Source organism: Hyla sarda, chromosome 10 (genome assembly GCF_029499605.1).
Source record: "Hyla sarda isolate aHylSar1 chromosome 10, aHylSar1.hap1, whole genome shotgun sequence".
Lineage (NCBI taxonomy): Eukaryota > Metazoa > Chordata > Amphibia > Anura > Hylidae > Hyla > Hyla sarda.
In genome coordinates, this window is record NC_079198.1 from 74345002 (window position 1) to 74479781 (window position 134780).

At 43.0% G+C, this 134780-nt stretch overlaps 2 protein-coding genes across 4 annotated transcripts; both read left to right on the forward strand.

The window, feature by feature from the left end:
• Positions 1 to 27472: 27472 nt before the first annotated feature.
• LOC130293969 (apolipoprotein A-IV-like) lies at positions 27473 to 74681 on the forward strand. 2 transcript variants are annotated; one of them, XM_056543306.1, is made up of 4 exons: positions 27475 to 29411; positions 50521 to 50579; positions 65636 to 65765; positions 72077 to 74680. In XM_056543306.1, the coding sequence occupies exons 2-4, from the start codon at positions 50534 to 50536 to the stop codon at positions 72978 to 72980; spliced, it is 1080 nt and encodes a 359-aa protein (XP_056399281.1). In that variant the 5' UTR covers positions 27475 to 29411; positions 50521 to 50533; the 3' UTR covers positions 72981 to 74680. The 2 variants fall into 2 exon arrangements, with proteins under 2 accessions (XP_056399282.1, XP_056399281.1); XM_056543307.1 differs by lacking the exon at positions 50521 to 50579 and having other exon boundaries at positions 27473 to 29411; positions 72077 to 74681.
• Positions 74682 to 90657: 15976 nt separating this feature from the next.
• On the forward strand, positions 90658 to 102940 carry APOA5 (apolipoprotein A5). Of its 2 annotated transcripts, XM_056543247.1 has the most exons (4): positions 90658 to 90956; positions 92361 to 92461; positions 95134 to 95239; positions 101729 to 102940. In XM_056543247.1, exons 2-4 carry the CDS (start codon positions 92413 to 92415, stop codon positions 102603 to 102605), a joined length of 1032 nt encoding a protein of 343 aa, XP_056399222.1. In that variant the 5' UTR covers positions 90658 to 90956; positions 92361 to 92412; the 3' UTR covers positions 102606 to 102940. The 2 variants fall into 2 exon arrangements, with proteins under 2 accessions (XP_056399222.1, XP_056399221.1); XM_056543246.1 differs by lacking the exons at positions 90658 to 90956; positions 92361 to 92461 and having other exon boundaries at positions 95054 to 95239.
• The last annotated feature ends 31840 nt before the right edge of the window (positions 102941 to 134780 follow it).

Genomic DNA, 134780 nt, shown 5'->3' on the forward strand with positions numbered 1-134780 from the left:
TCCAGATCCATTTGTAACAGCGCAGAGTTACAGAGTTTACTATCATCTGCAAATGTGATAGCCTAGGGGAGTAGGGTATACGGGGGTGTAGCTGTGCAGTGACTAAAGGGTGCTTGTTAACCCTTGCTATTCGTGACGCCAGGGTGAGGGCTCCTCAGTAATGCTTGTCCTACCGCCACCCTTCCCAAGAGCGATAGGGAGGTAGATAATGGAATTCCACAACCGGAGTTTTCTGAAACAGGTGTAACTGTTACTGAAGGTTTTATGCAAGCTTCATAACCGGAACAATCTCTATACATACAACAGCTTTCTTGGAGATTGACAATGGTTGGGACTTTAGAAATTAGAGTCTTTTATATATTATGCGTTGATCCACTGGATTTAGGCGATTTAGTTGCGGTCCAGTAGTCACGCTAACTTTAGCAGGGAGTAATTTAGAACTCACGGTTTAGTTCAGCTGAGGCCGGTAGGTTTTCAGGCCTAGAGTGTCTTTGCAAGTTGCGCAGATCCATCCTGCTAGTCCGGCATCCACGAGAGCAGCAACCAAAGAGAGCGATAATTGGCTACAGCTCCCTTATATGGGCAGGGGCTGGACTAGAGCTAATTGGTCCAATACTTGTGTCAATCACCATTACAAAGGATTATGGGCAACATGTGACCCAAGGACCTCCAAAGGATATTAACACAGTCACATGACCAAAGGTACTGCAACGCTAAACAAGGTAAGTATTCTATACATTATATTAAATATATACTATTACTAAATATATACATTTATGAACATTGTAGAATTAGAGTAAAAGGGAGGTGACTAGGGGCTGTCCCACCTGGGGGACCCTACCTGAGCGTAGTTACTCTGACTTTGGGGACCTCTACACTAGGTACGGTATGCAATACGGTACCGGGACACCACACAAAGGTTGCTACTTTAGTCATTGGCACAATGACTCTTAACAGTTTCAGTTTCTTTCATAGGAAACAATGTGCTTAACTGGTGCAGTACAAGTGATGCTGTACAGTTTGATTTCAGGCAAATCGATAAATCTGGGCCATAGTGGTGCTTCAGTTTCAAGGATATGCCCAAAACCCTTTGGGTTGTAAAATCTGCAGGGGCAATGCAAGGCCATCCTCTTCAAGCCACTAGCCTGGCAATGCTCCACTACTGGAGGCTGAAAAAGCATTCACCCAGCAAAAGTCACCGGACACTCGAGAATCGACATCAGGCACAATTTTCTAAGCATTGGAAAGTGCGCAGAAAACCAGGAACTGACGCAAGAGGTTAATTTAAATATGGACATATGTAAGGTGTTCAATTTTGACAGCATAGCACTGCCTGCCATGAAGTGTATTACGGACTAATGCATGTTTATTGCCCAATAAAATAAAATAAAAATTATTTAATAGCACTTTTCTGGAATGTGCTATTATTTTATGCCTCTAGGTGGCAGGCATGTATAGTCAGGATAGTGCTTAATTTATTTACTGCAAAATAAAGTAACAGTGTTATAATAAAATAATACGAATAGTTAATAATGCATATCATGTTAATGACACATTAAGAAACACAAAAGTTAATTGTAAAAATAATGTAAAAGATCAACTAATGCATCTCTGAATGTTCTGCAGACTGGCTAATATCAAAGTTAATCATATATGTCATTGTTTGTATGTTTGTACATAAATATTGAAAATGCAATAATGTATTTTATGAATACATTCATTAGGCCGTCAGCAATTCTAAGTAACACAGAAGTAACACAGAAATGTAGAGTATTAACATAAACCACCACTAAAAGTGCATGATCTATCTATCTATCTACAGTGGGGATCAAAAGTTTGGGCACCCCAGGTAAAAATTTGTATTAATGGGCATAAAGAAGCCAAGGAAAGATGGAAAAATCTCCAAAATACATCAAATTACAGATTTTACATTCTTATAACATGTCAACAAAAGTTAGATTTTATTTCCATCATTTACATTTTCAAAATAACAGAAAACAAAAACATGGCGTGTGCAAAAGTTTGGGCACCCTGCAGAGTTAATATCTTTTACTGCCCCCTTTGGCAAGTATCACAGCTTGTACACGCTTTTTCTAGTCAGCCAAGAGTCTTTCAATTCTTGTTTGAGGTATCTTTGCCCATTCTTCCTTACAAAAGTCTTCCAGTTCTTTGAGATGTCTGTCACACACCGCTCTTTTAAGGTCTATTCATAGATTTTCAATTATGTTGAGGTCAGAAGATTGTGAAGGCCATGGCAAAACCTTCAGTTTATGCCTCTTGATGTAATCCCCCGTGGATTTCGAGGTGTGTTTAGGATTATTATCCAGTTGTAGAAGCCATATTCTCTTTAACTTCAGCTTTTTCACAGATGGCATCAAGTTAGCATCCAAAATTTGCTGAAATTTTATTGAATCTATTTTTCCTTCTACTCGTGAGATGTTCCCTGTGCCACTGGCTGCAATACAACCCCAAAGCATGATTGATCCACCCCCATGCTTAACAGTTGGACAGAGGTTCTTTTCATTAAATTCTGTTCCCCTTCTTCTCCAAACATACCTTTGCTCATTCTGGCCAAAAAGTTGCATTTTAACCTCATCGGTCCACAGAACTTGTTTCCAAAATGCATCAGGCTTGTCTATATGTTCATTTGCAAAGTTCAAACGCTGATTTTTGTGGTGAGGACGTAGAAGAGGTTTTCTTCTGATGACTCTTCAATCAAGACCATATTTGTACAAGTTTCTCTTTATAGTGGAATAGTGTACCACAACTCCAGTGTCTGCCAGATCTTTCTGGAGGGATTGTGCAGTCAAACGTGGGTTTTGAATTGTTTATCTCACAATCCTGCAAGCTGTTCTGTCTCATATTTTTCTTCCAGATCTTGCTTTAAGTTCCACTGTTCCTGATGACTGCCATTTCTTAATTACATTCTGAACAGAGGATATTGACATTTGAAAACGTTTTTCTATCTTCTTAGAGGCGTCTCCAGCTTTGTGAGCGTCAACTATTTTCAGTTTCAGATTTCAAGACAACTGCTTAGAAGAACTCATGGTGCTGATTGTTGGGGCAAGGTCAGATGAGTCTGGGCATTTAAAACCTTTGAGAATGACATCACCTGGTATTCCGTGATGATGATTGAGAACAATCCATGACACTGGCAGGTCTCAGCTTTGTAAAGGGGGCAGTGCATGCTATAAATTCTGCAGGGTGCCCAAACTTTTGCAGGTGCCATTTTTTTGTTTTCTGTTATTTTGAAAGTGTAAATGATGGAAATAAAATCTAACTTTTGTTGACATACTATAATAATGTCTAATCTGTAATTTGATGCCTTTTGGAGATTTTTCCATCTTTCCTTGGCTTCTTTATGCACATTAGTACATTTTTTTTCCTGGAGTGCCCAAACTTTTGATCCCCACTGTATCTATCCATCTAAAAAAAAGGATAAGTTGGCCAGCACACACGTATACTGATACAGAACTTTTGCACAAACAGGAGAATACATCAACACACTTCTAGCACAAAGATATATATGAAATATGAAATGCTATATTGCTATAATGAAAAATGAAAAGTTGTGGTGCTTGCCTTAAAATTTGGCCAAATACTGTGTACTATCCCACCACAATAAGATATGCCTCTGATCAGTCAGTTCCCAGGCTTGTAAGGTCTGGGCTGCCCAACTTATCCTTTTATTTTTGTATTGCACATATGGGGCGATTGGCTACCTCCATGTTGGTTCTTGCACCCCACCCATTTTATAAGGGGCTGGATGTCCCAGACCTTTCAAGCCTGGTAACTGACTGCTCAGAGGCATATTCATAGTGTAGGGTGCGTCTCAATGAGGTCACCTTATTGATGTGGGATGTCCAAATGGTAAGCCAAGCACCTCAACTTTTCATTTTTCATTATAGCAATATAACATTTCATATTTCACATATATCTTTGTGCTAGCAATGTGCTGCTGTACTCTCCTCCTTGTATCTATCTATCTATCTATATATCTATCTATCTATCTGTCTAACCTATGTTTCTTTTATAACATATGTTATATTAGGTTAAAAAAAAACTTTATACCAAAGGCATCACATGTACAATGTAGACATAAACAAGTATGATCATTTTAAGCAATAGCTGATAATTTGTAAATGGGAAATCTAGTACAAGAATGAAAAGGAAAGAGACTTATCCGAGTCCAAAGTAGAGACAGCATGCAATATAAACAAAAGGTGTCCCAATACTGAAAATAAAAGCCCACCACACCCAAATAGTAAAGAGCAGTATGTAGAGGACCCAACTGTTAACATTTAAAGGGAAACTAAGAGCCAATTCAACCACACTAAACCAAATACAAGTTATAGTGCGGGTGAACAGGATTAAAATGATGTATAACTTGCCCGGATTGGCAACGTTGTTCCGTAGATACAGGGTATATTAACTCCCGTTGCTAATATACTAATGCTGTCCTTTGCGCAATGGAGGCGGGAGCCCGAATACCCAGAATCCCTGCCTCTCGCGACTTTGCACGATATGCCCACCATCCTGGTGAATATTTATGGACCCCTTCACCCATGTGAGCGAAAGGTGGACGGGCATATCGGAGCAGAGGGTATGGAGGCAGGGATGCTGGGTATGCGGGTGTAATGAAGAAAACAGTGCCCCTGTAGCTGAATGTGACCCGGGCAGTTATTGGCTCAGGCGCGTGCATACCCTTCACGCACCCTCAGCTACAGGGACACAGTTTTCCTCTTTACAGTGGGAGACAGTTGTAATCATCGCCGCTCCTTCTCACTCCATCCCCGCTACCTACTCTCACGGGGACAGTTTCGCTGCACATATCCCAGCTTGTCTCCCACTGACCCATACATCTACCTCCTGCCCATGCAGCACATCTACCATCCGTCTGCTAGCTATTGCAAAACTACAACCCCCAGCATGTCCTAGCTGTAAAGACACGCTGGGAGCTGTAGTCTTGCAAAAGGTAGCGGATGGATGGTAGATGTGCAGCGGGGGCAGGTGGTAGATGTAGGAGATAGGCTGTGGAGTGCTCTTTTGGGTGCGCTCCACAGTCTGTTTAAGTGGCAGGGAGATGGGGAGAAACTGTGTCCCCGTCCCCGAGTGAGATAACTGCGTCCCGCTGTGAGTATCCCTGTGAGTATCCCTGTGGACAAGGGTATGCATAGGGTGTGCGCACGCCTTAGCTAATCACTCCACAGGATAGTAGATCGCAGAAGTTGTTGATCGCAGGGGGTCCAACAGCTGGGACCTCCCGATCTCCTGGACAGGACCAGGCGCTCAGTGAGGAGTACGTGCTACAGGCGGCACCATTCATTTCTATGGGAGCGCCGAAAAGACCCATGTAGAGCACTCGGACATTTCTGGCACTCCCATAGAAATGAATGGAGCACAACCCGTCTTCCTGAAGACTACTAAGGCTCCTCACTGAGACAGCAAGGGTCCCATACCGAAGATAGTGGGGTGGTCCCAGTGGTCAAACCCTGCGTGATCTGCTACCACTATCCTGTGGAAAGGGGATACATTTTGCTGGAGTCCTCCTTTAAATATATAAGAAGATCAGGATAATTATAGGAGATTGTGGAAACTAGAAGCACGCTGGATATTAAGGACTAACGCTCAGGATAGAGCAAGGCTGAATAATTATTTTCAGGATATAATTTTTTGCAAATGTATTTTGTTTTTAACCTGCATATTATGAGTTCCCTTCCCATCTGGGATGTGATGTCACACACAAGGAGTGTATATAACCTGCATGCACAGGAGGAAAAGGTGGGTCTGTTGAAGTGTCGGAAGGCGAGGAACAGCTGTAAGCACTCATTTGGTTTGAGCACACTGGTGTCTGCACTGGATATGGCAAGATGTCTGGAACACTGCACGTATTTATATATAACCATATAGAGAAACAGAATATGGCCGCACATCCACAACTTGTACAAAGATATAATTGCTTCTCAGCATAAATGCAAAATGAGACTGAGAAGCAATTAGGTAATTGTACAAGTTGTGGATGTGCGGCCATGTTCTATTTCTCTATATAGCTTGTATTCTGTCCCCTCTTCCATAGCCATTTGGCCCATTAGTTTTATATATATTTATTGGCTTTATCTTTGATAAAACCATATAGAGTTGTTACCTCTACATACTGCTCTTTACTATGTGGGTCTTGTGGGTTTTTATTTTCAGTATTAGGACACCTATGATTGCTCTGATTTGTAATTGTTTGCATGCTGTCTCTACTCAGATAAATCTCTTTCCTTTGCAATCTTGTACCAGCTTTCATATTAATATATTGACAGCTATCACTTACGGTGATATAACGTGTTTATGTCGACATTGTACATTTGATGCCTTTGGTACAATTTTTTCCCCAAAAAAACATATGTTATAAAAGAAAAAAACATAGATGTTACAAAAGAAAGATAGGATAGATACATGGATGAATGAATGAATGGATGGATGGATAAATAGCTATCATGCACAAAGTGATTTATATTAATATTCTACAAAGACATTGCTGTGTAAATTGGTGGCCTAATGAATGTGTTAATAGAAAAACATTAATGCATTTTCAACATTTATGTACAAACATACTGTACAAACAATGACATACTGTCACGTATGAGCAGGGAAGAACTGCACACTATTCTCGCCCACTCCCCTATCCCTGCCTACTTACGTACCTGCCCTAGGCATTGGGTCAATAACCACGGTGACAGTCCCTCCCTAGACAAGTGAGGGATGTAATTGTCAAAATAATAAAATACAATAATACAGACTCATGTCAAGGAAGAGTATGGAACAGACAGACTAACAAAGCAAAACTAACACACTCACACAAGTCAATGTCCACTTTCCATGTCAAAAGCCACGAGTTGTCAGAGTACAAAATAACTAATACCAGAGAGAAGTCGAGAAGTCAAGCCAAAAGTCAAAGATGCCAGGTTAAGAAGAATAAACAGGGATAAATCGCTAGCTACTGGAGTTGACTTTTTCACAGACATTGAATGAGAGCAAACTGCCAGGTTAAATAGGCAACCCCGCAGGTGCTCTCATTAAAAGGTCAGCTGACCAGCCAGACAACTAAGCGTAACCCGGCAACAAAACAAACAAAGAACTTGTCAGAACCTTTTAACTCTCTAGTTTCTGACACATACATGATTAATTTTGATATTACACAGTTTACAGAATATCCAAAAATGCATTAGTTGATCTTTTACATTATTTTTTAACGTGAACTTTTGAGTTTATTAACATGTCATTAGTATTATATGCATTAATAACTATTCTTATTAATCCATTATTATAAAACTGTTATATTATTGTGCGGTATAAATTAAAGGGGTTATCCACCATAAGGCGATTTTAGTACGTACCTGTCAGACAGTAATGGACATGCTTAGGAAGGATCTGCGCTTGTCTTTGGGCTAAATTTGGGCTAAATGGCTATGTTGTGAGATTACCATAATACTGTGTTTGAATTTTCGTTTTTTGTCTACTAATACCACAATTCCATCTTCCTCCCTCCCTCACATCAGCCACCCCACCCATTGAAACATAAATGAGCTGCATCCATTCAAATCGGTGTGGTTTTCAATCAGGGTGCCAACAGCTATTGCAGATTGATCTCTCTCCCACCAAGCAATCCCTCCACCAATTGAAGCAGACAGGCTCCATGTCATCAGCTGACTAGCTGAATCACATAAGAATTGTGAGAAAACTGCCACACACAGGTACAGACACTATATTATGAACTACACTAACTTTACAGCCCCTGTAGCATACTCAAATAAAAAAAAAATCCTGGAATACTCCTTTAAGCTCTATTCTGACTATAAATGCCTGCCACCTCCATTGCGCAATGGACAACATTTAAATATTAGAAACAGAGGCTAAGACACCCTGTATCTCTGCAATCGCGATGCAGATGTGGCTAAGTTACATATAATTTTAATATGGTTTACCCACACTGGTTAAACCTGTATATTGAGTTTAGTGCAGCTGAACAGGCTGTCAGTTTCCCTTTAGAGAATAACCATATAGCACAATAAGTCTGAAAGGCACTAAGATGATTTATTTCCCTGCCACTAAGTGTTCCATGACATAGTTATGATGGGCTGAGAACAAAATTTCAGAAATGGGGGGTCAGAGTGGGAGTCAGAAAACTTCAGTGCAGAACTATTTTAGTTTTCATTGTAGAGACAACATGAAAAAAGTGTTCTATTTGAGGGAGGAAATCATGAAATCCCAATGGTAAGACTATAAAACTAAGCTGTAGGCCCAAGAGAACCTACATCCCATAATCCTCCATAGAATTGAACAGACTTCATTTCATAATAGGTTTAGAAGAGCACAGTCCCACCATATATGTATTAGATGCATGGTATAGAGGTAGGCTTATCTCACCCACCTGACTATGGTGACCTTCACGCTTGCTTTCCAAGAGATAGGGCACTCCTTAGTAGTCCCAAGCTGCAGCTCCAGGGGAGTGAAAAATTTGACCTTAGCAGAGATAGCAAGAGTGTTGTATTCGGGCATCTCTTGAAGACACCAGGAGGCTCCTATCCTCCACCAGTTGTTGCTCCTTACCCTAAACCCAATATTTGCTGCCTTCTGTCATGCAAACTCTGTAACATTTTCTCTATCTTTCGTGCACTGGCACACAGTACCATCTCAATCTCACCAATGTATGCACCTTCTCAATAATCCTTCATGCCTTATTCTTGAGCTTGGGTCCGAGGAGGGCAATCCTACACTTGTAGTATCTCAACAAGGAACTGCTACAGCGATTCTTGTAATGGTTATCACTTCCTTGGGTGCAAAGGGGTAGACATACCATTTGTTTGATCGTTACAACTGCAGAAGAATGTAGACCCAGAACGTAGACAACGTAGACCAAGAAGAATAAGGTCTACATTGTCCCCTTAAAACAGCTTTCTGCAGTGGTCAGACCCCACAGTCCACAATCTCACGATGGGTCAGTGGGATCCAGAAGTAGCAATTCAGTGTATACCACTTTAAGATCAATGGGCTCCACTTAGCTAAGAACGGTAGGCTAAAGAAAAATGCAATGTGGTCTGATGAATCTTGTTTTCTGCAAAATCAAGCAGATAGAAAGGTCAGAATTTTATGCAAACCACATGAATCATTTGTTATAAAACACAATTTTTTCTGCTGGAAGAATGTGCCAATTATCCCAGAGAATGCACAAAGAGGGGAGGAAAAAAACTCCCAATAAAGCGGTGACTGGAATGGCGCTCTCCTCCAGAGGATTGGTGTCTCGATTGGGGCAATTAACCGACCAAAACGGACACCGACTGCTGATTAGGATCTCAGAGAAAGATTTGGACTGAACCAGTTTCTAGAAGAAAAATCTTTAGTAGCTTTCGAGAAACAACAGCACCCTATTCCATGAGTTGCCGCTGATATTGCAGTTCAGCTTCATTCAAGTGAATAGGGTTAGGCTCTAGTACCAGACAAAGCCCATGGGATTGGATCATGCTGTTTCTAGCAATCTTGCAAACCCTCTTTTCTAATCTCAGATAACCCATTTAATGTAATAATGAAGCAAAAATAAATAAATAAAAAGCAGTTCAAGTGGTTAAAGGGGTACAGATTTATAAATTACTTCTATTAAAAATCTTAATCCTTCCATTACTTGTCAGTTGCTGTTATCCACAGGAAGTTATTTTCTTTTTTAATTTCCTTTGTGCCTGACCACAGTGCTCTGTGCTGACAACTCTGTCCATTTTAGGAACTGTGCAGAGCAGGAGAGGTTTTTTATGGAGATTTGCTCCTACTCTGGACAGTTCCTGACATGGACAGAGGTGTCAGCAGAGAGAACTGTGGTCAGGCACATGAAATTCAAAAAGAACTTCCTGGGATCAGAACAGCAGCTGATAAGTACTGGAAGGATTAAGATTTTTTTTATATAAGTTATTTAAAAATCTGTTTAACTTTCTGGCACCAGTTGATTTAAAAAAAAAAAATGTTTTCCAGTGGAGTACCCCTTTAACCCCTTAAGGACGCAGGGCGTGTGCATACGACCCCATTTCCAAATCCTTAAGAACTCAGGGCGTATGGATACACCCTGCGTTCTTCCGGTCCCTGCCGCTCACCGGGCAGGGACCGGACTGGGATGCCTGCTGATATCATTCAGCAGGCATTCCGGCATATCGCCCAGGGAGGTCCTGAGGTCCCCCATATCGGCGATCGCTGCAAATCGCGCGTCAATTCAGACGTGCGATTTGCGGTTATTCCGGGTCAATCGGGTCTCTGGTGACCCGGTGACCCAGAAAAAAAGGGTGAATGGGGCTGTCCGAGACAGCCCCATTCACCCTTACTCATCAGGAGTGAGGTGGCACGGGTGCCGCCTTGCGATCACGTGATTGATCGGTCGGAACGACCGATCAGTCATGGACCTGCTGGGGACAGCAATGGGAGCGGAGATCGGTGCCGGAGGGGGACTCCTACCTTGCCCTGGTCCGGCGGGGGTCCCCTCTGGTGTGGTGGCGGCGACAGGATAAAGCAGGATCGGTGCAGCGGCGGTGCAGTAGCGGTGGCGTCCCGGGGCAGGATACAGCAGGAGGTAAGGCCTCTTCACTTTCTGTTGTTGCTTAGCAACAACTCTCGGCATGCAAAAGCCAAAGGGCATGCTGGGAGTTGTAGTTTTGCAACTGCTGGAGTTCCAACTACAACTCCCAGCATGCCCTTTGCTAGTCTGTGCATGCTGGGGGTTGTGGTTATGCAACAGCTGGATGCACTTTTTTTCTATGAAAAAGTGTGCAGCCAGCTTTTGCATAACTACAACTCCCAGTATGCACAGACTACCAAAGGGTATGTTGGGAGTTGTAGCAGTGTGCCTCCAACTGTTGCAAAACTACAACTCTCAGCATGCCTTTCGGCTGTCAATGCATGCTGATTGTTGCATTTTTGCAACAGCTGGAGAAACATTGGTTGTGAAACAGAGTTTGTTTTGCAACCAGTGTGCCTCCAGCTGTTGCATAAATACAACTCCCAGCATGCACTGACAGACTGTACATGCTGGGAGTTCTAGTTTTGCAACAGCTGGAGGCAGACTGGATGCGAAACACTGAGTTAAGTAACAAACTCTCAGTGTTTCACAACCAATGTTCATCCAGCTGTTGCTTAACTACAACTCCCAGCATGTATGGCCTGCATGCTTGGAGTTGTAGTTTTGCAACAGCTGTAGGTTTGCCCCCCCCCCCCATGTGAATGTATAGGGTACATTCACAAGGGCGGGTTTACAGTGAGTTCTACTGCAAGTTTGAGATGCGGCAAATTTTCCGTTGCAGCTCAAACTCCCAGCAAAGAAACTCATTGTAAACCTCCGCCCGTGTGAATGTACCCTAAAAACACTACACTACACTACACAAAATAAAAAGTAAAACACTACATACCCCTACACAGTCCCCCCCCCAATAAAAAAAATCTTGTACGGCACTGTTTCCAAAATGGAGCTTCCAGCGGTTGAAAAACAACAACTCACAGTATTGCCGGACAGCCACTGACTTTCCAGGCCTGCTGGGAGTTTGGCAACAGCTGGAAACACCCTGTTTGGGAAACACTGCCGTAGGGTATTTTTGTGGCTGATTAAAATCCCCAATTTAGTCCTCCAATGCGCATGGTGCTCTCTCGCTTCGGAGCCCTGTCGTATTTCAAGGAAACAGTTTAGGCCACATATGGGGTATCTCCGTACTCGGGAGAAATTGCACTACAAATTTTGGGGGGCTTTTTCTCCTTTTACTCCTTATGAATAGGTAAAGTTGGGGTCTACACCAGCATGTTAGTGTAAAAAAAAAAAAAATCCACTAACTTGCTGGTGTTGCCCCATACTTTTAATTTTCACAAGCGGTAAAAGGGAAAAAAATATAATAATTTGTAACGCAATTTCTCTTGAGTACGTAAATACCCCATATGTGGGCGTAGATTGCTCTGTGTATCAACCTATAGATCCCTATAAATAGGAATCCAAAAAATCCCTAATTTCCCATATATATGTTATCTTTATGGTGACCCACAAGCTTTATTAGAATATAAGTGCATAAACATATAATGAAATATATAATGAAAACTACACGTGGATTAAAAATTGAGCAGGGCGGTAGCTTAGCCTTTGAGCTACTGTCTGTATACTGTGCATCAGGCCAGTGTACTCCAGCCTATTTGAGTGGCTATACTGGAATGGAGATGCCCAGCGTGCCTGCAGTGCACGCTGAGCGAGTTGCTAAGTCACCGCTCTGCTTTGTATTAAAATTGAGTCCCTACTCTGCCCCCCTCGACATGTTTCGCTGCCTCTGCAGCTTTATCAAGAGGTAGCGGGCATATGAGCGCGGGCGTTCTCTAAGTTATATTTATAGATTATCTTGATGTCCGTTTGATATCCTGGCAGCCTATCACAACGTGCTTAACTCACTATTCGTGTCATGATTGGACAAGACTAAGACTGGCACCTCTGATAACCATTCAGAGGTAGAAGGTATCTACCAATCATGTGCGCGTGTTTGCTTAGCTTCTCGGATTGGTTAAGAGACAAGTCCATCAAATGCGCATTCTCGTCTGCGCAGTGGAAAAAATCTCGAGATTACGGACCTGCGCAATCTCGTTTGCGCTAATACTTAGTTCCGTTTGCTGGTAACAAGTCTCAATGCGCCTGCGTATCTCGGTGTCTTACGTAATCTGCGCAGATTTGATATGCGCAAGGACTTAGTTTTTGAGGGCATTTTATCTCTTAAATGTTCATTCATTGTAGGTGTTGGTAATTAATAGGAATCCAAATTAATATGTAATATCAAGTGGAATTTCTAAGGTGTAATCCATTTTGTTCGTTATATATAAACAAAAAGAGACTTATCTTCAATTTTTATGTGATACAACAAGTATGTATTAAAAAGTGCTTTGTTGATCTTATTAATTCTAAACTATATTTAGTACATTTGTTCTATATTAAGTGCATTTTTTATTTTTTATTTTTTATAATTTTTTATTTTATTATTAACTTATAGGAGTGAAGTTTTATGGAGTAATCTTTATGAAAAAACGATATTTGTCGTTTTAACCTATATGGTACTGTATGATTGTCACTTGTATATTAAATTAGGAAAGATCCCTACTACTTATTTTTACTTGTTATCTGCCCTACTATATATTAGTTACTCAGGTCAAATATCATCTTGTTATACTTTTATAGCTCATCATCATCGCAATCACCCCCTGCCGAGAGCCAATCCCCCAAACGGCAACTCACACCGCACCGAGGTCCACGACATCTCGTTCCAGCAACCATGGTGAGTATCCATTTACAGTATGTGATTTAGATTAAATTATTTACTATTTTGATTCCTCATTTATTTTGATATTTTGATTCCTCATTTGTTTGTAAATTGTGAATAGAGGTTAAATTCAGGCTTACCTTACTGATGGTTGTTATTGGTAATCATTTTATGAATTTCAAGGTGAGTATCATTATCTGAACATATTAATTATAATTGGTGTATTTATAGAAAATTGAAAGACTTTTTTACAGTTGATGGCTGGTCATAAAAAGGCTGTGAAGGTAAAACCCTCGTTGATACCCCGAGGGCTCAATGCTTTTAGTCTGTGTATCCACATTGCTTCCATTTTTAGGAGCAATTTGTCAATATTGCCCCCTCTTGGGCCCAACTTGGGTTTTTGGATGCCACAGAATTTTAACTCTGTTACATCTCCTTTGTGTATATCCCTTATATGTCTGGCTAGTGGGGTATCTTTGCCTGTTCTTATTGTGCTCATGTGTTGTGATATCCTTCGCCTGAGCTGTTGACTAGTTTTGCCCACGTAGATCTTGGGGCAGCTGCACTCGGCCAAGTATATGACTCCTTCCGTTTGACAATTAATAAACTCTCTAATCTCAAAGTTACGTCCGTCTACTGGATTTGTGAACTCTTTTTTCTTTGGTAGAAATTTGCAAAAAGTACATGACCCACACGGATAGGACCCTTTGGATCTATGTTCTAACCATGTGGTCTCTCTCTTTTCAGTATAGTGGCTTCTTACCAATTGCTCCCTAATGTTGCGTCCCCGACGATAGGTGACACTGGGATACGGAGTAAGTACCTCTTTCAACTCTGTATCTGCCAATAATATTGGCCAGTATGTGTTAAGAATCCTCATTACTTGTTGGTTATTCTGGTCAAAGGTACCTATACAACGCACTAACTTTTGGTCTTGTGCTTGTATCTTTTCTTTTAATAGTTCTGATCTCGGGGTTGACCTTGCCCTAGCGAAGGCCCTATGTAGGACTTTCTTGGGATACCCCCTTGTCACAAACCGTTGATATAACAGATTACATTCTGCAATGAATGCCTCCTCACTTGAGCAATTCCTTCTTGCTCTCAAGTACTGGCCTATGGGAATGCCAGCTTTTAATGGTCGGGGATGGTGGCTTCCCCAATGTAAAAAACTATTAGTAGAGGTCTCCTTTCTATAGATTTTTGTTTGAATGCTGCCTCCAGGTTCGAGAGAGATTTCCAAATCTAGAAAATTCAATGTGTTAGAGTGAATATCTGAGGTGAAGTGCATTCCAATTACATTGTGGTTGAGTGCCCTAACGAATTCATTAAAGTGGGTGACAGTGCTACCCCAAAAAATCAAAATGTCGTCAATATAACGACCCCAAAATACGTGAGAGATAAGAGAGACTTCGAAACAGGGCTCATTTACATCAAAAGAGGTTCGGACTATTATAGTCAAAATAATCAATACACGGACATTTCAGAGTCAGAAATCTCAGAATCAGAAGACCAAGCAAACAACAAAGGTTATTATCCAAATCAGGACAAATCTAAAAACAAAAAGCGTAGACCACAGAAAAAATCATACAATAGGGGAGGTTCTAATAGAGGAGGAGCACAGGGAAATAATCCGAATTATCATCCAAAGAGTGGAGTAAATCAAACATATCAACATAACTCCACTTATAAGGGTCAAACCATAACACCACAATTTAGCGGAGTACAGCAGTGTACTCCAGCAAGTCAGAATCTACATCAGCAGATATGGACCCAAAGTTTAACAGCACAACCCCTAGGGGTAAATGGCACAAATATACCTGTGCCCTCGCTTTTGCCTCCCTCTTCCTTGGCACAATCATCCCCCCTAGAACAACAAGTACTAGTACCAATCCCAGGTTCTATGACCACTATAACCACTGGCAACCAGGACTCTACACCCCATTTTTTAGGCGGGGGGATACAGCTCAGGGACAGAGAGAAATGGGGGTATTTGCAGAACCCACCACATCCGCGTTAAGGATCAGAGACCAAGAGATGCAGATCTGTAACCTTACCAACTTAGTTCTAGCACCAGACCAACTAGAGGTATTGAAGAGGGGTTTGTCATTCACCCCCACCCCAAAGTATAACTCCTTCGATTGGGTGAAAGACATCAATCTATTCGCGAGGAAGCTTGCTTTACATAAAATGCATAAACATAAAGCCCGGGATGGACTTTCTACACAAAGACAGGACGAACAAGTGGTCACAGACCTGATAGATCTCCTTGATGAGAATGATACTGGGAATAGGACTGCAGTGTCTCCACCTTTCACGTCCCTAAAGCCAAAATCACAACTTACCCCCACGTTCAGTCAATACAGTAATATCGACACCTTCGTAAGAATGGTCAGTGATGAACTAACAGGATTAACATCAAAATCATATAACAATAACTTAACCAAAAGAGAAAGGGATGCACTTCAACAATTGCAAGATAATGACAGAATAGAAATTAAGCCCTCAGATAAGGGGGGAAACCTTGTTATTATGTCCAAAGAAGACTATAAAGCCATGGCCCTCAGATTATTGAAAGACAGAGACACCTATAAACGCTTATCTACCAATCCGACCAAACAGTATGTTACAGAGTTGAAAGACCTTCTGATGAAAGCTAAAGAAGACAAAATGATCTCAGATCAAGAGTTTAAAGTGATGATGAATTATAAACCGACCTTGGCAACCTTTTATGCCTTACCAAAGTTGCACAAACAAAAAGACCCCATGCCCGGACGACCCATAGTCTCGGGCAACGACAATTTGACCGAGGGCATCAGCCTGTACGTCGATCAGATATTGGCCCCCTTTGTTGCTTCCTTACCCTCCTACATCAAGGATACAAGAGATGCCGTCTCCAAGCTCGAAGAGATTTTCTTCCCGCCTAATACACACATAGCTAGTTTGGATGTAGAAGCACTCTACACGAACATACAGCATCAACTGGGACTCGAGGCGGTTGAACACTTTTTGTGCACTAGGGGTACACAATTCACTAGTCACAATAAGTTTGTTATTTCACTATTGTCATTTTTACTTACACACAATTATTTCACCTTTGATGGGCACTTTTATTTACAGACAAAAGGCACAGCGATGGGCACTGCATGTGCACCGAACTTTGCAAATTTATTTCTAGGGTGGTGGGAGGACACGGTGGTATTTTCGGACACTTATAGGGAATATACACAGCACATTTTATTTTGGGGTCGTTATATTGACGACATTTTGATTTTTTGGGGTAGCACTGTCACCCACTTTAATGAATTCGTTAGGGCACTCAACCACAATGTAATTGGAATGCACTTCACCTCAGATATTCACTCTAACACATTGAATTTTCTAGATTTGGAAATCTCTCTCGAACCTGGAGGCAGCATTCAAACAAAAATCTATAGAAAGGAGACCTCTACTAATAGTTTTTTACATTGGGGAAGCCACCATCCCCGACCATTAAAAGCTGGCATTCCCATAGGCCAGTACTTGAGAGCAAGAAGGAATTGCTCAAGTGAGGAGGCATTCATTGCAGAATGTAATCTGTTATATCAACGGTTTGTGACAAGGGGGTATCCCAAGAAAGTCCTACATAGGGCCTTCGCTAGGGCAAGGTCAACCCCGAGATCAGAACTATTAAAAGAAAAGATACAAGCACAAGACCAAAAGTTAGTGCGTTGTATAGGTACCTTTGACCAGAATAACCAACAAGTAATGAGGATTCTTAACACATACTGGCCAATATTATTGGCAGATACAGAGTTGAAAGAGGTACTTACTCCGTATCCCAGTGTCACCTATCGTCGGGGACGCAACATTAGGGAGCAATTGGTAAGAAGCCACTATACTGAAAAGAGAGAGACCACATGGTTAGAACATAGATCCAAAGGGTCCTATCCGTGTGGGTCATGTACTTTTTGCAAATTTCTACCAAAGAAAAAAGAGTTCACAAATCCAGTAGACGGACGTAACTTTGAGATTAGAGAGTTTATTAATTGTCAAACGGAAGGAGTCATATACTTGGCCGAGTGCAGCTGCCCCAAGATCTACGTGGGCAAAACTAGTCAACAGCTCAGGCGAAGGATATCACAACACATGAGCACAATAAGAACAGGCAAAGATACCCCACTAGCCAGACATATAAGGGATATACACAAAGGAGATGTAACAGAGTTAAAATTCTGTGGCATCCAAAAACCCAAGTTGGGCCCAAGAGGGGGCAATATTGACAAATTGCTCCTAAAAATGGAAGCAATGTGGATACACAGACTAAAAGCATTGAGCCCTCGGGGTATCAACGAGGGTTTTACCTTCACAGCCTTTTTATGACCAGCCATCAACTGTAAAAAAGTCTTTCAATTTTCTATAAATACACCAATTATAATTAATATGTTCAGATAATGATACTCACCTTGAAATTCATAAAATGATTACCAATAACAACCATCAGTAAGGTAAGCCTGAATTTAACCTCTATTCACAATTTACAAACAAATGAGGAATCAAAATATCAAAATAAATGAGGAATCAAAATAGTAAATAATTTAATCTAAATCACATACTGTAAATGGATACTCACCATGGTTGCTGGAACGAGATGTCGTGGACCTCGGTGCGGTGTGAGTTGCCGTTTGGGGGATTGGCTCTCGGCAGGGGGTGATTGCGATGATGATGAGCTATAAAAGTATAACAAGATGATATTTGACCTGAGTAACTAATATATAGTAGGGTAGATAACAAGTAAAAATAAGTAGTAGGGATCTTTCCTAATTTAATATACAAGTGACAATCATACAGTACCATATAGGTTAAAACGACAAATATCGTTTTTTCATAAAGATTACTCCATAAAACTTCACTCCTATAAGTTAATAATAAAATAAAAAATTATAAAAAATCAAAAATAAAAAATGCACTTAATATAGAACAAATGTACTAAATATAGTTTAGAATTAATAAGATCAACAAAGCACTTTTTAATACATACTTGTTGTATCACATAAAAATTGAAGATAAGTCTCTTTTTGTTTATATATAACGAACAAAATGGATTACACCTTAGAAATTCCACTTGATATTACATATTAATTTGGATTCCTATTAATTACCAACACCTACAATGAATGAACATTTAAGAGATAAAATGCCCTCAAAAACTAAGTCCTTGCGCATATCAAATCTGCGCAGATTACGTAAGACACCGAGATACGCAGGCGCATTGAGACTTGTTACCAGCAAACGGAACTAAGTATTAGCGCAAACGAGATTGCGCAGGTCCGTAATCTCGAGATTTTTTCCACTGCGCAGACGAGAATGCGCATTTGATGGACTTGTCTCTTAACCAATCCGAGAAGCTAAGCAAACACGCGCACATGATTGGTAGATACCTTCTACCTCTGAATGGTTATCAGAGGTGCCAGTCTTAGTCTTGTCCAATCATGACACGAATAGTGAGTTAAGCACGTTGTGATAGGCTGCCAGGATATCAAACGGACATCAAGATAATCTATAAATATAACTTAGAGAACGCCCGCGCTCATATGCCCGCTACCTCTTGATAAAGCTGCAGAGGCAGCGAAACATGTCGAGGGGGGCAGAGTAGGGACTCAATTTTAATACAAAGCAGAGCGGTGACTTAGCAACTCGCTCAGCGTGCACTGCAGGCACGCTGGGCATCTCCATTCCAGTATAGCCACTCAAATAGGCTGGAGTACACTGGCCTGATGCACAGTATACAGACAGTAGCTCAAAGGCTAAGCTACCGCCCTGCTCAATTTTTAATCCACGTGTAGTTTTCATTATATATTTCATTATATGTTTATGCACTTATATTCTAATAAAGCTTGTGGGTCACCATAAAGATAACATATATATGGGAAATTAGGGATTTTTTGGATTCCTATTTATAGGGATCTATAGGTTGATAAATTAATTTAACCCTCCATATATCGGTCCGATAAGTGAAGAGTTCATAAATGGGGTTAATGCCCCCGCAATAGGGACCTAGGCTAAAAAATAGCCAATTTAATGATGGCTGGTTTCTTATCTGGAAAACTCAATCCGGAGATATATTTAAGCCAAGCACAACATGTATTCTCAGCCAAAGAGTTACCTCTGAACCAAATTGACATTAATGCCGCTTTTAGAAATTTGCAAAAAACGTACAAACAATACTTGAGATCGTGGTGGGAGATTGCTAGCCTTGAGACATATTGTCACGAAAAAATCGTATACAGGGGCTTGCGAATTAATATAACACCCAATTCGCACCAAGAAGACCCAGAATTCATTAGAGGTTGGCAAGAATTGTGCACAGCCAACTCATTACGCATGTTAGAATACCTAGTAACATACGAAAAACAAGCATTTGCCAAATTGACTACTCAGTTAGAAGGACAGATTGAAGAGATTCAATCTTTTAAGTCCCAACCAGAATTCAATAATCTTGAACAGAGATTACAGAAACACGTTGAAAGCTTCCAATCAGATATTAAAGAACGAAAACATCGAAAATACGTGAGAGATAAGAGAGACTTCGAAACAGGGCTCATTTACATCAAAAGAGGTTCGGACTATTATAGTCAAAATAATCAATACACGGACATTTCAGAGTCAGAAATCTCAGAATCAGAAGACCAAGCAAACAACAAAGGTTATTATCCAAATCAGGACAAATCTAAAAACAAAAAGCGTAGACCACAGAAAAAATCATACAATAGGGGAGGTTCTAATAGAGGAGGAGCACAGGGAAATAATCCGAATTATCATCCAAAGAGTGGAGTAAATCAAACATATCAACATAACTCCACTTATAAGGGTCAAACCATAACACCACAATTTAGCGGAGTACAGCAGTGTACTCCAGCAAGTCAGAATCTACATCAGCAGATATGGACCCAAAGTTTAACAGCACAACCCCTAGGGGTAAATGGCACAAATATACCTGTGCCCTCGCTTTTGCCTCCCTCTTCCTTGGCACAATCATCCCCCCTAGAACAACAAGTACTAGTACCAATCCCAGGTTCTATGACCACTATAACCACTGGCAACCAGGACTCTACACCCCATTTTTTAGGCGGGGGGATACAGCTCAGGGACAGAGAGAAATGGGGGTATTTGCAGAACCCACCACATCCGCGTTAAGGATCAGAGACCAAGAGATGCAGATCTGTAACCTTACCAACTTAGTTCTAGCACCAGACCAACTAGAGGTATTGAAGAGGGGTTTGTCATTCACCCCCACCCCAAAGTATAACTCCTTCGATTGGGTGAAAGACATCAATCTATTCGCGAGGAAGCTTGCTTTACATAAAATGCATAAACATAAAGCCCGGGATGGACTTTCTACACAAAGACAGGACGAACAAGTGGTCACAGACCTGATAGATCTCCTTGATGAGAATGATACTGGGAATAGGACTGCAGTGTCTCCACCTTTCACGTCCCTAAAGCCAAAATCACAACTTACCCCCACGTTCAGTCAATACAGTAATATCGACACCTTCGTAAGAATGGTCAGTGATGAACTAACAGGATTAACATCAAAATCATATAACAATAACTTAACCAAAAGAGAAAGGGATGCACTTCAACAATTGCAAGATAATGACAGAATAGAAATTAAGCCCTCAGATAAGGGGGGAAACCTTGTTATTATGTCCAAAGAAGACTATAAAGCCATGGCCCTCAGATTATTGAAAGACAGAGACACCTATAAACGCTTATCTACCAATCCGACCAAACAGTATGTTACAGAGTTGAAAGACCTTCTGATGAAAGCTAAAGAAGACAAAATGATCTCAGATCAAGAGTTTAAAGTGATGATGAATTATAAACCGACCTTGGCAACCTTTTATGCCTTACCAAAGTTGCACAAACAAAAAGACCCCATGCCCGGACGACCCATAGTCTCGGGCAACGACAATTTGACCGAGGGCATCAGCCTGTACGTCGATCAGATATTGGCCCCCTTTGTTGCTTCCTTACCCTCCTACATCAAGGATACAAGAGATGCCGTCTCCAAGCTCGAAGAGATTTTCTTCCCGCCTAATACACACATAGCTAGTTTGGATGTAGAAGCACTCTACACGAACATACAGCATCAACTGGGACTCGAGGCGGTTGAACACTTTTTGTGCACTAGGGGTACACAATTCACTAGTCACAATAAGTTTGTTATTTCACTATTGTCATTTTTACTTACACACAATTATTTCACCTTTGATGGGCACTTTTATTTACAGACAAAAGGCACAGCGATGGGCACTGCATGTGCACCGGACTTTGCAAATTTATTTCTAGGGTGGTGGGAGGACACGGTGGTATTTTCGGACACTTATAGGGAATATACACAGCACATTTTATTTTGGGGTCGTTATATTGACGACATTTTGATTTTTTGGGGTAGCACTGTCACCCACTTTAATGAATTCGTTAGGGCACTCAACCACAATGTAATTGGAATGCACTTCACCTCAGATATTCACTCTAACACATTGAATTTTCTAGATTTGGAAATCTCTCTCGAACCTGGAGGCAGCATTCAAACAAAAATCTATAGAAAGGAGACCTCTACTAATAGTTTTTTACATTGGGGAAGCCACCATCCCCGACCATTAAAAGCTGGCATTCCCATAGGCCAGTACTTGAGAGCAAGAAGGAATTGCTCAAGTGAGGAGGCATTCATTGCAGAATGTAATCTGTTATATCAACGGTTTGTGACAAGGGGGTATCCCAAGAAAGTCCTACATAGGGCCTTCGCTAGGGCAAGGTCAACCCCGAGATCAGAACTATTAAAAGAAAAGATACAAGCACAAGACCAAAAGTTAGTGCGTTGTATAGGTACCTTTGACCAGAATAACCAACAAGTAATGAGGATTCTTAACACATACTGGCCAATATTATTGGCAGATACAGAGTTGAAAGAGGTACTTACTCCGTATCCCAGTGTCACCTATCGTCGGGGACGCAACATTAGGGAGCAATTGGTAAGAAGCCACTATACTGAAAAGAGAGAGACCACATGGTTAGAACATAGATCCAAAGGGTCCTATCCGTGTGGGTCATGTACTTTTTGCAAATTTCTACCAAAGAAAAAAGAGTTCACAAATCCAGTAGACGGACGTAACTTTGAGATTAGAGAGTTTATTAATTGTCAAACGGAAGGAGTCATATACTTGGCCGAGTGCAGCTGCCCCAAGATCTACGTGGGCAAAACTAGTCAACAGCTCAGGCGAAGGATATCACAACACATGAGCACAATAAGAACAGGCAAAGATACCCCACTAGCCAGACATATAAGGGATATACACAAAGGAGATGTAACAGAGTTAAAATTCTGTGGCATCCAAAAACCCAAGTTGGGCCCAAGAGGGGGCAATATTGACAAATTGCTCCTAAAAATGGAAGCAATGTGGATACACAGACTAAAAGCATTGAGCCCTCGGGGTATCAACGAGGGTTTTACCTTCACAGCCTTTTTATGACCAGCCATCAACTGTAAAAAAGTCTTTCAATTTTCTATAAATACACCAATTATAATTAATATGTTCAGATAATGATACTCACCTTGAAATTCATAAAATGATTACCAATAACAACCATCAGTAAGGTAAGCCTGAATTTAACCTCTATTCACAATTTACAAACAAATGAGGAATCAAAATATCAAAATAAATGAGGAATCAAAATAGTAAATAATTTAATCTAAATCACATACTGTAAATGGATACTCACCATGGTTGCTGGAACGAGATGTCGTGGACCTCGGTGCGGTGTGAGTTGCCGTTTGGGGGATTGGCTCTCGGCAGGGGGTGATTGCGATGATGATGAGCTATAAAAGTATAACAAGATGATATTTGACCTGAGTAACTAATATATAGTAGGGTAGATAACAAGTAAAAATAAGTAGTAGGGATCTTTCCTAATTTAATATACAAGTGACAATCATACAGTACCATATAGGTTAAAACGACAAATATCGTTTTTTCATAAAGATTACTCCATAAAACTTCACTCCTATAAGTTAATAATAAAATAAAAAATTATAAAAAATCAAAAATAAAAAATGCACTTAATATAGAACAAATGTACTAAATATAGTTTAGAATTAATAAGATCAACAAAGCACTTTTTAATACATACTTGTTGTATCACATAAAAATTGAAGATAAGTCTCTTTTTGTTTATATATAACGAACAAAATGGATTACACCTTAGAAATTCCACTTGATATTACATATTAATTTGGATTCCTATTAATTACCAACACCTACAATGAATGAACATTTAAGAGATAAAATGCCCTCAAAAACTAAGTCCTTGCGCATATCAAATCTGCGCAGATTACGTAAGACACCGAGATACGCAGGCGCATTGAGACTTGTTACCAGCAAACGGAACTAAGTATTAGCGCAAACGAGATTGCGCAGGTCCGTAATCTCGAGATTTTTTCCACTGCGCAGACGAGAATGCGCATTTGATGGACTTGTCTCTTAACCAATCCGAGAAGCTAAGCAAACACGCGCACATGATTGGTAGATACCTTCTACCTCTGAATGGTTATCAGAGGTGCCAGTCTTAGTCTTGTCCAATCATGACACGAATAGTGAGTTAAGCACGTTGTGATAGGCTGCCAGGATATCAAACGGACATCAAGATAATCTATAAATATAACTTAGAGAACGCCCGCGCTCATATGCCCGCTACCTCTTGATAAAGCTGCAGAGGCAGCGAAACATGTCGAGGGGGGCAGAGTAGGGACTCAATTTTAATACAAAGCAGAGCGGTGACTTAGCAACTCGCTCAGCGTGCACTGCAGGCACGCTGGGCATCTCCATTCCAGTATAGCCACTCAAATAGGCTGGAGTACACTGGCCTGATGCACAGTATACAGACAGTAGCTCAAAGGCTAAGCTACCGCCCTGCTCAATTTTTAATCCACGTGTAGTTTTCATTATATATTTCATTATATGTTTATGCACTTATATTCTAATAAAGCTTGTGGGTCACCATAAAGATAACATATATATGGGAAATTAGGGATTTTTTGGATTCCTATTTATAGGGATCTATAGGTTGATAAATTAATTTAACCCTCCATATATCGGTCCGATAAGTGAAAAGTAGATTGCTCTGTGGGTGCACAACAAGGCTCAAGAGTGATAGCGCACTATGTACATTTGAGGTCTAAATTGGTGATTTGCACAGGGGTGGCTGATTTTACAGTGGTTCTGACATAAACGCAAAACAATAAATACCCACATGTGACCCCATTTTGGAAACTACACGCGGAATGTAACAAGGGGTATAGTGAGCCTTAACACCCCACAGGTGCATGACAAATTTTCGTTAAAGTTGGATGTGAAAATAAAATAATAAAAAAATCACTAAAATGCTGGTGTTACCCTACATTTTTCATTTTCTCAAGGGAGAATAGGAAAAAAGCCCCCCCCCCCCAAAAAAAAAATGTGTAACCCTATTTCTTCTGAATAAGAACATACCCCATATGTGGATGTAAAGTGCTCTGCGGGTGCACTACATTGCGGGTGCAATGAATAGAAGGAGCACCATTGGGATTTTGGCAACAGAAGGTGTCTGAAATTGAAGGCCATGTGTGTTTACAAAGCCCCCATAGTGCCAGAACAGTGGACCCCCCCCCCCACACACACACAAATGACCCCATTTTGGAAACTACACCCTTCATTTGCACAGCCCACTGTTTCAAAGATCTGTGAAACGCCAGTCGGGTGTACATGTTCACTGCACCCCTTCTTAATTTCTGTGAGGGGTGTAGTTTCCAAAATGGGGTCACATGTGGGGGGATCCACTGTTCTGGCACCACGGGGGGCTTTGTAAACACACATGGCCTCCCACTTCTATTCCAACCAAATTCTCTCACCAAACGCTCAATGGCGCTCCTCCTCTTCTGAGCATTGTAGTTCACCCGCAGAGCACTTTACATCCACATATGGGGTATTTCCATACTCAGAAGAAATGGGGGTTACAAATTTTGGGAGGCTTTTTCTCCAATTACCCCTTGTGAAAATGAAAAATTTGGGGTAACATCAACATTCTAGTGAAAAAAATCAAATTTTCAATTTGCACGTCCAAACACCTGTGGTGTGTTAATGCTCACTGTACACCTTGTTACGTTCCTAGAGGGGTGTAGTTTCCAAAATAGTATACCATGTGTTTTTTTTTTTGCTGTTCTGGCACCATAGGGGCTTCCTAAATGCGACATGCCCCCAAATACAATTTCAGCAAAATGTGCTTTCCAAAAGCCAAATGTGACTTCTTCTCTTCTGAGCATTGTAGTGCGCCAACAGAGAACTTGACGTCCACACATGGGGTATTCCCATACTCAGAAGAGATGGGGTGACAAATTTTGGTGGGCATTTTCTCCTATAACCCCTTGTAAAAATGTAAAATTTGGGGGAAAACCAGCATTTTTGTGAAAAAAAAATAATTTTCATTTACACATCCGACTTTAACGAAAAGTTGTCAAACACCTGTGGGGTGTAAAGGCTCAGCGGACCCCTTGTTACATTCCTTGGGGGTGTAGTATCCAAAATAGTATGCCATGTGGGGATTTTTCTGCTGTTCTGGCACCATAGGGGCTTACTAAATGTGACATGCCCCCCAAATTTCAGAAAAACTCACTCTCCAAAATCCCATTGTCGCTCCTTCCCTTCTGAGCCTTGTAGTGCACCCACAGAGCACTTGACATCCACATATGAGGTATTTCCTTACTCGAGAGAAATTGTGTTACAAATTTTGGGGGGCTTTTTCTCCTTTTACCCCTTGTAAATTTTCAAAACTGGGTCTACAAGTGTAAAAAATGAAAATTTAAAATGTTCTCCCTTACCTTGCTGCTATTCCTGTGAAACACCTAAAGGGTTAACACACTTTCTGAATGTCATTTTGAATACTTTGGGGGGTGCAGTTTTTATAATGGGGTCATTTATGGGGTGTATCTAATAAGAAGACCCCACAAATCAACTTCAAAACTGAACTGGTCCCTGAAAAATTCCGATTTTGAAAATTTTGTGGAAAATTGCTGCTGAACTTTGAAGTCCTCTGATGTCTTCCAAAAGTAAAAACATGTCAACTTTATGATGCAAATATAAAGTAGACATATTGTATATGGGAACCAATATATAAATAATTTGCAATATCAATTTTCCTTATAAGCAGAGAGTTTCAAAATTAGAAAAATGCAAAATTTTCAAAATTTTCATGAAATTTGGGGATCTTTCAACAAGAAAGGATGCAAGTAATGATGAAAATTCACCACTATCCTAAAGTAGAATATGTCACGAAAAAACTTTCTCAGAATCAGAATAATCGGTAAAAGCATCCCAGAGTTATTAATGCATAAAGTGACGGTGGTCAGAATTGCAAAAAAGGGCTGAGTCCTTAAGGTGTTAAAGGGACTCTCCAGCCAATAATATTATTCTAAAAAGGGCATTAGCAGGGGGAGGCTACACAGACACCCTGCTCTCTGTCTCATGGAGTGCCTCCATTCCCCTGGTATTTACCCAGCTCTGGTGTCGGCACACTTCATTGTGACCATTTGTTGTAAAAATGACTTTTGCTTTACACACAAACCTGTGTAAAATGGCTGGTCACAATTCAGCATGGTGCGACCAGAGCTGAGTGAATAGCAGGGGAACAGCACTACATGGTGAGATGAGGAGCAGGTCTGCTGTTTAGCCTCACCCTGCTAATCCCCCTCAGCAAAAAAATATTTCTGGTGCGTTAAAGTATCTAAGGGTTCTTCTACAAAAGCCTGTGTCTGGCTCTTCTTTATAGAGCATTCAAGAGTCAATCAGTCGTGCGGCCCTTCAAATTCATTATTGCCGGCCCTACATTATCTGTTTACAATGGACCATGTGTGGCTGATAATCTCTGTTGGCTTATTACTGGCCTTTTTACATAGGCCAACTATCAGGGATGAGCATTCCTAGGAACGGCCATCAACCCGATAATTCGCCCTTGTATACCTTTGAAATGTTTCAGCCATCAGGAGCTGTATCCACAAATGCCCAAAGAAGAAACACTGGTAAATTTTTATTTATATAGATTGGGTATAACAGGTAAGTGAGCTTTTTTTTTTAAATAAATATATATAACATTTGGTGCAAGTAGTTTAACTTTGAAAACACTTTTTATAGGATTTCTTAGAACTTAGAAATCCCCTGCTTCTACCTTGACATAGGCCTTGGTGACTGGGATCTTCAATACGTTATCAAAGCTACTTAAAAATTGTCAATGTTTTTAAACTTTTTATGATCTATGTTATTGCCTCTTCGAGCCAGTAACAGGCTCAATAAAGTAGATGAACAGTGCCATGCAAGTACATCAGATTGACTATATGCAAATACCAGGTTTTCCGAGCCACTCACCAGAGAAAAGGTAAGTATACCTCACCATGTGGATCAAGTAAGTCAAGGTCCAATGCGCACAATTAGATCAGAAACGTGTAAAGTTTGAAGGCTTGTCGGACAGCAGGCATGGAAGATCTAAATTGTTTTAGAAGTACGGTCGGTCTAGCATCCCCAGAGTAAAGCTGTAAACCTTTTTTTAAATTATGTTAACTTTTAAATTATGTTACTATATTTAGGAGTGTCCTAGGACCCTGATGCATTTGAGCATAAACACTTATAGTTTTATTATCACGTTACCGTGGGGAATACTTATTTAGGGTCTATTCACACGTACAGTATTCTGCACAGATTTAATGCGCAGGATTTTAAGCTTTTATAAGTTTACATTGAAATCTGCAGAAGAAAATCCTGCGCATCAAATCTGCGCAGAATATTGTACGTGTGAATAGACCATTAAGGTTTCCATAATGAGAGTACCACCTTGATCCATTTTCATATGATTCATTATTATAAATGCCCAGCTCACATTTTAATCATAATTATTCATTGTCTGTAGTGAAATGTTTTCAAAGACAAATATGCAGTTCCAACATATAGCATTAGAATTGTAAAGCCTTTAAAACAATCTATAAAATGGCTTTAGTCTTAAAGTGTACCTGTCGTCAACAAAAACTTTTTATATAATGTAGAGAATACCATTATAAGTATATTTGTAATATACATTGGCTAAAAATTGTGTATATTTTTTGGGTGAAAAAAATGCTGTCCCTGCAAATTTAAAAATAGTCCCCTAAATGAAACTATCAAATCTACTATTTTTACAAATTGGCATTTGCTCCAATCAGATGTGGACTTTGCGGAAACAGCCACTAATAGACCTATAATGATATTCATAAGAAATAATACCATTCAAGATGTTTTGAGAAAAATGAAAAATCATAACGGATCGAAAAACATGATACCTGGCTTATAAAAAAATTCCCCAAAGGAAATAAAAATGTGGTGCATGCAATTTTTGTAAGTACAACAGTAATTCCAATAGTGGCAACCTGGGAGGCAAGGAATATGTTGTGAATGAGTTGATAACTTGTAAAAGTACCTTTGTAGTATATTTCATGCAATGTAGTTGCCATAGGTTATATGTAGGTGGAGGTTCCCCGATATTTGTACAACACATGCAGGAATTCCACGGAGGTAACTACGAGCAACATAGATTTGGAGGTTTGGAACGCATTACTAACTGCCATAATAGAAGTCGTTCATTGCTTCAAGCCGAAGCCTGTTGGATTCTATGTTTAGAAGACCAGGGCCCATTAGGTCTGAACGACAGGTTAGACATGTCTCCGTTCCTCTAATTTTTTTTTAATTTTTTCTATTTTCATTAAATTTTTTGCTTAAGTTTGTCCGCCGTAAACCCTTAATCATATTTTGAATATTAGCTAGCTATTGTTATTTTGAATTGAAGCTCTATTTTGTTTTCTAAATGCACATGTGATGCACGTCTCCTGATCACATGATCACTACCTTGCACTATATCTTTCTGCATAGGGCGATGACGTTAACGAGGCCAGAAGAAGCGCATAATCTCTGTGAGTGAAACCACCGGCGGTCGCCTCTGAGCGCCCAATGCCAAGCACACCTGCCAGTCGGATGGAATACTCTTGAGAGGAGCCGGACGTATTGAACCCACGCGGTGAGTGCAGGATTGCCTTTTTTCTACACTATATATATATATATATATATATATATATATATATATATATGCTCTGGTATAGGTAACCATAACACTCTACTGGCTAACCAATGTATACCATAAAATACTTGCGAATCAAATGTAAACATAGCCTTAGTTATGCAATTTTCTAATAATGAATGCTTAAAGTATCATGGGGAAAAACTTTAGATCACTGGGGTCTGACCGCTAGCACCCCCTGTGATCTATAGAGGGGGCCCCAGCTCTCCCCCTCTATACAGTATATCCCTATGGAAGAGCTGAAGATAGCCAAACTGCTCTCCCATAGAGATATGTGGCGGGGGCATGTCGGACGCTGTTCCAGGGAGAGCCGGGGCGCTGTACAGGAGATTGTGGGGGTCCCAGCTGTTGGATCATGATCTAAAACTTACCCCCTATCCTTTGGATAGGGATAAGTTTTTCCCAATGATATATCTCCTTTATGTTCTTGCAGTTTTCTGATTTCTGCTTCCTGTCATTTAATGGACATATTCTTGTTTGCATCCAGATTAAAATGTATAAATTAATAATCTATAAATATGATCAGATCTGTTTTATGCTCATGTTTGGAATTAGGTGCAGCTTCAGATACCTACTCATTGCGTGATGCTTCATGCAGTAAAGGCTTCCTTGTATCTTACAAAGCCACAAACATCTATCCACTTTACACATTTGTCAATGTCAGTAACTGATCCGCTCTGTGTTCTAGTACATGAGAAGGTTGGCTGGAAAAAAGAAGCTTTTAAATTAACTAAAACATAAGCCTCCTGAATAATACTTAACAATTTTTTTTTATAATCTCTTTTTATCTTTGAAAACCTGGTAATTGGTTCTGAAGCCTCCAAAATGTCATGCAAAAATAGGAAAAAGTGAAGGTAAAAGAAAAATAATTAGGTAACTAATATAGATACAGCAAGTCTTTACATATAAAAGTAAGAAAGATCTGCTATCTATTTAATGTACAAAAGCTTCTTCAGGGCCCTATACAGTACACACAGTGTCCCAAAAAAGTGCTGTATGCCCTTCAGTAATACAGGGGTTTTACCAGTGAATGCCCATTGTGAATGGTCAGTTCTTCCAGCCATTAACATGTTTTGCAGATCTGGACTATCCCCGTAGCATTGTATGTGGAGTCTGCTTTCAAGTTACAATGGTCCAGAAAAGACCATTGCATGCTGAAAATGTTGTAACCTGAGGCCATTGTAACTTAAGGGACTACTGTAGTTACCCCCACCATACTGTGGCCCTTGCTCTTACAGTAGTTAGGCCCCCCTAGTATTGCTTCCTGAGACGTACCAACTGTTTGGGGAACAGGCAGCCATGCCACTAGATCTCTTTAGCTGGCATGGTTTACAGCAGGGGTCTCACAGCTCTGCCCAAAACTCCCAGAACTAAATTTTGCAACCCGCACCAGGGATCTGGAATTTGTATCGCACGACGCCCGGGACATGCAGTTCCGGAAGCAGGGCAGGTGATTTCTTCGGGAATTTAGCCATGCTTCGGGCAAGCAGGGCTAAATGCCGGAAGACTTCACACACTTCGGCAAACACTGCTGCATGGGACCCGGTGCACATATGACGAGGTAAACAGCCTTGCCCAGTCACTAAACTGCTACTTATATCTGCCTGACGGGACTTCCTGGTGGAGGTGCGCGTGGTGAGTGATGTCATCGCAAGCGCCACGCACGGACGTTGACATCATGTGCAGCGCATGCAATGATGTCACTTATAGTGCGCACCTCTGCCAGGAAGCCCCCGCAGGCAGATGTAAGTAGCGCTGTCCAGGTGGGGAATCTGTGCTAAGGCTACCTAATATGGGGAATCTGTGCTAAGGCTACCTAATGTGGGGAAACTGTGCTATGGCTACCTAATGTGGGGAAACTGTGCTTCGCTACCTAATGTGGGAAACTGTGCTGCGCTACCTAATGTGGGGAGACTGTGCTACAGCTACCTAATGTGGGGAAGCTGTGCTGTGCTACCTAATGTGGGGAAACTGTGCTGCGCTACCTAATGTGGGGAAACTGTGCTGTGCTACCTAATGTGGGGAAACTGTGCTGGGCTACCTAATGTGGGGTAACTGTGCTACAGCTACCTAATGTGGGGAAACTGTGTTGCATTACCTAATGTGGAGAAACTGTGCTGCGCTACCTAATGTGGGGAAACTGTGTTGCGCTACCTAATGTGGGGAAACTGTGCTGCGTTACCTAATGCAGGGAAACTATGCTCCCTAATGTGGGGAAACTGTGCTGCGCTACCTAATGTGGGGAGACTGTGCTACAGCTACCTAATGTGGGGAAGCTGTGCTGCGCTACCTAATGTGGGGAAACTGTGCTGCGCTACCTAATGTGGGGAAACTGTGCTGTGCTACCTAATGTGGGGAAACTGTGCTGCGCTACCTAATGTGGGGAAACTGTGCTACAGCTACCTAATGTGGGGAAAGTGTGCTGCGCTGCCTAATGTGGGGAAACTGTGTTGCGCTACCTAATGTGGGGAATCTGTGTTGCGTTACCTAATGTAGGGAAACTATGCTACCTAATGAGTGGAAACTGCTACATTCCTAATGAGGGGGAACTTCAACCTATCTAATGCTTACCCCCAGCAATAGCACCCCCATCATCCGTCAGCTCATGCTATTACCACAGGGGGGTAGGGGGAATGGGGAAGTTTGCTAGTGGATGATGGGGGTGTTGCTGGTGGATGATGAGGGGCGCATGATGGGGCATTATATGTGAAGGGCGCATGATGGGGGCATTATATGTGAAGGGCGCATGATGGGGGCATTACATGTGAGGGGCGCATGTGGCCCAGCCTCACCCAGTTGCTACATCCAGTGGCCCCCAGATAATTTGAGTTTGAGACCCCTGGTTTACAGTATATTGGGGATACAGGGGATTTTTAATGGAGACCTCCTGCAGACCTTTCTCTCCCATTAATCTCAGGTGTTGGGGTGTGAAGGGGCTGAGGGGTGAGTGTCAGAATTGTTTGGATGCGCGACTTGTTTGGCTGTATTTACAGGTAAGTGGTATGCTCCTGTCCAGGAGTCTACGCAGTCTCTCCTCCGGCAATACAACACACATGCTCACACAGGAGCAGTATACAGAGAGGAGAGGGGTATACAGGGTAAATATAAGGTGAATACAAAAGAGGGGGGGAGGGATGTAGAGGAGAGGTGTATACATAAGAGGCTCATACCTGAGGAGAGGATCATACATGAGGGGTATACAAAGGAGAGAACCATACCATACATGAGGGCTATACAGAGGTAAGAGGCAAACATGAGGGGTATACAGAGGAGAAAATTATATCATACATGAGGGATATACAGAGGAGAGCATCATACATGAGTGGTATACAAAAGAAAGGATCATACATGAGCGATATACAGAGAAGATCATAAATGAGCGGTATACAGAGGAGAGGATCACACATGAGCGGTATACAGAGGAGAGGATCACACATGAGCGGTATATAGAGGAGAAGATCACACATGAGCGGTATACAGAGAAGATCACACATGAGCGGCATATGGAGGAGAGGATCATACATGAGTGGTATGCAAAAGAAATGATCATAAATGAGCCGTATACAGAGGAGAAGATCACACATGAGCTGTATACAGAGGAAAGGATCACACATGAGCGGTATACAGAGGAGAAGATCACACATGAGCGGTATACAGAGGAGAAGATCACATATGAGCGGTATACAGAGGAGAGGATCACACATGAGCGGTATACAGAGGAGAGGATCAAACATGAGGGGTATACAAAGGAGAGGATCACACATGAGCGGTATACAGAGGAGAGGATCACACACCAGCGGTATACAGAGGAGAGGATCACACATGAACGGTATACAGAGGAGAAGATCACACATGAGCGGTATACAGAGGAGAGGATCACACATGAGCGGTATACAGAGGAGAAGATCACACATGAGCGCTATACAGAGGAGAAGATCACACATGAGCGGTATACAGAGGAGAGGATCAAACATGAGCAGTATACAGAGGAGAGGATCACACATGAGCGGTATACAGAGGAGAGGATCACACATCAGCGGTATACAGAGGAGAGGATCACACATGAATGGTATACAAAAGAAAGGATCATACATGAGCGGTATACAGAGAAGATCATAAATGAGCGGTATACAGAGGAGAGGATCACACATGAGCGGTATACAGAGGAGAGGATCACACATGAGCGGTATACAGAGAAGATCACACATGAGCGGTATACAGAGGAGAAGATCACACATGAGCGGTATACAGAGGAGAGGATCACACATGAGCGGTATACAGAGGAGAGGATCAAACATGAGCGGTATACAGAGGAGAGGATCAAACATGAGGGGTATACAGAGGAGAGGATCACACATGAGCGGTATACAGAGGAGAGGATCACACACCAGCGGTATACAGACGAGAGGATCACACATGAATGGTATACAGAGGAGAAGATCACACATGAGCGGTATACAGAGGAGAGGATCACACATGAGCGGTATACAGAGGAGAAGATCACACATGAGCGGTATACAGAGGAGAAGATCACACATGAGCGGTATACAGAAGAGAGGATCAAACATGAGGGGTATACAGAGGAGAGGATCACACATGAGCGGTATACAGAGGAGAGGATCACACATCAGCGGTATACAGAGGAGAGGATCACACATGAATGGTATACAGAAGAGAGGATCACACATCAGCGGTATACAGAGGAGAGGATCACACATGAATGGTATACAAAAGAAAGGATCATACATGAGCGGTATACAGAGAAGATCATAAATGAGCGGTATACAGAGGAGAGGATCACACATGAGCGGTATACAGAGGAGAGGATCACACATGAGCGGTATATAGAGGAGAAGATCACACATGAGCGGTATACAGAGAAGATCACACATGAGCGGCATATGGAGGAGAGGATCATATATGAGTGGTATGCAAAAGAAATGATCATAAATGAGCCATATACAGAGGAGAAGATCACACATGAGCTGTATACAGAGGAAAGGATCACACATGAGCGGTATACAGAGGAGAAGATCACACATGATCGGTATACAGAGGAGAAGATCACACATGAGCGGTATACAGAGGAGAGGATCACACATGAGCGGTATACAGAGGAGAGGATCAAACATGAGCGGTATACAGAGGAGAGGATCACACTTGAGCGGTATACAGAGGAGAGGATCACACACCAGCAGTATACAGAGGAGAGGATCACACATGAACGGTATACAGAGGAGAAGATCACACATGAGCGGTATACAGAGGAGAGGATCACACATGAGCGGTATAAAGAGGAGAAGATCACACATGAGCGGTATACAGAGGAGAAGATCACACATGAGCGGTATACAGAGGAGAGGATCAAACATGAGCAGTATACAGAGGAGAGGATCACACATGAGCGGTATACAGAGGAGAGGATCACACATCAGCGGTATACAGAGGAGAGGATCACACATGAATGGTATACAGAGGAGAGGATCACACATGAGCGGTATACAGAGGAGAGGTATACAGAGGAGAGGATCACACATGAGCGGTATACAGAGGACCTCTCCTCTGTATACCGCTCATGTGTGATCCTCTCCTCTGTATACAGATGAGCGGTATACAGAGGAGAGGATCCCACATGAACGGTATACAGAGGAGAGGATCACACATGAGCGGTATACAGAGGAGAGGATCACACATGAGCGGTATAAAGAGGAGAAGATCACACATGAGCGGTATACAGAGGAGAAGATCACACATGAGCGGTATACAGAGGAGAGGATCAAACATGAGCAGTATACAGAGGAGAGGATCACACATGAGCGGTATACAGAGGAGAGGATCACACATCAGCGGTATACAGAGGAGAGGATCACACATGAATGGTATACAGAGGAGAGGATCACACATGAGCGGTATACAGAGGAGAGGTATACAGAGGAGAGGATCACACATGAGCGGTATACAGAGGACCTCTCCTCTGTATACCGCTCATGTGTGATCCTCTCCTCTGTATACAGATGAGCGGTATACAGAGGAGAGGATCCCACATGAACGGTATACAGAGGAGAGGATCACACATGAGCGGTATACAGAGGAGAGGATCATACATCAGCGGTATACAGAGGAGAGGATCACACATGAGCGGTATACAGAGAAGATCATAAATGAGCTGTATACAGAGGAGAGGCTCACACATGAGCGGTATACAGAAGAGAGGATCACACATGAGCAGTATACAGAGGAGAGGATCAAACATGAGCGGTATACAGAGGAGAGGATCACACATGAGCAGTATACAGAGGAGAGGATCATACATCAGCGGTATACAGAGGAGATCATAAATGAGCGGTATACAGAGGAGAGGATCACACATGAGCGGTATACAGAGAAGATTATAAATGAGCGGTATACAGAGGAGAGGCTCACACTTGAGCGGTATACAGAGGAGAGGATCAAACATGAGCGGTATACAGAGGAGAGGATCACACATGAGCAGTATACAGAGGAGAGGATCACACATCAGCGGTATACAGAGGAGATCATAAATGAGCGGTATACAGAGGAGAGGATCATATATCAGCGGTATACAGAGGAGAGGATCACACATCAGCGGTATACAGAGGAGAGGATCGCACATGAGCGGTATACAGAGGAGAAGATCCCACATGAGCGGTATACAGAGGAGAGGATCACACATGAACGGTATACAGAGGAGAGGATCACACATAAGCGGTAAACAGTGGAGATCATAAATTAGCGGTATACAGAGGAGAGGATCACACATGAACAGTATACAGAGAAGAGGATCACACATGAACGGTATACAGAGGAGAGGATCACACATAAGCGGTATACAGAGAAGAGGATCACACATGAACGGTATACAGAGGAGAGGATCACACATAAGCGGTATACAGAGGAGATAATAAATGAGCGGTATGCAGAGGAGAGGCTCACACATGAACGGTATACAGAGGAGAGGATCACACGAGCGGTATACAGAGGAGATCATAAATGAGCGGTATACAGAGGAGAGGCTCACACATGAGCAGTAAACAGAAGAGAGGATCACACATGAGCAGTATACAGAGGAGAGGATCAAACATGAGCGGTATACAGAGGAGAGGATCACACATGAGAGGTATACAGAGGAGAGGATCATACATCAGCGGTATACAGAGGAGAAGATCATAAATGAGCGGTAATACTTGAGCAGTATACAGAGGTGAGGGAAGCAAGGGCACTAGGTATACCTCTGATTGCTCCACACAGTAGTTAGCCTCAATAATTATTCCACACAGTAGTTAGCATTCAATAGGGCTTCCACACATTAGTTATCCCCAGTGTTGCCAACACACAGTAGTTACCCTTCAATAGTGCTCCCACACAGTAACAGAAGTAGTTATACCCCAATAGCATCCCCCTAAAGTGGTTGCAATAGTTCCCTTACACAGTGGATTACCCCTACACACTAATTATACCTCACCAGTGCCCCCACACAGTTGTTACTCCTAATAATGGTCCTATACAGAAGCCAGCCACAGCTGTCCTTTCAGTGCCCCTACACAGCAGTTACTCCTAATAATGGTCCTATACAGAAGCCAGCCACAGCTGTACTTGCAGTGCCCCTACACAGCAGTTACTCCTAATAATGGTCCTATACAGAAGCCAGCCACAGCTGTACTTGCAGCGCCCCTACACAGTAGTTACCAGTGCAATAGTGCCTGCTTTGTGCCAAATTAAGGGAAAGAAAGGAGACTCATCTCTCCTGGATCCCCCACAGCTGCTTCTCCCCTTGCTGCTGTATGAAGCCCAGTGCAGGCAGTATGAACATGTCATGAGGCGGCCTGCATCAGGATCTGGATCTTGCAGGTCGCAGACATAAAACACACTGTGGCTTCAAAGGGAGAATGACGGGTCGGGATCCAGTGGCTCCCCATAACAGGAAAGGGATCCAAGGCATGTAGTCCTTGATTCCATGACTAGTGACACAAATAGAGGGCTTCTGGGAGTGGGGGCCACAGTGAAATATGGAGGTTTAGGCAGAGAAAGTCTTTTACATAAGGGGGAATAAAGTCGTCCCTCCTCCATAAATAACAGCATGGAGCTGTAGTCATGAAAATGGAAGCTTCAGAGATAATGATTACCTGTAATTTCTGTACAGTGATCTGAGGTAGGAAAATACCCAGGTACCCAGGTACAGGCATGGGGTAACTGATGCCAAATCATATACAGAAAGACCCACAAAGGGCCCCCTAAACACCCCTTTTTCATTTACCCACTAGTGTTGGGTGCGGATATTCGCATTTCAAATATTTCTAATATATTCGCTATTAATTTAAAATTACGAATATTCACTTTTTTCCGCATATTCGCATATGTAAATATTCACATATTCATTCTTTTCACTTGTGGGCCAATTAGAATGATGCAAATACACTTGTCAGAGGTTATGAACAACATCCCTAGCAACCAATAGTAAAGCTGCCCACCCCCTCACTGTTTTTTTCCTCGAATATGCGTATATTCACATATGCAAATATTCACATATGAGAATATTCGCATATATGCGAATATAATGAATATGCAAAATTTGCAAATATAGGACGAAAATTTGTCTATATATTCGCGAAATATCGCAAATTCGAATATGGGCAATGCCGCTCATTGTTTACCAGGCACAGCTCTGTATTTTAAGTAGTTGCTGTGCCTGGTATTGCAACTCACTGATATTGATGGCCTAAGCATAAGCCATCATAACTAGTGTTAAAGGGGTACACCGCTGGTAAACAATTTATTTTAAGGAGCCTGAAAATGACATAAAAGGATGAAAAAAACACCACATGCGTCTGGCGTTTCATATTACTCTATTGACTAAAACTTGTTGGTGATGATCTTCCGGCTCATCTCATGACGGCTCAGAGTCGCTGGCACTGGGAGGGCCTTTCGGTCATCTTTGGTCAAGCAGCAGATATTACTTTCTAAAAGCAGGCAATTGAGCAAACAAGCACCTCTACTGCTCCGCTCTTCCAATCAGCCGATGTCAGGGAGCATTTGAGCAGACGCGCCTGCATGCTGCACTTTTGCTCCTCTTAAAGTGACAGTGGTAACCAGCCTAATCTGTCACTGGCAGCGGGGGCACGCTATCTGGCCCCACTGAAGTGTATAAAAAAAAAAAAATGGGATGACGGCAGCCGCAGACCCCCTCTGTTGTCTGCCCCTGGCAGCGACCAGCTATTGCTGCTTTAAGACCTGCGGCTGCCAGTTGCCACTTTAAGATCTGTGGGCAGCAGTTGTTGCTTTAACCCAGGGGTCCTCAAACTTTTTAAATGGGGGGCCAGTTCACGGTCCCTCAGAAAGTTGGAGGGCCGGACTATAGATATCAAAACATGAACAAATTCCTATGCACACATATATCTTATTAGTGGACTACCACTTTAAGTACATGGTACTTTAAGTGACATTAGTCATTTTACCCAAAAATCCACAGCGAAACAGGAAAAAAATTAATTGTGCGACAAAATTGAGGAAAAAATTTCCTTTTGTAAATTTTGGGGCTTCCGTTTCTACGCACTGTATTTTTTTGTAAAAATGACACCTTATCTATATTCTGTAGGTCTATACAGTTAAAATGATACCCTACTTATATAGGTTTGATTTTGTCGCACTTCTGAAAAAAATCTGAACTACATGCAGGAAAATGTATACGTTTAAAATTGTCATTTTCTGACCCCTATAACTTTTTTATTTTTCCGCATATGGGCCGATATGAGGGCTTATTTTTAAAGTTTTTATTGGTACCATTTTTGCATTGATCAGACGTTTTGATCGCTTTTTATTCATTTTTTATGATATAAAAAGTGACCAAAAATACACTATTTTGGAATTTGGAATTTTTTTGCGCGTACGTCATTGACCGTGCAGGTTAATTAACAATATATTTTTATAGTTTGGACATTTACGCACGCGGCGATACCACAGATGTTTATTTTTATTTACACAGTTTTTTATGGGAAAAGGGGGTGATTCAAACTTTTATTAGGGAAGGGGTTAAATGACTTTTATTAACTTTTATTTTTTCACTTTTTTTTTTGCTGTGTTATAGCTCCCATAGGGGGCTATAACACTGCACACACTGATCTTTTACCCTGATCCCTGCAAAGCCATAGCTTTGCATGGATCAGCATAATAGTGGCTTGATTGCTCAAGCCTGTAGCTCAGGCTTGGAGCAATCAAACGCCGATCGGACGCTACGGAGCAAGGTAAGGGGGCCTCCGATCGCGTCCTAGCTGGTCGGGACATCGCGATTTTACCGCGATAGTCCCGATCAGCCCGACTAAGCTGCCGGGAAGCGTTTCCTTTCATTTTCAACGCGGTGATCAACTTTGATCGCGGCGTCTGAAGGGTTAATAGCGCACGGCACAACGATCAGTGCCGCACGCTATTAGCCCAAGGTCTCAGCTGTAAATAGCAGCCGTGACCGACCCGGTGTGATGCGGGGTGACTGCGTGACAGGTACGCCCTGCGTCTTTAAGGGGTTAAAGGCTGCGGCCAGCAGTTGCTGCTTTAAGAGCTCCTAAAGGAGCAATCTCCTGTATGGTGCCTCAGATCTGCCGTGTCTCTTCCCGTGCAGGAGGCATGTTGGCTGCAGCATGACGCCGTGCCCGACAGGCCCCCTCCATGTATCTCTCTCAGTGAGGTCGACGACACAAGTACTACCCGACATTGCCTCGCCACATTGCTGGGTCCCAGCGGTCAGACCCCCTGCGATCAAACATTTATCCCCAATCCTGACACTGATGGTCTGGCCAACCAGGCAAATGCCCAGTGTCCCCGATGGTCAGTCCGCCCTCGTTGCCTTGGAAACTATACCACCCAGCATTAACTGCCTCTCTCTCTAAAATGGACTATGCAGATAGCGCAGGAGATTAGGAAGAAAAAAAAACTCATGTCATCCACATTTTGCTAACACTATTTTTCATACACAGAAATAAAATAAATGAGTCGAACAAGTCAAAGAAAGGTTAAAAAATGGGAAACTTTATTTATTATTTATTACAATGTTTGTGTAGGGGATTTTATGTAACCTCCATCACTCACAAAGAGCGTACAGTAACTAACTCAGGACAGGAAAAACCTCCAGAGGGGAGGAAACCTGTAGGGAATCCATGGCTACTGTACTGCCCTTCCTCTGGGCATACTAAAGGAGGTTACCTCTAGAATTTGGGCAAATGTGTCTGTGTATGTGCGTGATTCCAGGGACTACGCCTTTATCTAACTTCTGGCTGTAAGTCCGGAAATGCGACTCCACATCCTGGAAATACTGCATCTAAGATAGGAAAACAAAATAAAAGAAAGATTATTTACATGTTTATTATAGAAATGTACATGGAATGACACTAACTAGTCCTGTGTATGAATCTGAATTCCCGGGTTCCTACAGTGTCCAGCATCGGCCCCTCACTGATGGAGAATGAGCAGGAGCCGTGTTATTTCTGCTCAGTGCTGCTCTCTGGTGGACAGTGGTTATGACATCACATGTGTGACATGCTGCTCCTCCTGGGAGTTCTAGTTGGGCAGTGCTGCTCTCTGATTGGCTGAAATCCGTAAAGCTTTTTAACATATTGTGCATGACTGTTTTTGCTGGACAGTTGTAGTTTTGCTGGACAGAAATTAAGCCAAAAAATAAAGCCCCCCCCCCCCCCCCCGCTAAAAAAAATAAGACACAAAAAATTGCCCCCTCCGTTTTTTACTCTTAAGATTCTGTCTTTGTGGCAATTTTTTTCCCAGCAAACAATGGGGGAGCTGTATCAAAACCTGTGCAGAGGAAAAGTGTAGCAGTCGCCCATAGCAACCAATCAAATCGCTTCTTTCATTTTTAACAAGGCCTCTGAAAACTGAAAGAAGCAATCTGATTGGTTGCTATGGGCAACTGGCAAAACTTTTCTTGAGCGCAGGTTTTCATAAATCTCCCCATTGTGTACTTGTATAGGCCTTTTGCTTCTTTGGCATTTTCTTTTTCCCCTATGTTTATCAAAAAGCTCAGACCCCCTGATAAAGGAGGATCAGCCGCGCCTGGCGTACACTAGTGCGCCACACAGACGGAAAAAAAAAAACAAAAGTCACGTGTGTTCATAAATGATCCCCTAAAATTTTTTACCAAAGATTTAAATTGAGTTTTGGTAAATTCCATGGCGGACTGACGTGTTCTATAATGGCTTTTAAGCCTCCGTGGTCACCAGCAGGGAACGTAAGGTTTTCTTAGAACTACAAGAGCCTCATTGTCTGCGCCGAGCATCTTTATTAGATGTAATTATAGTGTTCTCCAGGTAATGAGAAGATAGAAACCCTTTAGAGACACAGGCGATTTATAGGCTGTATAACGAATAAGCAAAATTCGCGAATATAGGACGAATATTCGTCTACATATTCGTGAAATATCGCAAATTCGAATATGGGCAATGCCGCTCATCACTATTACCCACCTTGAAACTTATATCCATATGTTACTATTTGCCTAGCTGTTAGTAGAAGTCTGTTTTTAATTCTCTTTCATGTGAATAATACTGAGCAGATATGTTAAATGGATTTTAAAAAAATATTAACTGTCCCTTACAGTTTTAAAAATGTTTGACATTTTTTTTAAAAACATGACACAGTGGTGATTGCTGTCAGCTGGAAAGTAAAGCATGGTACCGGGTGCATCTCCCAGCTCACTCTAATGATCAATGAGGGTCTCAGCACTGAGACACTAACCAATCAAAACGTTTGACATGTATTGAAGTCGTTTGCTCAACTACAAGAGGACTTTAATTTGCCACATTCCTTCTTTTATTGTTATCTACAGCTGCGACATGCTCTGGATGCGGCTCATCTGGGGGGGGGGGGTAGATGACTTGTTCACCAGGGTCTCCACTAAGGGAGTGATGTCAGCTCAGTATAAGGATTTGCTGTCCTCTTATCACGAAGCTTATCCCCTGATTGTTAAAGCTAAATGGGAAGTGGATGTGGGTCCCATGTCGGATGAGCAATGGACACAGATTTTAGCCATAACCCAGCGGCTAGCTCACCGGGTGTCCCAAATTTTTCTACTGCATCGGGTGTATCATACTCCTGCTTTCCTACACAAAATCGGGGTGCGGCCGGATTCCTGCTGTCTCCGATGCTCTTTACCCAATGCCCATTTGCTCCGTGGGATGTTGGACTGTGCTCCACTTGCGCGGTTTTGGGTTGATGTGGGGCAATTGATTAGGAAGGTGTATGGCTGCCCGTTTGAATTATCCGCCTTGACGTGTATTTCGGGTTACTTAGAGGGGTTAGATGAAGATAGTGGGTTATATATAGGTATTAGCAGGATTTTGTACCAGGCTCGCAAACTGATTGCGCAACATTGGCTGAGAGTCTCCCCTCCTACTATTTCTGAGCTGATCCCTAAATTGAATCATGTCATCAGATTAGAGAAGGGTGTATATTCTAAACGTAAGGCCTTGCGTAAATTTGATCTTATTTGGGGCCCCTGGATTGATACTCCTGGTCTGCCGTCCACGTATTTACCCAGGACTCCTATGGACGTACTATTGGGGGGTCTGGGAGGGTCTCCTCATTAATATAGTCTGCTTTTTATGTTTCTTGTCGTTTTTTGTCAGTATAAATGTGTACTGTGGTGCGATCGTTGATCTTTTGTGCTGGATGTCTTTGTGGCTAATGCCTGCATGCCCTATCCATGTGTCTATGTCTCTTCTCTGTTTGTCTCTGTTTATATGTACTTTTACTTCAAAGTACGGTGCCTGTCTTCAGCGAGGTTGTATGTTTTGCTATACACGTGTTCCATATATGTGGGTAGAGGTATGCTGCTGTATTACCGTTTTCTAAATGATATATTATTGGACTTGTACGGGGGGGGAAAGAGACGGGACGTGGGGGGAGGGAGGGTATGTTTTTGTGTGGGAGGGATGGGTGGGGGGTGGTGTTCGTTGTTTATTTTTTTTTGCTAAACACATCTAATAAAAACTTTGATTAAAAAAAAAACAACTTTTGACATGTCCCTGTGATATGTCAAAAGTCTTTTTATAAAAGACAGGGACACTTTTTAACATTTGTTAGTATCTATTAAATTTATATTCTCAGTATTAGCAACCACAAGCGCAGGATCTGCTCCCCCAGCATAAATGCACAACTGTATGTGGGGTTGAGCATTTCCTGCCATTTGAGACCACATTTTTTTTTCTAGTTGTTCATATCTTATACTTGGAGGTGTATAAACCCCAAATCTAATGCGCCTTAATCACTATTATAGGCAACATTTTGCTTCATCTGTGAGGCCGGCAACATATCAGCCTACTTGGGTGGGGCTCATAGACTTCCTCCCTCCTCCCACTGTATGTGTGCTCAGCCACACTGGAGTGAACTGGGAACAGGCTGAGAGTCGGACCTAATGCTGCTGTAATTGCCCACTAGCCCCTGGTATTGCCCATACGGCACAGGTAGGTTTAGTGACACTTGAGAAGCCTTGGCGTTGGTGTGCGGGCTCAGGTATGTCCTTCATATAAGGATATACTGGTGTGGTGTACCAGTACAGGATATGCTCCTACAGTCCTGTCAGGTTGAGTCCCTGTACGTCCTCAGCGCTCTCCTGCAGTGTTCCCCCATAATGGGAATAGATTGTATATTAAGTGTAAAGGACCTTTGACGTTGGTCACATGATTGTTAGTCACATGATAAAGTTTGTCACATGTTTAAGTCATATGTTTGTTACTCAGAGAGCACCAGGTGACCAGGTGACCTCGCTAGTAACCTATGGGCTCCTTGCACAGCCCCCCTTTATAAGGAAGGGAGGAGCTGCAGTCTCTTTCTTTGATCACACTTCTTTTCCTGCTGAGGTCAAGTCCAGTCATCTGTCCTAGTGCCTGTGTCCAGCCATTGGAGGGCTCAAGCCTAAAGACTGCAGCCACCTGTCAGTTGCAAGTAATCTCAAGTTCTCTAATAGTCAGTCATCAAGTGAGTCAAGTCAAGTCTACTGTCTAATCACTGTGGCCTGCATTATAGTCAGTCTACCTACTGCAAGTCCCAGCAAGCCTGCAAGGTCTCTCTGTGTCGCTGGTCACCTCTCTGGGATACTGGCTGAACTGTATAGACTGTACCATCTGTCTAACCTCAGTAAAAGCTACAGTTACCCTTAACCTGGCCTTGGACTATTATTTGCCCCTGCCTAACCTAGAACTAGCGGTACTACCTTCAGGTGATGAAGGTTAAATCACACCCTGGCATCATGAACACAAAGGGGTTAATGCCATCCACCCCTTGGCAACACCATCTGCTTCTTACGCCTCACCCCCACCACGTGGCTCACCACACTGGAAAATGTCTCCATTTTAACATCATTTTGAGGATTAGTCATACAGTCATGGCCGTAAATGTTGGCACCCCTGAAATTTTTCAAGAAAATGAAGTATTTCTCACAGAAAAGGATTGCAGTAACACATGTTTTGCTATACACATGTTTATTCCCTTTGTGTGTATTGGAAATAAACCAAACAAGAGAGGAAAAAAGCTAATTGGACATAATGTCACACCAAACTCCAAAAATGGGCTGGACAAAATGATTGCCACCCTTTCAAAATTGTGGAAAAATAAGATTGTTTCAAGCATGTGATGCTCCTTTAAACTCACCTGGAGCAAGTAACAGGTGTGGGCAATATAAAAATTACACCTGAAAGCAGATAAAAAGGAGAGAAGTTCACTTAGTCTTTGCATTGTGAGGACTTGAGGACCAAAATTGTGGAAAAATATCAACAATCTCAAGGTTACAAGTCCATCTCCAGATATCTAGATTTACCTTTGTCCACAGTGCGCAACATTGTCAAGAAGTTTTCAACCCATGGCACTGTAGCTAATCTTCCTGGGCGTGGATGGAAGAGATAATTGATGAAAGGTGTCAACACCGGATAGTCCCGATGGTGGATAAGCAGCCCCAAACAAGTTCCAAAGATATTCAAGCTGTCCTGCATCAGTGTCAGTGCGAACTCTCCGTCGACATTTAAAGGAAATGAAACGCTATGGCAGGAGACCCAGGAGGACCCCACTGCTGACATAGAGACATAAAAAAGCAAGACTACATTTGGCGAAATGAACTTGAGAAAGCCAAAATCCTTCTGAGAAAACGTCTTGTGGACAGATGAGACCAAGATAGAGCTTTTTGGTAAAGCACATCATTCTACTGTTTACTGAAAATGGAATGAGGCCTAAAAAGAAAAGAACACAGTACCTACAGTGAAATGTGGTGGAGGTTCAATGATGTTTTGGGGTTGTTTTGCTGCCTCTGACACTGGGTGCCTTGAATGTGTACAAGGCATCATGAAATCTGAGGATTACCAATGGATTTTGGGTCGTACTGTACAGCCCAGTGTCAGAAAGCTGGGTTTGCATCCAAGATCTTGTGTCTTCCAGCAGGACAATGACCCCAAACATATGTCAAAAAGCACCCAGAAATGGATGGCAACAAAGTGCTGGAGAGTTCTGAAGTGGCAGCAATGAGTCCAGACCTAAATCCCATTGAACATCTGTGGAGAGATCTTAAAATTGATGTTAGGAAAAGGTGCCTTCCAATAAGAGAGACCTGGAGCAGTTTGCAAAGGAAGAGTTGTCCAACATTCCGGCTGAGAGGTGTAAGAAGCTTATTGATGGTTATAGGAAGAGACAGATTTCAGTTATTTTTTTCCAAACAGTGTGCAACCAAATATTAAGTTAAGGGTGCCAATAATTTTGTCCAGACCATTTTTGGAGTTTGGTGTGACATTATGTCCAATTTGCTTTTTTCCCCTCCCTTTTTTGGTTTAGTTCCAATACACACAAAGGGCATAAACATGTGTATAGCAAAACATGTGTTACTGCAATCCTTTTCTGTGAGAAATACTTTCAGGGGTGCCAACATATGCAGCCATGACTGTATGTTACTGTCTACATCTACCACAGTAGTGCACCTAAATGTATGTATTATTCTATATGTTACACATCCACACTTTCATTGGGTGTAGGATGCCATTGTGGGCATTGTTCTTCTACAGGCATCCCCCATTGTATGCATTTTATGCTGGGGATCCCCCTTTGCAACGGACAACAGGCGCATCATCTGCTCCCCCAGCATAAATGCACAACTGCATTTGGGGTTTAGCATTCCCTGCCATTTGAAACCACGTTTTTTTCTTGTTGTTCATATTCTCAGTATTATTCAAATTAAAGACAAATAAAACCAATACTTCTACCAGCATCTAGGTGATTAGTAACAAGTGGATATGGATTTATAATGCAAAGTGCAGGCAAATACCAAATAAACATGTTTACCTAAGCTGTATGTTGTCTGTAAACAACATGTCTATTTTTGCAATAAATACTACCGATATACTAAATAATGGTGGCTGCAGTCTACCTAAATAAGCTGATGGAAAAGTGTACTGTACATTTAAATTCCCATACGCAGCAGCAGCCCCCCAACATGTTTAACTCAAAATAAGTGTCCTCTGGTATCTAGAGCTAAGTGAATGCAAATAGTATAAAATGTGACATAATATAAAGCCCTATATTATTTAAATACCGTATTCATCGGCGTATAACACGCACTTTTTAGGCTAAAATTTTTAGCCTAAAGTCTGTGTGCGTGTTATACGCCGATACCCCCCCCAAGGAAAGGCAGGGGGAGAGAGGCCGTCGCTGCCCGCTTCTCTCCCCCTGCCTTTACTGGGGTCTAGAGCGCTGCTGTCGGCCCTTTTCACCCCCTGGTTATCGGCGCCGCTGCCCGTTCTGTCCCCCTGACTATCGGTGCCGGCGCCGATAGCCAGGGGGAGAGAAGCGGCGCCGACAGCCAGGGGGAGAGAAGGGGCAGCGGCACCCATTGCCGGCGCCGCTGCCCCGTTGCCTCCCCCCATCCCCGGTGGCATAATTACCTGAGTCGGGTCCACGCTGCTCCGCTGCTCCAGGCCTCCGTCGTTGCTATGCGCTGAACGGCGCGGCGCATGACGTCAGAGCGCCGCGCCGTGCATAGCAACGACGCTGGGGACGCACGACGGAGGCCTGGAGCAGCGCGGACCCGACTCAGGTAATTATGTCACCGGGGATGGGGGGAGGCAACGGGGCAGCGGCGCCGGCAATGGGTGCCGCTGCCCCTTCTCTCCCCCTGGCTGTCAGCGCCGCTTCTCTCCCCCTGGCTATCGGCGCCGTCACCGATAGTCAGGGGGACAGAACGGGCAGCGGCGCCGATAACCAGGGGGTGAAAAGGGCCGACAGCAGCGCTATAGACCCCAGGAAAGGCAGGGGGAGAGAAGCGGGCAGCGACGGCCTCTCTCCCCCTGCCTTTCCTGGGGGTATATCGGGGTATACACGCGCACACACGCACCCTCATTTTATCATGGATATTTGGGTAAAAAACTTTTTTTACCCAAATATCCTTGGTAAAATGAGGGTGCGTGTTATAGGCCGGTGCGTGGTATACCCCGATAAATACGGTAACTAAAGAGAACAAAAGCCAGAAGCAACTACAGTGGTCCCTCAAGTTACAATATTAATTGGTTCCAGGATGACCATTGTATGTTGAAACCATTGTATGTTGAGACAAGAGATGAGCGAACTTACAGTAAATTTCATTCGTCACGAACTTCTCGGCTCGGCAGTTGATGATTTATCCTGCGTGAATTAGTTCAGCTTTCAGGTGCTCCCGTGGGCTGGAAAAGGTGGATACAGTCCTAGGAGACTCTTTCCTAGGAATGTATCCACCTTTTCCAGCCCACCGGAGCACCTGAAGGCTGAACTAATTTACGCAGGAAAAGTCATCAACTGCCAAGCCGAGAAGTTCGTGACGAATCGAATTTACTGTAAGTTCGCTCATCTCTAGTTGAGACCATAACTCAATGGAAACCTGGTAATTGGTTCTGAAACCCCAAAATGTCATCCAACAATAGGAAAAAGTTAGGATTAAAGAAAAATAAGTAGATAACTAATATAGATAAAGCAAGATCGTACATATAAAAGTAAGAAAGATCTGCTGAGAGCTGTAAATCACTGTCAGTGTTTCCCAACCAGGGTGCCTCCAGCTGCTGCAAAACTACAACTCTCAGCATGCCTGGACAGCCAAAGGCTGTCTGGGCATGCTGAGAGTTGTAGTTTTTCAACAGCTGGAGACACCTTGGTTGGGAAATGCTGGTCTATGTAGAGGACAGGAGCTTCTTCAGGGTCCTGTACAGTACACACAATGTCCTAAAAAGTAACATGGAGTCGCCCTCACCTGGTGTCCAAAGGAGCAGGTAACCCTGGCACAGGTAAAGTATACAGAACATGTAATACCTCCCTGTACTGTAGGGGGCGCTATCAGACACCAGTCAGTGCATACACTTCAGTAATGCAGGTGTTTTACCAGTAAATGCCCATTGTGATTGGTCATTTCTTCCAGCCATTGACACGTTTCACAGATCTGGACTGTCCATAGCATTGTATGTTGAGTCTGGTTTCAAGTTAGAATGGTCCAGAAAAGACAATTGTATGTTGAAACCATTGTATGTTGAAGCCATTGTAAGTTGAGGGATCACTGTATATAGCTTTCTGGTCAGAGATAAGGTGTATTTGTCACTACTTTCTGGGCTAAAAAAAAAAATTGTTTATAAAATGCAATGACCAGAACTCTCTGAGGTCATCAAACGTGCAGTGTTACCTTGAAACCAGAGAAGCATCAGAGAATCCACGCTGTAATATAAGATGTAATGTGCAGCCACACGACCTACGCTCTGGTATAAATAATAGCTTACAGTACCAGCAGAACATCTAGACCTGAAGAAGTAGAGATCAGGTAAGGAATTAAATACCATCTTTTCTGGAGGTGTCTGGAGAGTGGGGGAGGCACTGGACGTACGGACCTGACAGCTGGATGCCAGCTCATGTTTACTCATCAAAAATGGGACAGGGGCATCAGGATCGCCTGGAAGTGGTGGATAGATATATGGTAGGGCCATGCCGCTCATTTGGGCACCACTGATAACATATTCCACTGATAATGTATGACTCTATAAGAGAAGGCAAGAAGGTTTAGGATTTATATTTTGTATAGCAATAAATATACCACAGAAATATTTCATTAAAAAAAATGTCATCTCTTTCTAGGTGTTAAATGGGCACTGTCATGAACTTTTTTTTTATATATGTTGTAGTACATATGTACTACAACATATCTCTAATACATTTTCATTATTTTTTTATTTTTATTAAAAGGCTTTAATTCACGTTTGAAAACCGGCCACCAGGGGTCTCCCTCCTAGTGGCCGGCTGCAGGCTGTCGTGACGTCACGCCTGAATTCGGACTGATGCCGGCCGGGCATCGGTCCTAATTCATTCAGCCTGCGCTCGCTCCCTGCCTGTCAATCAGACAGGCAGGGAGCGAGCGCATTGGCTCCCTGGCTGGCCGGCCACTCCTCCTGCACATGACGCCACCGCTGCTGCTGCCCTGTGCATGGAATCGGAAATCTCACCTCACACCGGACTGTCTGGCAGTATGTATGAATCTGTTTTAGGGGAGAGCGGGGATCGGGGGTTGGGGGAGAGCGGGGTTCGGCATTTTAACACGGTGGGGGGGGATTGGGGAACAGACGGAGGGAACGGGGTAGCGCCGCGCCCATGGCCCTAACTAATTGTTTTCTGCACAGGGTGCCTCCAACTGTTTCAACACTACAACTCCTAGCTTGCCCTGACAGCCAATAGATGTCAGGGCAAGCTGGGAGTTGTAGTAGTGAAACAGCTGGAGGCACCCTGTGTAGATGAACTAAGCCTCCCCAGCAGGCATCAGTGACGTGGTGCCTGCTGGGGAAGTCTGCGGGTAAGTGAGCACACTACAAGGAAGACAAAAAGTCATTTTCAACATAGTAAAAAAATAAATAAAAGCAGGGAGGGGGTTAGGGATAAATGGGTAATAGGCAAGGATAGAAAAAAAAAAGGATGGTGGGAGCTACTCTTTAACTGATGGGAATGAACTATGTATTCGGTAAAAGCATCTAACATCTAACATTTCTCTCCACAGACTCAAAAGTAAAATGTTGGTTAAAGTGGTAACCATCACTCTTATGTGCACCATGGCAGGTGAGTACCTAGTTCCATAGGCATTGTAAAAAATTATGAGTATTTTCTTAATTTTCTGGAGTTTAGCTTGAAGCATAACTTTTTTTCTTTAAAATGACCATATTTCTGCACCGATTCATTTCATTATATAGGGCTCAGAATCCTCAGCTCCCCTTCACACAGTCATAGTTACATACAGATATACTAGATATATATACTAGATGTCTTCAGCTCTCCTTCACACAGTCATAGTTACATACAGATATACTAGATATATATACTAGATGTCTTCAGCTCTCCTTCACACAGTCATAGTTACATACAGATATACTAGATATATATACTAGATGTCTTCAGCTCCCCTTCACACAGTCATAGTTACATACAGATATACTATATATATATACTAGATGTCTTCAGCTCTCCTTCACACAGTCATAGTTACATACAAATATACTAGATATATATACTAGATGTCTTCAGCTCTCCTTCACACAGTCATAGTTACATACAGATATACTAGATATATATACTAGATGTCTTCAGCTCTCCTTCACACAGTCATAGTTACATACAGATATACTAGATATATATACTAGATGTCTTCAGCTCCCCTTCACACAGTCATAGTTACATACAGATATACTAGATATATATACTAGATGTCTTCAGCTCTCCTTCGCACAGTCATAATTACATACAGATATACTAGATATATATACTAGATGTCTTCAGCTCCCCTTCACACAGTCATAGTTACATACAGATATACTAGATATATACTAGATGTCTTCAGCTCTCCTTCACACAGTCATAGTTACATACAGATATACTAGATATATATACTAGATGTCTTCAGCTCTCCTTCACACAGTCATTGTTGCATACAGATATACTAGATATATACTAGATGTCTTCAGCTCCCCTTCACACAGTCATAGTTACATACAGATATACTAGATATATACTAGATGTCTTCAGCTCCCCTTCACACAGTCATAGTTACATACAGATATACTAGATATATACTAGATGTCTTCAGCTCCCCTTCACACAGTCATAGTTACATACAGATATACTAGATATATATACTAGATGTCTTCAGCTCTCCTTCACACAGTCATTGTTACATACAGATATACTAGATATATACTAGATGTCTTCAGCTCTCCTTCACACAGTAATAGTTACATACAGATATACTCGATATATATACTAGATGTCTTCAGCTCCCCTTCACACAGTCATAGTTACATACAGATATACTAGATATATATACTAGATGTCTTCAGCTCCCCTTCACACAGTCATAGTTACATACAGATATACTAGATATATACTAGATGTCTTCAGCTCTCCTTCACGCAGTCATAGTTACATACAGATATACTAGATATATACTAGATGTCTTCAGCTCTCCTTCACACAGTAATAGTTACATACAGATATACTCGATATATATACTAGATGTCTTCAGCTCTCCTTCACACAGTCATAGTTACATACAGATATACTAGATATATACTAGATGTCTTCAGCTCTCCTTCACACAGTCATAGTGACATACAGATATACTAGATATATATACTAGATGTCTTCAGCTCTCCTTCGCACAGTCATAGTTACATACAGATATACTAGATATATATACTAGATGTCTTCAGTTCTCCTTCACACAGTCATAGTTACATACAGATATACTAGATATATATACTAGATGTCTTCAGCTCTCCTTCACACAGTCATAGTTACATACAGATATACTAGATATATATACTAGATGTCTTCAGTTCTCCTTCACACAGTCATAGTTACATACAGATATACTAGATATATATACTAGATGTCTTCAGCTCTCCTTCACACAGTCATAGTTACATACAGATATACTAGATATATACTAGATGTCTACAGCTCCCCTTCACACAGTCATAGTTACATACAGATATACTAGATATATATATTAGATGTCTTCAGCTCCCCTTCACAGTCATAGTTACATACAGATATACTAGATATATATACTAGATGTCTTCAGCTCTCCTTCACACAGTCATAGTTACATACAGATATACTAGATATATATACTAGATGTCTTCAGCTCCCCTTCACAGTCATAGTTACATACAGATATACTAGATATATATACTAGATGTCTTCAGCTCTCCTTCACACAGTCATAGTTACATACAGATATACTAGATATATGCTAGATGTCTTCAGCTCTCCTTCACACAGTCATAGTTACATACAGATATACTAGATATATATACTAGATGTCTTCAGCTCTCCTTCACACAGTCATAGTTACATACAGATATACTAGATATATACTAGATGTCTTCAGCTCCCCTTCACACAGTCATAGTTACATACAGATATACTAGATATATATACTAGATGTCTTCAGCTCTCCTTCACACAGTCATAGTTACATACAGATATACTAGATATATACTAGATGTCTTCAGCTCTCCTTCACACAGTCATAGTTACATACAGATATACTAGATATATATACTAGATGTCTTCAGCTCCCCTTCACACAGTCATAGTTACATACAGATATACTAGATATATATACTAGATGTCTTCAGCTCCCCTTCACACAGTCATAGTTACATACAGATATACTAGATATATATACTAGATGTCTTCAGCTCTCCTTCGCACAGTCATAATTACATACAGATATACTAGATATATATACTAGATGTCTTCAGCTCCCCTTCACACAGTCATAGTTACATACAGATATACTAGATATATACTAGATGTCTTCAGCTCTCCTTCACACAGTCATAGTTACATACAGATATACTAGATATATATACTAGATGTCTTCAGCTCTCCTTCACACAGTCATTGTTGCATACAGATATACTAGATATATACTAGATGTCTTCAGCTCCCCTTCACACAGTCATAGTTACATACAGATATACTAGATATATACTAGATGTCTTCAGCTCCCCTTCACACAGTCATAGTTACATACAGATATACTAGATATATACTAGATGTCTTCAGCTCCCCTTCACACAGTCATAGTTACATACAGATATACTAGATATATATACTAGATGTCTTCAGCTCCCCTTCACACAGTCATAGTTACATACAGATATACTAGATATATACTAGATGTCTTCAGCTCTCCTTCACACAGTCATAGTTACATACAGATATACTAGATATATATACTAGATGTCTTCAGCTCTCCTTCACACAGTCATAGTGACATACAGATATACTAGATATATATACTAGATGTCTTCAGCTCTCCTTCACACAGTCATAGTTACATACAGATGTACTAGATATATATACTAGATGTCTTCAGCTCTCCTTCACACAGTCATAGTTACATACAGATATACTAGATATATATACTAGATGTCTTCAGCTCTCCTTCACACAGTCATTGTTACATACAGATATACTAGATATATACTAGATGTCTTCAGCTCTCCTTCACACAGTAATAGTTACATACAGATATACTCGATATATATACTAGATGTCTTCAGCTCCCCTTCACACAGTCATAGTTACATACAGATATACTAGATATATATACTAGATGTCTTCAGCTCCCCTTCACACAGTCATAGTTACATACAGATATACTAGATATATACTAGATGTCTTCAGCTCTCCTTCACACAGTCATAGTTACATACAGATATACTAGATATATACTAGATGTCTTCAGCTCTCCTTCACACAGTAATAGTTACATACAGATATACTCGATATATATACTAGATGTCTTCAGCTCTCCTTCACACAGTCATAGTTACATACAGATATACTAGATATATACTAGATGTCTTCAGCTCTCCTTCACACAGTCATAGTGACATACAGATATACTAGATATATATACTAGATGTCTTCAGTTCTCCTTCACACAGTCATAGTTACATACAGATATACTAGATATATATACTAGATGTCTTCAGCTCTCCTTCACACAGTCATAGTTACATACAGATATACTAGATATATATACTAGATGTCTTCAGTTCTCCTTCACACAGTCATAGTTACATACAGATATACTAGATATATATACTAGATGTCTTCAGCTCTCCTTCACACAGTCATAGTTACATACAGATATACTAGATATATACTAGATGTCTACAGCTCCCCTTCACACAGTCATAGTTACATACAGATATACTAGATATATATACTAGATGTCTTCAGCTCCCCTTCACAGTCATAGTTACATACAGATATACTAGATATATATACTAGATGTCTTCAGCTCTCCTTCACACAGTCATAGTTACATACAGATATACTAGATATATATACTAGATGTCTTCAGCTCCCCTTCACAGTCATAGTTACATACAGATATACTAGATATATATACTAGATGTCTTCAGCTCTCCTTCACACAGTCATAGTTACATACAGATATACTAGATATATGCTAGATGTCTTCAGCTCTCCTTCACACAGTCATAGTTACATACAGATATACTAGATATATATACTAGATGTCTTCAGCTCTCCTTCACACAGTCATAGTTACATACAGATATACTAGATATATACTAGATGTCTTCAGCTCCCCTTCACACAGTCATAGTTACATACAGATATACTAGATATATATACTAGATGTCTTCAGCTCTCCTTCACACAGTCATAGTTACATACAGATATACTAGATATATACTAGATGTCTTCAGCTCTCCTTCACACAGTCATAGTTACATACAGATATACTAGATATATATACTAGATGTCTTCAGCTCTCCTTCACACAGTCATAGTTACATACAGATATACTAGATATATATACTAGATGTCTTCAGCTCTCCTTCACACAGTCATTGTTACATACAGATATACTAGATATATATACTAGATATCTTCAGCTCCCCTTCACACAGTCATAGTTACATACTGATATACTAGATATATATACTAGATGTCTTCAGCTCTCCTTCACACAGTCATAGTTACATACAGATATACTAGATATATATACTAGATGTATTCAGCTCTCCTTCACACAGTCATAGTTACATACAGATATACTAGATATATATACTAGATGTATTCAGCTCTCCTTCACACAGTCATAGTTACATACAGATATACTAGATATATATACTAGATGTCTTCAGCTCTCCTTCACACAGTCATAGTTACATACAGATATACTAGATATATATACTAGATGTCTTCAGCTCCCCTTCACACAGTTATAGTTACATACAGATATACTAGATATATATACTAGATGTCTTCAGCTCCCTTTCACACAGTCATAGTTACATACAGATATACTAGATATATATACTAGATGTCTTCAGCTCTCCTTCACACAGTCATAGTTACATACAGATATACTAGATATATACTAGATGTCTTCAGTTCTCCTTCACACAGTCATAGTTACATACAGATATACTAGATATATACTAGATGTCTTCAGTTCTCCTTCACACAGTCATAGTTACATACAGATATACTAGATATATATACTAGATGTCTTCAGCTCTCCTTCACACAGTCATAGTTACATACAGATATACTAGATATATATACTAGATGTCTTCAGCTCCCCTTCACACAGTTATAGTTACATACAGATATACTAGATATATATACTAGATGTCTTCAGCTCCCTTTCACACAGTCATAGTTACATACAGATATACTAGATATATATACTAGATGTCTTCAGCTCTCCTTCACACAGTCATAGTTACATACAGATATACTAGATATATACTAGATGTCTTCAGTTCTCCTTCACACAGTCATAGTTACATACAGATATACTAGATATATACTAGATGTCTTCAGCTCTCCTTCACACAGTCATAGTTACATACAGATATACTAGATATATATACTAGATGTCTTCAGCTCTCCTTCAAACAGTCATAGTTGCATACAGATATACTAGATATATACTAGATGTCTTCAGCTCCCCTTCACACAGTCATAGTTACATACAGATATACTAGATATATACTAGATGTCTTCAGCTCCCCTTCACACAGTCATAGTTACATACAGATATACTAGATATATACTAGATGTCTTCAGCTCCCCTTCACACAGTCATAGTTACATACAGATATACTAGATGTATATACTAGATGTCTTCAGCTCTCCTTCACACAGTCATAGTTACATACAGATGTACTAGATATATATACTAGATGTCTTCAGCTCTCCTTCACACAGTCATAGTTACATACAGATATACTAGATATATACTAGATGTCTTCAGCTCCCCTTCACACAGTCATAGTTACATACAGATATACTAGATATATATACTAGATGTCTTCAGCTCCCCTTCACACAGTCATAGTTACATACAGATATACTAGATATATATACTAGATGTCTTCAGCTCTCCTTCACACAGTCATAGTTACATACAGATATACTAGATATATACTAGATGTCTTCAGCTCCCCTTCACACAGTCATAGTTACATGCAGATATACTAGATATATATACTAGATGTCTTCAGCTCTCCTTCACACAGTCATAGTTACATACAGATATACTAGATATATATACTAGATGTCTTCAGCTCTCCTTCACACAGTCATAGTTACATACAGATATACTAGATATATACTAGATGTCTTCAGCTCCCCTTCACACAGTCATAGTTACATACAGATATACTAGATATATATACTAGATGTCTTCAGCTCTCCTTCACACAGTCATAGTTACATACAGATATACTAGATATATACTAGATGTCTTCAGCTCTCCTTCACACAGTCATAGTTACATACAGATATACTAGATATATATACTAGATGTCTTCAGCTCTCCTTCACACAGTCATAGTTACATACAGATATACTAGATATATATACTAGATGTCTTCAGCTCTCCTTCACACAGTCATTGTTACATACAGATATACTAGATATATATACTAGATATCTTCAGCTCCCCTTCACACAGTCATAGTTACATACTGATATACTAGATATATATACTAGATGTCTTCAGCTCTCCTTCACACAGTCATAGTTACATACAGATATACTAGATATATATACTAGATGTATTCAGCTCTCCTTCACACAGTCATAGTTACATACAGATATACTAGATATATATACTAGATGTATTCAGCTCTCCTTCACACAGTCATAGTTACATACAGATATACTAGATATATATACTAGATGTCTTCAGCTCTCCTTCACACAGTCATAGTTACATACAGATATACTAGATATATATACTAGATGTCTTCAGCTCCCCTTCACACAGTCATAGTTACATACAGATATACTAGATATATACTAGATGTCTTCAGCTCTCCTTCACACAGTCATAGTTACATACAGATATACTAGATATATACTAGATGTCTTCAGCTCCCCTTCACACAGTCATAGTTACATACAGATATACTAGATATATATACTAGATGTCTTCAGCTCTCTTTCACACAGTCATAGTTACATACAGATATACTAGATATATATACTAGATGTCTTCAGCTCCCCTTCACACAGTTATAGTTACATACAGATATACTAGATATATATACTAGATGTCTTCAGCTCCCTTTCACACAGTCATAGTTACATACAGATATACTAGATATATATACTAGATGTCTTCAGCTCTCCTTCACACAGTCATAGTTACATACAGATATACTAGATATATACTAGATGTCTTCAGTTCTCCTTCACACAGTCATAGTTACATACAGATATACTAGATATATACTAGATGTCTTCAGTTCTCCTTCACACAGTCATAGTTACATACAGATATACTAGATTTATATACTAGATGTCTTCAGCTCTCCTTCACACAGTCATAGTTACATACAGATATACTAGATATATATACTAGATGTCTTCAGCTCCCCTTCACACAGTTATAGTTACATACAGATATACTAGATATATATACTAGATGTCTTCAGCTCCCTTTCACACAGTCATAGTTACATACAGATATACTAGATATATATACTAGATGTCTTCAGCTCTCCTTCACACAGTCATAGTTACATACAGATATACTAGATATATACTAGATGTCTTCAGTTCTCCTTCACACAGTCATAGTTACATACAGATATACTAGATATATATACTAGATGTCTTCAGCTCTCCTTCACACAGTCATAGTTACATACAGATATACTAGATATATATACTAGATGTCTTCAGCTCTCCTTCAAACAGTCATAGTTGCATACAGATATACTAGATATATACTAGATGTCTTCAGCTCCCCTTCACACAGTCATAGTTACATACAGATATACTAGATATATACTAGATGTCTTCAGCTCCCCTTCACACAGTCATAGTTACATACAGATATACTAGATATATACTAGATGTCTTCAGCTCCCCTTCACACAGTCATAGTTACATACAGATATACTAGATGTATATACTAGATGTCTTCAGCTCTCCTTCACACAGTCATAGTTACATACAGATGTACTAGATATATATACTAGATGTCTTCAGCTCTCCTTCACACAGTCATAGTTACATACAGATATACTAGATATATACTAGATGTCTTCAGCTCCCCTTCACACAGTCATAGTTACATACAGATATACTAGATATATATACTAGATGTCTTCAGCTCCCCTTCACACAGTCATAGTTACATACAGATATACTAGATATATATACTAGATGTCTTCAGCTCTCCTTCACACAGTCATAGTTACATACAGATATACTAGATATATACTAGATGTCTTCAGCTCCCCTTCACACAGTCATAGTTACATGCAGATATACTAGATATATATACTAGATGTCTTCAGCTCTCCTTCACACAGTCATAGTTACATACAGATATACTAGATATATATACTAGATGTCTTCAGCTCTCCTTCACACAGTCATAGTTACATACAGATATACTAGATATATACTAGATGTCTACAGCTCCCCTTCACACAGTCATAGTTACATACAGATATACTAGATATATATACTAGATGTCTTCAGCTCTCCTTCACACAGTCATAGTTACATACAGATATACTAGATATATATACTAGATGTCTTCAGCTCCCCTTCACACAGTTATAGTTACATACAGATATACTAGATATATATACTAGATGTCTTCAGCTCCCTTTCACACAGTCATAGTTACATACAGATATACTAGATATATATACTAGATGTCTTCAGCTCTCCTTCACACAGTCATAGTTACATACAGATATACTAGATATATACTAGATGTCTTCAGTTCTCCTTCACACAGTCATAGTTACATACAGATATACTAGATATATACTAGATGTCTTCAGTTCTCCTTCACACAGTCATAGTTACATACAGATATACTAGATATATATACTAGATGTCTTCAGCTCTCCTTCACACAGTCATAGTTACATACAGATATACTAGATATATATACTAGATGTCTTCAGCTCCCCTTCACACAGTCATAGTTACATACAGATATACTAGATATATATACTAGATGTCTTCAGCTCTCCTTCACACAGTCATAGTTACATACCGATATACTAGATATATACTAGATGTCTTCAGCTCCCCTTCACACAGTCATAGTTACATACAGATATACTAGATATATACTAGATGTCTTCAGCTCCCCTTCACACAGTCATAGTTACATACAGATATACTAGATATATATACTAGATGTCTTCAGCTCCCCTTCACACAGTCATAGTTACATACAGATATACTAGATATATATACTAGATATCTTCAGCTCTCCTTCACACAGTCATAGTTACATACAGATATACTAGATATATATACTAGATGTCTTCAGCTCTCCTTCACACAGTCATAGTTACATACAGATATACTAGATATATACTAGATGTCTTCAGCTCCCCTTCACACAGTCATAGTTACATACAGATATACTAGATATATATACTAGATGTCTTCAGCTCTCCTTCACACAGTCATAGTTACATACAGATATACTAGATATATATACTAGATGTCTTCAGCTCCCCTTCACACAGTTATAGTTACATACAGATATACTAGATATATACTAGATGTCTTCAGCTCCCTTTCACACAGTCATAGTTACATACAGATATACTAGATATATACTAGATGTCTTCAGCTCTCCTTCACACAGTCATAGTTACATACAGATATACTAGATATATACTAGATGTCTACAGCTCCCCTTCACACAGTCATAGTTACATACAGATATACTAGATATATATACTAGATGTCTTCAGCTCCCCTTCACAGTCATAGTTACATACAGATATACTAGATATATATACTAGATGTCTTCAGCTCTCCTTCACACAGTCATAGTTACATACAGATATACTAGATATATATACTAGATGTCTTCAGCTCCCCTTCACACAGTCATAGTTACATACAGATATACTAGATATATATACTAGATGTCTTCAGCTCTCCTTCACACAGTCATAGTTACATACAGATATACTAGATATATACTAGATGTCTTCAGCTCTCCTTCACACAGTCATAGTTACATACAGATATACTAGATATATACTAGATGTCTTCAGCTCTCCTTCACACAGTCATAGTTACATACAGATATACTAGATATATATACTAGATGTCTTCAGCTCCCCTTCACACAGTTATAGTTACATACAGATATACTAGATATATACTAGATGTCTTCAGCTCCCTTTCACACAGTCATAGTTACATACAGATATACTAGATATATATACTAGATGTCTTCAGCTCCCCTTCACACAGTCATAGTTACATACAGATATACTAGATATATACTAGATGTCTTCAGTTCTCCTTCACACAGTCATAGTTACATACAGATATACTAGATATATACTAGATGTCTTCAGTTCTCCTTCACACAGTCATAGTTACATACAGATATACTAGATATATATACTAGATGTCTTCAGCTCTCCTTCACACAGTCATAGTTACATACAGATATACTAGATATATATACTAGATGTCTTCAGCTCCCCTTCACACAGTCATAGTTACATACAGATATACTAGATATATACTAGATGTCTTCAGCTCCCCTTCACACAGTCATAGTTACATACAGATATACTAGATATATATACTAGATGTCTTCAGCTCTCCTTCACACAGTCATAGTTACATACAGATATACTAGATATATACTAGATGTCTACAGCTCCCCTTCACACAGTCATAGTTACATACAGATATACTAGATATATATACTAGATGTCTTCAGCTCCCCTTCACAGTCATAGTTACATACAGATATACTAGATATATATACTAGATGTCTTCAGCTCTCCTTCACACAGTCATAGTTACATACAGATATACTAGATATATATACTAGATGTCTTCAGCTCTCCTTCACACAGTCATAGTTACATACAGATATACTAGATATATATACTAGATGTCTTCAGTTCTCCTTCACACAGTCATAGTTACATACAGATATACTAGATATATATACTAGATGTCTTCAGCTCCCCTTCACACAGTCATAGTTACATACAGATATACTAGACATATATACTAGATGTCTTCAGCTCTCCTTTACACAGTCATAGTTACATACAGATATACTAGATATATATACTAGATGTCTTCAGCTCTCATTCACACAGTCATAGTTACATACAGATATACTAGATATATATACTAGATGTCTTCAGCTCCCCTTCACACAGTCATAGTTACATACAGATATACTAGATATATACTAGATGTCTTCAGCTCTCCTTCACACAGTCATAGTTACATACAGATATACTAGATATATATACTAGATGTCTTCAGCTCCCCTTCACACAGTCATAGTTACATACAGATATACTAGATATATATACTAGATGTCTTCAGCTCCCCTTCACACAGTCATAGTTACATACAGATATACTAGATATATATACTAGATGTCTTCAGCTCTCCTTTACACAGTCATAGTTACATACAGATATACTAGATATATATACTAGATGTCTTCAGCTCCCCTTCACACAGTCATAGTTACATACAGATATACTAGATATATATACTAGATGTCTTCAGCTCTCCTTCACACAGTCATAGTTACATACAGATATACTAGATATATACTAGATGTCTTCAGCTCCCCTTCACACAGTCATAGTTACATACAAATATACTAAATATATATACTAGATGTCTTCAGCTCCCCTTCACACAGTCATAGTTACATACAGATATACTAGATATATACTAGATGTCTTCAGCTCTCCTTCACACAGTCATAGTTACATACAGATATACTAGATATATACTAGATGTCTTCAGCTCTCCTTCACACAGTCATAGTTACATACAGATATACTAGATATATATACTAGATGTCTTCAGCTCTCCTTCACACAGTCATAGTTACATACAGATATACTAGATATATATACTAGATATCTTCAGCTCTCCTTCACACAGTCATAGTTACATACAGATATACTAGATATATATACTAGATGTCTTCAGCTCCCCTTCACACAGTCATAGTTACATACAGATATACTAGATATATACTAGATGTCTTCAGCTCCCCTTCACACAGTCATAGTTACATACAGATATACTAGATATATATACTAGATGTCTTCAGCTCCCCTTCACACAGTCATAGTTACATACAGATATACTAGATATATATATACTAGATGTCTTCAGCTCCCCTTCACACAGTCATAGTTACATACAGATATACTAGATATATACTAGATGTCTTCAGCTCCCCTTCACACAGTCATAGTTACATACAGATATACTAGATATACATACTAGATGTCTTCAGTTCTCCTTCACACAGTCATAGTTACATACAGATATACTAGATATACATACTAGATGTCTTCAGCTCTCCTTCACACAGTCATAGTTACATACAGATATACTAGATATATATACTAGATGTCTTCAGCTGCCTCTAGGGAGAGTTTAGGAGCTTACTGAATACAGTGTTATTATTGAGTTCAATACAACTATCAATAATGTATCAATACTACAGATGCTGCTCAAGTAGCATCCTAGATTTCCGACTCTTGCAATATTTATTCACTCTCGGAAAAACAACTATTTTTGATATTTCGGATTTAACCTACACATATTTGATGTCTTAGAATAACAGGTTTGATTGTCTTGAGATCCTACTCCTGTGTATCTGATGACTAAATAGCCAGGCTGTAAAGTGAACACATAGCATGGTATTAAAGGGGTACTCCAGCCCCAAGACATCTTATCCTCTATCCAAAGGATAGGGGATAAGATGTCTGATCACGACTCCGCCCCGGTGTGAGGTCACGCCCCGCCCCCTCAATGCAAGTCTATGGGAGGGGGCGTTACGCCCCCTCCCATAGACTTGCATTGAGAGGGCAGGCGTGATGTCACACGGGGGCGGAGTCATGACGTCACGATACTTTGTCCCTGTGGTCGGGAAGCATAACACTGAGAGCCTCCACCGCTTCCAGCAGTGCTTACAGGTGGGTGCTGCATGCTAGATTGTGGGGGTCCCCAGCGGAGGAACCCTCGCGATCAGACATCTTATCCCCTATCTTTTGGATAGGGGATAACATGTCTTGGGGCCGGAGTACCCCTTTAATGCCTGATGTCTAACCATATGTGTGTACAGCCTAACTAAACATAAATGTTGATACACATCCAGAATAATCCCTCACACACAGTCCTAGTAGCCTTTTTACAGGCTACATGTTATTCTTCAAAATGTAACTTTTATTCCCTTCTGTATGTTTCGGGCTGGGTTATTGAAAAGGTAAAAGGGGCCATTTCCCCCAGATCTCCACCATCCTTATCTTCCTGAGCATCCCAGACAATCCCAGCTGCAACGCATAGGCTGAAGGTGTCATTTTATCAATATAAAAGCTTTAATGTTTAAACTGGCAAAAGAGCCTATTGTGCAGTTTTTCTCTTTTATGTTACTAAGAAGATCCTTTCCCCTGTATAGAACTCAGCACTGTCAGCTAGGGGAAACGTCGTAGCAGAACATGTATGTCTATTGCTATAGAAAGAAACGGACAGGTGGCTGCCTCTGGCCCTGTTTAGTTCCTTTAAAGGGGTACTCCGGTGGAATTTATAATTTTTTTTTTTTTAAATCAACTGGTGCCAGAAAGTTAAACAGATTTGTAAATTACTTCTATAAAAAAAATCTTAATCCTTCCAGTACTTATTAGCTGCTGAATACTACAGAGGAAATTCTTTTCTTTTTGGAACACAGAGCTCTCTGCTGACATCACGAGCACAGTGCTCTCTGCTGACATCTCTGTTCATTTTAGGAACTGACCGGAGCCACATATGTTTGCTATGGGGATTTTCTCCTACCCTGGACAGTTCTTAAAATGGACAGAGATCTCAGCAGAGAGCACTGTACTCATGATGTCAGCAGAGAGCTCTGTGTTCCAAAAAGAAAAGAATTTCCTCTGTAGTATTCAGCAGCTAATAAGTTCTGGAAGGATTAAGATTTTTTAATAGAAGTAATTTACAAATTTAACTAATGCAAAGAAGTGATATTCGACACTGCTATTGTAGGCTCTGACGGACAGTCGTGTATGACGCTTATACAGAGAAATATAAGTAGAGATGTGGTGGTGCGCTGATACTTGGCAAAAGTTCAAATCTTCAAAAGGCAATGAAGGAATAGAATGAATCGGCAACTCACCAGTCTTCTCTTTAGAAAAGGTTCCTTTATTCAAACATACTCACAGCATGAAATGCAATCAGGGAGAGGGATCAGTGCAGGGGGGGGGGTAAAAGTAGTAGGCACCAGTTGATGAAAAAAAAAAAAAAAAAGAAGTTTTCCACCGGAGTACCCCTTTAAAACAAGGATCTTTCCAATTACATGTACATTAACCTCTCTATAAGATCACCTCTTCAGGAAACAATCTTCTTATCCAGACCAGAAGTTCAGTTCCATCATGTATTTTGCATACTAACTATCTTGTTTGAGAAGACCACTTTTTTAATGCAATTTTGGGTGGTCGTCTTATATAAGTTTCACTGTATTAACTTTATCTAAACATAAATATTGATTTTTTTCCCCCTTTCAGGTGCTCTAGGCAATGTGGACGATAACATGCTGGCTGATGCTTTCTTGACTTACTTTGACCAGCCAAGCAGCAGCACCAAGGACAGCAGCACCTCACAGGTCCAGGTGTCGGACTTCAGCAGTCTTCTAAAGTAAGAAACTAAAGAAACACTGTAGCAAAATATTTACAAATAGAAAGATATTAATGATTCCATTTTGTAGCTAGACTCCCACATCTTTTACAGTTTTTATTAGATATTGCTCTTCTTTATATGTTTCAAATGTGGTGTTATTAAAGTGGTTGTCTGCTTCCTTATCTTAGAAAGTTTCCTTAAATGGGCACTGTCACCAACTTTTTTTTTAAATATTTTGTAGTACATATGTACTACATCGGGCGGGGGGTTGTGATGGAAGGAACAGGGTATGGGGGGGCTTTGACGGAGGGAACGGGCTAGCACCGTAGCACCGCATGGCACTAACTTATAGTTTATCTACACAGGGCTGTTTCACTACTACAACTCCCAGCATGCCCTGACAGCCTATAGATGTCAGGGCAAGCTGGGAGTTGTAGTGGTGAAACAGCTGGAGGCACCCTGTGTAGATAAACTAAGGGCGGAAGTGTTGTTCCCAGCAGGCATCAGTGACGTGGTGCCTGCTGGGGAAGTCTGCCTGGTAGTGAGCACACTACCAGGCAGACAAAAAGTAATTTTTAATATAGTAAAAAGAAAAATTAAAAGCAGGGAGGGGGTTAGGGATAGATTGGCAATAGGCAGGGACAGAGGAAAAAAAATAGGATGGTGGGAGCTACCCTTTAAAGAGTAGCTCCCACCATCCTTTTTCCTCCCTGCCTTTTATTTTTTAAAAAATTTTTTTTACTATGGTAGAAATGCATTCTTGTCTGCCTGATAGTGTGCTCACTACCAGGCAGACTACCCCAGCAGGCACTACGTCACTAATGCCTGCTGGGGCCGACTCTTCTGCCCTTAGTTCACCTACACAGGGTGCCTCCAGCTGTTTCACCACTACAACTCCCAGCTTGCCCTGACCTCTTTTGGCTGTCAGGGCATGCTGGGATTTGTAGTGGTGAAACAACTGGAGGCATACTGTACAGGTGAAAACAATAACTGTTATTGGTCGCAGCACTACTAGCTGCATTCTGTAAGTATAAAGCAGCCTAACGGACCTCTAATGCCTTAGTGCACAATGGCCCTCATTTACTATTCTAAACCCGACCTCTTTTGTCGGGTTTTTTTGTCGCATCTTTGTCTGCGCCATGTCGCAGACATCGTGCACCAGTCTGCGACATGATGCAACATTTTTTCCCGACAGACCCGATGTGGATTCTCCCAAACCCGAAAAAGGGGTGTTACCCGACATTTCTGAGCTTTCCCACGTATTTATTAAGGTTTCCAACCCGAATTTGTTGTATTGTTGTGGATTTTTTCCCGACAGTTCAGAGGAGTTGGAAACCAAAACCAACAAAACCCACGTGCGACAAACAGGATGCGACATAATAATAAATACCAGGGGAAAAAAAGCAGTCGGGTAAGAAAGCAAGATAGACTTACAACCCGATTTTCTTAGTAAATGAGGGCCAATGTGTACAGCTTCACAAGCATATTCTTCGTGACAGTTGCACTTTAAATAGTACCAACATATTCACCAACAAATCAGCCCTTATCGCACACGCTAGAGACAATCTAGAGACAATTTTCATAGTAAACCAATGAACCTTTTTTTGAGTGTGGGATGAAATCAGAGCATCTGAAGGAAAGCCAGGCAAACACAAGGAGAACATAAAAACACTTGTCCAGAGGAAAAGTTGCTGAGTTGCCCATAGCAACCAATCAGATCACTTCTTTTATTTTCGAAAAAGTCTCTGAAAGAAGCGATCTGATTGGTTGCTATGGGCAATTTAGAAACTTTTCCTCTGGACAGGTTTTGATAAATCTCCCCCGCTGTGCATATATTATCTTGGGTCAGTTTTGACCCCGGTGCACCAAAATGACAAACCAGTGAGCCAATAACTGTTGTCCAAGTGGCAGATCTCAATGGAAAGTATAACATGCGCTTTTTATATGGGACTACTACTTTATTGTATAAAAGCATTTTTATATTTGTTTGAAAAGATATTTTTAAACCAAAGGCAATAATGAAAAAGCCAAATAAGTGTATTTAACCCCTTAAGGACCCAGCCATTTTACACCTCAGGACCCGGCCATTTTTTGAAATTCTGACCACTGTCACTTTAAACATTAATAACTCTGGAATGCTTTTAGTTATCATTCTGATTCCGAGATTGTTTTTTCGTGACATATTCTACTTTGACATAGTGGTAAAATTTTGTGGTATCTTGCATCCTTTCTTGGTGAAAAATCCCCAAATTTTATGAAAAATATGAAAATTTTGCATTTTTCTAACTTTGAAGCTCTCTGCTTGTAAGGAAAATGGATATTCCAAATTATTTTTTTTTATGCACATATACAATATGTCTACTTTATGTTTGCTTCATAAAATTTATGTGTTTTTACTTTTGGAAGTCACCAGAGGGCTTCAAAGTTCAGCAGCAATTTTCCAATTTTTCACAAAATTTCAAAACTGAAAAATTTTTCATGGACCAGTTCAGGTTTGAAGTGGATTTTAAGGGTCTTCATATTAGAAATACCCCACAAATGACCCCATTATATTATGTTTGCATCATAAAATTTACGTGTTTTTACTTTTGGAAGTCACCAGAGGGCTTCAAAGTTCAGCAGCAATTTTCCAATTTTTCACAAAATTTCAAAAATGAAAAAATTTTCATGGACCAGTTCAGGTTTGAAGTGGATTTTAAGGGTCTTCATATTAGAAATACCCCACAAATGACCCCATTATAAAAACTGCACCCCCCAAAGTATTCAAAATGACATTCAGTCCGTGTTTTAACCCTTTAGGTGTTTCACAGGAATAACAGCAAAGTGAAGGAGAAAATTCACAATCTCCATTTTTTACACTCGCATGTTCTTATAGACCCAATTTTTGAATTTTTACAAGAGGAAAAAGGAGAAAATGTATACTTATATTTGTAGCCCAATTTCTCTCGAGTAAGCACATACCTCATATGTCTATGTAAAGTGTTCGGCGGGCGCAGTAGATGGCTCAGAAGCAAAGGAGCGACAAGGGGATTTTGGAGAGTACGTTTTTTTTAAATGGTTTTTGGGAGGCATGTTGCATTTAGGAAGCCCCTATGGTGCCAGAACAGCAAAAATCCCCCACATGGCATACCATTTTGGAAACTAGACCCCTTGAGGTACGTAACAAGGAATAAAGTGAGCCTTAATACCCCACAGGGGTTTCACGACTTTTGGATATGTAAAAAAATAAAAATAAAATGTGTGTTTCCCCCCAAATTTCACATTTTTGCAAGGGTTAATAGCAGAAAATACCCCCCAAACATTGTACTCCCATCTCTTCTGAGTATGAAGGTACCCCATAAGTTGACCTGAGGTGTACTATGGGTGAACTACAATGCTCAGAAGAGAAGGAGTCATATTTGGCTTTTTGAGAGCAAATTTTGCTCGGGGGCATGTCGCATTTAGGAAGCCCCTATGGTGCCAGGACAGCAAAAAAAAAACACATGGCATACCATTTTGGAAACTAGACCCCTTGTGGAACGTAACAAGAAATAAAGTGAGCCTTAATACCCCACAGGGGTTTCACGACTTTTGCATACGTAAAAAAAAAAAAAAAAAAAATCACTAAAATGTGTGTTTCCCCCCCAAATTTCACATTTTTGCAAGGGTTAATTGCAGAAAATACCCCCCAAAATTTGTAACCACATCTCTTCTGAGTATGGAGGTACCCCATCAGTTGACCTGAAGTGCACTACGGGCGAACTACAATGCTCAGAAGAGAAGGAGTCATATTTGGCTTTTTGAGAGCAAATTTTGCTCGGGGGGCATGTCGCATTTAGGAAGCCCATATAGTGCCAGGACAGCAAAATAACCCCCACATGGCATACCATTTTGGAAACTAGACCCCTTGAGGAATGTAAGAAGGCGTAAAGTGAGCATTACCCCCCACTGGTGTCTGTCATATCTTTGGAACAGTGGGCTGTACAACATTTTTAATTTGCACAGCCCACTCTTCCAAAGATCTGTCAGACACCTGTGGGGTGTAAATTATCACTGCACCCCTCATTACATTCCGTGAGGGGTGTAGTTTCCGAAATGGGGTCACATGTGGGGTTTTGTTTTTTTTGCCTTTGTCAAAACCGCTGTAACAATCAGCCACCCCTGTGCAAATCACCTCAAATGTACATGGCGCACTCTCCCTTCTGGGCCTTGTTGTGCGCCCCCAGAACACTTAACGCCTACATATGGGGTATCTCAGTACTCAGGAGAAATTGCGTTACAAATTTTGTGGGGCTTTTTTCCCCTTTACCTCTTGTCAAAATGAAAAGTATAGGGCAACACCAGCATGTTAGTGTAAAAAGTTTATTTTTTTACACTAACATGCTTGTGTAGACCCCAACTTCACATTTTCATAAGGGGTGAAAGGAGAAAAAGACCCCCAAGATTTGTTAGTCAATTTCTCCCGAGTACGGCGATACCCCATATGTGGCCCTAAACTGTTGCCTTGAAATACGACAGGGCTCCGAAGTGAGAGCGCCATGCGCATTTGAGGCCTGAATTAGGGGTGGATTTGCATAGGGGTGGACATAGGGGTATTCTACGCCAGTGATTCCCAAACAGGGTGCCTCCAGCTGTTGCAAAACTCCCAACATGCCTGGACAGTCAACGGCTGTCTGGCAATACTGGGAGTTGTTGTTTTGCAACAGCTGGAGGCTCCATTTTGGAAAGAGTGGCGTACCAGGCGTTTTTCATTTTTATTGGGGAGGGAGGGGGGCTGTGTAGGGGTATGTGTATATGTAGTGTTTTTTACTTTTTATTTTATTTTGTGGTAGTGTAGTGTAGTGTAGTGTTTTTAGGGTACAGTCACATGGGCGGGGGGTTACAGCGAGTTTGAGCTGCCGCGCAAAATTTGCTGCATCGCAAACTTGCAGCCCGATACTCACTGTAAGCCCCCTGCCTATGTGAATGTACCCTGTACATTCACAGGGGGGGGACCTCCAGCTGTTGCAAAACTACTACTCCCAGCATGCCTGAGAATGTTTGGGAGTTGTGGTTTTGCAACAGCTGGAGGCACACAGGTTGGGAAACACTGAGTTAGGAAACAATGTTTCCAAACCAGTGTGCCTCCAGCTGTTGCAAAACCACAACTCCCAAACATTCTCAGGCATGCTGGGAGTAGTAGTTCGGCAACATCTTTAGAGCCAGATGTTGCCGAACTACAACTCCCAGCATGCTTGGAGTTGTAGTTTTGCAACATCTGGAGGACTACAGTTTGCAGACCACTAATACAGTGGTTCCCAATCTGTGCCCTTCCAGATGTTGCAAAACTACAACTCCCAGTATGCCAAAACTGTCCAGGCATGCTGGGAGTTGTAGTTCTGCAACATCTGAAGGGCCAGATGTTACAGAACTACAACTCCCAGCATGCCTGGACAGTAAGGGCATGCTGAGGATGTGTAGTTTTGCAACATCTGGAAGGGCACAGTGGTCTCCAAACTGTGGACCTCCAGATGTTGCAAAACTGCAACTCCCAGCATGCCCAGACGCCAAGGGCTGTCTGGGCATGCTGGGAGTTGTAATTTACAGGGTCCTATTACAGCAATGCATGTCGCTTTACGGCGACGTGCATTGCTGTAAAGGGCCCGACCGCGGCTGAAGATCTACTCACCTGTCGCCGCCGCCGCCATCTTCATCGTCTGGATCCGGGTCTTCAGGGACGAGGTAAGTACCGGGGCCGGTCCCCAGCACTCCCCCGTCCCCCGCAGCGTCCTCCGGTCTTCCTCCCGTCCTCTCCGGACTTTCAGGGGCCGGGCAGGATGGGAGGAAGTAACCGCCCCCCCTCCTGCGATTGGTCGGTTAACTAACCGACAGATCGCAGGGAATAGGAGGAGGTGGCACCTCGCTCCTATACGTTAGCATGGTCCTGGCTGTCTGTGACAGCCGGGATCATGCGAAATTACCGGGTGGTCGGGTCCCAGAGACCAGATCAGCCCGGTATCGCTGCAGATCGCAAGGGCGATTTCCCTTGCGATTTGCGGCGATCGCCGACATGCTCGGTGGTGCAAAACTACAACACCCAGCATGCCCGGACATGCTGGGTGTCTGGGCATGCTGGGTGTTGTAGTTTTGAAACATCTGGAGGTCCGCAGGTTGTAGACCACTGTCCTATACTTTACATTGCACGGATCCCTCAACATACGATGGTTTCATCAAACGATGGTCCATTTGGAACGGATTACCATGGTATGTTGAGGGACCACTGTACTTGAAGACCTTGTGTGAAGCATCCTCTCAGAGATTTTATATATTTTTAAATCACGTTACTTACTTTCTTATGTTCTCAATTCCAGCAATGCGCTAAGACTGGATGATAAAAGTGTAAATGAAGAACTACTGAACAAGGTCTCCTTCTTTGCCAAAGCGATCTATGAACAGGCGACAAAGGACACTGAGAAACTCCAATTGGAGTTTGAAGAGCTGACGATCAAACTCTCCCCATATTCAGAAGAGGTAACCAAGCTGTTCAGTAAGACCACATCTGAGATGGAAATTACACTTACTCCTTATGCTAAGGAGCTTCAATCTCAGGTAGAAAGTATAACGGTGGAATTTGTCAAAAAGCTAAGAAGTATAAATTTCGACTTAAACAGTGATTCTGCTAGTATGAAGGTAGCGTTGGCATTGTACTCCCAAATACTAGAAGCTAAAATGGCAGAGTGTCTGAATGCGCTGAGAAACCTGATACAAACATGCACTGAAAAGGTGAAAGAGAAGATAGATCTGCAAGTTGTATCCTTGTATCAAAGTCTTTCTCCTTTTGCGGAAGGTATGCAGGATACTTTAAGGAAGCACATGGAGACCCTGAGCTTTTTGATGAAGAAAAATGTCATGTTAATTGGGAGTAAGATCCTGGAGACCACAGCCATGCTGGAGAAGCAAGTTATTCTCTGTTCCAGTCTGCTCAAGGAGAAAAATAGTCTGCTCTTCGGGAATGTAAGAAGGACACTAGCATTGTGTCTGTTTGATATCAGCCAGAAGATCAATGTGTTTAAAGACTTGGTGACCCCCTATAGAGAAGCTCTCACTAAGTCAGTCCTGCTTCGCCTTGAGAACATTAAAAAACAGCTCGGGGGGACTGTAGCAGTGAGTCTGCAAGACAAGAAAGATTACCTGGAAAAGAATCTATTTGACAAGATCACTGACCTTTTAAATAGTACCCTACTGACAACTGTGTCCAAAACATATACCGAGTGAGAGCCCAACCTTTACTGGGCACACCAATAACGCTAAACCGCAATATACTTAGGGACCAGGCACACTACAGATGTTTTGCTCTCTGCACATTTTGGAAGTTCTGTAGCTAAACTTTCAATGTGGAATTCAATGTGGATAATAGATCTTATCCCCTATCCAAAAGGTACCCCTATTCACTGGGACCCCCCCCCCTCCCCCTGTGATCTCCATGCAGCACCCGCATTCAACGCGGGGCTGTGTCTCCAGTCCCCTCTTTGTTTCCGGGACTGGAGATGTGACATCACGCCACGCCCTCTGGTGAAGTCATGACCCCCTCCTTTTTTATGTCTATGGGAGGGGGCGTGGCAACTGTCACGCCCCCTCCCATAGACATGAATGGAGGGGTGTGGCGTGAATCACGTCTCCAGTCACAGAAACAAAGAGGTTTCTGAGACTAGGGACCCAGCCCTGCATAGAATGCGGGTGCAGCATGGAGATCACGGGGGGTCCCAGCGGTGGGCCCATCCGCGATCAGACATCTTATCCCCTACCCTTTGCATACACAATACATAAGATGTATTTGGACGGAATACCCCTTTAAATTCTGCCACATGTTCATTCTTTAGACAGAATCTGCCCATTAGTTAATGGGTCTTTAAATTTCAATGCTTATTTCTCCAGCAAATCCTGTGAAAAATAAGCCCTAAATCCCCTTTGGTCTTGCTGGCTGCAGATTCCGAGAGTAAATTCAGCAAATAAATTTTGTAGTGTGCATGGGCCCTTACAGAACAATTTTATAATAAAGGTTCACACATTTAATACAGGGGCTTAGCACAGGTGGAGGAACTAGTGAGGTATGTGCCCACAGGCCGCTAGGTGGCTACAAGCAAATCTGCCTTAGCCAGAGTTTATTGATACATAAAATAGGCATCCAGCAGAATGCTATTGCTTTGCTTTGAAATATATATACACTTTTAAAACTTATTCCTAAAAAAAAAAAATTCTGATATAGTGTTCCAATCCCCTACATAAACAATAAATAATACAACTCGGGCTGCTTGCAGCTGCCACTAGAGGGAGCTTAAGAGCTAACTGCATACTATTTATATATTGTGCTCCTTAATATTACAGTATGCAGGAAGACCCTTTACTCCCCCTAGTGGTAGCTGCGGACAGCCAAAATTGTATTTTTCAGCTCGGGGTCTATGAGGAAATATAGAGCTCTGTGCAGGCCTCTGGCTGCTATAAGGTATTAAAAAATGTATCTGAACAGAATATAAACCTTAAAAAAATTACATGTACCTTACTTGTTAACAAACAGACATAATAGGGAAACACTGTTATAGTCTGTTGTATTCACTCTGATATACAGTATACAGTATATAGATCAAGTCAATCTGGATTAATCATTTGAAATGTTTAAAGGTATTTGTCAATGATTAGGCCCCCGGCATGAGGACTAAGGAAGGAAAGATATATATTTAATGTTCCATCTATTGTTCTATATTGTGTTATATTTTATATAATCATTTGTCATCTGAGATAACTTCTTAATAAAGCTTTCTGGAAATGAATATTCATGTATGCTTATTATGTGTATGTTGCACAATATTCTTATAGCTGTAGGAAGAGCTGTGTTACTGTACAACTTTACTTTAAATACTTTTTTGCTCCACTGTATGTACATTATTAGTCAGCCACCAATTGTGTTAGTTCTTCCACTTTTCCAATTTTCATCATAGGTTATAACCTCAACTATGAGAGACAGAATGAGAAAAAAATCCATAAAATCATTGTCTGATTTTTAAAGAATTTATTTGCAAATTATGGTGGAAAATAAGTATTTGGTCACCTACAAACAAGCAAGATTTCTGGCTCTCATAGACCTGTAACTTCTTCTTTAAGAGTCTCCTCTGTCCTCCACTTATTACCTGTATTCGGCTGGGGGAGGGGAAAACAGTGTGCTCCCGTACCCCAGCCGGAGTAGCGCTGAAATCCATCGACTTTAAAGGGGTATTCCAGGCCAAAACTTATTTTTATATATCAACTGGCTCCGGAAAGTTAAACAGATTTGTAAATTACTTCTATTAAAAAATATTAATCCTTCCAATAGTTATTAGCTTCTGAAGTTGAGTTGTTATTTTCTGTCTAACTGCTCTCTGATGACTCATGTCCCGGGAGCTGTCCAGCTCCTATGGGGATATTCTCCCATCATGCACAGCTCCCGGGATGTGACATCATTGAGCAGTTAGACAGAAAACTTCAGAAGCTAATAACTATTGGAAGGATTAAAAAATTTTAATAGAAGTAATTTACAAATCGAAATTCAGGTAGAAGACAGACATGATGCACATCTACAATCTTGTATAATGATCTAATTTCTTCTCAGCATAATTTCAAAAACTAACAGGTTGTTAGTATATACGTTTTGATCAAAAAGTACAAAGCCCACTCGCCACGTCAAGGCCACCTATTTAGAGTGGGTCCCTAACGTCCCTAGCATAAAATGGCGTAGCACTGGGCAGCGACCACCACCGCCGCGACACCAGTGCCCACAGGGGGAACGACCCACTGGCAGAGTGGCCCAAATGCCAGTCAAACCAGTCCATGGGTCGCACCGCCCCGCAGACAAATCTGTTTAATTTTCTGGAGCAGTTGATATATATAAAAAAAGGTTTTGCCTGGAATACCCCTTTAATGAGCCGACCAGCTCAATGGATTTCAGCGCCGGTCCGGCTCGGGTACGGAAGTACACGGTTTTCCCCTCCCCCAGCCATATCCGGCAGCTGTAGGCTGAAAATGAGGTGTGAAAGCACCCTTAATGGCACCTGTTTGAGGTTGTGGACAGGTGTCTTTTATACTGATAACAAGTTCAAACAGTCACACTCCAAACTCCACTATGGCCAAGACAAAGAGCTGTCGAAAGACACCAGAAACAAAATTGTAGACCTGCACAAGGCTGGGAAGACTGAATCTGCAATAGGCAAGCAGCTTGGTGTGAAGAAATCAACTGTGATTTTTAGAAAATGGAAGACATAAAAGACCACTGATAATCTCCCTCGATCTGAGGCTCAACGCAAGATCTCACCCTGTGGTGTCAAAATGATCAAAAGAACGGTGAGAAAAAATTCCAGAACCACACAGGAGAACCTAGTGAATGACCTGCAGAAAGCTCGGACCAAAGTAACAAAGGCTACCATCAGTAACACACTACGCCGCCAGGGACTCAAATCATGCAGTGCCAGACATGTCCCCCTGCTCAAGCCAGTACATGTCCAGGCCTGTCTGAAGTTTGCTATAGAGCATTTGGATGATCCAGAAGATATGGTCAGATGAAACCAAAATAGAGCTTTTAGGTAAAAACTCAACTCGTCGAGTTTGAAGGAGAAAGAATGCTGAGTTGCATCCAAAGAACACCATACCTATTGTGAAGCATGGGTTTGGAAACATCATGCATTGGGGCTGTTTTTCTGCTAATGGACTAGGGCGACTGATCTGTGTAAAGAAAAGAATGAATGGGGCAATGTATCATGAGATTTTGAGTGAAAACCTCCTTCCATCAGCAAGGGCATTGAAGAAGAAACGTGGCTAGGTCTTTCAGCATGACAATGATCTCAAACAAACACACCACCGCCGGGCAACGAAGGAGTGGATTCATAAGAAGCATTTTTAGGTCCTAGAGTGGCCTAGCCAGTCTCCAGATCTCAACCCCATAGAAAACCTTTGGAGGGAGTTCAAAGTCCATGTTGCCCAGGAACAGCCCCAAAAACATCACTGCTCTAGAGGAGATCTGCATGGAGGAATGGGCCAAAATACCAGCAACAGTGTGTGAGAGACTGACAGAAAACGTTTGACCATCTGTTATTGCCAACAAAGGGTAGATAACAAAGTATTGAGATGAACTTTTGCTATTGACCAAATACTTATTTTCCACCATAATTTGCTAATAAATTCTTTAAAAATCAGACAACATGATTATATGGATATTTTTTTCTCATTATGTCTCTCATAGTTGAGGTATACCTATGATGAAAATTACAGGCCTCTCTCACCTTTTTAAGTGGGAGAACATGCACAATTGGTGGCTGACTAAATACTTTTTTTGCCCCACTGTAAGATGTAGACAGTGTAAACGTATTGAACCCAATGACATTTTCAGTTTGGGGTGTGTGTGGGGGGGGGGGGGGGGGGCTGGAGATACAGAAGATGTTACAGCAAGGATTGTACTTGCATGTACAGATTCATGTTTTGCAATAAGATTACATATTAAGCTAACATAGTGAATTCAGTACATGGTGTTCATTGCTGGCTTCCCTCTCTTAAATAATGTTGCCACAAATTGTAATAAAAAAATTGATGCACATGTTATTACACTGTCAGGGCCGTGTCTATGACCTAACGGATTGGGAGGGTGCAGCTCTTCTGGTTTCATCCACATGCAGCTACTATGTTTATATTGAAAAAGCACTGTTTTTTGCTCATACAATGCACACTCAGCACCTGTAATCGTATAGGGTATTTTGTGTTCACCCAGCTCTGCTGCGTCCATACTGTACTGTAGCTAGGTCATGTGTCCACCAGTCTGATAAATTACAGGGCTTAATGTGTGACCAGAAGTCATGTGTCCTGTGTCACCTGATTTCCTGTGAACTACTTGATTACATGATCACCTATCAGATCCCTTCTGGCAGCTCAGATCCCTCCACTCTCATTTTCACCCTCATCTCTATGCCCTTCTATGCTGATGAAGATCTTACATCTGACCAAAGAGACATGGAGCTTATTAACAGTAGGTGAGGCCATGCAAATTGTCCAGTGTGTCCCATGATGGAGCTCTATGTGTAAGAGCTGAGGAACGTGCTCTTGAATCACCCGAACTGCAAGAAAAAGTGCAAAACTTGTTACACTAAAAAAACGTGCACAAAGGATGAGGTCCATTGTAAGCCCTACAGGAGAGAGGCCCCCAACAAACCTTACCCTTCGCCTCCGGACCAAAAGGTACCTGCGAGGTTCCAGGTTCGATGTCCCTTTTCGCAAAAGTTACTATGTGTAAGAGCTGACAGAAAGAGAATAGAAGACAGGTGTGATAAAGCTGCTGCTGTATCACATACATATAATACTCTTACAGCACTAAACTTTACCTCGGAGCAAGTGTGGTGAGGATACTCTGCCCCACTCTCTGCAAATCCAGATGCATCATGGGAAGTGTATTTAGCACTAAGTAGCTACTTTGTTGTGTTTCTGGCCCATGTTTGGGCATTTGTGTTTTTTTTTCTGTATAAAAAAAAATTTGAAACTAAGAAAAAACCTGAATCAATATGGCAGACAATCCATGCCTGCCACATCTGCTAAAATAGGTAAACACTAGGTATACTGAGTAATACACATATGTGGGGTGAAACTGACTGCACGCCAACTATGTTAAAGGGGTAGTCCAGTGGTGAAAAACGTATCCCCTTTCCTAAGGATAGGGGATAAGTTTGAGATCGCGGGGGGTCCGACCGCTGGGGCCCCCTGCGATCTCTCTGTACGGGGGCCAGGCTCTCCGGCCAGATAGCGGGTGTCGACCCCCGCACGAAGCGGTGGCCGACACGCCCCCTCAATACATCTCAATGGCAGAGCCGGAGATTGCCGAAGGCAGCGCTTCGGCTCTGCCATAGAGTTGTATTGAGGGGGCGTGTCGGGGCCCCGTACAGGAGATCGCAGAGGGCCCCAGCGGTCGGACCCCCCCGTGATCTGCAACTTATCCCCTATCCTTAAGATAGGTGATAAGTTGTTCACCACTGAGGCACCACTGTACTACTCCTTTAAATCACAGCATCTAAGTTGAAATTCAAGACATAACTCACGGTTTCATTGGAAAAATTCTTGCGGCTTCAATTCCTTTTTCCGTTTTTCATTTTGCACAACAGCTTGTCTCACAGGACCTTTATAACAGCATTTTAGCAGCAGAAAATAGCAACATATTCTGTAATTTCCCCAGTCATGGCACAACCAAAAGGTATACACAACAGCATCTACTTTATTATTAATAAATACCCTATAAGCAGTGTATAAGCAAAATAAAACTCAGACTGTTTCTTTAAAAATGATATAGCACCGAAACCATGTGACAAAATCTTATTAAATACCAGAAAGAAACCCTTGGCATCTCCTCTGTAAAGGTAATTTCTTGCTGCTACTGTCCTTTAGTGAAGAGCGGCATTGCCCATATTTGAATTCGCGATATTTCCCTAATATTCGTCCTATACTCGCGAAATTCGCATATTCATTATATTTGCATATTCGCATATTTGCATATGAGAGGAAGAAAACTGTGAGGGGGTGGGCAACTTTACTATACGTTACTAGGGATGTTGTCGATAACCTCTGACAAGTGTATTTGCATCATTCTGATTGGCCCACAAGTGAAAAGAAGGAATATGCGAATATTTGCACATGCGAATATACTCATATGCGAATATGTGCACATGCGAATATGCGTATATGCGGAAAAAAGCGAATATTCGCAATATTCGCATCAAATATATTCGCAATATTCGCAAATTCGCAAATTTGCCATTTTCACGATAGAAATTAGAAATGCGAATATTCGCGCCCAACACTACTGTCCTTATAGGAATCAATGTACAGTGACCCCTCGACCTACGATGGCCCCGACATACTATAATTTTAACATGCGATGGCCTCTCAGAGGACATCGCATGTTGAAGGCAGCATCAACATACAATGCTTTTGTATGTCGGGGCCATCGCATAAACGGCTATCTGGCAGTGCAGACTGCTTCAGCTGCCACCGGATAGCCGTTTACGGTGCCCCGTGTGGTCCGCTGATGATTACTTACCTGTCCTTGGGGCTTCGGCGCATCCTCTTCTGGATCCCCTCCATCGTCGGCGCTCTCCATTGTCGTCATCACGTCGCTGTGCACGCCGTCCATCCAATAGGAGCGGCGTGTGTAGCGACGTGATGGTGGCGACGGAGAGCGAGGATGTCGGGGAAGCAGAGGCCTTGCCGGAGCGTCGGGGACACCTCGGGGACGCGGCGACGGCGATGGACAGAGACATCCCGGGCAGCGGTGACGAGCGGTGACGGCCGGAGCGGCGGGGACAGGTGAGTACAACTTCCTCTAACAGTGGTCTTCAACCTGCGGACCTCCAGATGTTGCAAAACTACAACACCCAGCATGCCCGGACAGCCAACGGCTGTCCGGGCATGCTGGGTGTTGTAGTTTTGCAACATCTGGAGGCCCGCAGGTTGTAGTCCACTGTCCTATACTTTACATTGCACGGATCCCTCAACATGCGATGGTTTCAACAAACGATGGTCCGTTTGGAACGGATTACCATCGTATGTTGAGGGACCACTGTATAAGCAATTTATAGGGCATTTTCCATCTGGAAATTAAGGGTGGTTTGAAATAAGGGATTTTCCCACACACATGAACCATATGAGAAGATCATTTTAACTAGATGTCCCCTCTTATCAATCAGCTCTTTCTCAGCACACATCAGCATTACACAATCATGTGTCTGGCTGTGATGCAGTGGAGGTGGACTTTATTCAGGATCATCCAGTTCTGTATAGTTGGAGGTCTAACAGTGCACGTTGGACTTTGCTGTTGATCTAAGTGACAGACTATTGCAGATGGAATGAAAACAGCAGATAGCAAACATATACCCCAGATAACAACTTATCAGTCTTCAACTTTGCCCCACTTTTCAATGTTTGTACACAAAAATGAAGTAAACAGGACAGATGTGATGCTCCACTTGCCTAATGTTCCCCGATCAGTGGCTCAGAGCCATATGATGCTCACGACTCCTAGTTAAAAGGACTGACTTATAAGCATATGTTCTGATGACTATGATGACATTTCATTGACAATATTGTTACAATATTAAATGGAAACACACTGCTCAAAAAAATAAAAATAAAGGGGGGCATTTACTAATCTTTTGCTATGTAGTCTGGTTTTTACCCTGTTTTTTTCTACTTCATTTTTGACTATGTGCGACAAATTTACTAAATTGTTGCACGGCATTAATAAATTTGGCACACATAGGCAAAAGTGGGAAATTTACTTCATGTAGTAGAAAAAAATAGTCTGTTCCTTTTTCCTGCTGTCTGAATAGGTTTGGCTGCTAGATTTCCTTCTGGATCTTTTGTTTTTGAGTTTTTTTTAGCTTTTTCACCACATCTAAATAATTCAATAACTACAGTGGTCCCTCAAGTTACAATATTAATTGGTTCCAGGAAAACCATTGTAAGTTGAAACCATTGTATGTTGAGACCATAACTCTATGGAAACAGGGTAATTGGTTTTAAAGGCACCAAAATGTCATCCAAAATAGGAAAAAGTGACAAAGAAAAATAAGTAGATAACTGATATAGATAAAGCAAATCCTTACATATAAAAGTAATAAAGATCTGCTGGGAGCTGTAAATCACTGTCTATGTCAGTGTTTCCCAAGCAGGGAGCCTCCAGCTGTTGCAAAACTATAACTCCCAGCATGCCTGGACAGCCAAAGGCTGTCCGGGCATGCTGGGAGATGTAGTTTTGCAAAAAATGGGGCCACCCTGCTTGGCAAACACTGGTCTATGTAGAGGACAGGAGCTTCTTCAGGGGTCCTGTACAGTACAGGCAATGTCCCAAACAAGTAATGGAGTCGCCCTCACCTGGTGTCCAAAAGAGCAGCTAACCCTGATACAGGTAAAGAGTACAGAACATGTAATACCAGACACCAGTCAGTGCATACACTTCAGTAATACAGGGGTTTTACCAGTGAATGCCCATTTTGATTGGTTGGTTCTTCCAGCCATTGACACATTTTACAGATCTGGACTGTCTGTAGCATTGTATGTTGAGTCTGGTTTCAACTTACGATGGTCCAGAAAAGACCATTGTATGTTGAAACTATTGTATGTTGAGGTCATTGTAAGTTGAGGGATCACTGTAAATTGTAGTCATGGCTCAGAAGTGGTAAACGGCGTTTAGTGTGTGTGTGTGTGTGTTTATTACATTTTTTTAACACAGTTTTTTTCTCCCTAAATGTACTTACACTTTTTTTTTTTGGTTACTTCTTCTACAGATCTGTGTATCCTGTGGACTCCTTCGGATTCGGTGGACTACTTCGATGACCAGCGTTTTTCTTTGCTTGATGTTAATAAAATGGTTAACGAGGGCTTGTGGGGGAGTGTTTTTTGTAATAAATTTTTTAAAAACCTGTTGTGTTTTATTTTTATTTTAATTTACTAGACAGGCTTAGTAGTGGAAGCTGTCTTATAGACTGAGTCCATTACTAAGCCGGGCTTAGCGTTAGCCACAAAAACAGCTAGCGCTAACCCCCAATTATTACCCCGGTACCCAACACCACAGGGGTGCCGGGAAGAGCCGGTACCAACAGGCCCGGAGCGTCAAAAATGGCGCTCCTGAGCCTAGGCGGTAACAGGCTGGCGTTATTTAGGTTGGGGAGGGCCAGTAACAATGGTCCTCGCCCACCCTGGTAACGTCAGGCTGTTACTGTTTGGTTGGTATTTGGTTGAGAATAAAAATAGGGGGACCCTATGCGTTTTTTTAATATATTTAATTATTTATTTTAAAAAAAAAACGCATAGGGTCCCCCCTATTTTCATTCTCAGCCAAATACCAACCAAACAGTAACAGCCTGACGTTCCCAGGGTGGGCGAGGACCTTTGTTACTGGCCCTCCCCAGCCTAAATAACGCCAGCCTGTTACCGCCTAGGCCCAGGAGCGCCATTTTGGACGCTCCAGGCCTGTTGGTACCGGCTCTTCCCGGCACCCCTGTGGCGTTGGGTACCGGGGTAATAATAGGGGGTTAGCGCTAGCTGTTTTTGTGGCTAGCGCTAAGCCCAGGTTAGTAATGGACTCTGTCTATAAGACAGCTTCCACTACTAAGCCTGTCTAGTAAAGTAAGAAAAAAACACAACAGGTTTTAAAAATTTTTTATTACAAAAAACACTCCCCCACAAGCCCTCGTTAACCATTTTATTAAAATCAAACAAAGAAAAACGCTGGTCATCGAAGTAGTCCACCGAATCCGAAGGAGTCCACAGGATAAACGGTTATGAAATGAGAAGAAAACAAAAAAAATGGGTTAGTACATTTATTATCACCTGCTCACACATCTCCCGCCCCGCACGACTACAACTGCCAGCATGCCCTTACAGTAAGGACATGCTGGGAGTTGTAGTTGTGTGGTGCAGGAGATGTGTGGCCAAGTGACAAGCTTGTCCCCTGCCCCCAGCTGCAGGACTACAACTCCCAGCATGCCCTTACAGTAAGGTGGGGCGGAGGCCGGGCACAGTGTTTCCCAACCTGGGACTTGTAGTTTTGCAACATCTGGAGGCACCCTGGTTGGGAAACACTGTTTTAGGCCAGTGTTTCCCAACCAGGGTGCCTCCAGATGTTCCAAAACTACAAGCCCCAGCATGCCTGGACAGTCAAAGGCTGTCTAGGCATGCTGGGAGTTGTAGTTTTGCAACATCTGGAGGCAACCTGGCTGGGAAACACTGGCCTAAAACAGTGTTTCCCAACCAGGATGCCTCCAGATGTTGCAAAACTACAAGCCCCAGCATGCCTGGACAGTCAAAGGCTGTCCAGGCATGCTGGGAGTTGTAGTCTTGCAACATCTGGAGGCACCCTGGTTGGGAAACACTGGCCTAAAACAGTGTTTCCCAACCAGGGTGACTGTTTTAGGCCAGTGTTTCCCAACATCTGGAGGCACCCTGGTTGGGAAACACTGTTTTAGGCCAGTGTTTCCCAACCAGGGTGCCTGCAGATGTTGCAAAACTACAAGCCCCAGCATGCCTGGACAGTCAAAGGCTGTCTAGGCATGCTGGGAGTTGTAGTTTTGTAACATCTGGAGGCAACCTGGCTGGGAAACACTGGCCTAAAACAGTGTTTCCCAACCAGGGTGCCTCCAGATGTTGCAAAACTACAAGCCCCAGCATGCCTGGACAGTCAAAGGCTGTCCAGGCATGCTGGGAGTTGTAGTCTTGCAACATCTGGAGGCACCCTGGTTGGGAAACACTGGCCTAAAACAGTGTTTCCCAACCAGGGTGACTGTTTTAGGCCAGTGTTTCCCAACATCTGGAGGCACCCTGGTTGGGAAACACTGTTTTAGGCCAGTGTTTCCCAACCAGTGTGCCTCCAGATGTTGCAAAACTACAAGCCCCAGCATGCCTGGACAGTCAAAGGCTGTCTAGGCATGCTGGGAGTTGTAGTTTTGCAACATCTGGAGGCAACCTGGCTGGGAAACACTGGCCTAAAACAGTGTTTCCCAACCAGGGTGCCTCCAGATGTTGCAAAACTACAAGCCCCAGCATGCCTGGACAGTCAAAGGCTGTCCAGGCATGCTGGGAGTTGTAGTCTTGCAACAACTGGAGGCACCCTGGTTGGGAAGCCTGCGCAACTTACCGGCTTCCGTAGGATCCAGCGCTGCACGACACTGCCGCGCGACACTGCCGCGCGACAGTGCCGCGCGACGATCTCCGACAGCGATCGTCGCTGGAGCCTCGGAAGGGTAAGTGAACTTCTTCGCCGGTCCCCTTCAGCTGTTTAGTTTTGCAACAGCTGGAGGACTACAGTTTACAGACCACAAACCAGTGGTCTGCAAACTGTGGCCCTCCAGCTGTTGCAAAACTACAACTCCCAGCATGCCTGGACAGCCAATGGCTGTCCAGGCATGCTGGGAGTTGTAGTCTTGCAACATCTGGAGGCACCCTGGTTGGGAAACACTGTTTTAGGCCAGTGTTTCCCAACAAGGGTGCCTCCAGCTGTTGCAAAACTACAACTCCCAGCATGCCCGGACAGCCAATGGCTGTCCAGGCATGCTGGGAGTTGTAGTCTTGCAACATTTGGAGGCACCCTGGTTGGGAAGCTTGCGCAACTTACCGGCTTCCGTAGGATCCAGCGCTGCACGACACTGCCGCGCGACAGTGCCGCGCGACGATCTCCGTCAGCGATCGTCGCTGGAGCCTCGGAAGGGTAAGTGAACTTCTTCGCCGGTCCCCTTCAGCTGTTTAGTTTTGCAACAGCTGGAGGACTACAGTTTACAGACCACACACCAGTGGTCTGCAAACTGTGGCCCTCCAGCTGTTGCAAAACTACAACACCCAGCATGCCCTGACAGCCAAAGCCTATGGCTCTCAGGGCAGGAGCCCGGGCTGACATTACAGTGCAGCCGCCCGGGCTCCTCATACGGTCTTCCCGCTAGCCCCCCCCCCCCCTTGTCTCCCGCCCGGGCTCCTCATACGGCCTCCCCGCTGCCCCCCCCCCCTTGTCTCCCGCCCGCGCCGCTCAGCTCCCGCTGCTCCAAGACTACAACTCCCAGCGTGTCCTCACTGTAAGGCCATGCTGGGACTTGTAGTCTTGCAACATCAGACAGATGGGAGTTGTGTGGCGCTGGCAGGTGAGAGGGGGGGATATAAATCACTGTAGTGCCCCGGTAGCGCAGTGAGTGTAGTGGGGAGAAAGTATGTCGGAGCCCGGGCGGTAGTAGCTTTTCCTGCTCCATGTTGGAGCTGGAGTAAATTTAGTCATTTTTTATGGCCGTTGCGACAGTTTATTGCGCAACTGCGACTGTCTCAGTTAATAAATTCCTGACCACTGCAAGTCAAAACTGAAAACTTGCGTAAATTAAGCGGGAAATTTTTTTTTGACTTTCTAGCTCTTGCTAGGGAAAGTCGCACAATTTATAGGGTAGGCGCAATTGCGACAATTTTGCGCCAAAAATAGTCAGAAAAAAATGACTAAACCCCTTAGTAAATGCCCCCCAAAGAGAACACTTAAACAACACAATGTAACTCCAAGTCAATCACACTTCTGTGAAATCACACTGTCCACTCCGGAAGCAACACTGATTGACAATCAATTTCACATGCTGTTGTGCAAATGGAACAGACAACAGGTGGCAATTAGCAAGAAACTCCAAATAAAGGAGTGGTTCTGCAGGTGGTGACCACAGACCACTTCTCAGTTCCTAGGCTTCCTGGCTGATGTTTTGGTCACTTTTGAATGCTGGCGGTGCTTTCACTCTAGTGGTAGCATTAGACGGAGTCTACAACCCACACATGTGGCTCAGGTACTGCAGCTCATCCAGGATGGCACATCAATGCGAGCTGTGGCACGAAGGTTTGCTGTGTCTGTCAGCGTAGTGTCCAGAGCATGGAGGCGCTATCAGTAGACAGGCCAGTACATCAGGAGACATGGAGGAGGCCATAGCAGCAGCAGGACCGCTACCTCCACCTTTGTGCAAGGAGGAGCAGGAGGAGCACTGCCCGAGCCCTGCAAAATGACCTTCAGAAGGCCACAAATGTGCATGTGTCCACTCAAATGGTAAGAAACAGACTCCATGAGGGTGGTATGAGGGCCCGACATCCACAGGTGGAGGTTGTGCTTACAGCCCAACACCGTGCAGGACGTTTGGCATTTGCCAGAGAACACCAAAATTGGCAAATTCGCCACTGGCGCCCCGGAACTCTTTACAGATGAAAGCAGGTTCACACTGAGCACATGTGACAGACGTGACAGAGTCTGGAGATGCCGTGGAGAACATTCTGCTGCCTGCAACATCCTCCAGCATGACCGGTTTGACGGTGGGTCAGTAATGGTGTGGGGTCTTTGGGGGGCCGCACAGCCCTCCATGTGCTTGCCAGAGGTAGCCTGACTGCCATTAGGTACCGAGATGAGATCCTCAGACCCCTTGTGAGACCATATGCTGCTGCGGTTGGCCCTGGGTTCCTCCTAATGCAGGACAATGCTAGACTTCATGTGGCTGGAGTGTGTCAGCAGTTCCTGCAAGAGGAAGGCATTGATGCTATGGACTGGCCTGCCCGTACCCCAGACGTGAATCTGATGGAGCACATCTGGGACATCCTGTCTCGCTCCATCCACCACAGACTGTCCAGGAGTTGGCAGATGCTTTAGACCAGGTCTGGGAGGACATCCCTCAGGAGTCCATCCACCACCTCATGCCCAGGCATTGTAGGGAGGTCATACGGGCACGTGGAGGCCACAAACACTACTGAGCCTCATTTTGACTTGTTTTAAGGACATTACATCAAAGTTGGATCCGCCTGTAGTGGGGTTTTCCACTTTGATTTTGAGCGTGACTCCATATCCAGACCTCCATGGGTTGATACATTTGATTTCCATTGATAATTTTTGTGTGATTTTGTTGTCAGCACATTCCACTATGTAAAGACGAAAGTATTTCATACGCTTAGTTCATTCATTTAGATCTAGGATGTGTTATCTTAGTGTTCCCTTCATTTGTTTCAGCAGTGTATATGAAGTATTTCCTTGTTAGTGACACAGTTATCTCAGTTCATTCTTCAAGAGAGAAGGAGTCGAACAAATTTAGTATGAAATAGATGTAGAGGGTCAGACTGACCCATGATGGCACCAGAGAATCCTCCAATGTCCTAAGGCTGACATGAAAATGAAAACCAAAGGTCCAGTAGAAAGTCACCACATTTGGTACTGACTTTTTCTTTTAAATTTTCTTTTAAATACATTTTTGTCACAACTAGGGTAGTTTTTTTAAATAATCTCTATGATAATACCCTGTGTATGATGATCACAACAATGTCTATTATGCGGTTACATGTAATGTATGGATAAAGTTTGGGCCCTCAGAATTATTTCCTTTAGTGGGCCCAAGAGACCCCAGTTCACCACTAAACCTGAACATATCTCCAGATTTTGTCCTCTACAAGATGTAGAGATAGTGCCTACAATGGGTTTTATGGAAAAGAAGCTCCAAATGGATAGTTGCTGGTGTACTGTGTGAAGGACAGGCTAGAGTAAGGCTGGGTTCACATATATCAGTCATGTGGTTGGACATGCCGGAGGGCACCGGACAGGGGAACGCAGCTTGCTGTGTTCCCCTGTCCGTTGCCCAGAAACAATGGACGCCGCATGCCATACAACTGATGACAAGTTGTCATCAGTTGTGGCATCAGTTGCGTCGAGATTTAGGCTGAGTTCACCTATGCCGGATGCCGGTCATAGGTGAACCCAGCCATATTTGGCTAATGCATGATGGACCCTTATGAAGAAAGACTATTCTTGAATAGTATTACCTTTTAAAAAAATTCTTTCTCAACAAGTCAAAACAAATATTTACAGAGGGGCCAAAATACTGAGAAGCATGTGAATAGCCTGAATATCAGCACTAGTAATCCCTACTCTTCATTTATTGCTGTTTGGTGTGGCACCATGTTAAATGGGTTGACTGATAACACAAACCCCTGTGCATATACCTTTTGGATATATATGGATGTCTTTGATATTCTGTTTGCCAAGAATTTGGTGTTAACAGCAGGTCGCTGCCCAGGTTGTTTTTTTTTTTTTTTTTTTTTTTAAAGTCTACCTGTCACATCCCACCCCCTCACCTCCCAAACAAAAATGTTACTTAGTACCTAATCCTGAACATGTACATGTAATTTTTATGCCTCTATTACCTGTATTTATTATTTAAAAAAATATACCTCTTTCATTAGCTCAGAGTGTAAGAAATCCTCTCAGGGGAAGGGTCCGTGTCCCTTATTTGTGATGGTGGGAAGTGATTGGTGTGTGGTGGGAAGGGGGCGTGTCCCTCTCTTGTGGTGGTGGGAGGTGATTGGTGTGTCTGCTCATGCAGCCTTGTCCATTAGTCATCTCTTGTCCATGACTCATAGACAAGCTGATGCTGCTGCAGGACTGGTTAGTGTCCCAGAAGGTATGGGGATCCCTAGTGGGGGGGATTTTCAGAAGCCATTTTCTTTATTAAATATTTAAAAATGTTTAAGCAACCATATTACAAAAGGTCTTGCCTTAGGAGACAGTTCTTTTTTAGTGTAACTGTACTTTTAGAAAACGTTTGACATGTTATAGAGACATGCCAGAAGTGGGGACCTGGGGCCTGAGATGTCTACTGATGGCAAAGATGTAGGGGCAAAATTGCTCAGCTATCTTTCTTCGCTAGCTAAAGATGGACTCCATGTCCATGTTCACATGGCCGAAAGTGTGCCGAAAAATATGGGTGGGCATTCCGCACATTTACTTGATTCGACAGCACTAAGACCGCACGGAAATGTGGCGTCTCCATAAATGGCAATGCATTTCTGAATGAAATCTGCAAGAACAGGTTCAATGTTTCTGGGGATGCCGGGATTGGAATTTCTGCGGCAGAAGTTTCCGCCGTGTGCACAGTGCAGCAGAATCCCATTGAAATCAATGCTGCAGTGAAATTTCCTTGGACTTCCAAGCTATTAAAGAGAGACAGCTTCTGCTCTTTCATTTAAGCAATCGGTGGGGGTCTTAACATACGAGACCCCCAATAATCAAGTTTTCAGAATACACACTTTAGGTATGTATTAGAAGCATATATAATATGGCATTTGAAAGAGTGGTACAATACTTTTTGTTGTCAGATTAAAGGGGGGCTCCGTTCCTAAGACATCTTATCCCCTATACAAAGGATAGGGGATCAGATGCCTGATCATGGGAGTCCCGCCTCTGGACACCCCACAATCTTTCATTCCATACCCCGCTATCAGCCTCCGGAGTGATCATCGCTCTGGGTCTGATGAATCACGATCACGGGGGCCGGAGTATTGGGATGTCACGGCTGTCACTCCCCCTCCCATAGGCTTACATTGAGGGGGCGGAGTATGATTTCACACGGGGGTGGAGCAGTGATGTCACACTCTGCCCTCTCAATGCAAGCCTATGGGAGGGGGTGTGACAGCCACCATGCCCCCTCCCATAGGCTTGCATTGAGGGGGGGAGACACTACGGCTGCGATCATGATTCATCAGACCAGGAGCGATGTTCGCTCCGGAGGCTGATGATAGCGGGGTGCTGCATGAAAGATTGTGGGGGTCCCCAGTGGCAGGACCCCCATGATCAGGCATCTTATCCCCTATCCTTTGTATAGGGGATAAGATGTCTTTGCGCCGGAGTACCCCTTTAAAGGGGAACTCCACTGGAATTTTTTTTTCTATCAACTGGTGCCAGAAAGAAAAACAGATTTGTAAATGACTTCTATTAAAAAATCTTAATCCTTCCAGTACTTATCAGCTTCTGCATGCTCCACAGGAAGTTCTTTATTTTTTGAATTCACTTTCAGTCTGACCACACTGTTCTCTGCTGACACCTCTGTCCATTTTGAGAACTGTCCAGAGTAGGAGTTAATCCCCATAGCAAACCTCTCCTGCTCCGGACAGTTCCTAAAATGGACAGAGGTGTCAGCAGAGAGCACTGTGGTCAGACAGAAAGGAAATTCAAAAAGAAAAGAACTTCCTGTGGAGCATACAGAAGTTGATAAGTACTGGAAGGATTAAGATTTTTTAATAGAAGTAATACACAAATCTGTTTAACTTTCTGGCACCAGTTGATAAAAATAAAAAAAAGAAATGTTTTCCAGAGGAATACCCCTTTAAATATTAATTCTACATTATAATATATAAAGTAAAATAACTTAGTATGCCTCTGTAGAAAGGGGGAATCCAGAGGTAAAGGTGTCAGACATATGATAGAATATTTGTATTCCTTCTCAATCTACAAGGCCAGGGTTTTAAAACCACGGTGCCTCCAGCTGTTGCAAAACTACAACTTCCAGCATGCCCAGACAGCCTCTGGCTGTCTGGGCATGCTGGGAGTTGTAGTTTTTCAACAGTTGGAGGCTCTCTGGTTGGAAAACACTGGGCTAGGCTAAGGTTTCAGTGCAATATTATGATGCACAGGAACTACTGCCTCCTTGTGGTCTTTTCGTACCTTCAAACAGTTATTTGTGTATTTCCCTTGAAATCAGGTGCTGACGACACCTCTTCGAGGAAACCTTGTTCACACCACTGCTGAAAAGGCGTCACCAGACCGGTTACCTTTAACTAGTGCTTTAAAGTGGGAGCGATAAAGCATGACGCCAATAAGACCTCCTTGTCAGTCCAAGATCTGTCATTGAGCAGGGAAGGGATTTTACTGTTTGGCAGGTAAGAATCAGCTTTTATTTCCCTCTATCTAATCACATTGTCATATAGTAACAGAGTAAACAAGAATAAATATATACATATGTGTAAAATGACATGAACTTAATGGCTAAGGTAATCCAATGTGAGTTAAAATGTAATATTGTGTAATTAAATAATATTTTATTATAAAGAATAAATGTGTTACAAGGTGTGTTCACATATGTATTGCATTTTATGAAACAAATGATGAAAAGAAATAGATCTCATGCTTTTTAATTACTTCAAAATGCACTGTGTGAATGTCTACTTATGGGACGGCGGGGCCTTTGAGTGTTTGTTACCTCTATATCTGTACCTATAAAAGAAGTCTATATAAGATCACTAAGAAACCACTACAGTTTAGGACTATCTATTAGATGTATCATTTCAGTATTGCATATATAACAATTTCTTAATAAGGTAAATTTGTTGGAAATGCCTATATACAACAGGTGCTTGCTGAGGCTTCACTATTCATGACACCTTAGGCCTCCGCTATTCGGAGTTCCGTCTGCAATCTGGCCAGAAGACCAGAGTTTAGCGGAGAAAAAAATTGCGCAAGCACTATTATTTTCTCCGCTAAATTCCTGTAAAATTACCGGATCGCCAACGGAACCGATGCAAGTGAATGGAGTCCATAGGGACCCGATAGTAGCCGTTTGCATCCGACCCGTTTTAGGGTCCCATCGGCTCAAAATAAAAGCCGATGGGAACTGCAATGTGAACCTAGCCTTATAAGTACAATGTTATACACGCCGGGAAACTAAAAAATTTGCAAGTTATAATATTCCCAATAGGAATTGCTACATAGCATATTAGCTTACAAATCTCAGTTCGGCATCACTAGGGTACTTTTCATCAACCCAGGGGTTTTCCAGTTACAACTAGACCTCCCAGTATACCCTAAGTCACTGGAGAGTTACTGTTTGAGGAACATAACTCTAAAAGACACTACTTTGTTAATAAATAAGAATAGCTATATAATAATGTAATGGTCCAAATAGAAGCAGCACATAAAAAAAAAAAAAGCGTCAAATAGAAGTTGGGTGCAAGCACAATGGAGCCTCGGTGTCCTGGATCCAACTTGTATATAACAGATAAAGGCAGCACTCCCGTTTGTAGTGAAAACAAACTTGTAATTTACACAATGATGCAGACAGCGTTTCGGCTGTAGTGTTTTCACTACAAACGGGAGTGCTGCCTTTTTCTGTTATATATAATAATGTATATATTTATATTACATTGTCATATGAGTGAGGACAATATCATATCTATCATAAATGAACCCAGATGGAGAATTATTTTAAGGGATCACATTGATCTAGCAGTTCTATACCATATTTATTTTTTACCATATATTAACCTTTTTATCATTTTTTATTTAAGGTTTCTACATTGTGTAAATTTCTAAATTGAGAATTCAGACTGAAGCTACCAAATGGCACGTGAGGAAGTCTTGTGTCTGCTTCTGATCATAGCTTTAACTGGTAAGTAGTGACATAAAGCAGACCTAGCTCTCTAGTAACCCATGGGTGCAAATCAGTAAAGCTCTGTGTCCCATGTATGTACACAATTATTTACAGTACTACAGTCAATGGGTATTGTACACTAACCCAAATTCACCAGAAAATGTTATTAATACCGTTTTCCTTTTATCGTATTTTAAATTGCGTAACAGTCCCTTATGATTTCAGAGATCTCTGCTTGCACTCATCCACTAGAATCATTGTTTACTTTCAGGAAATACAATTTGGTCCTGGTTACATGATATACACACAGGAGTAGGACAGTTATATTTTGTAAAAATGCACCTGTGAGTCTATTTCATGACCATGACTAGGTTAGAGTATTTTTTTCTGGCCCTTTTTTTCTGTAGTTTTTTTTTTTTTTTTTTACAAAACCAGTGAATTTCCCTGGCATTTTGGCATTTTTTTCTGGCATCTTTCACTTTGTGTGGAAATTGCATTGTTTGCACCTTTGGTAGTTTCCCTGTGGGCATTTTTTATGAATTTTATTGAGTATAAAAAAAAAAAAAATGTAAAAGCTTTAAAAATAAGATACAGTAGGGAATGAATTGTTTATTAATAATGTGAGTGAACAGGGACTGAAAAATGCACCCGACGATAATAAAAATGGCTAAGGGGTTTATGTGATTGATTTTTAAATTATAATTTATTCTTCAATGTTTTAGTTAACTTTGTTCTTAATAATGTATTTAAAGCCTTTTATTAATTTAATGTAAAATCAGTACAGTGTAATGTGTTTTTTAAACGATATGTCCGCACATTATTTAGTTCCTACTACTATTTCCAGCATGGAACAGAGTGTGTTCCATGTTGGGAGTAGTAGTATCTGCACTAAGGACAGATCGCCCTGGGTGTAACTCTTGAGACCTGTTGTGATCGGCACTTATATTCCTGAGATGCGGGCGGCATGCTGCAGCACTCTACATCCTTACTCTGTACTCCAGCCGGCCAGTGATGTGAATACTAACTTCACATCCCTGATTCATACACTGCTCAAAAAAATAAAGGGAACACTAAGATAACACATCCTAGATCTGAATGAATGAACTAATCGTATGAAATACTTTCGTCTTTACATAGTTGAATGTGCTGACAACAAAATCACACAAAAATTATCAATGGAAATCAAATTTATGAACCCATGGAGGTCTGGATATGGAGTCACACTCAAAATCAAAGTGGAAAACCACACTACAGGCTGAACCAACTTTGATGTGATGTCCTTAAAACAAGTCAAAATGAGGCTCAGTAGTGTGTGTGGCCTCCACGAGCCCGTATGACCTCCCTACAATGCCTGGGCATGCTTGTGATGAGGTGGTGGATGGTCTCCTGAGGGATGTCCTCCCAGACCTGGACTAAAGCATCTACCAACTCCTGTACAGTCTGTGGTGCAGCGTGGCGTTGGTGGATGGAGCAAGATGCTACCTCTGGCAAGCACATGGAGGGCTGTGTAGCCCCCCAAAGAAATGTGCTCAGTGTGAACCTGCTTTCATCTGTGAAGAGCACAGGGCGCCAGTGGCAAATTTGCCAACCTTGGTGTTCTCTGGCAAATACCAAACATCCTGCACTGTGTTAAGACTGTAAACACAACCCCCACCTGTGGATGTCGGGCCCTCATACCACCCTCATGGAGTCTGTTTCTGACCGTTTGAGTGAACAGATGCACATTTGTGGCCAGCTGGAGGTAATTTTGCAGGGCTCTGGCAGTGCTCCTCCTGCTCCTCTTTGCACAAAGGCAGAGGTAGCGGTTCTGCTGCTGGGTTGTTGCCCTCCTACGGCCTCCTCCATGTCTCCTGATGTACTGGCCTGTCTCCTGGTAGCGCCTCCATACTCTGGACACTACGCTGAAAGACACAGCAAACCTTCTTACCACAGCATTGATGTGCCATCCTGGATGTGCTACACTACCTGAGCCACTTGTGTGGGTTGTAGACTCAGTCTTATGCTACCACTAGAGTGAAAGCACCTCCTGCATTCAAAAGTGACCAAAACATCAACCAGGAAGCAAAGGAACTGAGAAGTGGTCTGTGGTCCCCACCTGCAGAATCACTCCTTTATTGGGGTTATCTTGCTAATTGCCAATAATTTCCACCTGTTGTCTGTTCCATTTGCACAACAGCATGTGAAATTGATTTTCAATCAGTGTTACTTCCTGAGTGGACAGTGTGATATCACAGAAGTGTGATTGACTTGGAGTTACATTGTGTTGTTTAAGTGTTCCCTTTATTTATTTGAGCAGTGTATTTGCCCCTCAGCAGGTATATTGGCAGGTACCGTCTGGCCAATCACCACTCTGAACAACAAATATGAAACTAAATATAAATGAAACTTAATATACTGTACAGTAAATGAAACTAAATATAAATAAAAAATAAAAAAATCCATACGGAAAATAAAATTGGCTAACATTTCAAAATGATGTGGTAATAAAATCTGTATTTTTAATGCAGTGTGAACAACATATACACATTTTCAGTATAAAGATACTGCATGTTGTTTGAAATCAGCCCTTCTGTAATAGAGAGTAGGTAGTTGTCTTATGTACAGGATCCTGTGCTATCTTTGCATGTTAATTGAAGCTATAATAATGTTCAATTATATATTCCACCTTAATGTGACTTCTTCCTTGCCAGGCTGCCATGCTGATTATACAAGAAGTGGATTCTGGGATTATTTCAGTCAATTGGCCACCGAGAAGAATGAATGGAATCCTCATAAGGATTCAGCAACAGAAGTCAGGTGAGTTTATCCCAAATTTAGTGAATCTGTAAAGAAGGGAAGAGAGATTTAGGTATGGTAGAATTTAAAAGGATTATCCAGGATTATAGAAACATGGCAGTTTTTTTCCAAAAACAGCGCCACTCATGTCCTAAGTTCGTATGTGGTATTGCAGCTCAGTTCAGTTGAAGTGAATGAAGAAGATCTGTACTACCACACATAGCTTGAGGACAGCTCTAGTGCTGTTTTTAAAGAAAGCAGCAGTATTTTTATAGTCATGGAAAACTTCTTTAAAGCAGTACTCTACTGAAAAGTATCTTGAATCCGTTGTGCCCGGGCTGCAAAAAATAAAATAAAAAGAATACAAACTTTAACCCAGCTTGTCGTCACACTGCGCTCAGCCTATCACTGGCCGCAGCGATGTCCCGACTGCAGTGTGATCTGGGCACACGGAAGAAAGCAGAAGACCGGACCGCTGTAGCGAAGCTACGGGGGAACGGAGGAAGGTGAGTTAAAATTTGTTTTCTTTTTTTTTTTTTACCAGCCTGGGCACAACAAACCCAAGATTCTTTTCAGTAGACTACTCCTTTAAGACCTGGCTAACTCCCAAAAAATTCATATAATCCTTGACACCAAGTGGTTGTCTCTTTTAGGGCATCTATTAGGGCAGAAGGTCACATTTAGGGAAGGCTTTCTAATACCTATATCCCCTGGTAAAGGAATTTCAGTTGGTACCTCCTGGAGCTCACTGTGTGTGTGGATTTATCATAGAGTTTAATTGATATTATAAATATAAACATTAGATATATATATATATATACCTCCAAGCGCTGCTCTGTCTTGTTTTCATGCATTATACTCACACCCAGAAGTGATGTAGTGCAGGTCTTTTTATTTTATTTTCACAGAATTTCATGCGGCCAGAGACAATATATCATAAGTCACATGGTCTCCAGGGGGCGTTGCTATGCTGCAGTGGGTGGGTAGATAGCAGGGTGGAAGGAATGTACTGAAGTAATGCTATCCACCACCCACTACAGCATAGCCACGCCCCCTGGAGACCATGTCACTTATGACATATTGTCTCTGACCACATGGAATGCTGGCAAAGACCCTGCAGACCCTTTGAAGTCAATGGTAGCAAATATGCTATGGAAAATCTGCAGGAAATCTGCCTGTGTGAACTGACCCTTAGGGCCCGTTCACACAAGTAGATTTTATTGTGAACTGGCAGTGTGTTTCCCACTGCAAGTTTGAATAGGGTTGCGCTTTCCATGGCAGATTATCGACAGCAGAACATCCGTTGCCGAAAATCCCCCGCAGATCCAATTGAAGTCAATGTATATCACAATGTATATTACATGCACATTTTGCCACAAAATCCATATTAAAATATGCATGTTGGGCAGGTTAACAGAAAACAGATCCCATTGGGGGGAGACCCCCATAGGGGAAAAAGACCCTTAAAGGGGTAGTCCAGTTAAGTAAAATATAATTTATTTCATTCCCTCATGTAATGATAAATATATCTTCCGAAGCAAGTATTTATAAGTAATGCACCGTTGCAGAGCTTTATAAAGCACCAATCAGGCGAAATGCAGCAAAATAAGCTATCCTGCATCCACTCTGTCTCTGCTTTCTTCTCCTAACTGCCTCTGGCCCCCACCCTTGGAGACAGAGGTCATGTGACTTTTATGCTGGGGGCCTGGCTTGCAGTTCTGTCTCTGAGTCCATGTAAGTCACGCCCCCTTGAAGCATCTGCACAATAAGATCTGATAGTTCTGAGGGAGTGAGGGAGCTTAGTGGCAGTGGGGACTTGGCTGCAGAAATCTTTAGCTGAGCAGAGGAGAGACAGAAGAGGACGCTGTGTTTGGAGGAAGTGTAAAATATAGGGGAAGCAGGAGAGATCTTAATGTGTGATGAGACAAACTGTGTCTCTTATGAAGCAGAGATGTGTGTGTGTCTGTCTGTCTGTCTGTGTGATGAAGCAGAGCTGTGTGTTAGTGTCTCTTATGAAATAGAGCTGTGTGTCTGTCTGTCTCATGAAGCAGAGCTGTGTGTGTGTGTCTCTTATGAAGCAGAGCTTTGTGTGTGTGTTTCTCTCTTATGAAGCAGAGCTCTGTGTGTGTGTGTGTGTGTCTTATGAAGCAGAGCTCTGTGTGAGTGTGTGTGTGTCTTATGAAGCAGAGCTCTCTGTGGGTGTGTGTCTTTGGAAGCAGAGCAGTATGTGTCTCTTATGAAGCAGAACAGTGTGTGTCCCTTATGAAGCAGAGCAATGTGTGTCTCTTATGAAGCAGAGCTGTGTGTGTCTCTTATGAAGCAGAGCTGTGTGTGTCTCTTATGAAGCAGAGCTGTGTGTCTCTTATGAAGCAGAGCTGTGTGTCTTATGAAGCAGAACAGTGTGTGTCCCTTATGAAGCAGAGCAATGTGTGTCTCTTATGAAGCAGAGCTGTGTGTGTCTCTTATGAAGCAGAGCTGTGTGTCTCTTATGAAGCAGAGCTGTGTGTCTCTTATGAAGCAGAGCTGTGTGTCTCTTATGAAGCAGAGCTGTGTGTCTCTTATGAAGCAGAGAAGTGTGTGTCTTTTATAAAGCAGAGCTGTGTGTTTGTGTCTCTTATGAAGCAGAGCTGTGTGTGTCTCATGAAGCAGAGCTGTGTGTGTGTCTTATAAAGCAGAGCTGTGTGTGTGTGTCTGTCTTATGAAGCAGAGAAGTGTGTGTCTCTTATGAAGCAGAGCTGTGTGTGTCTCATGAAGCAGAGCTGTATGTGTCTCATGAAGCAGAGCTGTGTGTGTGTGTCTTATAAAGCAGAGCTGTGTGTGTCTTATGAAGCAGAGAAGTGTGTGTCTCTTATAAAGCAGAGCTGTGTGTTTGTGTCTCTTATGAAGCAGAGCTGTGTGTCTCTTATGAAGCAGAGCTGTGTGTCTTATGAAGCAGAGAAGTGTGTGTGTGTCTCTTATAAAGCAGAGCTGTGTGTTTGTCTCTTATGAAGCAGAGCTGTGTGTGTCTTATGAAGCAGAGCTGTGTGTGTCTCATGAAGCAGAGCTGTGTGTGTGTGTCTTATAAAGCAGAGCTGTGTGTGTGTGTGTCTTATGAAGCAGAGAAGTGTGTGTGTGTCTCTTATAAAGCAGAGCTATAGTCAACTACGTTACCTCTGAGTCCTGGACCATACTACCTTTAAGGCTTGGACCTCGGAGCCTGCAACTTGCTCTAGGGCCTGGCATAGTGCAGCATCTCTCTGGTAAGCCAGGCCTTCTTTACAACATGACTCCCAACCAGTGTGCCTCTAGATGTTGCAAAACTACGACTCCGAGCATGCCTGGACAGCCTCTGGTTGGCTGGGTATGCTAGGAGTTTTAGTTTGGCAACAGCTGGAGGCACCCTGGTTGGGAAACACTGATTATATATAATATATTTAAAAAAAAATATATATATATATATATATATATATATATATATATATATATATATGCAGTAACCCCCCGACCTACGATGGCCCCGACATATGATAAAATCGACATACGATGCTTTTATATGTCGGGGCCATCGCATTAACTGCTATCCGACAGCGCAAAATGCTTAAGCTGCTGTCGGATAGCAGTGTAATGTGCCCCAGCAGGTTCACTTACCTATTCCCAATGCTCCGGGTCCACTTCGCGATCCTCCGGTGTCTTGCGCATCTTCTCCAGGGTCCGGGCCTTGCTTTCCGGCGTCGTTATTACGTCACTACGCACGCCGCGCCGGCGCAGCAGCGTAATAACGTCACCGGAAAGCAAGGCCCGGACCCTGCAGAAGATGCGCAAGACACCGGAGGATCGTGAAGAAGACACCGGAGCAGTGGAACAGCATTAGGAGCCCCTGGAACAGCAGTGGGAGCGGTGAGGACCTGGTCCGGAGCGACGGGGACAGGTGAGTACAGATGCCTATACTTTACATTGCACGGATCCCTCAACATACGATGGATTCGACAAACGATGGGTAGTTTGGAACAAATTACCATCGTATGTTGAGGGACCACTGTATATATATATACAGCAACAGAAGAATGCAGCAGAACACTGCCAGCACAAGGATATAGGTGAAACATGAAAATGCAGTTAAAACATGGAGAGCTATACAGCTATGGTGTAATAGATGCAAATGTGAAACTATGAAATAGTGAGGCACTTAGCTCGCAAATTTGTCTCCGCCGGCGGTCAAATAGCTTGGACCGTCCCACCGCGATAAGGTGGCCTCATTGGGACGGACCCTACACTGTGAATATGCCTCTGTGTGAACAGTTCAGTAAGCATGGCAGGGTCTGGAACATCCAAGACACCTTATATACACACCTGATAGAGGTGGGTGGGGTGCAAGGCCAACATGGAGGTAGCCACTCCCCCGTATGTGCAATACAGACAAAGAATAAGTCAGCCAGCACTTTAGTTGATACCAAACTATTATATGGACCTGGCCTACAGGTGCACGCTACTAGGCTAGATATACAGCAACAGAAGAATGCAGCAGCACACTGCCAGCACAAGGATATAGGTGAAACATGAAAATGCAGATAAAACATGGAGAGCTATACAGCTATGGTGTAATAGATGCAAATGTGAAACTATGAAATAGTGAGGCACTTAGCTCGCATTTTCATGTTTCACCTATATCCTTGTGCTGGCAGTGTGCTGCTGCATTCTTCTGTTGCTGTATATCTAGCCTAGTAGCGTGCACCTGTAGCCCAGGTCCATATAATAGTTTGGTATCAACTAAAGTGCTGGCTGACTTATTCTTTGTCTATATATATATATATATATATATATATATATATATATATATATATATAAAAGATATCTATCTAATACGCACAATTACTTATATGAAAAAATACATATGTGTGTATACGTATTTTTATTCAAATATATATGTGTGTATATGTAATTTATATATACAATCTATGTATATTATGTTTTAGAAGAGCTTTATTGGGCAGATATATCTCTGTCTATCTATATATATATGCATACTATATACTTATGATATATATACAGTCAATGTTGGCACCCCTGAAAGTATTTCTCACAGAAAAGGATTGCAGTAACACATGTTTTGCTATACACATATTTATTCCCTTTGTGTGTATTGGAACTAAACCAAAAAAAAAGGAGAAAAAAAGCAAATTGAACATAATGTCACACCAAACTGCGGATGAGAGGTGTAAGAAGCTTATTGATGGTTATAGGAAGCGACTGATTTCAGTTATTTTTTCCAAAGGGTGTGCAACCAAATATTAAGTTAAGGGTGCCAATAATTTTGTCCAGATCATTTTTGGAGTTTGGTGTATATATTTTTATACTGTGTAGGAGTGCTTTCCAAAAAGGGTGCCTTCAGCTGTTTAAAAACTTTAAAACTTCAACTCCACACATGCACATTTTGACTTTTTGGGAATGTTTGGCCCCCATTTTGGGAATCATTGCTATATAGTACAGCAGATGAAAGCAGGATGGGAATGGTTGATTAGTAACATTGCGAGCATGCGGGCCAAGGGACTGGTGCAGAACATGGCAGTTAGGAGGAAGTGAGCACAGAGTGGCAGCAAAGAATGCTGGGACCTGTAGTTTAAAGACAGCATGCGGGTAAGGGAACTTAAGAGGACAGAAAGGTGTATTAGAGCCACGTACAGGAGATACAAAGGTCACAGTAGAATAATAGAAGTAAGGTTAATGTCCTATGCTGATCTTTTTGTTTTGTTTTTTTCTAATTCCGTTTGTTGGATAATCCCTTTAACTAAAGACCCACCTCTAAAACTAGATTTTATTAGTACTTTTCAAAATTGGGAGAATGCCCGGGCAACAAATACAAATTTTTTTCAAAAAATCATGCTGAGTACTGGGTATTGTGTTCTTAATGCCCACTAGATGGTGCTATTGTTCTCCTCCTTAGACGGCTCAGTAAGTGTAAGTTTTCAGTCCGGCTAAAAAACTGGATACTGTGCAAAAATGAGCCAACCAGAGTCATTATTTGACTCCAGTCGGCTCATTCAAATGAATGAGATGCGGGCCGGGTTCAGCGGGCATACGGTAGCGGACAGTTTTGACATCTACCTACCGGATCCAGTGACCGTATTAGCTAAATGTGGTGTGAATGCACCCTTGGCTCCACTTATACTTGTGGTAACCTCTGCCAGGACATCAGAGTGCTGTTCAGCCAATCACTAGCCAGACCCATTGACACTCATCCAACCACTGGCCACAGCCGTGTCCCGTCTCGACCAGTGATTGACTCAGACGTCCTGGGCTCCAGCACCAGGAAGTGGAATGTGGTTTCAGATTAGGAGCAGATTTACGGGTGGCTATGCGGGGACAAAAAATAGGTAAGAAATATAAGGAATAAATAAGGGATTGTAAATGTTAGTACAAACTTATGGTAAGAAGAAAAATTGGTTTAATCAATAAAAAAGTAAGACATTTGCATAAAATTTATTTTGAAAAAATCACATTTGAAAATGAATCTTTAATTTCCTTCCTCAACAGCGTCTTTAGAAACAGTTTTCAAAATGGAGTAAACTACGTAGGCAATATCTTTAGTCCGTTGAAGAGTGGACTCCAGAAGCACTTGTATGAAGACTCAGATGGGCTGCGTAAGCTAATACGTAGGGAACTACAGGACATCCGGAGGAAGATTTACCCATTTATAGATGAAGCGCACGAGAAGATCACCAAGAATTTGGAACAAGTGCAAAACCGCTTGGTGCCTTACACTAATGAACTAAAATATCACGTGACTTGGGGAGCCAAGGAGTTTATTGCACAGTTTAGCCTCAGCAAAGACCCTGCAAGCAATGGAGCACCACGTAAGCTAGCGGAAAACGTTCAAGACCAAATCAATCTGCAAACAGAGAAGGTAAGAAAAGTGCTGCTTCCACTGGGAGAGCGACTATTAGCAGAGATCCATCATGCAATTGAAGAACTCCATGGAAATCTATCTCCTCATGCTCTGACCTCCCAGGAAAAATTAACCGCTCAAGTACAAGAACTATCTCGTAAATTGACTCAGAACGCAAATAACTTGCATGAGAAAATCCATAAAAACTTGGATGCACTGAAAGAACAACTTGGGACATATCCCCGAAATATGAGAGAAAGGTTACCAGACAGTCAGCCAGGTGAACCTGTAGCGCCCTATGTGGAAGAGATGGCAGCTCAGGTGCAGAGAGAAGTGGAGGAGTTTCAGAGGAATACGCATTTGCAGATTGAACACTTCACCAATACTATTAATATGGAAATGGAGGAGATGAAGTTCAAATTGTCTCCTGCTACATCAGAATTACATGACACAGTGACTTCAGTAGAGGAAATACAGGGGAAACTGGAGTCACTGTGGACAGAAATATCCCAGAACTTAAAATAATTCTGCATGAACTTGGGGCTTATTGACTGAAAACTATACGGTACACTGTGCCTTAAAATGGGACTCCATTCTATAAAGAATGAAAGCACTTACTTTAAACTTCCATGTGGACTTTAATATACTGTGTATAAAGTGCCATTTTCAATATGGGATATGGGGAATTCCCTAGTTTTAAAACTTGAACTTTGGTCCAGTCATTCTCTTGCATGCGAGATGTGTTTCCATGTAAAAAATGTCCTTGTAGAGGAATCTCAGCTCTGGAAGTACACCATTGGCATTGTATTTTTCCTGTAGCCATAGTCCTGAGAGCCTCCATTAGCAGCATGCCTTTGTAATGTGATCAGTGTTGTTTAAGAAAAAAAATAAATAAAAAATACATATTATTATTGATCTCCTAGTTCGGCCTGCTTATGGCAGAATGTAAGCGCAGATCCGTCACGGAAAACACAATGGGGACATTTATCATTGTTTGCTTTGGTAAGCAAGTTCTGAAGGCATATTTTTTGCTTTAGTTTTGCTTATGTGCTACATATTTATCCTACTATCACAGGGGGTTGATAAATTTGGAGCACATGAGCAAAACAAAAAGTCGCAGCTGAGACTTTTTTGCGAATTTTTAAATTTGCTCACGTATGGGAGTTTTGTACTCCAAGTCAAACGTGGAGCAGATGTGCGACTTTTTGTAAGGAGTAAAAAAAAAAAATAAATAAATATCCCCCTAAGACCTTCAGAAAACCTCAGGATGCCAGAGCAATGGATGAGATACCTGCAATATTGTAGTGTAGAGCTGATCTGACTCCCTGAACTCCAATGAAGCGGTTTACTACTGTTTAAATGCCACTGAACATTCTTTCGGCGTATCCAATTAATTGCAATCTATGGAGACGGCAATGCAATCTGTGCGGTCCTAGTGCTGACTTCTGTCGGCACTGACTGCCTTCAGAATCTCTGGCCGGAGATTCCATCATGTGAACCCGGCCTTAGAGGCTCCATTCAGACTCTCTGTGGTGACCCATAGTGTTGAGCGGCATAGGCCATATTCGAATTCGCGAATATTTGCGAATATATGGACGAATATTCGTCATATATTCGCAAATATTCGCATATTTGTAATATTCTCATTTTATTTTCGCATATGCGAAAATATGCGAAAATAACATATACGGAAATTAGCATATACAAAATTAGCATAAGCAAAAATTTGCATATGCGAAAATTCGCACACCAGTCTCACACAGTAGTATTAGAGCCTTCTTTACACCACACAAGCTGGAAGCAGAGAGGGGGGATCACTGTGATGTGTACTGTGAAAAAAAAAAATATTCGTAATTACGAATATATAGCGCTATATTCGCGAATATTCGCGAATATGCGATATTCGCGAATAAAATTCGTATTGCATATTCGCGAGCAACACTAGTGACCCACAGTGTATGGAAGGACCACAGGGTGTAGCGGTGTAGGTGGAGGGGCAAGATGGTATTAACTCCCGGGGCAAGGTGTTATTAACCCCTAATGTTTGTGACGCCAAAGTTGTTTATGGGTACCAGAACCACACGAATGGTATCTCCACTATTCCAATGGCTAGGCAGTGAAGATGAGAGTCCACAACCAAGTTATGGTTTAACGGAGGGTTTACTGAGGTCAAATAGGTGTTATTATTTTCACAGCTAGGGCAGAATCCCAGAGAGTTGACCAGTAACACGGAAAGGGCCCTGCCGCTTGCTGGGACTTGTAGTTATTGTAATAGACTTTAGTTCAGCAACACATACTAGAATAGACTTGGTCAGTGTCTTGACTTTCGTAGAGACAGCAGGCATAGATGAGATGACTTACTGGCAATGTGGCTGGTATGCAGGCTTTGTGGTCTCCTGGTGTACTGGACACAGGATCTGTGATGTCTGTGCTTTGCTGTCCTCAGCAGAAAGAGCATAAGAGAGAGAATTGTGTGATAGCCTGGGGGGGGGTGTAGGGTATGGGGAGTGTAGCTGTGCGGTAATCAAAGGGTGCTTGTTAACCCTTGCTATCGGTGACGCCAGGGTGAGGGCTCCTCAATAAAGCTTTTCCTACCGCCGCCCTTCCCAGGAATGATAGGGAGGTAGATGATAATGGGTTTGAAGTAGAGATTAATAGATTGTCCACAACCGGAGAGCTTCTGTAAACAGTGTTAACTTTTACTGAAGATTTTCTGTTCACTTCATTAACATAACAGTCTCTTAGCATAACAACAGCTTTCCTTTGGAGATTGACAATGGTTGGGACCTTAGCATTCAGAGTCTTTTAGTCAATTTCGCTGTTCCACTGGATTTAGGGGAATTAGTTGCGGTCCAGTAGTCACGCCAGCATTTGCAGGAGTTTAGATTTGAACTCACGATTTTGGTTCTGCTGAGGCCGTAGGTTTTGAGGCCAAATGTGTCTTTGAAAGTTGCGTAGCACACCATCCGGTTAGTCCGGCATCCACGAGAGCAGAAAACCAAGAGAGCGATAATTGGACGCAGCTCCCTTATATGGGCAGGGGCTGGACTAACACTAATTGGTCCATACTGATGTCAATCACCATTACAGAGATTTGTGGGTAACACGTGACCCAAGGACCTCCTAAGGTCCTACAACATACCATAGAGGTTACTGGCATGGTCACATGACTGAAGGTCCTGCAACGCTGAACAAGGTGAGTACTATACATTACTATGAAATATAGATATACTTATTAAATATAGACACATATTAACATTAAAGTTAGACTTAAAGAGAGGCGACTAGGGGCTGTCCCACCTGAGGAACCCTACCTGAACGTAATTACTCTGACTTTGGGGACCTCTACACTAGGTACGGTATGCAATATGGTCCCGGACACCACAATTGTAATGGCCGCCCCTTTATATAGAGGGGGGCTGAGCCAAATCCCATTGGTCAAGCTGCGGGTCATGTGTTAAACTGGTGCCCTCTGGGTAACATCATGTGATAACATAAACATAACATGTGACATCTCACGGGTCCTTTAGGTGACCTCTCACAGGTCCTTTAGACTAACTTTACATTAATACACTGACTTCAATTCTATTACAATAAATGACAGTATAGTAACAGCAGGGGAGACACTGCAGGAGAGCCCCAGGTCACTAGGGGACTCAACCTGCCAGGGCCTAAGTGTAGTGCAGGACCATGTCCTGTACTGGGACATTACACTCTCCATCACCAATTCTTTAATATTTTACAGAAAAAACAGAGCAGCAGGCAGTACTACTTATTCAAAAGTGCTACTTTTTGTTAAAACGACAGACACCTTGGCAGGACCTGGTGGACACCATTGTAAGTCAATGGGGCCCATTGTCCACTCTTAGTACCAGCCTTGTGAAAGAATTGTAATTTTAGTTTCTGTGCTCTTGTGATGCAGCAGTAAAACTTAAAGGGGTACTTCGTTGGAAAACATCTTATCCCCTATGCAAAGGATAGGAGATAAGATGTCGGATCGTGGGACCCCTGTGATCTCTTGGCTGGCAGCAGCAGCGTCCAGAACACGGAAGCTTGGAGCGTCCGTGTTTGTGATGTCACGCCACGCTCCCTCCATTCATGTCTATGGGAGGGGGCGTGAATGGAGGGGGCGTGGTGGCTGTAGTCACCAGTCATCAGGAACGTTGTGGAGTTCGCTCCGTGCACAGATGATTAGGGTGCCGCCTCCGAGATCATGGGGGTCCCCAGCGGCGGGATCCCCCGCGATCAGACATCTTATCCCCTATTCTTTGGATGTTTTTCGGCAGAGTACCCCTTTAAAACTTGATGTTATAGCAAATTAATGCAAAACTCTAGGGCATATTTACACACTGCAGTCCATGCGAATGTTGCAGAAACAACCCCACTTAAGCTAGGTCCACATATGCATCGGAGTTTCATTTGCAAAATCTGTCAAAATAGCAGAACTTGAGGGAGTTTTGCAACAGAGCTCCAGAGCGGAGCTAAAAAGCAGATGTGAACTTAGGTGAATGGAACTCATTTCGGTCGCAGAAATTTCCGTAACTAATCTTCCAGGCAGGAGCGGTGGCAGCAGCAGTGGCGGCAGGATACAGCAGGAGGGGAGGCTGTTCACCTCCTGCTGTTGCTTAGCAACAACTCTCAGCATGCACAGTCAAAGGGCATGCTGGGAGTTGTAGTTTTGCAACAGCTGGAGTTCCAACTACAACTCCCAGCATGCCCTTTGGTAGTCTGTGCATGCTGGGGGTTGTAGTTATGCAACAGCTGGAGGCACATTTTTTCTATGAAAAAGTGTGCATCCAGCTGTTGCATAACTACAACTCCCAGCATGCACAGACTACCAAAGGGCATGCTGGGAGTTGTAGCAGTGTTCCTCCAGCTGTTGCAAAACTACAACTCTCAGCATGCCTTTTGAATGTCAATGCATGCTGAGTGTTGCAGTTTTGCAACAGCTGGAGACACGTTGGTTGTGAAACAAAGTTTGTGTCCTAACTCAGTGTTTCGCAACCAGTTATCCTCCAGCTGTTGCAAAAATACAACTCCCAGCATGCACTGAGAGACTGTACATGCTGGAAATTCTAGTTTTGCAACAGCTGGAGGCACACTGGTTGCGAAATACTGAGTTAAGTAACAAACTCTCAGTGTTGCTCAACCAATGTGCCTCCAGCTGTTGCATAACAACAACTCCCAGCATGTATAGTCTGTCAGTGCATGCTGGGAGTTGTAGTTTTGCAACAGCTGGAGGTTTAGAGGGTACATTCACACGGGCGGGTTTACAGCGAGTTTTCTGCTGCAAGTTTGAGATGCGGCAAATGTTCCGCTACAGCTCAAACTCCTAGCGAGAAACTCACTGTAAACCCCCACCTGTGTGAATGTACCCTAAAACACTACACTACACTACACAAAATAAAAAATAAAACACTGCATGTACACCCCCTTACACAGCCCCCCCTTCCCCCAATAAAAAAAAATTGTCCTGTACGGCACTGTTTCCAAAACAGAGCCTCCAGCTGTTGAAAAAAAACAACTCCCAGTATTGCCGGACAGCCACTGACTGCCAAGGCATGCTGGGAGTTTTGCAACAGCTGGAGACACCCTGTTTGGCAAACACTGCCGTAGGGTATTTTGGTGGCGAATGCAAATCCCCAAAATAGGCCTCAAATGCGCATGGCGCTCTCTCACTTTGGAGCCCTGTTGTATTTCAAGGCAACAGTTTAGTGCCACATATGGGGTATTTCCATTCTCGGGAGAAATTGTGTTACAAATTTTGGGGGGCTTTTTCTCCTTTTACCCCTTATGAAAAGGTAAAGTTGCGGTCTACACCAGCATATTAGTGTAAAAAAAATTTAATTTTTTACACTAACATGCTGGTATTGCCCCATACTTTCAATTTTCACAAGCGGTAAAAGGATAAAAAGACCCCCAAAATTTGTAATGCAATTTCTCCTGAGTACGGAACTACCCCATATGTGGGTGTAAAGTGATCTGCGGGTGCACAACATGGCTCAGGAGTGAGAGCGCACCATGTACATTTGAGGTCTAAATTGGTGATTTGCACAATGGTGGCTGATTTTACAGCGGTTCTGACATAAACGCAAAACGAGAAATACCCACTTGTGACCCCATTTTGGAAACTAAACCCCTCACGACATGTAACAAGGGGTATAGTGAGCCTTAACACCCCACAGGTGTTTGACGAATTTTCGTAAAAGTTGGATGTGAAAAAAAAAAAATGTGTCCGAAATTGAAAGCCATGTGTGTTTACAAATCCCCCATAGTGCCAGAACAATGGACCCCCACATGTGACCCCATTTTGGAAACTACATCCCTCACAGAATTTAATAAGGGGTGCAGTGAGCATTTACACCCCACAGGTGTCTGACAGATTTTTGGAACATTGGGCTGTGCAAATGAAAAATTTCTATTCCAATAAAATTCTCTCCCCAAAAGCTCAATCGCGCTCCTTCTCTTCTGAGCATTGTAGTTCACTCGCAGAGCACTTTACATCCACATTTGGGGTATTTCCATACTCAGGAGAAAAAGCCTTCCAAAATTTGCAACCCCATTTTTTCTATTACCCCTTGTGAAAATGAAGAATTGGGGTAACCAGCATTTTAATGAAAAAAAAATCTAATTTTTCATTTTCACGACCAACTTTAGCGGAAATTTGTCAAACACCAGTGGGGTGTTAAGGCTCACTGGACCCCTTGTTAACTTCCTTGAGGGGTATAGTATCCAAAATAGTTTGCCATGTTGTTTTTTTTTTTGTTGTTTTTTTTTTTTTTGCTGTTATGGCACCAAAGGGGCTTCCTAAATGGGACATGCCCCCAAAAAACAATTTCACAAAAACTCACTCTCCAAAATCCCATTGTCGCTCCTTCCCTTCTGAGCCCTCTACTGCGCCTGCCGAACACTTTATATACACATATGAGATATTTCCTTACTTGAGAAAAATTCGGTTACACATTTTGGGGGGCTTTTTCTCCTCCTTTTACCCCTTGAAATTTTTCAAAAACTGGGTCTACAAGAACACGAGAGTGTAAAAAATGAAGATTTTGAATTTTCTCCTTCACTTTGCTGCTATTCCTGTGAAACACTTAAAGGGTTAACACACTTTCTGAATGTCATTATGAATACTTTGAGGGGTACAGTTTATGGGGTATTTCTAATATGAAGGCCCCTCAAATCCACTTCAAAACTGAACTGGTCCCTGAACAATTCCGATTTTGAAAATTCAGATTGCTGCTGAACTTTGAAGCCCTCTGAAGTCTTCCAAAAGTAAAAACCTGTCAACTTTATGATGAAAATATAAAGTATACATATTGCATATGTGAATCCAAATATATCATTTATTTGTTATGTCTATTTTCCTCATAAGCAGAGAGTTTCAAAGTTAAAAATAATGCAACATTTTCACATTTTTCATCAAATTTTTGAATTTTTAACCAAGAAATGATGCAAGTATCGACAAAGATTTACCACTAACATAAAGTAGAATATGTCACGAAAAAACTATCTCGGAATCAGAATGAAAAGTAAAAGTATCCCAGAGTTATTAATGCTTAAAGTGACAGTGGTCAGATGTGCAAAAAATGCCCAGGTCCTTAAGGGGTTAATACTGAATTTTTACGATATGTTTCTATATAGTGCTCTGTACAATTATTTATTGTATCAGCAATTTAGTGGAGAAAATCTGAACCTCTAGTGGTATTATGTCAGTGTAACAGTACACTGCGGATTCATGTACTTCATCATATTAAAGGGCCATAGCAGGGCTTACACAAAGGGACATAAGCCATCTATTTTCTTTGCTTCTATTTCCTACTTAATTCTTATGAAGGCATATAGATAGATTCCTGCTTCAGCATACTCCATATATCTACAAAGCTATTCTTTCCCGGAAGCATTGAAGAATTAGATGGAGCTTTGGGAGTGCATGTGCTGTATTTTCCTCCTATCGATTGCAAAGTAGTAAACCATAGTACTGAAAATGGAACATAAAGGTTTGTTGACAGAGGACTGAAAATCTGCAGATCTTTTGTAAATTTGACTTCTCTATTGAAGTTACTATTCTCTATTAAATGGTACTCCGGTGGAAATATATATATATTTTTTTAAATCAACTGATGCCAGAAAGTTAAACAGATTTGTAAATTACTTCTATTAAAAAAATCTTTACCCTTTCAGTACTTTTAAGCAGCTGTATGCTACAGAGGAAATTCTTTTGTCTTGTCCACAGTGCTCTCTGCTGACACCTGATGTCCGTATCAAGAACTGTACAGGCATCAGGAGTCAGCAGAGAGTACTAACACAGAAAATAAATTAAAAAAGAAAAGAATTTCCTCCATAGTATACAGCTGCTAAAATATACTGGAAGGGTAAAGATTATTTTAATAGAAATAATTTACAAATCTGTTTAACTTTCTGGCACCAGTTGATATATATAAAAATATTTTCCACCGGAGAACCCCATTAATAAGGAAATTCTACAAAAAGTTTGCAGCATTCTAGTCCTGTGTGAACATACATTAAAACTACATTTAGGGTAGGGTCACACGGGAGTGCATCTGCAATTTATTAGTCACAGAGCCATGGCGGAGTGAGCTCCCTGGTGTAGTAGCTCTGCGTGTCGGCTCGCGATTGCCAGCGAGAAATCCGCAGATACGAGCAGACACACACACACACACAGAGCTACGGCAGCAGCAGGAAGCTCGCTCTGCCATGGCTCTGTGACTGCCGGCAGCGCATCCGCAGCATCAAATACACTGCGGATGCGCTCCTGTGTGACCCTGCCCTTAGGCTGGAATTCCACTTGTTTTTTTGGGGGGGGGAAAACGCCAGGAAAAACGCCAATTCTGCCGCATGGGTTTTTTTTCGGCCAAAAAGCTCTGCGGCCAGATGTTAGCTGTAAATCAATGAGAAATCGCAAAATTCTTTTTCCACTTGACGTTTTTCAGTTTTTTTTAAAAAAATCCTTTTGACGCTTTTTCACTCTTTTTTTTTTTGGGCGTTTTCAGCTCCTTGGCGGTTTTGCAAAATTGCAGCATGTTGGGGAAGATTTATCAGAACTTGTACAAAGGAAAAGTTGCCCAGTTTCCCCATAGCAACCAATCAGATCGCTTCTTTCATTTTGCAAAGGCCTTGTTAAAAATGAAAGAAGAGAGCTGATTGGTTGCTATGGGCAACTGGGCAACTTTTCCTCTGAACAGGTTTTGATAAATCTCCCCTGTTGAGCCTATGGCATTTTTCCCTTGAAATCATGGTGTTTTTCTCCCATAGAACTCTAGGGGAGTGAAAAGACGCCAAGAAAAATGCCATGTTGGTTTTAACTTTGGCATTTTTTCAGGCGGTTTTTATTCTCTTTTGGACTTTAGTGATCCAAAAAAGTGATGGAGATACATTTTTTTAAATAAAATTTCGTAGGGTACCATTAAAAAAAATTATAAAAAAGATACAGTAGTGATGGAAAAAATTGTATTTAACAACATTTTTCTTTTTTATAACAACATTTTTATTCATTTTTAAACAGGGATCAATTTATGTGGGCGGGCAGGGCAATAAAAATATAGTCGAAAATAATAAAAATGTAGTGTGTGTGTTTTTCACTCTTTTTTTCTTTATTTATTAGGTTTTACTACTACTCCCAGCATGGAACACACACTGTTCCATGTTGGGAGTAGTAGTACCTGTACTAATTGACAGATTGCCCGTTGCGATCCTTCTGTGGTCCCCTGCACTGTCATATATATATATATATATATATATATATATATATATATATACACCTATTCATATTTCCTACAGAGAGCTGTAATTGGCCAGATGGTTCCAGCCAATCACAACTCTCTGTGGGAAATATGAATAGGTGTATATATGTGCGGGGGACCATAGAAGAGCGGCCGCCCGCATCTATACATTATACAGGAGGATCGCAGCGGGTCTCAGGAGTGACACCCGGGGCGATCTGTCCATTAGTACATTTACTACTACTCCCAACATGGAACAGTCTGTTAGTACTACCTAAAAAATAGGGATGTCCCGATACCGATACTAGTATCGGTATCGGGGACGATACTCGGCATTTGCATGGTATCGGGGACTCGTTTAATGTCCCCGATACCATGTCCGATACATGTCCCCGATACCATGTCCGATACATGTCCGATACATGTCCCGTTCTCCTGATCGCATCATGGCGTCCATAGGACGCCGTGATGCGATCAGGAGAACGGGACAGCAGAGCGGCAACACCCGAGGACAGCCGCAGGTGAGCACTGTCTACAAGAGGAGGGGGGGGGCCTGCTGTCTATAAGGGGGAGCCTGCTGTCTATAAGGGGGGGCCTGCTGTCTATAAGGGGGGGCCTTCTGTCTATAAGGGGTGTGGCTGTCTATAAGGGGGGCCTGCTGTCTATAAGGGGGGGCTGTTGTCTAAAAGGGGGGGCCTGTTGTCTAGGGGGGGGGCTGCTGTCTACAAGGGGGGGCTGCTGTCCATAAGGGGAGGCCTGCTGTCTATAAGGGGGGCTCCTGTATATGGGGGGGCCTGCTGTCTATAAGGGGGAGGGGCGGCTGTGTATAAGGGGGGCCTGCTGTCTATAAGGGGGGGTGGCTGTCTATAGGGGGGCTGGCTGTCTATAAGGTGGGGGCGGCTGTCTATAAGGGGGGGGCTGTTGTCTATAAGGGAGGGGCCTGCTGTCTACAAGGGGGGGCCTGCTGTCTATAAGGGGAGGGCCTGTTGTCTACAAGGGGATGGGGCCTGTTGTCTACAAGGGGATGGGGCCTGCTCCCTACAAGGGGGGACCCTGCTTTCTACAAGGGGGACAAGAGGGAGCGCTGTCTAAAAAGGGGGGGGGCCTGCTGTCTACAAAGTGGGGGGGCCTGCTGACTACAAGGGGGACAAGGGGGGGCGCTGTCTACAAGGAGGGGGCCCACTGTCTACAAGGGGGGCCTGCTGTATGTAAGGGGGAAAAGAGGGAGCACTGTCTACAAGGGGGGGGCCTGTTGTCTACAAGGGGGACAAGAGGGGGGCGCTGTCTACAAGGGGGGCTGCGGTCTACAGGGGTGGGGCTGTGGTCTACAGGGGGGGCTGCTACTAATGTCTACAACTATCTATACTACCAACAAGGGGATACTCCCTACTATTAAAGGCAATCTTACAGCAGAGTCACCTGCACTAACTTGAATTTATAGGTAGATAGTGCAGGTGACCCGGTTTCTAATGCTGCTCACCATGTGAATGTCAGTGCAATCGCTCCTTAGACACCGGTTTCGCCGCCAATGCAAATTCCCGGTTCTGTCCAATTGAGAAGAGAGAAATCTTGGCTCATACTACAGCAGCCGCCTCCATTGCACACAACAAGAACCCACTTATCAGCAGGGTAAGCAGCGCTAGAAACCGGGTCACCCTGGGGTCAGATTCCCTTTAAAATAAAAGTACTCGTACTTGGTACATAAAGTATCGGTAGGGAAAAAAAGTGAAACACATACATTTTCATTAATTAAGAGTTCGTTATAAAAAATAAAAATGTCCTTAAATAGACTTTTTCCCATCCCTACTGCATCATTTTATTTATTTTTTTCATTTATTTATTTTTGGTACCCAACACATTTTTTTAAAAACGCCAATGGGGCCAAAAATGCTATTTTAACTCAAATACAAAAACGCTAGAAAAAACGCCTGAAAAAACATCAGATGCAGGAAATTGCACTGGCGTTTTTTTCTGGTGTTTTTTCTGCCATCTTTTTCAGTAAAAAAAAAAAGGCTGGAAAAAAAAACAAGTGGAATCCTAGCCTTACAGTTTTGTTTAGAAGCCATTTTAGAAGTGGATCCAAAGCCAAATGAATTTGTCAAAAACTTTGTATAGTAGAGAGATCACCTGCTGCACCACCAGGTATGTGTACGAACACTTTTATAAGGGTAGTGCGGCCATTACTGTTTTAGGGGGCTCAGTCACTACTGTTGTAGGTGGGCTCAGCAGATAGCAATCACATAGAGACTTTGTGGCATTTAAAAAAGATATGAACTCCCTATATGTGCGAGATTTCAATCATCAATCACAGAACTGTGTATTGAGGGCCGGCCTTAGGGGTGTGCGAGCTGTGCGGCCGCACAGGGCGCCATAGCAACAGGGGCGCCGGGTGGCCAACACAGCTCGCACCAGGTATATGTCATTTGCATTGGCCAACGTGCAGTTCCGGGCGCCGGGCAGGTAACTTCTTCTGACATTTAGCGCTGCTTCGGGCAAGCAGCGCTAAATGCCGATGTAATGAAGAAAACTGTGCCCTGTAGCGGAATGTGACCCTCCGCACAGGGACACAGTTTTGTGCTTTGCAGGCCGCTCCCTCTCATTCCATTCCCACTACCCTCCCTCAACTGTGTCCCTATGCGGAGGGTCACATTCCACTTCAGGGCACAGTTTTCTTCATTACACAGGGAGGTTTCACTTACCCCCCCCTCCACCGCGTCTCTGATTGGCTGGCCGGCCCGAGTCTGAAAAGGGACGCATGTGACGTCCCTCCGCAGACCCGCACAAGAGGACGTCAGTGACGTCCCTCGTCAGGCCGCCGTCGGAGAGAAGCGCAGTGCAGGACAGGTAAGTGTGTCTATGTGTATGTGTGGGTGTCTGTCTGTGTGTATGCATGTGTGGGTGTCTGTCTGTGTGTGTGCATGTGTGGGTGTCTGTCTGTCTGTGTGTGCATGTGTGGGTGTCTGTCTGTGTGTGTGTGTGCATGCGTGGGTGTCTGTCTGTGTGTGTGTCTGTCTGTCTGTCTGTGTGTGCATGTGTGTGTGTCTGTCTGTCTGTGTGTGCATGTGTGGGTGTCTGTCTGTCTGTGTGTGCATGTGTGGGTGTCTGTCTGTGTGTGTGTGTGTGCATGCGTGGGTGTCTGTCTGTCTGTGTGTGTGTGTCTGTCTGTCTGTGTGTGCATGTGTGTGTGTCTGTCTGTGTGTGAGTCCGGGCGGGGGGGGGGGGGAACCTGCTACTACCTAATGTGGGGAACCTGCTTCTACCTAATATTGGGAACTATACTGCACCTAATGTGGGGAACATGCTACTACCTAATGTGGGGAACATGCTACTACCTAATGTGGGGAGCCTGCTACTACCTAATGTGGGGAACCTGTTTCTACCTAATGTGGGGAACCTGCTTCTAACTAATGTGGGGAACCTGCTTCTACCTAATGTGGGGAATCTGCTTCTACCTAATGTGGGGAACTATACTGCCAACCTAATGTGTGGGAACTATACTGCCAACTTAATGTGGGGAAACTATACTGCACCTAATGTGGGGAACTATACTGCACCTAATGTGGGGGAACTATACTGCACCTAATGTGGGGGAACTATATTGCACCTAATGTGGGGAACTATAGTGCACCTAATGTGGGGGAACTATACTGCACCTAATGTGGGGAACTATACTTCACCTAATGTGGGGGAACTGTACTGCACCTAATGGGGGGGAACTATACTGCACCTAATGTGGGGAACTATACTGCACCTAATGTGGGGGAACTGTACTGCACCTAATGTGGGGAACTATACTGCACCTAATGTGGGGAACTATACTGCACCTAATGTGGGGAACTATACGGCACCTAATGTAGGGAACTATACTGCACCTAATGTGGGGGAACTATACTGCACCTAATGTGGGGAACTATACTGCACCTAATGTGGGGGAACTGTACTGAACCTAATGTGTAGTGTTGCTCGCGAATATTCGCAATGCGAATTTTATTCCCGAATATCGCATATTCGCGAATTCGCGGAAATTCGCGAATATAGCACTATATATTCGTAATTACGAATATTATTTATTTTTTTTCACAGTACACATCACAGTGATCACCCCTCTCTGCTTCCAGCTTGTGTGGTGTAAAGAAGGCTCTAATACTACTGTCTGACACTGGCGTGCGAATTTTCACTTATGCTAATTTTTGTATATGCTAATTTTCGCATATGTTCATTTTCGCATACACGAATTTTCGTATATGCGAAAATAAAACATGAATATTACGAATATGCGAATTTAGCGAATATATGACGAATATTCGTCCATATATCCGCGAATATTCGCGAATTCGAATATGGCCTATACCGCTCAACACTACAGTGGGGGAACTATACTGCACCTAATGTGGGGAACTATACTGCACCTAATGTGGAGAACTATACTGCACCTAATGTGGGGAACTATACTGCACCTAATGTGGGGGAACTATACTGCACCTAATGTGGGGGAACTATACTGCACCTAATGTGGAGAAGTATACTGCACCTAATGTGGGGAACTATACTGCACCTAATGTGGAGAACTATACTGCACCTAATGTGGGGAACTATACTGCACCTAATGTGGGGAACTATACTGCACCTAATGTGGAGAGCTATACTGCACCTAATGTGGGGAACTATACTGCACCTAATGTGGAGAGCTATACTGCACCTAATGTGGAGAGCTATACTGCACCTAATGTGGGGAACTATACTGCACCTAATGTGGGGGAACTATACTGCACCTAATGTGGGGGAACTATACTGCACCTAATGTGGAGAACTATACTGCACCTAATGTGGGGAACTATACTGCACCTAATGTGGAGAGCTATACTGCACCTAATGTGGGGAACTATACTGCACCTAATGTGGGGGAACTATACTGCACCTAATGTGGGGGAACTATACTGAACCTAATGTAGGGACCTATACTGCACCTAATGTGGAGAACTATACTGCACCTAATGTGGAGAGCTATTCTGCACCTATTGTGGGGAACTATACTGCACCTAATGTGGGGAGCTATACTGCACCTAATGTGGGGAGCTATACTGCACCGAATGTGGGGGGAACTATACTGCACCTAAATTACGAATATTATTATTTTTTTTTTTTCACAGTACACATCACAGTGATCACCCCTCTCTGTTCCAGCTTGTGTGGTGTAAAGAAGGCTCTAATACTACTGTCTGACACTGGCGTGCGAATTTTCGCTTATGCTAATTTTTGTATATGCTAATTTTCGCATATGTTAATTTTCGCATACGCGAATTTTCGTATATGCGAAAATAAAACATGAATATTACGAATATGCGAATTTAGCATATATATGACGAATATTCGTCCATATATCCGCGAATATTCGCGAATTCGAATATGGCCTATACCGCTCAACACTACTAATGTGGGGGAACTATACTGCACCTAATGTGGGGAACTATACTGCACCTAATGTGGAGAACTATACTGCACCTAATATGGGGAACTATACTGCACCTAATGTGGGGAACTATACTGCACCTAATGTGGAGAGCTATACTGCACCTAATGTGGGGAACTATACTGCACCTAATGTGGAGAGCTATACTGCACCTAATGTGGAGAGCTATACTGCACCTAATGTGGGGAACTATACTGCACCTAATGTGGGGGAACTATACTGCACCTAATGTGGGGGAACTATACTGCACCTAATGTGGAGAACTATACTGCACCTAATGTGGGGAACTATACTGCACCTAATGTGGAGAGCTATACTGCACCTAATGTGGGGAACTATACTGCACCTAATGTGGGGGAACTATACTGCACCTAATGTGGGGGAACTATACTGCACCTAATGTAGGGAACTATACTGCACCTAATGTGGAGAACTATACTGCACCTAATGTGGAGAGCTATTCTGCACCTAATGTGGGGAACTATACTGCACCTAATGTGGGGAGCTATACTGCACCTAATGTGGGGAGCTATACTGCACAGAATGTGGGGGGAACTATACTGCACCTAAAGTGGAGAGCTATACTGCACCTAATGTGGGGAACTATACTGCACCTAATTTGGGGAACTATACTGCACCTAATGTGGGGGGAACTATACTACACCTAATGTGGGGGGAACTATACTACACCTAATGTGGGGGAACTATACTGCATCTTATTAAGGGGGGCAGGGGACTGGTGAAGGGGTACATGGGACTGATTAAGGGGGCAGGGGACTGATTAAATATAAAAAATATATATATTTGTCACAAAGATTTTTTTCCTCTTTGTGTACGTTTAATGGGGGGGGGGGGCGCCACAAGGTTTGCTCGCACAGGGCGTCTGAACACCTAAGGCCGGCCCTATTCACATGCAGCACATTTGTTGTAGTAAGGCTGTTTGCGCAGCCGAGTTTCAGAGTGTAAACACTTAACGATCACGGACGTATATTTATGTCCGTGGCCGGCTCCCGATCTATGAAGCTGAGAGCACTTTGTATCAGCAATCGGGACTTGTGGCTAATAACGGACATTGCCGATCAGGCTGATGCTCGGTAATAACCAGGGCTCAAGTCCTGCAGGAACTCATGGTAACGGAGTTCCCGCAGTTTTTCCACTGCAGGAACCCTGTTCCCATTATCAAGTGTCCTGCAGGACCAGTCCTTGAGTGGAAATCTTGGGTGAGTTCCCACACTTTTTCTTCCAGGACTTGACCCCTGGTAATAACCCTTTAGACGCTGCGATCAAAGTTGATTGCGGCATCTAAAACAGGAGAATATGCTGCCGGTTAGCTCAGCAGAGCTCTTCGGGACCGCCGCGGTGACCCGAATATCTGAGAGGAGAGTGGGAGGCTCCCTAACTGGCTCCACGCTGTCCGAACGGCGTTTGATTGCTCCAAGCCTGAGATCCAGGCTTGAGCAATCAAGCGCAGTTAACACTGATCAATGCTATTCTATTGCACAGCATTGAACAGTGCCTGCAATCAGTGTAATGCATGTTATAGCCCCCTATGGGGGCTATAACATTGCAAAAGAAAAGTGTCAAAAAAGAGTTAGTAAATGTGATTTAACCCCTTCCCTAATAAAAGTTGGAATCACCCCCCTTTTCCCATTCAAAAAAAAAATGTGTAAAAAAAATAAATAATAATAAACGTATGTGGTATCGCTGCATGCATAAATGTCCAAACTATAAAATATATAATTAATTAAACCGCACGGTCAATGGCGTATGCGCAATAAAATTCAAAGTTCAAAGTTCAAAATAGCGTATTTTTGTTCACTTTTTATACCATAAAAAATGAATAAAAAGTGATCAAAAAGTCAGAGCAAAACAAAAATAGTACCTATAAAAACTTCAGATCACCGCACAAAAAATGAGCCCTCATACCGCCCCATATGCGGAAAAATTAAAAAGTTATAGGGGTCAGAAAAGGACAATTTTTAATGTATTAATTTTCGTGCATGTAGCTATGATTTTTTCCAAAAGTACGACAAAATCAAACCTATATAAATAGGGTATCATTTTGATCATATGGACCTACAAAATAAAGAGAAGGTGTAATTTAAAAAAAAATAATTTACTGTGTAGGGACGGAAGCCCCCAAAAGTTACAAAATTGCGTTTTTTCTTAACCTCTTAACCCCTTCATGACCCAGGGTTTTTCCATTTTTGCACTTTCATTTTTTCCTCCTTACCTTTAAAAAATCATAACTCTTTGAATTTTGCACCTAAACATCCATATCATGGCTTATTTTTTTGCGCCACCAATTCTACTTTGTAATGACATCAGTCATTTTACGCAAAAATCTACAGAGAAACGGAAAAAAAATTCATTGTGCAGCAAAATTGAAGAAAAAACACAATTTTGTAACTTTTGGGGGCTTCCGTTTCTACGCAGTACATTTTTCGGTAAAAATTACACTTTCTCTTTATTCTGTAGGTTCATACGGTTAAAATGATACCCTACTTATATAGGTTTGATTTTATTGTACTTCTGGAAAAAATCATAACTACATGCAGGAAAATTTATATGTTTAAGATTGTCATGTTCTGACCCCTATAACTTTTTTTATTTTTCTGTGTATGGGATGGTATGAGGGCTCATTTTTTGCGTCGTGATCTGAAGTTTTTAGCGGTACCATTTTTGTAATGATTGGACTTTTTGATCGCTTTTTATTTATTTTTTCATGATATAAAAAGTGACCAAAAATACGCTTTTTTGGACTTTGGAATTTTTTTGCGCATACCCCATTGACCGTATGGTTTAATAAATAATATATTTTTATAATTCAGACATTTCCGCACGCGAAGATACCACATATGTTTATTTTTATTTTTATTTACACTGTTTTTCTTTTAAATAGGAAAAGGGGGGTGATTCAAACTTTTATTAGGGAAGGGGTTAAATGATCTTTATTCACTTTTTTTTCCACTTTTTTTTTGCAGTGTTATAGGTCCCATAGGGACCTATAACACTGCACACACTGATCTTTCACATTGATCACTGGTTTCTCATAGGAAACCAGTGATCAATGATTCTGCCGCTTGACTGCTATTGCCTGGATCTCAGGCACGGAGCAGTCATTCGGCGATCGGACAGCATGGAGGCAGGTAGGGATCCTCCGACTGTCATGTAAGCTGTTCGGGATTGCGAGCAGCTCCCTGAGCCAACCGGCATTAGTTTACTTTCACTTTAGATGCAGCATTCAACTTTGAACGCCGCGTCTAAAGGGTTAATAGCGTGCGGTACCGCGATCACTGCCGCGCGCTATTAGCCACGGGTCCTGGCCATTGCTAGGTGCCAGGCCCGACCCGCTATGACGAGGGGCCACGCCGTGGCCCCACGTTATAGAATGGGAGCTGACCCATGGCATACATGTATGCCATGGGTCGGGAAGGGGTTAAGGACGTAGGGCGTACCTGTACGCCCTACGACCGGTCCCGGTGTTTAAAACGGGGTCACACCGGTTCGGTCCCAGCTGCTATTCATAGCGGGGACCCTGGGCTAACAGCGCGCGGCACCGATCGTTGTGCTGCGCACTATTAACCCTTCAGATGCGGCGATCAAAATTGACAGCCACGTCTGAAAATGAAAGTAAACGCTTCCCGGCAGCTCAGTCGGGCTGATCGGGACATGGCAATAAAATCGCGATGTTCCGATTAGCTAGAATGCAAGCGTCCCCTTACCTGTCTCTGCTGCGTCCGATCGGGGTTTGATTGCTCCAAGCCTGAGCTACAGCATAAGAGATCAGTGTGTGCAGTGCTATAGCTCCCTGTGCGGAAATGTCCGAACTATAAAAATATATAATTAATTAAATTGTACGGTCAATGGCGTACGCGCAAAAACTTTCCGAATTCCAAAATAGCGCTGTTACGCCGAGCGCTCCGGGTCCCCGCTCCTCCCCGGAGCGCTCGCTACACTCTCCTCACTGCAGCGCTCCGGTCAGATCCACTGACCCGGGGCGCTGCGATACCGCCTCCAGCCGGGATGCGATTCGCGATGCGGGTAGCGCCCGCTCGCGATGCGCACCCCGGCTCCCGTACCTGACTCGCTCTCCGTCGGTCCTGTCCCGGCGCGCGCGGCCCCGCTCCCTAGGGCGCGCACGCGCCGGGTCTTTGCGATTTAAAGGGCCACTGCGCCGCTGATTGGCGCAGTGGTTCCAATTAGTGTGTTCACCTGTGCACTTCCCTATATCACCTCACTTCCCCTGCACTTCCTTGCCGGATCTTGTTGCCATCGTGCCAGTGAAAGCGTTCCTTGTGTGTTCCTAGCCTGTGTTCCAGACCTCCTGCCGTTGCCCCTGACTACGATCCTTGCTGCCTGCCCCGACCTTCTGCTACGTCCGACCTTGCTTCTGTCTACTCCCTTGTACCGCGCCTATCTTCAGCAGCCAGAGAGGTTGAGCCGTTGCTAGTGGATACGACCTGGTCACTACCGCCGCAGCAAGACCATCCCGCTTTGCGGCGGGCTCTGGTGAAAACCAGTAGTGACTTAGAACCGATCCACTAGCACGGTCCACGCCAATCCCTCTCTGGCACAGAGGATCCACTACCTGCCAGCCGGCATCGTGACAGTAGATCCGGCCATGGATCCCGCTGAAGTTCCTCTGCCAGTTGTCGCTGACCTCACCACGGTGGTCGCCCAGCAGTCACAACAGATAGCGCAACAAGGCCAACAGCTGTCTCAACTGACCGTGATGCTACAGCAGCTACTACCACAGCTTCAGCAATCATCTCCTCCGCCAGCTCCTGCACCTCCTCCGCAGCGAGTGGCCGCTTCTGGTCTACGACTATCCTTGCCGGATAAATTTGATGGGGACTCTAAGTTTTGCCGTGGCTTTCTTTCCCAATGTTCCCTGCACTTGGAGATGATGTCGGACCAGTTTCCCACTGAAAGGTCTAAGGTGGCTTTCGTAGTCAGCCTTCTGTCTGGAAAAGCTCTGTCTTGGGCCACACCGCTCTGGGACCGCAATGACCCCGTCACTGCCTCTGTACACTCCTTCTTCTCGGAAATTCGAAGTGTCTTTGAGGAACCTGCCCGAGCCTCTTCTGCTGAGACTGCCCTGTTGAACCTGGTCCAGGGTAATTCTTCCGTTGGCGAGTATGCCGTACAATTCCGTACTCTTGCTTCAGAATTATCCTGGAATAATGAGGCCCTCTGCGCGACCTTTAAAAAAGGCCTATCCAGCAACATTAAAGATGTTCTGGCCGCACGAGAAATCCCTGCTAACCTACATGAACTCATTCACCTAGCCACTCGCATTGACATGCGTTTTTCCGAAAGGCGTCAGGAGCTCCGCCAGGATATGGACTCTGTTCGCACGAGGCGTTTCTTCTCCCCGGCTCCTGTCTCCTCTGGTCCCCTGCAATCTGTTCCCGTGCCTCCCGCCGTGGAGGCTATGCAGGTCGACCGGTCTCGCCTGACACCTCAAGAGAGGACACGACGCCGCATGGAGAATCTCTCCCTGTACTGTGCTAGTACCGAACACTTCCTGAAGGATTGTCCTATCCGTCCTCCCCGCCTGGAAAGACGTACGCTGACTCCGCACAAAGGTGAGACAGTCCTTGATGTCTACTCTGCCTCTCCACGTCATACTGTGCCAGTGCGGATATCTGCCTCTGCCTTCTCCTTCTCTACTATGGCCTTCTTGGACTCCGGATCTGCAGGAAATTTTATTTTGGCCTCTCTCGTCAACAGGTTCAACATCCCGGTGACCAGTCTCGCCAGACCCCTCTACATCAATTGTGTAAACAATGAAAGATTGGACTGTACCATACGTTTCCGCACGGAGCCCCTTCTAATGTGCATCGGATCTCATCACGAGAAGATTGAACTTTTGGTCCTCCCCAATTGCACTTCTGAAATTCTCCTTGGACTTCCCTGGCTTCAACTTCATTCCCCAACCCTGGATTGGTCCACTTGGGAGATCAAGAGTTGGGGGCCCTCTTGTTCCAAGGACTGCCTAAAACCGGTTCCCAGTAACCCTTGCCGTGACTCTGTGGTTCCTCCTGTAACCGGTCTCCCTAAGGCCTATATGGACTTTGCGGATGTTTTTTGCAAAAAACAAGCTGAGACTCTACCTCCTCACAGGCCTTATGATTGTCCTATCGACCTCCTCCCGGGCACTACTCCACCCCGGGGCAGAATTTATCCTCTGTCCGCCCCAGAGACTCTTGCCATGTCTGAATACGTCCAGGAAAATTTAAAAAAGGGCTTTATCCGTAAATCCTCCTCTCCTGCCGGAGCCGGATTTTTCTTTGTATCCAAAAAAGATGGCTCTCTACGTCCTTGCATTGACTACCGCGGTCTTAATAAAATCACGGTTAAGAACCGCTACCCCCTACCCCTCATCTCTGAACTCTTTGATCGCCTCCAAGGTGCCCACATCTTTACCAAACTGGACTTAAGAGGTGCTTATAATCTCATCCGCATCAGAGAGGGGGATGAATGGAAAACGGCATTTAACACCAGAGATGGACACTGAGTATCTGGTCATGCCCTTTGGCCTGTGCAACGCCCCTGCCGTCTTCCAAGACTTTGTTAATGAAATTTTTCGTGATCTCTTATACTCCTGTGTTGTTGTATATCTGGACGATATCCTGATTTTTTCTGCCAATCTAGAAGAACACCGCCAGCATGTCCGTATGGTTCTTCAGAGACTTCGTGACAATCAACTCTATGCCAAAATAGAGAAATGTCTGTTTGAATGCCAATCTCTTCCTTTCCTAGGATACTTGGTCTCTGGCCAGGGACTACAAATGGATCCAGACAAACTCTCTGCCGTCTTAGATTGGCCACGCCCCTCCGGACTCCGTGCTATCCAACGTTTTTTGGGGTTCGCCAATTATTATAGGCAATTTATTCCACATTTTTCTACCGTTGTGGCTCCTATCGTGGCTTTAACCAAAAAAAATGCCGATCCCAAGTCTTGGCCTCCTCAAGCGGAAGACGCCTTTAAACGACTCAAGTCTGCCTTTTCTTCGGCTCCTGTGCTCTCCAGACCTGACCCATCTAAACCCTTCCTATTGGAGGTTGATGCCTCCTCAGTGGGAGCTGGAGCTGTCCTTCTACAAAAAAATTCTTCCGGGCATGCTGTTACTTGTGGTTTTTTTTCCAGGACCTTCTCTCCGGCGGAGAGGAACTACTCCATCGGGGATCGAGAGCTTCTAGACATTAAATTAGCACTTGAGGAATGGAGGCATCTGCTGGAGGGATCAAGATTTCCAGTTATTATTTACACCGATCACAAGAACCTCTCCTACCTCCAGTCTGCCCAACGGCTGAATCCTCGCCAGGCCAGGTGGTCTCTGTTCTTTGCCCGATTTAATTTTGAAATTCACTTTCGGCCTGCCGATAAGAACATTAGGGCCGATGCTCTCTCTCGTTCCTCGGATGCTTCTGAAGTTGAACTCTCTCCGCAACACATCATTCCTCCTGACTGCCTGATTTCCACTTCTCCAGCCTCCATCAGGCAAACTCCTCCAGGAAAGACCTTCGTTTCTCCACGCCAACGCCTCGGAATCCTCAAATGGGGTCACTCCTCCCATCTCGCAGGTCATGCGGGCATCAAGAAATCTGTGCAACTCATCTCTCGCTTCTATTGGTGGCCGACTCTGGAGACGGATGTTGTGGACTTTGTGCGAGCCTGCACTATCTGTGCCCGGGATAAGACTCCTCGCCAGAAGCCCGCTGGTTTTCTTCATCCTCTGCCTGTCCCCGAACAGCCTTGGTCTCTGATTGGTATGGATTTTATTACTGACTTACCCCCTTCCCGTGGCAACACTGTTATTTGGGTGGTCGTTGATCGATTCTCCAAAATGGCACATTTCATCCCTCTTCCTGGTCTTCCTTCAGCGCCTCAGTTGGCTAAACAATTTTTTGTACACATTTTTCGTCTTCACGGGTTGCCTACGCAGATCGTCTCGGATAGAGGCGTCCAATTCGTGTCTAAATTCTGGAGGGCCCTTTGTAAACAACTCAAGATTAAATTAAATTTTTCTTCTGCATATCATCCTCAATCCAATGGACAAGTAGAAAGAATTAACCAGGTCTTGGGTGATTATTTACGACATTTTGTTTCCTCCCGCCAGGATGACTGGGCAGATCTTCTACCATGGGCCGAATTCTCGTATAACTTCAGAGTCTCTGAATCTTCCTCCAAATCCCCATTTTTCGTGGTGTACGGCCGTCACCCTCTTCCCCCCCTCCCTACCCCCTTGCCCTCTGGTCTGCCCGCTGTGGATGAAATTTCTCGTGATCTTTCCATCATATGGAGAGAGACCCAAAATTCTCTCTTACAGGCTTCATCACGCATGAAGAAGTTCGCGGATAAGAAAAGAAGAGCTCCTCCCATTTTTTCCCCTGGAGACAAGGTATGGCTCTCCGCTAAATATGTCCGCTTCCGTGTCCCTAGCTACAAGTTGGGACCACGATATCTTGGTCCTTTCAAAATTTTGTGCCAGATTAATCCTGTCTCTTACAAACTTCTTCTTCCTCCTTCTCTTCGTATTCCTAATGCCTTTCACGTTTCTCTTCTTAAACCACTTATCATCAACCGTTTCTCTCCCAAATCTGTTCCCCCCACTCCTGTTTCCGGCTCCTCGGACATCTTCTCCGTCAAAGAGATTCTGGCATCTAAAAAGGTCAGAGGGAAAACCTTTTTTTTAGTGGATTGGGAGGGTTGTGGTCCAGAAGAGAGATCCTGGGAACCTGAGGACAATATCCTAGACAAAAGTCTGCTCCTCAGGTTCTCAGGCTCTAAAAAGAGGGGGAGACCCAAGGGGGGGGGGTACTGTTACGCCGAGCGCTCCGGGTCCCCGCTCCTCCCCGGAGCGCTCGCTACACTCTCCTCACTGCAGCGCTCCGGTCAGATCCACTGACCCGGGGCGCTGCGATACCGCCTCCAGCCGGGATGCGATTCGCGATGCGGGTAGCGCCCGCTCGCGATGCGCACCCCGGCTCCCGTACCTGACTCGCTCTCCGTCGGTCCTGTCCCGGCGCGCGCGGCCCCGCTCCCTAGGGCGCGCGCGCGCCGGGTCTTTGCGATTTAAAGGGCCACTGCGCCGCTGATTGGCGCAGTGGTTCCAATTAGTGTGTTCACCTGTGCACTTCCCTATATCACCTCACTTCCCCTGCACTTCCTTGCCGGATCTTGTTGCCATCGTGCCAGTGAAAGCGTTCCTTGTGTGTTCCTAGCCTGTGTTCCAGACCTCCTGCCGTTGCCCCTGACTACGATCCTTGCTGCCTGCCCCGACCTTCTGCTACGTCCGACCTTGCTTCTGTCTACTCCCTTGTACCGCGCCTATCTTCAGCAGCCAGAGAGGTTGAGCCGTTGCTAGTGGATACGACCTGGTCACTACCGCCGCAGCAAGACCATCCCGCTTTGCGGCGGGCTCTGGTGAAAACCAGTAGTGACTTAGAACCGATCCACTAGCACGGTCCACACCAATCCCTCTCTGGCACAGAGGATCCACTACCTGCCAGCCGGCATCGTGACAAGCGCATTTTGGTCACTTTTTATATCATGAAAAAATGAATACAAAGCGATCAAAAAGTCCGATCAAATGGTACCGATAAAAACTTCAGAATACGGCGCAAAAAATGAGTCTTCCTACCGGCCCATACGCGGAAAAATAAAAAAGTTATAGGGGTTAGAAGATGAGAATTTTTAACATATAAATTTTCCTGCATGTAGTTATGATTTTTTTCAGAAGTACGACAATATCCAACCTATATAAGTAGGATATCATTTTAATCATATGGACCTACAGAATAAACATAATGTGTCATTTTTACCCAAAAATGGACTGCGTAGAATCTGAAGCCCCCAAAATTTACAAAATGACATTTTTTCTTCAATTTTGTCGCACAATTTTTTTTCCGTTTCGCTGTGAATTTTTAATGACTAATGTCACTGCAAAGTAGAATTGGTGGCGCAAAAAATAAGCCATCATATGGAATTTTATGTGCAAAATTGAAAGCGTTATGATTTTTAGAAGGTTATGAGGAAAAAATGAAAATGCAAAAACGGAAAAACCCTGCGTCTTTAAGAGGTTAAATTTTGTCGCACAATGATTTTTTTTCGGTTCGCTGGAGATTTTTGGGTAAAATGACTGATGCTATTACAAAGTAGAATTGGTGGCGCAAAAAAAAAAAAAGCCATCATATGGATTTTTAGGTGCAACATTGAAAGGGTTATGATTTTTAAAATTAGATTTTTAAAGGTAAGGAGTAGAGATGAGCGAACTTACAGTAAAGTTGATTCGTCACAAACTTCTCGGCTCGGCAGTTGATCACTTATCCTGCATAAATTAGTTCAGCTTTCAGGTGCTCCCGTGGGCTGGAAAAGGTGGATAAAGTCCTAGGAGACTCTTTCCTAGGACTGTATCCACCTTTTCCAGCCCACCGGAGCATCGGAAAGCTGAACTAATTTATGCAGGAAAAGCCATCAACTGCCGAGCCGAGAAGTTCGTGACAAATTGAATTTACTGTAAGTTCGCTCATCTCTAGTAAGGAGGACAAAAGGAAAGTGCAAAAACGGTAAAACACTTGGTCCTTAATGCTCTATTGTTACGCCGAGCGCTCCGGGTCCCCGCTCCTCCCCGGAGCGCTCGCTACACTCTCGCTACTGCAGTGCTCCGGTCAGATCCACTGACCCGGTGCGCTGCGATTCCGCCTCCAGCCGGGATGCGATTCGCGATGCGGGTGGCGCCCGCTCGCGATGCGCACCCCGGCTCCCGTACCTGACTCGCTCTCCGTCGGTCGTGTCCCGGCGCGCGCGGCCCCGCTCCCTAGGGCGCGCGCGCGCCGGGTCTCTGCGATTTAAAGGGCCACTGCGCCGCTGATTGGCGCAAGTGGTTCTAATTAGTGTGTTCACCTGTGCACTCCCTATGTATACCTCACTTCCCCTGCACTCCCTCGCCGGATCTTGTTGCCATTGTGCCAGTGAAAGCGTTTCCTTGTGTGTTCCTAGCCTGTGTTCCAGACCTCCTGCCGTTGCCCCTGACTACGATCCTTGCTGCCTGCCCCGACCTTCTGCTACGTCCGACCTTGCTTCTGTCTACTCCCTTGTACCGCGCCTATCTTCAGCAGTCAGAGAGGTTGAGCCGTTGCTAGTGGATACGACCTGGTCACTACCGCCGCAGCAAGACCATCCCGCATTGCGGCGGGCTCTGGTGAATACCAGTAGTGACTTAGAACCGGTCCACTAGCACGGTCCACGCCAATCCCTCTCTGGCACAGAGGATCCACCTCCTGCCAGCCGGCATCGTGACAGTAGATCCGGCCATGGATCCCGCTGAAGTTCCTCTGCCAGTTGTCGCCGACCTCACCATGGTGGTCGCCCAGCAGTCACAACAGATGCAACAAGGCCACCAGCTGTCTCAACTGACCGTGATGCTACAGCAGCTACTACCACAGCTTCAGCAATCATCTCCTCCGCCAGCTCCTGCACCTCCTCCGCAGCGAGTGGCCGCTTCAGGCCTACGACTATCCTTGCCGGATAAATTTGATGGGGACTCTAAATTTTGCCGTGGCTTTCTTTCTCAATGCTCCCTGCACTTGGAGATGATGTCGGACCAGTTTCCTACTGAAAGGTCTAAGGTGGCTTTCGTAGTCAGCCTTCTGTCTGGAAAAGCTCTGTCATGGGCCACACCGCTCTGGGACCGCAATGACCCCGTCACTGCCTCTGTACACTCCTTCTTCTCGGAAATTCGAAGTGTCTTTGAGGAACCTGCCCGAGCCTCTTCTGCTGAGACTGCCCTGTTGAACCGGGTCCAGGGTAATTCTTCCGTTGGCGAGTACGCCGTACAATTCCGTACTCTTGCTTCAGAACTATCCTGGAATAATGAGGCCCTCTGCGCGACCTTTAAAAAAGGCCTATCCAGCAACATTAAAGATGTTCTGGCCGCACGAGAAATCCCTGCTAACCTACATGAACTCATTCATCTAGCCAGTCGCATTGACATGCGTTTTTCCGAAAGGCGTCAGGAGCTCCGCCAGGATATGGACTTTGTTCGCACGAGGCGTTTTTTCTCCCCGGCTCCTCTCTCCTCTGGTCCCCTGCAATCCGTTCCTGTGCCTTCCGCCGTGGAGGCTATGCAGGTCGACCGGTCTCGCCTGACACCTCAAGAGAGGACACGACGCCGCATGGAGAATCTCTGCCTGTACTGTGCCGGTACCGAACACTTCCTGAAGGATTGTCCTATCCGTCCTCCCCGCCTGGAAAGACGTACGCTGACTCCGCACAAAGGTGAGACAGTCCTTGATGTCAACTCTGCTTCTCCACGTCTTACTGTGCCTGTGCGGATATCTGCCTCTACCTTCTCCTTCTCTACTATGGCCTTCTTGGATTCCGGATCTGCAGGAAATTTTATTTTGGCCTCTCTCATCAACAGGTTCAACATCCCGGTGACCAGTCTCGCCAGACCCCTCTACATCAATTGTGTGAACAATGAAAGATTGGACTGTACCATACGTTTCCGCACGAAGCCTCTCCGAATGTGCATCGGACCTCATCACGAAAAAATTGAGTTTTTGGTCCTCCCCAATTGTACTTCCGAAATTCTCCTTGGACTACCCTGGCTTCAACACCATTCCCCAACCCTGGATTGGTCCACTGGGGAGATCAAGAGTTGGGGTACCTCTTGTTTCAAGGACTGCCTTAAACCGGTTCCCAGTACTCCTTGCCGTGACCCTGTGGTTTCCCCTGTAACCGGTCTCCCTAAGGCCTATATGGACTTTGCGGATGTATTTTGCAAAAAACAAGCTGAGACTCTACCTCCTCACAGGCCTTATGACTGTCCTATTGACCTCCTCCCGGGCACTACTCCACCCCGGGGCAGAATTTATCCTCTCTCCGCCCCAGAGACTCTTGCTATGTCTGAGTACATCCAGTAAAATTTAAAAAAGGGCTTTATCCGCAAATCCTCCTCTCCTGCCGGAGCCGGATTTTTCTTTGTGTCCAAAAAAGATGGCTCCCTACGTCCTTGCATTGACTACCGCGGTCTTAATAAAATCACGGTAAAGAACCGCTACCCTCTACCTCTTATCTCTGAACTCTTTGATCGCCTCCAAGGTGCCCACATCTTTACCAAACTGGACTTAAGAGGTGCTTATAATCTCATCCGCATCAGAGAGGGGGATGAATGGAAAGCGGCATTTAACACTAGAGATGGACACTTTGAGTATCTGGTCATGCCCTTTGGCCTGTGCAACGCCCCTGCCGTCTTCCAAGACTTTGTTAATGAAATTTTTTGTGATCTCTTATATTCCTGTGTTGTTGTGTATCTGGACGATATCCTGATTTTTTCTGCCAACCTAGAAGAACACCGCCAGCATGTCCGCATGGTTCTTCAGAGACTTCGTGACAATCAACTTTATGCCAAGATGGAGAAATGTCTATTTGAATGTCAATCTCTTCCTTTCCTAGGATACTTGGTCTCTGGCCAGGGACTACAAATGGATCCAGACAAACTCTCTGCCGTCTTAGATTGGCCACGCCCCTCCGGACTCCGTGCTATCCAACGTTTTTTGGGGTTCGCCAATTATTACAGACAATTTATTCCACATTTTTCCACCATTGTGGCTCCTATCGTGGCTTTAACCAAAAAGAATGCCAATCCTAAGTCATGGCCTCCTCAAGCGGAAGAAGCCTTTAAACAGCTCAAGTCTGCCTTTTCTTCTGCTCCCGTGCTCTCCAGACCTGACCCATCTAAACCCTTCCTATTGGAGGTAGATGCCTCCTCAGTAGGAGCTGGAGCGGTCCTTCTACAAAAAAATTCTTCCGGGCATGCTGTTACTTGTGGTTTTTTTTCTAGGACCTTCTCTCCGGCGGAGAGGAACTACTCCATCGGGGATCGAGAGCTACTAGCCATTAAATTAGCACTTGAGGAATGGAGGCATCTGCTGGAGGGATCAAGATTTCCAGTTATTATTTACACCGATCACAAGAATCTCTCCTATCTCCAGTCTGCCCAACGGCTGAATCCTCGCCAGGCCAGGTGGTCTCTGTTCTTTGCCCGATTTAATTTTGAAATTCACTTTCGGCCTGCCGATAAGAACATTAGGGCCGATGCTCTCTCTCGTTCCTCGGATGCCTCGGAAGTAGAGCTCTCTCCGCAACACATCATTCCTCCTGACTGCCTGATCTCCACTTCTCCAGCCTCCATCAGGCAAACTCCTCCAGGGAAGACCTTCGTCACTCCACGCCAACGCCTCGGAATCCTCAAATGGGGTCACTCCTCCCATCTCGCAGGCCATGCGGGCATCAAGAAATCCGTGCAACTCATCTCTCGTTTCTATTGGTGGCCGACTCTGGAGACGGATGTTGTTGATTTTGTGCGGGCCTGCACTGTCTGTGCCCGGGATAAGACTCCTCGCCAGAAGCCCGCTGGTCTTCTTCATCCTCTGCCTGTCCCCGAACAGCCTTGGTCTCTGATTGGTATGGACTTTATTACAGACTTACCCCCATCCCGTGGCAACACTGTTGTTTGGGTGGTCGTTGATCGATTCTCCAAGATGGCACATTTCATCCCTCTTCCTGGTCTTCCTTCTGCGCCTCAGTTGGCAAAACAATTTTTTGTACACATTTTTCGTCTTCACGGGTTGCCCACGCAGATCGTCTCGGATAGAGGCGTCCAATTCGTGTCAAAATTCTGGAGGGCTCTCTGTAAACAACTCAAGATTAAATTAAACTTTTCTTCTGCTTATCATCCTCAATCCAATGGGCAAGTAGAAAGAATTAACCAGGTCCTGGGTGATTATTTACGGCATTTTGTTTCCTCCCGCCAGGATGACTGGGCAGATCTTCTACCATGGGCCGAATTCTCGTATAACTTCAGAGTTTCTGAATCTTCTTCCAAATCCCCATTTTTCGTGGTGTACGGCCGTCACCCTCTTCCCCCCCTCCCTACTCCCTTGCCCTCTGGTTTGCCCGCTGTGGATGAAATAACTCGTGATCTTTCCACCATATGGAAAGAGACCCAAAATTCTCTCTTACAGGCTTCATCACGCATGAAGAAGTTTGCTGATAAGAAAAGAAGAGCTCCCCCCATTTTTTCTCCAGGAGACAAGGTATGGCTCTCCGCTAAATATGTCCGCTTCCGTGTTCCTAGCTACAAATTGGGACCACGCTATCTTGGTCCTTTCAAAATTTTGTGCCAGATTAATCCTGTCTCTTACAAACTTCTTCTTCCTCCTTCTCTTCGTATTCCTAATGCCTTTCACGTTTCTCTTCTTAAACCACTCATCATCAACCGTTTCTCTCCCAAACTTGTTTCTCCCACTCCTGTTTCCGGCTCCTCGGACATCTTCTCAGTAAAGGAGATACTGGCCTCCAAGAAGGTCAGAGGGAAAACCTTTTTTTTGGTCGATTGGGAGGGCTGTGGTCCTGAAGAGAGATCCTGGGAACCTGAGGACAATATCCTAGACAAAAGTCTGCTCCTCAGGTTCTCAGGCTCTAAGAAGAGGGGGAGACCCAAGGGGGGGGTACTGTTACGCCGAGCGCTCCGGGTCCCCGCTCCTCCCCGGAGCGCTCGCTACACTCTCGCTACTGCAGCGCTCCGGTCAGATCCACTGACCCGGTGCGCTGCGATTCCGCCTCCAGCCGGGATGCGATTCGCGATGCGGGTGGCGCCCGCTCGCGATGCGCACCCCGGCTCCCGTACCTGACTCGCTCTCCGTCGGTCCTGTCCCGGCGCGCGGCCCCGCTCCCTAGGGCGCGCGCGCGCCGGGTCTCTGCGATTTAAAGGGCCACTGCGCCGCTGATTGGCGCAAGTGGTTCTAATTAGTGTGTTCACCTGTGCACTCCCTATGTATACCTCACTTCCCCTGCACTCCCTCGCCGGATCTTGTTGCCATTGTGCCAGTGAAAGCGTTTCCTTGTGTGTTCCTAGCCTGTGTTCCAGACCTCCTGCCGTTGCCCCTGACTACGATCCTTGCTGCCTGCCCCGACCTTCTGCTATGTCCGACCTTGCTTCTGTCTACTCCCTTGTACCGCGCCTATCTTCAGCAGTCAGAGAGGTTGAGCCGTTGCTAGTGGATACGACCTGGTCACTACCGCCGCAGCAAGACCATCCCGCTTTGCGGCGGGCTCTGGTGAATACCAGTAGTGACTTAGAACCGGTCCACTAGCACGGTCCACGCCAATCCCTCTCTGGCACAGAGGATCCACCTCCTGCCAGCCGGCATCGTGACATCTATTCACACGTACAGTATTCTGTGCAGATTTTCTGTGCAGATTTAATGTGCAGGATTTTCTGCTGCAGATTTCAATATAAACGGAATGACTGAACACAGCTTGAAATCCTGCGCATCAAATTTGCTCAGAATACTTAATGTGTGAATATAGACCCCAAGGGGCTAATTTTGTGGAAAAATTTTGCTTGGAAATTTCACTGAAGCAGAGTCCCATCAATTTCAATGGGATTTTACACTGCACATGGCTAAATTCATGAACTATTTTCTCCCGTTACTATCTTCCGTCACAAAATAACGTCCGTTATCAATAACGGATTATAACGGGTTAAAACGGCTATTAGAAAAATCCCATAGACTGTAATGGGATTTTCTAACGGACGTATAGGATTTTGTTACTGCCGTTTCAGCTGGTTTTCAGACGGAACTTCATACGGATGTTTAAAAACAGAGAATTTTTGTAGTTTGACACAAGCCTTAGAAAATGGCGTTTTTTCAATTTTGTTGCACAATGAATTTTTTTTGTAAAATGACTGATGTCATCACAACGTAGAAATTGGTGGCACAACAAAAAAAAAGCCCTCATATGGTTTTTTAGGTGCAAAATTGAAAGGATTATGATTTTTAAAAGGTAAGGAGGAAAAAACGGAAGTGCAAAAACAGAAAAACGCTTGGTCCTTAAGGGGTTAAGGTAAAAAATGGGTCTTTCCTTAAAGGACAACTGCAGTGGTGCACATTTATATATGCCTGTGCCTTAAAAATAAACAAAATAAACTCATACATACCTTCCTACGAGCCCCCGTTGGTCCGGCACAGGCCTCACAGTTCGGCAGTGCTGACGTCATTCCACTTCGTGGGGACGGGGACGCCGCAGAGCCGTCGGCGTATCACTGGCCAGAGCTCCTTACATGACAGTGGGCTCAGCCTATCACAGGAGGGGGCGGGACATCGCCACGACCGGTGATACGCCGACGGCTCTGCGGCGTCCCCGTCCCCAGGAAGTGGAATGAGGTCAGCACTGCCAGACCGTGAGGCCTGTGCCGGACCAACGGGGGCTCGTAGGAAGGTATGTATGAGTTTATTTTGTTTATTTTTGAGGCCCGGGGACGGGCATATATAAATGTGCACCACTGCATTTGTCCTTTAAGGACGACGATTAAAACCCACCATTTTCGAAAAACTGCATCATAGGAGTGCAAAATTGACAGGGCAGTTTTTTGACATGTCAAAAAAATGCCAGGAAAAAAACACAGT

Excerpts from the sequence above, each read along its gene's own strand:
- LOC130293969 (XM_056543306.1), top strand. The coding sequence starts at position 50,534 with ATGTTGGTTAAAGTGGTAACCATCACTCTTATGTGCACCATGGCAG. Across the intron at positions 50,580-65,635 it reads TCTTATGTGCACCATGGCAG|GTGCTCTAGGCAATGTGGAC; the intron begins GTGAGTACCTAG and ends TCCCCCTTTCAG. Across the intron at positions 65,766-72,076 it reads GACTTCAGCAGTCTTCTAAA|CAATGCGCTAAGACTGGATG; the intron begins GTAAGAAACTAA and ends TCTCAATTCCAG.
- APOA5 (XM_056543246.1), top strand. The coding sequence starts at position 95,067 with ATGTTAATTGAAGCTATAATAATGTTCAATTATATATTCCACCTTAAT. Across the intron at positions 95,240-101,728 it reads GATTCAGCAACAGAAGTCAG|CGTCTTTAGAAACAGTTTTC; the intron begins GTGAGTTTATCC and ends CTTCCTCAACAG.